Raw genomic sequence first — 142,532 nt, 5'->3', positions numbered from 1 at the left:
TGGTGTGACCTACAAGATAACATGTAATACCTTGATTTGATTTAATAATACCCTTTTTATAGTCACATGCTAGTAATTGGTGGACCTAGGTAAACTACTGAAATTGTAAAAATGTTTATACACGCCAGTGACAAGTTAAAGGAAAACAAATTATTTCACAATTACTAAAATTACTTTTATTTTAAATATTGTAATACTCATTAATATTATATCATGAAATACTACATATTATCCTTGCTAATGAAACTTGAAAATGCTATTGTACACTGTTATTGTAGAATTAATTACAGCATAGTAGTAACAGTACATAATATTACCATCTATTTAAAACGGGAAATTGGCATGGTCCTGCGACTCTTGACAAGGCTTTTGATATATCACATGTATGTACACACACTCACATAATGCTACATAATGTTCTTCTTTTACCTTCACTACTCTGTTTGACAGCTTTCAGGCTCAGATCCAAGGCGCTGTGTCATTTGTCTTGTATTACTGTCGTGGTTGAATCCCTCCTTTTCAGTATTATTTTTGTCTAAATTAAGGAATTGCAAGAGGATGGACTAAGTTTTGGATTGGGGTTAGGATAAGGACCACTTGGACTGCTATCTGTGAAAACAAGAAGTGATCTTAAAGTCTGCAGTTGCCCCCCTCCCCCATTCTGTGTCAGCAGTGCAATTCATTCCGCCAATATGTCAGATGGACGGATCTATGTGGGGAACCTCCCCATGGATGTCCAGGAGAGAGACATTGAGGATCTCTTCTACAAATATGGAAAAATCCGTGAAATTGAATTGAAGAACAATAGAGGCACTATACCATTTGCCTTCATCCGTTTCGAAGACCCACGGTGAGTTTTTGGGATGGTCCAATCACATTCCCCTGTTGGATACCTTAAATTTCATGGTATAATATCGTCTCCAGTGACTGCCGGCAGGAATGGATGGAAGAGTCATATCCAGGTCTATGTCCACTAGTCAAACAGGCGTACATTGGTAAGGAGTTCTTTGCTCTCTTCTCTTAGGGATGCAGATGATGCCGTCTTTGGAAGGAATGGATATGGATATGGAGACTCCAAGCTGCGTGTAGAGTATCCTCGATCCACTGGGGGTAAATTTGGTCCTATGGGAGGTGGAGGAGGAGGCGGTGGCGGAGTTGGTGGAGGAGGAGGAGGTGGAGCAGGAGGACCTAGAGGAAGATTTGGACCCCCAACTCGGAGATCTGAGTTCCGTGTCATAGTGACTGGTAGGTGGACGTCACAAGTTGTAGCCAGTTAGTAATTTGCCCTCTTCATGGCATCCTGGAGGTCATGGAGACAAGTAGAACAGTGGGACTAGTAGATGGACATCAGAATGAGTTCTAGGCAGATGTTTCGCTCTCGCGTGGCATACTGGAGAACAGAGGGACTGGTAAATGGATATCGGAATGAGTTCTTGGCAGATATATTTCTCTCTCATGGCGGACTGGAGGGACTAGTAACTGGATCATCAGAATGAGTCCTAGGCAGATATGTGTCTCTCTCATGGCGGACTGGAGGGACTAGTAACTGGATCATCAGAATGAGTCCTAGGCAGATATGTGTCTCTCTCATGGCGGACTGGAGGGACTAGTAACTGGATCATCAGAATGAGTCCTAGGCAGATATGTGTCTCTCTCATGGCGGACTGGAGGGACTAGTAACTGGATCATCAGAATGAGTCCTAGGCAGATATGTGTCTCTCTCATGGCGGACTGGAGGGACTAGTAACTGGATCATCAGAATGAGTCCTAGGCAGATATGTGTCTCTCTCATGGCGGACTGGAGGGACTAGTAACTGGATCATCAGAATGAGTCCTAGGCAGATATGTGTCTCTCTCATGGCGGACTGGAGGGACTAGTAACTGGATCATCAGAATGAGTCCTAGGCAGATATGTGTCTCTCTCATGGCGGACTGGAGGGACTAGTAACTGGATCATCAGAATGAGTCCTAGGCAGATATGTGTCTCTCTCATGGCGGACTGGAGGGACTAGTAACTGGATCATCAGAATGAGTCCTAGGCAGATATATGTCTCTCTCTCATGGCGGACTGGAAAAACAGCGGAACTAGTAGATGGATATAAGAATCGGTTCTCAGCAGATATGTTTGTCTTGCACCCATGGCGGACTGGAGGGACTAGTAACTGGAAATAAGAATGAGACCTAGACAGATGCACTTCTCTCTCATGGTGGATTGGAGATCTAAGGGACTAGCAAATATGGGCAAACCTTTCCTTGGACCACCTCAATCTGGCCCACAACATCCACAATGGAAAATACAACGTCAACCCCCCCCCCCCCCCCCCCCCCCCCCCAAAAATCAATACAAATCAACTATGCTAATGAATGTCTTTGCCAATGACTACAGTGAATCAGTACTGGTATTAAACCTCCACTCACCAGAAGGCGCATTCTCGATTGGACCAAAGACCTCAAGTTGATTCTTGTTCACTCAAGTGACAAACTAGTAACATTAGCTGTTGTGATGACAGAATCAGAAGTTGACTCTGTTTCTAACCATGAGTGGACACCTAAATATTTTGTCACAAGTTTTGAGTCTAAGATGGTATGTTTGATATGCCAAACGAATATCGTGGTGTTGGAGGAATACAGCATCAAGAGACCTTTTACGACCAAGCATGCTAACTATGCCACAAACTTGTCATCGCAGGAAAAAGAAGAAAAAGCCAGGCAGAATATTTTTACAAAGCAGTCCATCATCCAAAAAATCATCAACTAAAGTTAGCCACAAGCTGTCACTCAATCTCTCCATGTTACTGCTCCGTTGTCCAATGTCTGGCCCTTCGCTTATTTTATCTAAGTCTGAATGGCCCTCTGGAAACAACCTGTTGCACACCCCTGGACTAGTAGCTGGACGTCAGGATTAGTAGTAGGCAGATGTCATTTCTCTCTCTCTCTGGCTTGGCGGACTGAAGGACAAGGACTAGTAGTTGGACGTCATGTGTCATAGGCAGGCATTGGTCTTGCTGTCTCTTCTGGAGGACTGGAGGTCAGTTGGACAAAGTGGATCAGGTCAAAGCAGCTCCTTAAGTCATGAAAATGAAAAGTTTACTGAAATGGGTCATGTTGGCTGCATAATCCCAAACATCGGCTGTAGTGACTGGTAGGTGGAATTCTGTCATTGTATTAAATTATTTGCTGAATGTGTATTAATCAGAAATTAACACAAGTTGTGATTGGGTTCCTAATGTTTGAAGAAAAAAAAGTGTCAGACTGAAGGTAAATGTAGCTGCTTTTACACGGAGCCACCCCCCCCCCCCCCCGGCATCAAAGCTGATGAGCCAGTGACCTGCCTTTGCTTTTTACAAAAACGCTGACAAACACAGCATATTAGCATGCGTGTGTGTGCTTTTACATAGCAACAGCAGGAGGTACAGGTGTACGTGTGAGTACAGCAGTGTCTAGACTGCTGTTTAACGGATTGGACAGAGATATTTTCAAAACCATAACAGGCACAGTGAGTGTCTAGGTGCTTATGCTGCTAGCAGAGTACATGTATGCGACTCTACAAAAAAAAGTCAGATGGATCAAGCTGGATGCCGGTTAGCTGGGAGCTCATGGTGAACCGCATGATCAGCCCGCTTGCACTGTCCCATTTACACAAAGATCGAACAACCCCGGCTCCACCCCTGACACAGGCCTGATACTACCTCCAAAAGGGGGTTAATTGGCAGGAAAACTCATCCCCATCCACCCCCGCCTTGTGTCTGTGACGCTTACTAAGAACAGCAAAGCACATGAAACCAACAATAAAAGGGCTGTGTTTTGCCAAAAAAACAAAACCAAGGCACACTGTGCTGAATTCAGGCTGTAAGCACTCTCGACACTCCGTCGAATGTTTAGTTTAGGGGAGTAACTACATGGAAGATAGATTCCTTGTGGAAGTAAATCTTTCTTTGAATCCATATTAAATAGCACAGTAACAGCAAAGTACAATATATCCTATGGATATAATCACTCAGAACACTCGGTTACTATTTGATATGAAGAATTCATTTAAAAGTAACAACAGCATAATACAGAGTCGCTGGTGCTTTTAATTTGAAGGCACTTTGGTAGGTAACTATTCTGTTCTTGACATGGAAATCCAAAGAATTAATAAGACTGAAGTTACTGATTGAAGCCTCAGTTTTCAGAGAGGAATTGATTACTCGGGCTCATCTCTCGTCGCGACTCCTTTATAATTACACAACTGTTAAAGCTTAATGTCATAGCCAGTATCAACAAGCTAGTGCTTCCTTTCCACTCTACAAATATAAGACCGGCTAAAATAGAACAGATTCCCGTCAAATCGCCAATGCATCAAAATGCAATGCGTTAACCCACATTAACGTGACATTAACCATCCTCTTACATTTAGCTTGTTTGAATTTGCATGAATCTGAATTTGAACTAGGTCGCATTAAAATGACCTTAACTTTTAAAACGTAGCTTAAGATTTTTATGCCATGTGATTTGAAAGTTACAGTTCTGTTTGGATCGAACCCGAGGAGGTTGTCTTATCTGTTTCTTCCCTCCCAGGATTGCCACCAAGTGGGAGTTGGCAGGATCTGAAGGATCACATGCGCGAGGCAGGCGATGTTTGTTTCGCAGATGTGCAGAGAGATGGAGAGGGCGTGGTGGAATTCCTCCGTCGGGAGGACATGGAGTATGCACTGCGCAGACTGGATAGGACTGAGTTCCGTTCTCATCAGGTGAGTGCTAAAGATGAGGATATTTAATTGACCCTGATTAAAGGGAGAAATATTAATTTTCCCCCTCCTGTAGGGTGAGACTGCATACATCCGTGTATTTGAGGAGAGAGGCACTCCCAACTGGGGTCGTTCCCGTTCCCGCTCCAGATCCAGAGGTCGCTATTCACCTCCCTACCATAACAGAGGATCGCCTCCTCCACGCTACCAGTCCCCCCCACGCCATGCTATGTCACGTCATAGTCCACCCCCCAGGAGGCACCCCCCACAGCATAGCCCACCGCCACGTCATTATCGATAGAAAGGCTTGTCATTTGTAGAGGAATTGGGGGGAAAATGTTTTGTAATTCTTTTTATTGCTTTTTTTTTTTTTTAACCCCAGGCCTTCTCCTAGAACACATACATTCCATCATCAGAAACCCCTGCTCCTTCCCTCCCTCCGCCTTAACTGGGTCTACTGTATGTTTTAAACACCTATTTGTCTCACCTGGATACAGAATTGTTGACTTTCCTCTATTTTTTTTTTTCCAAGCAGCTACATTTGATTTATAATGCATATGAGCTGTAATCATCGATGGCGATCTTGTCAGGAGCCATTACACACGTAATGGCCAAAGCAATGAACACAGTTCTGCAGCTATCTGGTCATCATGCTTCCGTGCAAAAATGCTCCTTTTTGTGTCAGATTTTAAGTTCTGCATTTGTGAAATCTTGCAAAATCACCATTTGAAGCACCTGTGCAAAGCGCCCCCCACACCCTACCCCCTGCTATTCACAACATGTCAGTAGTGAGCCTTTTAGAGTAGTAGCACATGTTGACTGTGAGCCTCACCTGTCAGGTTTTCTTTTTAATAAATGAGCCTGTGACTGAGGTGGCCTGTAGGTGGACTTTCATTTGTATGCATCTATTATGTTGTTTTTTTTCTTTACCAATAAAATGCAAAATTTTACTTTTTCGTATTGTTTTATTCATGTAGAAAAACTGAGGTTTAATAGATGCCTTAACAATATCAAGATTCTTTTGAAGGTTTATCTCAATTTCAACTAATTAAGTTTTAGTAGGGGCGGCACGGTGGTGTAGTGGTCAGCACTGTCGCCTCACAGCAAGAAGGTTCCAGGTTCGAGCCCCGGCTCCAGCACAGGATCTTTCTGTGTGGAGTCTCCATGTTCTCCCTGTTCCTGTGTGGGTTCTCTCTGGTACTCCAGCTTCCTCCCACAGTCCAAAGACATCAAGAGGGGACGAGGCTGATTGATACTCTAAATTGACTGTAGGTGTGACTGTGAGTGTGAATGGTTGTCTGTCTCTATGTGTTGGCCCTGTGATGGACTGGTGACCTGTCCAGGGTGAACCCCGCCTCTCCCCTGAAGGCTGCTGGGATAGGCTCCAACCCCCCCGCCACCCTTAACAGGAATAAGCGGAAGAAAATGGATGGAAGTTTTAGTATGTCTGTGCTATAAATCATGTAGTACTTGAGTGGTCTGGTTAAAGCAAGGACATCAGGCCTCATTCATGAATTGTTCTTATGAACTTCAGGACATTATTTAGCCCTTAATTTAGTCTTGCAGGCATGAAGCTGAGCTGTGCGCTGTTAACAACTTCTGTCTCATCAATGAGCAGGGGCATTTTTAATTAACTTATGAGCGCATCAGTTGTTAAAACCTGTCTGGAAATATAAACAAGGTACATTGAATGCAAAATAGAATATTTTAATACACAATGAATTAATTATAACATGACATTTTTGAGAAGACAGAAAAAATAAATATTTATTTCTGAGGACATCTTTTTTTTTTTCTGTCCATAATAATCAGATAACGCCCAAACACAGACATTGTATTGCATTTAATAAATACTGGGTGTGCTAGCTTTTTTTTAAATATATTTTATACAATGTATCTTCTGACAATAAACACAGCAATACACAAATAGCTACACTCATATGGAGACACATTAGCAGTGATATCAAAAACACTGGTGACACCAAACAGGTTTGGGGCTATTTTGTGACTGTGACTGGCATCGATAAAACATATTCTGATGTGGATATCGGAGCCATGAAGATATCTGCTGAGGTTTTGACACCCATCTCTAAATTTTCTGTTAAACTGATCAGATTCACAAACATGAAACTATCTGATGAATTCAATCCCCCTCACCTGCGCTGCTTTTGCTTAGTAGCAGAAGATCCTGTCGTGTTTATCTCAAAACCTTTACACACAAACACCTGCATGGCTACGAACCACCGACGCTCTGCCACTGCACTGAGCATCTAGACTGAGTTGATCTCGGGAAAAATCATGTGATCGAAGTCTTCACTCTCATATGACGGGTGCTTGGTAACTGAAAACCTCAGCCAATGTAAAAACACTTTAAAAAAAAAAAAAGCAGTTATGTTCAACACATCTAATGGGGGGCGGCATGGCTCAGAGGTGGAGTGGCCATCTGGCAACCAAGGGGTTGCTCGTTCGATCCTCCCTCCCCCGGTGACATTGTCCTAGTATCCTTGAGCAAGATACTGAGCTCTTATTTGCGCCTGATGGCCCTGCGCCGGAATTGTGACTTGACCAGGGTGAACCCTGTCTCTCGCCCAATGTCAGCTGGGATTCAGCCCCCCATCCCCCTGCGACCCTTAACGGATAAGCGCAATAAAAAAAAAAAAGGATGGATGGACGGACAGCTATGTTAAACATATCTGACTGAAAATTAAGCTGATTCTTCTTTGACCTGTGTTGCACCCCTCTAATGAGTTTGGTGAAAATGGTCACGGAATTTTGTTTTTTTGTTTTTCGTAACCCTGCTGACTGATCCCATAAGCTACTTGGTGGCGCTACAAATGCCTTGAGAGAGGAACTATGAATTGTGCAGTGGTGTATCTCATATGATTTGACCCTCCGAGGACCTCGATCAACTAGTAAATGGAGAAAGGCGAACCCATCGAAGTGGTTGGGACATAGCGGCGATGCACCTGTGATGTCCTTAAACAACAGTTACACAATCAGACGTCCATTTCAACTGGAATTTAACACTATCTTGAGGTAATAGTGAAGGAAAATCACAGTTACTCCAGGAAATATCAACTAATACTAGACTTGCAGATTTACACCTATAGACGTTTTGGCATATAGAAACTATGAACCAAAGCGTGTTTATAAAGACAAGGCAACCGAGATCTGCAGATCAAGACAGGCACAGATTGAAAATGGAGTTGGGGGTGGATGTTTAGAAGAAGCTGCAGAGGAAGTGTGCTGCTCCGTCGCACATCCCTGTGAGTCCACCACCTGCTCAAAATCAGCCATCAAAGCCGCAATTGCAAGAAAGTGACAGCTGGGCGTTTCAGCTTGAGCAGCATTGTACTGCTGCACAGATCTCTATTAGCCATTTTGGTTGATTCCAGAAAGGGCAGTCCACTGACCGTAGATCAGTCACTGATGTGTAAGAACAGAAGCGAAGCACATGATTTAGGAGCCGTATCTCACCGTGATCGATGCATAAATGTCAGAGATAAGAGGAGAGCACAGTATGAGGGCATCAGACGCAAAATTTAGATGCAAATTATGTGCGGTCATGCTGAACTGAATCACATAGATTAGACCGGATATCCTGCAGGTTTATGTGCGTCAGAAGCAAATGCACGAGGAGCTGCACTCAAAAAAAAAATTTTTTTTTAAGACAAAGTAAAAGATGTGGGCATACGGAACAGAACAATTTACCTCTCAAGAATGACAAAACAAAGGAGAATTTGGTTGCTGTATCCCTGAAAAAATAGCATAATTTAAGGCAAAATAAATAACATCCTGAAGCAATTTCAACGGGGGCATACATTCACAAGGTGAAAACTTCAAAAATAAATTCACTGGCAATGATTGCATCTCCTGAATATACAAAGGAGCATCTGGAGAGAAGTTGTTGGCACAGCTATTTTAGAATATAATGAGCAGTTTTAACAACCGATTATCTCTTCAGCGCTTTAAAAATGACAGTATTTCATGAACACTGATTCCTCTCCTGGTGAATACATTACGTGGTTGTGTCTTTGAGAACAATTTAGCACAGAGAATAATAATAAACAGCGGATAAACTGATGGATCACTTGTTTTCTATGAGTGTTTGCACTTTGTGGACCAAGTCTCGAGCCATCATCAGGAGCTGCGGGATGCTGTGACGCTCGGCCATTTCTAAGAAGAGAATTAGAGAAGTACAATTAATTATATGAGGTACATTTCTGAGTAAATCTGAGAGACAAAAAAAATGATAAAATGAACAAGGAGCACAATGGCATCTTTGAGGTAGGGCTTAATCAAATTTTAGTCATGAATTTGACCTCCTACAATTAAATTTACACGATCAAGATGACATTGATGGTGATATTAGGAATAGTCCCCTGCAGAACAAACCATGTGCTCCGTGGTGACCATTGGCTGCAGATACACCATCAAAACAATGGCAGGCAGCGAGGCATCTATGCCACTGTGCTGAGCTTCTGAATGTACAATGACGGCTGAAGCAAATCATTTTCAGGCCATTCCTAGTTTGCACCCCTGAAATGTAACAGTGCGATCAACTTTCAAAACAATTAATAATCATGATAAATAATCCCCATTATAAATTGTCCATAATCATACAGCCCTACTTTGCTTCCAATTCAAAATGTAACATCACCTGATTGCTGTGACTGTCATTATGAATAAGCTCCTGTAAATGCAGATATGCAGTGTACAAATTTACCATTGAAGAACTTGATGATGTCTGTGAAGTCCATGTTATTTTCTAGGATGATGTCTCTGTACATCTCCACAAGTGCCAGCGCAATGAAGAGAACAAAATGCTCTGAGGAGGTGTACTTGGCTGCCCAGATCGTTTCCCAAACGGAGAACACATCATCGTAGACCATCTCTGAAAACATCAGTAAATCAGATATCAAGAATTAAGTATCATTTATCATATCAGAGCTCAACTCATCATCCTTGTGTGTGTCATCACCTCTTTTAAAGTCCAGTAAAAACCAGCGGTAACAGAAGTAGAAGTGGGTGTAGTCGCCATTTTGCTGCATCAGTTCAAACAGCTCAGAGTCCAGAATCTAGTTAACATGAAATTTTCCTCATTAGATGACAGCTGACGTACGTGTGCATGCAAGTACAGGGCACGTGTGTGCGTACCTGGATGAGAGAACGCATGTTGGCAAAGTGAGAGTCCATGGCACCTCCGTGAGGAAAGTTTTGGTTCATCCTCTTCATCAGTTCAGTGAAGCAGCTAAATGCCATGACCTCTGAGAATCACACACTTTACTCAGTTCATGTGTATTTGAGGAAAGCAGATGTTAAAAAACAGTCAACGCCAGTATTTGGTAGAATTTGCTTTTTTTGTCATCCTACACGATGAATGGCAGTGGATGGGAAGTGTTAGCATCATCAAACAGATAAGGTTCAGGATCCTGGTTCAGCCACGACTAGCAGGAGCAGTTCTGGCTCTTCAAAAAATATTTCATTTTGTTGGCTGAAGTTTTGAGATGCTGCGTCACATCACTACGCCCAGTCCATAAAATAGTTCCAACTCTGATTCTGAAATTACAGTTTCACATAATACTAAATTATTTGATTATCAAATGTTATTCACAACCCTAGTTTGTAAGAAAAGAGGTATGCTGATCTAACTAGCATTCAAAAAGTCTCCAGTGCACACTCCAAGGACAGATGGGATCTACCTGCTCGTCGAACTCTGTGAAGGATGGAAAATTTCCCAAAAAGCTGAAATTTTTCTTTCAAAAGTTTCACTGACCATCATCTAGAATGACCAGAAGGGGAGCCAGCAGATCACACATGCCCTGGACATATCCCGTATCCAGATGTTGCCAGACGTAACTACAAAAACAGTTCAATTGTTATCATGGTTTTTAAAGTCAGACTTTGTTTTCAAGTACAAAAACCAAAAATCTGTGTACCTGCACATGATGTTACGCAGCTTCTCCAGGTTCTCAGGAGTGAAGTACCAGTAGGTTCTGTCACAACGTCGCACATCTTTGTCAATGCGATGAAGGTTGATCAGGTACATGTCTAGTGTTTCTTGCTGCCAAAATAACAGATAATTATATTCATTCATGATTTCAAGGAGAAGTATATCTGTCTATTGCGCATGAATCTTACAGAATAGGCTTGTTGGTCTGAGGATTCATCATGTTCGGAGTCTCCTCCAACCTCCAAAGCCTCCGGTGCAGCGAGCACATTCTCCATCTCAGGCTCGTCTTCAGAAAGGCCCAGGTCTGTGCCCTCAGGACTGGTGTTACAGGCTGTGTCCAGATGGTTATCTGAGATAAGGTCCTCGCATCCCAGTTTCTCTCTCTGAGCTAGTGTGAGGGGGGGCGCAGCAAGGCCTGCCAAAGGTCTGGCCTTAATTTCCTCCGAAGTCAAACAGGTTATCCCTGCAGGAATGTCCTCCATTTCCAAGGCAGAGGGGGAGTCATCCGAGTCTGCTGTATCTGGAGACTGCCTGGAGTGGGAAGATAACGAAAGGCTCCCCCTAGATGCTGACTGAAGAGCATTCAGTACTTGCCTTACTGGTGAATTTGAACCAGGTTTCTCAAATGGAATTTCTGACATTTTGTCTTTTTTTATTTCAGCCAAGCCAGAAACAGCTGCATCTTTGCTCTCCGACTCTGTGGCACAGGCTTTGATCATTTCTTCCTTTTCAGAAATGTCGGTTTTTAATTCAGTTGGTGGCAGAGGATCTTTTTCTGCCATAAGCAGACAAAATGACTCCGTTTCCTGGTCTTTGCCATTCTGTGTTTGAAATGTCAAGGCCTGTCCGAGTGGAGGAGCTTGGAAATATTCATTCTGAATCTCGGTTTCCAGCTTAAGAACATTTGTGTTCTCTGGTGCAGATCTCAGATTCACTGCTGCCTTTAGGACATTTGATGGCTCATTTGTTGCGACGTCTTGTTCTGCTTCGGGTTTCTCCTCAGCCTCACACATATCTTGCGTCTTAATCATTTCAGAGTCCTCAACAACCACATCGCTTTCTATCTCCATTTTCTCTGAAACTTCCTCCTGGGCTGTTGAGTCATCATCTCTCTCCTGCTGTGGTCCGGTTGCAGATTCTTCTTTTAGGACCACTGACTGCTGAGAGGTTGTAGATGCATCAGCCGCTTCAGTTGGAAGAGTGCTGTTGTCTGAGTCTGGAAGCTGGTTTGGCAGACCTTGGGGGGAGAGGTTGCAGGAGGGGAGCTGAAGGGATGCTGTGGAGCCATCTGGAATGTCCTTCACTGGACTATTGTGCTGCAGTTCACCTGTGTCAGGCCTGGGCTCAGTCTCCGTCTTATCCTCAGCCTCCACCGATGCAAACACCTAGTGAACAAAGGGAAGTAGAGAATGTGTGACGCATTTTTTAAAAATTCATATGTAATTAAATCAAATCAGGGGCTTTGTATCTGTTAGCTTATTGGCTAAAGCCCCTGATTTGATTTGATTTGATTTGATGGATCAAAAATGTACTGCATGGTCACAATTCATTTTCCAAAGCATATAAAAAGTATATTACTATACTGGTCTCATTCTATTTACTGTATCATCCCAGTGAGCCAGCGTGCACAAAACCAACACCCTGGCCCACTGTACCTCACCGTTATTCGTCCTGCAATAACATAGCAAAATGGTTACACTCTGTTCAATCCAGTTTGCCAGGTGCATGATCACTCGTGCAAATATAAAATAACTGATTGCTTAATATTGCTGCCTTGTACAAAGTACAAGATTTAAGAAATGACCCAACATTTTTGTAATCCATGACCAGCAGTCAAGTTGGCCTGGTAACAAAATACAACCCCCCCCCCCCCCCAAAAAAAACCAAAACAAAACAAAACAACAACTTTATTTTATCTATTATGCAAGCAAGTTTCTGGAAGCTGACTGAAATTGAAATCAATGCAAGTCAATGGCTGCTGTAACTGCAAATCTATGTAAAAAATGGAATGCTTTGCTTTGGAAAATTGAATAAATTACTGTATAAATCAAGTGAAACTTTATTAAAAAGTCAGACTTCATTATCCTCCATAGGGGAACTTTTGGGGGATAAGAAAGCTTGACCTGATGATTAAGTTGTCAACATTTTGCATGCAAACACACATGCATGGTCATTTATTGTTTTAATGTGCATTTTCATTGGACTGGAGCAAAATCTGAAAATAGAACTACCTGTGCGCTACTGCTGGAATCACTTTGTGAGTGGACATTCTGGTGATCTGAGCTGCTACTTATAGATGACTGAAGTGAAAGCATTACACAGAAGACAAAAAAAAAAGCAGAACTGTGAGGCCAAGTTGCTTGGAAATTTACTCAAAATACTATGAATATGTAGTCCCCTTTTATCTTTTTGTCTGTCATAATAATGGTTGCGTAATTCTGCATATTTCTATACAAAAAGGGCAAACTTGCATCGGTACTGATGGTGGAGTCCCGCTGCACCGGTCCTCGTTCCACACTGGCTCCAGAGGAACATCTGGCCAGGGCCTCCGCGTGTTTCTCTCTCTCCCTTTGACGAACGATGGCCTCACAACCCTGCCACTCCTTCATATTTTGCTCATACATCGTGCGCATCTGCTCATCAAGCTGAAACAGAAAACCGCTCATAACACAGTGCGGGTATTTCACAACCAGTATACATGAATCAGCATATAGAAATACCTCCAGCCTGCATTTCTCAGTCATGTTGAACTGGTAGTGTCCCAACAGGAAGGGCCAGACTTCTTTTCTTAGTGAAGGAGCCACACCACCAAAATACACAAGCCTGTGTATCTCGCTTTCCTTGTAGGCCTGTATGAGAGACATTTTCATTAAAAAAAGTGGACGTTAGCGAGGTCTTATGAGGAGAATGAAGTTAAAGCCTGTTATTGAGTTGTTCATCTTACAGAGCTGTCCTCCAGGAACTTGCCCCAGACCTCCACAGAGAGTCCTCCCTGTGCATCAGAGGGCACATCAGGATCAACAATAGTGGTGTTGACCAGAGCTGAAAGGTGAGTACGAACTGTGGACAGATGACGGCAGTAGGCCAACCCTGTAGCCGGAAGTTAAGAGTTTCACATTCTCCGTAAGACCACAGCGATGAATATTTCGTATCGAATAACTACTCATTTTACTGAGGACTTGCGAATTTGAACTGCAGTTGACTGCACTCACATCCATAGAAAGCACGGGAGATTATCTGGTACTTCATGGTGTCACAAAGCAGCTTTAAAGGAGCCCTGGTTGAGAAGGGAAACAACAAATGATAGTTAACTGGATTAATCTGAGGACAGATGCAAGTCTTTTCAGGGAAGTACTGTGGTGGAAAAATGATTAAGATGGACACATGGTTTGTCCTGAGAGGCTCCAAGCTCTGGTGAGATGAGAAGCAACACTCAGACAAACTGTTGCTGAGTCTGAGCAATTCTTTAATCTTGCAAGAGGGAAATTTGTTCAACACACAACGAGCACGTGCTGAAGAAGAATCCACAGAGTACACAGTCACTTGAACCTTTATACAATCTTGTTATACAATCTTGTCTGAGAGCTGAAAGAAAGCTGTCATATGAAAAGAGGAAACAGAAGTTGAACTCTTGCCACCTTTCACACCTGCCAGAACATTCAGAAAATGAAGAACATTGAAAACTTATGCAGGAACGGGAAGTCTAATATCAGATTTTTTTCAGACATTCGACTTTCTCAAACGTAAGGTCACTCTTAACCACAGACATAGTGTAGAAAAAAAACAAAAAAACAACGAAACATTGTGACGCTAAAATTTCCCATTACAGTACCTTTCTTGATTGCAGCCATTAGGCAGAGAGCCATCAGATGAGCCATTCTGTGAGCAGGAAGAGCAGGAGGACTTTCTGGGGGTCGGCTGCCACATGTTCATCCCCTGGTCCATCAGATCTAAGGCCACTGCACAGAGCAGTAGCGCTTATCATAAATAGTTTAAATGTCTGCAAAATACTGTCATTAGAAAACGAAATGTGGTGGATTCCATTCAGTTTTGGGGCAGAGTAGTTGTAGCGCCACCTGGTAGCACAAGGAAATGATTCATTTTTGGGTTTGTTTGTTTTTTCACCTTACTGACTCACAAATAGAGCCATCTCAAATTTAATTCGAAACTGATGAACTGATGTTCACTGAATACAACCCTGGTGAAGACAAATGCATCTCAAGTGAACTTGTCTTCTCTGTTATTAGAGTAAGCGATGTCATCTGTGATGACTGGTTATTAGATCAGATTGTGGAAACCGACCAGGCCGACACTTACTGAACTCCATCTGATTTCCAGGAAACAGGATTCGAAACACATAATCGGTCCCTTCATCATCCTCTTTATCTGACACAGAATCGCAGGAGCCATGTGGACTCCTCTTTCGCAATTTGGGGAAGACCTTTCCCTGCAAGTGGAAAAAACACATATTTGAACTTGAAGTGCAAAAGAATTGTTAAATGGAGAATTATTACCACAGAAGCTTTTTTTTTAGCTTCTGCTCATGCTGACTTTTCCTCTCTGATTCCACAGCGGTGGGTCCAGCTGTCCATGAGGCAGCAGGCCGGTCTCCAGGCAAGTTAGAAACTGGAGCAGGTGGCCTCCTTTGGGGAAATGTAGGGGAGGTCTCTGGATCCCATCCTGGCTCACCAAAACCACTGTTCCACCACTGTTCACTGAGGAATTAACACAGTGAGAGCAAGATTATAAAAAACTCTCTTAAAGCTCTCATCAGATGACTTCAGCTCTTCTTGAATGAGTTACTGAAACTACCTTCAGTACCTTGCTGGTGACAGTGGAGATACACAATCTCCTCCAAGCGAATTGTCATCGCGTAATCCCAATAAACACTGAAAGAAATATGAGACAACGGGGTTCAAACACTGTAGACAGAAGTTCATTTCCTCACTGGATCGACTTCTCCTGTATTAAGCTAACCTTTTCTCAGAATCCAGCTCCCCCACGTTGCCATTCATCAGCTGATTGGGAGTCCATTTAAGTGTCATGAGATCTGCAGTCTGATGCAGTGACAGGTAGCCTGGGATCGCCTCCATGTCATCTCTCTGAAGGCACATCAACACATCATGGTCAGGGCAGTTGCAGCAGTAAAGCGGGTACAAATGCTGTATTTATCATTGTATTTAGCATGAAAAAATATTAAAAAGTACATACCGGTTGCACCAGAACATTATTTTTTCCAAATAAGAGTGTGGCTCTGGAGTTTTGGTGCAGTGATTCAACATACTCCCTCACCCACATGAGAGGGCGATCATCCATGCTACCGCTGGACTGTCTCTTCTGGATCTGACACAGGATTACACCCAAATGATTAGACTCTATAATTGCACATAGGTAAAGGTAATTAAATCCTTGACAGTCTAACCAGGGCGGGTCGTCTGGAAGGAGAGTCCTGCCGACAGTGACCACTGTGGATGCGATGCCGCTGTACGAGCTCGTCAGCAGATGGATCGGTCCAAAAGTGGTCAGCGGTTTTAACTTTGGTGTACTCCAAAGCACAAGGACCAACTGTAAAGTGAGATTTAAAGTAATGCAATTAAAAAAAAAAATATATATATATATATATATAGACTAAGTAAATGGGTAAGTTGTTAAAGGTTCAGGGTTACCCAATAGAGATGCAAGAATAGGTCCGTCTACAGGATCCATTAGCATGGCTTCTTTCTCATAAAATGTACTGCAGGAAAGGATAAACAGGGAAATCACAGGCGCAATTTATGGTCGTAGTTCATGAGAGGCGCACAGAAATCAAGACCATGAAAGAATCAGTCTAGCGGGGGATCGTTTTCTACAGTCGCTGACTTCAGTGAGCTATAGAAATACCTGCTGTTCTCTACTAAATAGAGGACAATCTTGTCCAGGAGCTTTTCCATCAGTGCAGTTCGGATCCACAAATGCTTCAGAGCCTGAGGGGGGAGGTTCATCAGCTTGGATTGCCTGCTGCGGTCATTACTCAGTGAGGAATTGTTCTGCTTGCTGAAAAACAGTTGACGCCCGATAAATGAGAAGTCTAAATAGATTATAGGATGCTGCAAAGTTTCAGTATTTTTGGAGGCCAACCCGCAAGTTAACATCATGAAAGATTCCCTCAACCAGAAGCCAATGGTGTTTTTACGTGGGATTTTTGATAATTTTTAAAAATAAGTTCTACGGATAACAAAAGTAAATGAGACTTTTGGTGTTTGAAGCACAAATGCAATGAAATACAATGCTAACATTACACAATGAACAACCTGTCCCGTGGACGCATGACATCGGTGTCACCACAACTACCTTGTAGTCTTGTTCAGCCACTTGTTGGCAACCACCATTTTTAAGACAAAGAAACACCTCAGAATTTATAAGACTGGTATTTACTGATGTATTTTACACCTTAGAACAAAATCCTGAAATATTCAAGCTTGACTTTGAGACGAGGGAACCGACATTCAACCATGCTGACCACTTTCCAGGTTTTAGGAAATCCTACCTGCACAACTCTACATCATGAAGCAATACGGTTCATTATAGCACATAAAATGAGGGTGAAGAAATATAATTGAAGGGACAAAAGAAAAATACATTAAACAATGAAATTCACTATGTACCTGTTTTCTATGAGCTGTTCTAGTTCCTGCACTTTGTGGCAAAGTTGCTCAGCAGGTGAAAAACTTTTAGCCACCTTCATGAAGAGCGCTGCAACCTTGTTGCTGCACAGCAGACCGGCGATTCGGCGCTTCAGTCCATGAAGCACACAGGCCTCCACCACAGCTACACACACACACACACACACACACACACACACACACACACACACACACACACACACACACACACACACACAAACACATACAAACACAAACACAAACACACACTAAAACACATTAGTCTGAATCTGATGATGAATGTGTTTACTTGCCTTTGATTTTGGCTCATTTGTCATGAGAACAATTTCATAAACTGATAGTGAAAGCCTCAAGGCATACATTTTATTTCTAATTATTCATACAGGTGGAAAAGAAAGCACAGGTGGCCCAAGTGGAAATAGTCTGACCTGCACCGTCTACTGTTGCTAGGATATGAAGGATATGAATCACACATGCCTCACTCCTGGTTTGTTTCGACACCTTTAAGGGGTGTTAGTCTACTTTAACACATACTCATTATCTACCTCATTGAAGAGGAATGAAATTTACAATAATAATAGGTCATTAGAGTTGATAACTTCTTTACAACGTGAGGATGTAGAGACTGAAATGTGATGTGGCTTGAGTAGAGGACATTAACTATCACTGTACTTGGCTGTAACCAATAAGCCTCTGTCTTGACCACTGAAGTCAAACACATCTTTTTTTTTTTTTTTTAAAGAATAACGCTGTTTCATGTTCAAACAGCTGAATCTCTCCCTCGCCCATCAGAGAAGGCCTTAAGGTGGCCCATCGAGCGCGTAACCCAATCTGCCAAGACACATCATCGCACTGTAGCCAAGCGATGGGGGCTCAGTGTGCATTGTAATCAAAATACAGCAAAAAACATTTTACCACAGAAGGATATGATGTGGCTGCTGTCAGCATGCACAAATTTCCTCGTTACTGCCTCCTCCATGATTTGCTTCACCTAGGAGAGAAAGTTGAGCAAGACTTAATTCTGGCTGACACACTTACATGAGGTGACAAGGGATCAAAACAAGAAGCAGACAGAAAAGAAAAGAGGAATATGTTACAAAAAGGACGCAGTTGAAAGAGAAATGCTAAGAATTCTGCTTGTCTCCTCTACGAAGAAGAAGAATAGGAGAATAAACATGATTTACAACATATAAAAACCTGTACTGCCAACAGAATAATAAGCTGGGCTCCCGATTAGCTAACCTTGAGTTCACAATCCTTCAGTTGGCCTGTCAATGTTTTCATGGTCAAGGAAAGACAGAGAGGAGGTCCCCAGAGCTACAAACATCAATGCAACCTCAGCTTGAATTTTTCTTCAGTCTCCAGGCTCTCTGTTATGAATATGTACCCGAAACAACCTTGAAAACACAACCAGGTTTGTTTTCTCAGAACTGACAAAGCTCTTTGCAAACAGAGAGAGCTACAGAAAATACTAGACACTTGTTCTCAACGCAGGTTGAATAGAATTTTTAGTGATTTTATGACAAGTAAGCAGTTTAGTTAAATAGAATGGAACACAATCTGGACATTAAGTGTAGCTTCTTCTTCTTTTTTTTTTTAAATGGTCGTTTGTCATCATTTTCAATTCAACCCCAAGGAGTGTGTGAATAAAATTTGACATTTGAGACGGAGTGTGTGACGGGTTTAAACACATTTTACTCCATGATAGGGATGTAACTAGATTTTGGACAGACTCAGCGATTCTATTGTCTCCTCTATCAGTGCTTGTGTATATATATATTGTATATATATTTGGGTTTCCGATGTACCTTTGAACACAAAAGCTGAAATAAGTAAACCCAGTCATTTTTATGTGGGTTGGCTTATTTTGTAGCCCTATGATTCAACAAGCTTTTCAGATTTGATGTCACTTTACCAGCACAAGGGGGCACAGGCTGGTTTCACTGCCTGTAGACCTGTAACTTGGAGCATTTTGACCATAAATACATGCTAATATGAGTAAATACACCCTCAAAGTGAAATTACCATACTAGGAAAGGGGCCCACGGACTGTACAGCCATTTTAATGTTATCATTCGATATTGTTTGAGGGCCCCTGTCAGTTATGAGACCATTCATTGTGTTCTCATCCCTTGCCAGTGAATAACAACTCTCCTCATGCCCTTGAATGTCTGGTTCTGATGTCCAAGGCGGCACCTTTTGGCATCTGTATGAAAGCTACAGATGCTTTCAGCTCTTTTGACCCCTTCTGCTGACCCTATACGAATGGTGGGTGAGAAAAACTGGACCTCGCAGTGATAGACTAATCTTGGAGTCCCATTTGCAAGCATATGTCTCACGCGGTCTCGACCCACTATGAATGGTGATAGGCAGCTATTTACAAGAGTTTCCATTTCCTATTTTTTATTATCTGTTGATGCAATGACTCAAGCATGAAACCACATGACCAGGTTTAAGGAGAGATTCTGGATTTGGTTAAAATAGCACCTGTGTCAAGGTCGTACACGTGTCACTCACGATGAGGCTCAAGCTCTGAGCGTGTCATATTGATGTGGATGCGTTTACACTGGAATTAGTGGAAAGCCAGCTGTGTCTCACACAGATGCCAATGGAAAGGGTCCTTGTGAATCCTTATGATACCAAAAGGCGTGACAAAGTCTCGGTATCTGACGACCCGGAACAAAACAGGGATGAATTGTTCCCAGGTGCTACATTACTTCACGGCAGCACTGCAAGTTGGATCGATGTTCATGTGTTCATAAGACAAGATTTAACTGCAAAACTGACTGAGTTCAATGTCCGATAAGTTAACAGAATCAGAGATGAAGTGGTGAAGTAGCCCTGCCAGCAGATAGCAAGAAATAACTTCCTTATTTCAACAAACACATCAATATTTTTAATTTGGGGGGCGGGCGGGACAGCCAGATGAAGAGATAGACACCCGTTAGTGCATTAGTGAGCTGAGACCCACAAAAACAGGGTTGCTAGTTAGCTTAGCACAATGAAGAGTAGTGGATGGGAAGTGTTAGCAAAGCTTTGTTGAACATCATTAAACACATTTTTCTCCAGAACTGTCTTTGTTAAGTACATCCTGAGGTATATGATAACATTCGCTATGAATCGAAATTTAATTCTAGAATCTGATCTTCTTGCCTGACACAGCAACTCAAAAGCTCCCTTGTAACTTTGGCTGATAAAACCAAACATTTATTGATCATTAGAAGAGTAGGAGACATCCGGACAAACCAAAACCTGAACCTTATCAATTTGATGACTTTGACAGAGGTATGCTAACACATGACCATTGAGCTAAGCTAACTTACGATCTCTAGGGGTCTCAGCTCCCTAACTCACACACAGGGGAGAGCAGGGTATCAATGTTCCTTTCTGGTTTTGGGAAGGATGGACAATAGGCGTTCTTCACCTAAATGTTGGTGTATTCGTTTAAACAAGTGTTATACTGATATTACTAAAATGTGTCAACATCCTTAACTATGAAGCAATGAACTTTAACCTTTGGTATCACAATCGGGAGGTATTGTATCACACAGAAGACATTAATGTTTAAAAGAATACTGACTTACAGTACAATTTATGACACAAACAGAAAAAAAGCAGCTCCGACGGGAAGCAAAATGCTCTTATTTCAGTGTTCAATCTATATCTATATGTCATGGCTGAGCCCCTCCTTGCTGCAGGATCTGTACCCGGAGTCATGTGTGTTTGCAAGGCAATGAGTCACAGGTGAGGGGGAGCACAGACACGATACGCCTTGAAGTACCGGGCTTTCTCAGCAATGAATAAAACATCCTGTTTTCTCTCCCTGGTGAGCCAATGAGACATCAAGCAGTCTGGCAGGGTCTTTGCTCCCTCTAGTTTCCAAATGGTCCAAATTGAATTGGACTTTTTTGCATTTGATTGATAGAGTACACAACAAAATTTACAAAAAAAACAACAACAACAAAAAAAGCTAAGGTCACGCCTTGAAGTTTCTTAATAATCTATTACATTTTTCAAGTTTAGCAGGATTTCTTCTGAGGGAGTGGAGGTTGTTTTAGGATATTTTAAAAAAAGACATGCTGTGCTTAAACTGAAACGCCTGACTCTCTACACATCCTCTTGGTAAATGTGATGTTGCTCCTATCATCATCATCACCACCATCATCAGTACCATTATCGTCATCATCAGCATCATCATCGTCATCACCATCTTGTGCCAGTCGACCAGCATTCAAAACAAGTGTGCAATTTTACTAATGCGTCCATTCTTACTGGGAAATGAGTTTTTACCTGTCAAGGCCCTCTGGCGTCGTGGCCAATATCCACAGAAGCGCGCACAAACACGCACGTACACAATTGCGCGCGCGCGCACGCACACACGCGCGCACACACACACACACACAGAGTCTGATTACAGCGCCAGTAAGCACAAACTGAAACGAGCAAGAGCATAAATAAACACAACGAACCTCTTTCTTCACATTGCGCAGCAATTTCTGACGTGTCTCAGCCTCTATGGCAGCAGGAAACAGAAGGAATACGCTGATCAGATGATGTGTATCTGAAATTACTAATGATAGGCTCACGACATGCAGGAACATAACAGCGGCGGACGTACCTCCCATCGCTCCGGGCAGGATGCAGCGGCTGACACGCACTGCTTTTGTGTTGTTGTTGAGGGTGTTCTTGACAGCAACGTGGATCACAAGCTGCTTGTTTAAAAAAAAAAAAAAAGAAAAGGAGACGGAGACGGCTCAGCAGTGATGGGCGATGTGATCTTAGCGACTAAATTAAACCTATCTGCTACCTCTCCACCAACCAACACCCCTTTAAAGTCACAGTAGCCTGAACGTTGAGCTGCACAGCACCTATACACCCTCCACTCCCTCCGACGCGCTCACAGGAGCAAAAAACCAAAAACAAAAAAACAAAATACCATGAGGCTGAGGTGTTTTATTGGTTCATAATTACTCTGAATTGTCGATTTGGCGTCTCATATCTTAATCATATTTTCTATTAAATCTTCTAAATCTAATTTCCTCACAGGTGCATATGATAATTAAAGTGAATGAGCCCCAGGTCGCTGCCTCGTTTAATTAAATTGCTGCATTTATCGCAATTAAGCGGGAAAAGCTGGATGCACCGCTGTGCTCATCGTTAATATAACATGTAATTGTAAAACTAATCACATTATTTCCATTTTGATCGTTTTCTGCAAACATGTCTTGATTTGAGTTCCCTATATTGTGGATTTTTTTATCTTTTGAATGATGAATCTTATTTACACAACATATGGAGAGATTATAACGATGTTATTTCACTGCTTATGTGTTTAATTGTACTGAGACACAGGGGTTATTTATCTAATTCTGGAGCAACTTTTCAAAACACCTCTTAATATCATCCTAAGAAGCAGAGTCTGTTTTCTGAGGGGCAACTGGGGCCAGTTGACCCCCTCTACGGCCCCCACCTACAAACAAAGAGTCTTTAATTATAGAATGAGGATTTGCTTCTTGATAAGCTCGAGCATGAAAGGAGGAACAAATGTGTGGCTCAGTATCAGATCCCTCAGAGCGGTGTACCGCCACTGGCTAATTCCAACCAAACAAGCAACCACCCTGAAACCAGTACTGATACTGAGATAAATAACATTATTGAAATACTAATAATGGTTTCTTGTTGTTGTGCACGATCACTGAACTTGAAACACTGTGTGCTGTCTCTGTCCGGCTCAGTGTGCCCGTCTGGCAAAGTAACTGTCCCTGGCCTGACGCGCCACTGGTCTAGAACTGCCACCAGTAACAGATAGGGATGAATGTTTGGCTCAAATGTGGCCCACATCTCTCCTCTTATGGCCCATATTTGGCTTTGAAATAACACAGCAATAATCATCTAATTTGTTCTTTCAGAATGTTTTTAATTTTATTCTTTCTTTCTTCTTCTCTTTCTTTATAACTGCTTAACAGATAAACAGTACTATTCAAGTGAAGATATAGAAATATACGAAGAGAGGAACTGCCAAAAAAATTGGTACAATTGTATAAAAGATCAAGGAAAAGTACTCATCATAAAACTGAGTCACTTCCATCCATTTTCTTCCGCTTATCCTGTTAAGGGTCAGGGGGGGCCTGGAGCGTGTGAGGCGGGGTTCACCCTGGACAGGTCACCAGTCCATCTCAGGGCCATCACATAGAGACAGACAACCATTCACACTCACAGTCACACCTACGGTCAATTTAGAGTATCAATCAGCCTCGTCCCCTCTTGATGTCTTTGTGGGAGGAAGCTGGAGTACCTGAGAGAACCCACACAGGAACAGGGAGAACATGGAGACTCCACACAGAAAGATCCCGTGCTGGAGCCGGGACTCAAACCCGGAACCTTCTTGCTGTGAGGTGACAGTGCTGACCACTGCACCACCGTGCTGCCTTGAGTCACTTCAAAGTGTTACACCAGTTGATGATTGTAACTGATACAGTACAGTAACTACACATTCTGCAAATGGGATCAGTTTAACACTGACATAATATTTTTTGACTAATCAGAGGTTTAAAGGAACACAAATAAGACTGAATTTTTTTCCACTGCCTACTAGGTGATGGATATACTTGGATAATTCAAGTCAACCTGTAGACATCGGAGGGCCTGTTAAAGAACAAGAGAAAGGGAGCAAACAAGGATAGATGTACTGTGTAACAATGTCAAGTTGGCATCAGGGGGCCCATTCAAGAGCACAAGTAAGAAATCAAACAAGGAGACACAAAGGAGCCTTTTCTGTGGGACGTTGCATTAAGTATAAATCAAAGGACCCAAAGCTAGTACAGCAGTGCAATGAAGGAAGCAGACAAGGGCGGATATACTGTATAAATGTATGAAGTACAAATCAGAGGTTCTCATTAAGGCCACAAGTATGGAAGCGGCCAAGGTTAATAAACTGTAGAATTGTACTAAGCAGAGGGTCCAACCAAGGACACGAAGCAAGGAAGCAACCGAGGAGGCACCGAGGAGCCAGCGCGAATGTTGGAACGGGACACTGCTTTGTTCAACAGTAGGGAGGGAGGGCAGACAGGCAGAGCTGAGTTACTGTTGCCCGCTACAGTCGTTTAGGACTAACCGCTGGACGGCCGGTGGGCTGTCTTTTGTGTCTTATCTCGGTCTATTTGTGTAGTTCGGTACCTTTCAAATATTTGTGTCTCTGAGGATTTCTATCGAGGGATGTCAAAGAGAGTGCGAAGCAGAGAAGTCTGCGCTGATTGCAGTGCTCCGGGTATGATGTCAAACAAGCTAGCTTTAGCTGACTAGCTAACGTTGACCAGCTAGCACTAACTACAACATTTAGCTAACCTGGTTAAGCTCAGCAAACAGATATGTTAATTGGCAATTAGCTAGTAATCGAACTGTTACGTTTGTAAATGTTCTTCTCTTAGAAATATGTTGAATTATGTCTTGTTTGTGCTTTGTAAGTGATGGCATCAACTTGCCTGATTCAGAAACTCGACTTCAGTTGTCTTTAGTTAATAAATAATATGTTTTAAACTGTAAAAAAAAAAATCGAGCTATCGATTGCTAATGGCTAATACTAATGTTTAATGAACGTTGACGTTGTAGCGCAGTTCGTGATTGTGAATGTGTGAAAGAAGAGGGAACCAACTTGTCTTAGCGGTGATGTCGGTTTACATGAATAAACCATAACGCTGACCATGAATGTGTTAGTCTGCCATTATCCTCCATTACCAGACTGATAAGTTAACGAATACCGCATGTGTGTCACAGAACCTCGGTGGGCCTCCGTGAATAGAGGTGTGTTGATCTGCGATGAGTGCTGCAGCATCCATCGAGGTCTGGGACGACACAGCTCCCAAGTCCGACATCTGACTCACTCTCCGTGGCCACCCTCCCAGTTACAGGTGAGGGGACCTAGGACACACACACACACACACACACACACACACACAGACACACACACACACGCACACAAACACAAACTACATGCCTGCATGTAAATGAGAATATTGTATGAAAACATGCAGTCATTAACTGACACAAAAGCAGTCCTTGTTCAAATGCAGAATGGAATGTTGTCAGTGCAACTTCATATTAAACTGAAACAATGCTCATTTATAGATTCATTGTTCTTATGGGTTGGAAATGTAAATTAAATTACAAACAGGAATCCATTCCTGAATTGGAATTTATATACCAGAATCTAAATTAATACATTTTAAATGATACTTAACCACAGCTTCTATGTTATGGTCTGCTATGGAGTTTGTTTCCCCCCCTCAAGCTGTTTTTCAATGTGACAGTCTGCTGGCATGTCCAGTAGAGCCAGGGGCAGCTACCGCCACACACTGTCCTCACTGGAACAAAAACTGACTCAGGAGACAACTGAGGAGTGTCACAGGGTACTAAATTTAATAATACTGAAAACAGCTGAGTTGTTTTGATACCCAAACATTCATGTCATCTAGAGCTCGTTTCTTCATTTTGGAATTGAATTGTGGAATCAGTAAGGATCAAAATCAAGAGCAGAATTGCACGGATGCATATTGTATTCACCTTAGAAGAAAAAAAATCCTGTGTTTTTGGAAGTAAAGAGATCTTTTTTCCTGGCAAAATAAATTCTGTTTTCTGAAATAATGATATAAGTTTTATGCAAATAAAAAAAAAAGGGGGGGGGGGATCCAGCCCTGTTTTTCTCAATTAATGATTCAATTCATGACAGGCAACACAGGCCCAATTTTGTTATCTAGCCATAAACAGATAATTATATTATGACTTCAAAAAAACAGGGCAGAAATAACTTTTTCATGAAAATGATCTAATCAGTTCATAAAAACAGGACAGAAATAGTTTTCTCATGAAAAATAATTTCATGAATCCGCAAAAACTTTTTCCCCCTCAAGTGAAAACGATACACTTTTGTTGAATCAAAATCTGAAATAATGAATATCAAGTGATTCCAAACGCCACATAAGTTTGCTTCTTTTCAATCTAGATGATGTATAGCATAGCCTCTTCTTCTAGAATACAACTGGGATGAGTAAAGAAATATAAACTGCGCTACACACACTGACAGATTATTTAAAAATGTATTCATTTATTTTTAATTTCTAAATGAATATTTCAAACATTCATTATCCTTGTAATATATGCCCATACAGCCCATAATGTTTGCTTACTGTAGAGACCCCATGATAGTCTTCAGCATCCAGGAATGTTATACAATGCAAACAGCTATTTTCAGCAGACCAGTGATGCACATGACATTTTCAGCAATTGCAAGCAAAGCAAACAGAAATATGAGCAGAAAGAGACACAGGAGGGAATTCCAGAACAAATGTAGGCATGTATTTGCAGCGCTTGAAAACTCGTTAACCCTCCCAGTTGTTTCCTATGACCAACATTAGTGTCTGTGGATTCATTGGTGTGAAGCAACAGGGGCTTCCCCTTCATAGTTTCTTCCCATTGTCTTGAAAACACAAATCTAACGATATCAGTGTCACCTGACTTCAGGAAATGTGATATGACTTTGTCAATGGCAGCATATCTCCCTCTTTCTTCACACAAGATTAAATCCATACCATGAGGGGCACCATCGAACCGGACTGATTCATTCCTCACTCAGTTCTAAAAGCTGGGGATTATTAGCACTGTCGGGTTAACCCCGGATGATTTGAATCATCAGTTCAGATTCAAGATGTGGACTTTTTAAAATTTATTATTATTTTTTTTAAAATCACTGCTTGTACACGATGCAACGCAGTATCACAATGTTGCAGGCTGACTTGGTCTCAAACCCAACCCTATACCGGTGGAAACAGGGAGGGTGATGGAAGCTGAGGACAATGTGACACAGAGCAGTGTGACACCTCTCTGTTCATTACTCTGTGGCTGAACCAGACAGCAGTACAAGCTCTTTCTGTGCAATGTACCGCTGGAGTGTTACAGCAAATTATGATGAGGATTCACATTTTATTGCCATGACTCTGGGACATATTGCTTTTTGTATCTATACATAATGACTTCTCCATAGAATCTTTATGAGTTTTTGTCAGGATGATGTCTTATGTGCTGTCCCATTGTAGATGGTCCAGACACTGTATGGAAATGGAGCTAATTCAATTTGGGAGCATAGCCTTCTGGACCCTTCCTCCTCAGTGAGTGGGAAGCGCAAGGCCAACCCACAAGACAGAGTTCAGTAAGTATTTCTATTTTTGTCTGCAGTATTTTTATAATTGGCAGTAGCAGCACGGGCAAACCTTTTCTTTCTTACCTGAGGGAATTTGATGTTGTCTGGTGTTTTGTTTGTTTTTTGTTTGGACTTTGAGAGATCTGTGGTTTGCAGTATTGATTTTTCATAGTTGAGGTCAGGCATAATTGCTCCTCTATTCCATGAACTTGCTTCGTACCAGTCACAAGTTGGTGGAACAGAGGAGACAGCATTGACAACTTGGAGAGACACGTAAGGCTGTGACACATAATTAAGTTCATTGTGTAATCATATGATTATGCAGTTAATCAAGTTGTAAGTGGTTTATTTATGTGGCATCTTCATTGTGAACGCATTATAATAATCAGTACATAAGACAGTCAAGCTATAGGTTCAGATATAGAGCACTCTTTCAGCCTAATTTATTTAGGGAACTTACCAACGAACATGAGGAAACAAGACAGGTACTTGATTCAAATTTTACTAGTGGGTTGCAAGAAAGCAATAACCAGGAAGTGGCTTAACAAGGAGCCACCGTCTTTACTGGAGTGGAAAGAGATCATAGGAGAGATTGATATTATGGAGCGTTTGACATTTTCTCTGAGACATGCCAGCGCTAAGTTTGAGAGGTACTGGGAATCCTGGAAATCTTATACAGATCCATCGAACTGAAAGTGCTTGCATTACCTTGTGCAGATGTCTTATTCTACAATTGGATTGATTGTGATGTACGAATGATTGTGTCCCTCTGGCTTTGCTTTGGATTTACGCCTTTGGTAGGAACATTTTTATATGTCATTGCATTTTGATCCTGTACCGAACCTGTCTGCTGCTTTCTTTGTGTCTTTTCCTTTTTGTTTTTTTTTTCTTTTTGTTTTTCATTCTGAAAATATCTTTTCATAAGAATAAAGTTTAAAAAAAAGAAGAGTCAAGCTAGAGTCGAAAAGACTGGAGCTAAAAGATAGCGGTAGTATTTTTGTTTTTCTGGTAGTCAGCAACTTTAAATCTGCTGTGTTGTAAAATCTCTGTGAATCATGATCAATACCAAATGTACGTGGACAGTGATTTTAACAACACTGAGAGAAAGAGACTTAGAGTTGAGATGTAGTTTAGTAAACACATTTGCTTCCAGGTATAAACACAAAGGTTGGCCTGGTGTCTAATAATCAGACCCATGTAAACACAGCTGTGCGAAGGTGTCTCTTATGTTCAGAGCAACAACAACAAAAAATGCTGGACAAAGAAGGGGAAAATGAGCCAGTCGAGGTCTGTACACCCAAAAACCAGCTGTAAGGTTAATGTTGTCTCTTAGGGTGTTTTCATTACTGGAATTTTCCCCAACAACAAGAGCATTTTAAAGAATTCAGGAACTGTTTGTCTAAAGGGAATTAATGTAGTTCCCCTTGCATAGTTCCATGTGTCACAGTCTCCACAGTATTTTCAGTTTTTCCCATATATGTTAATTTACATGTGATGACAGTTAAAATCCCAACAAATTTTCGATTGCCTCTCTATCTCTTCTCGTTTGCATCGAAACAGCCTCCTCTCAGCTTTTACCTAGCAGCCATTTCATCTACACTTTACCTGCAGTCTTGCTGGCTCTAAGAACTTAAACCTCAAGATCGCATGTGCATCTACAGTGCTTTGGAAAGTTCTGACCCTAAACTGTGAAATAAGGGAATTTACAGCACATTCATTGGTAAACTCTGAAATCTATACAAAAAATGGCCATGAAGGTAGTTTGAAATGGGTAAGTTTGAATTTTTTTGTTTCCCGTTTATCTCTGGAAAATAAATATTTGTCCCTGACTTCCTCTTCTTTCACAGCAGCATTTAATTTCATTGCAACACAGTAATAATTAGATGCCAAGATCATTCATGTCGACAAAAACATTTGAAGATTTTACAAAGAAACCCAAGTTTCACTGTGTGAGATCAGACTTACTGGGAATGCAACGGTACTTGGATTGTCTTGACAAAAAAAAAAGAGAATTTAACAAGAATTTACCCAAGATTACTTTATTGTCATGTGATAGTGGTCAGTCTAGTATTCCTGGTTAATATTATGATCATCTTTTTCTTTTTTTTCCTAGTCCCAATAAGACAGAATTCATCAAAGCTAAATACCAGATGCTGGCGTATGTCCATCGGATGCCATGTCGAGAGGATGACAGTGTAACAGCAAAAGACCTGAGCAAGGTGACGGACTGCTCCGTTTTTGTTTTCTCCTTTAATTCCTCTTTTTTGTTTTTTGTTTTTTTTGTTTTTTTACTATCTGCATGATATCACACCCAACCCACTTTTGCTTTACTGTGATGTCTTAACATCTCACATACATTACAGAAGTACTTTTGCTTATTTTTAGATGACTTCTGCTTTGTCAAACGTCTGCATTTTCACATACTGCCAGACTATCAAAAAGTATTGCCTGTCTGGACCGAGCTGTCTCTATTTCCCACTCTCACTGGACGTATGCTCTGACTGCCTTATTACTCCCTAGAAATAATTGACTGCAAGCTGGATTGAATCCATTTGAATGGTTGGCATTCCAGGAACCATTTACAGATGACTTAAAGTGGAGATTTATTGATTTCTAAAGGAAAAATATGTGCAAGTGAAGCAAGGATCGCATAAGGATAGATTTTTTAAAATTTGAGCATACCTATAAATGTAGACTGAATGTGTGCACCAGTTTTTTTCAATGCTCTTAAGGTAAATGCTGGACAGACAATAAACTAAGGGGAGAAACTTAGCAAACACATCACGTGCACGTCACGTGATATTACAGTGTTGATGGGCGCCAGATGGAAATAAGGCGTTAATTTTCCGCCATCGTCTCTAAAATTTCAACCCAGTAGAGCTATTTGTTCAGATTGGGGAAAACAAAAGTGGGGATTAACAGCAAACGTTGATGCTGAGCAGGTGTGATTACTATTGTCACACCTGTACGTGTACAAACTTAACATTTGAATAAAAATTAACTCCTTGTGGCTCTCTCTTCAGCAACTGCATTCAAGTGTTCGGACAGGAAATCTGGAGACCTGCTTGAGACTCTTATCTTTGGGAGCACAAGCCAACTTCTTCCATCCAGTGAGTGGAATAATCATGTTGAGTAATTTTTAATTAATTATTTTTTTTAAGTTTAATTTGACATCATAGTTTGGTTTTTTTGCCTCCAGGAAAAAGGAAACACTCCATTGCACATAGCAGCAAGAGCAGGACAAATGTTCCAAGCAGAGCTGTTGGCGGTTTATGGGGCTGATCCAGGGTCTCTGGACTCCAATGGGAAGACCCCCATTGATTATGCAAGGTAAAACAGGGATCGTGTTTTTATTTTAACACCTGAGTGTCTTTCTTTGTTCCACTTTTAGTGCCTTTTGATAAAAAAAAACAACTTTAAGATTTTGGCAGTGAAACTGTAACTACGCTAGACTATATTAACACCCGCCCAAGTGTGGTTCATGAATACTTGGGAAGTGTTGCTGCACTCGTAACCTCAACGCATACAGAACATCTCCCTTTTGGTTGCACTACAGGAAATGACTTGAGAGGCTGATTTACCCTCCAAATGTAATACTATCATATTGTTTGAAATGCCCATTTGATAAACTGTTCCACCCTCATTTGTGCAGACAAGCTGGGCATCAGGAGCTGGCAGAGCGGCTAGTGGAGATCCAGTATGAACTCACTGACCGCTTAACATTTTACCTTTGCGGAAGACGACCGGGTGAGTCAGGGCAGCCGGCATAATTTGTTCCTGGCATTTGAGATTTTATATTTCTTTGAATAAAATCGGTTCTTGTCAATATCCTTGTTGTGTTGCAGATCACAGAAATGGGCAACATTTCATCATTCCACAAATGGCCGACAGGTAAAAGCTACAGACCTCCTCAGAGCAGGGATTTCTCTCATACCTCGCCGTGACAGAAACTGAGATTTATTAAAACCTAGAAACCAATACAGTTATATTAGTGCCCCAGCAGGCACTTTGTTCCTAATCGACTCTATATGGTCTACTTTAGCCCAGCTTAAAGCTTGTATGATAGACGTTCACTAACAGTCCTATTTTTTCTATAATGCTGCGTTCTTTTGATGGATAAGAAATAAGTGAGTATAAGTATGTTTTGCTATTGTCTATGTGATTGTTTATGTCATTTGCTGAAATAAATAAGTTGTTGAACTCTCTAATCCAAAGCAGTCTAGATTTGTCAGAATTTGCAAAAGCTGCAAAGAAGAAGCTCCAGTCTGTAAGATCATTTTTCCCCTTGATTTTTTTTTTCTTAGTCTTCGTTGTCATGCAAAAATAAGAGTTACTGAATATCTTATTCAATAGTTGTACAAGTAAACCTTCTTTATTTGTTCTAGCTAAGTAACCATCAATTTGAAGAGCTTGCCATGGATGTTTATGATGAAGTTGACAGAAGAGAAACAGACGCAGGTAAAATTCCAATAACGTGTGTGTGTGTGTGTGTGTGTGTGTGTGTGTGTGTGTGTGTGTGTGTGTGTGTGTGTGTGTTTATAACAGTATCGCATATGTTTGTCTATGCTGCAAAATAGGTTTTGTAATATATGTGAGTTTTAATAACTATTACAAATCTTTTTCAGTGTGCTTGGCCACTCAGAACCACAGTACTCTTGTGACAGACACCACTGTTGTGCCTTTTCTCCCTGTCAACCCCGAATACTCATCTACCAGAAACCAAGCAAGTGCTTCCTCCTGTATAATACGTCTTGAATGTGAATGCACTGTTTGTATGCTGGATGTTAACAGCCCTGCCTTGATTTTTGCTTTGTATGTTCTTGCACCTTCAGGGTCGCCAGAAATTGGCGAGATTTAGTGCTCATGAATTTGCCACCTTGGTCATTGATATTCTCACTGATGCTAAACGTCGGCAGTGGGGGAACTCCTGTGAAAGTCCCAAAGGTACAGTAAGATCTTGAGCTTGTAGTTTTTAACTAACCTTGAATTTCCCTCTGTTTCTTCTGCAGTGAACGGTCCATTAGCCTCTGCAGAGATGAGGGGAAACGAGCAGAGAGTAAAAAGTGAAGAAAACCTCAATTGGTTGTTGCAAACAAGATGCAGAATTCCGCATTGGACTTTGTGTTCAAATGAAGCTTATGCGGGCTCAGCTATGTAGGCCACAATCGCAATGAAGACCATGTGTATTGATGTTTGTGCTTAAGTGTGCCAAACCCACAAAAACGCCTGTCTGCTGTTAGTTACATAAAACCCCATTACAGTCTGGTTCCTTCCTCTTGAATACTGACTGATTGAGGGCGTTCTGTAAATGGAAACGGTCCTGGTCTGTTGACAGCAAAGTTTCTTCAATCCTCTTTGATCTATCCCGGTCTACCCCCAGACAATGTGGAGCTGATCCTTCAGGGAATAAACAGTCGCCATAACAGTGACAGCCAGGACAATGACCAGCCAGACTACGACAGCGTGGCATCAGATGAAGATCCAGTACAAGAGGCAACCTGTGGGAACAGCTGCAACGATGGCAGGACCAAGGTATTCCTGTCTGAACCTGCTCTCTTATGACACCTAAATGCAACATGTGCCTTTTTTTTCAGTATCAGATGAATCCTATCATATGCCACCTGTTCATCTGCAGAGCTCCGAGTCATCTGACCTGTCTGACGGACCAATCACAGTGCAAGAGTTTATGGAGGTGAAGAGCGCCCTCACAGCATCAGAGGCCAAAATACAGCAGCTCCTTAAAGTGAACTGCCACCTCAGTGAAGAGCTGCGAATGATGCAGAGCAAGGTCAGTTGATCCACATCCTCAACTGGCAGAGCTGTGCTGCAGATTACTGTATGTTATGTTAGCAGGAATGTGTCAAATATCAGCATTCCTTGCCTGCCGTGCATTCCCTCGTTCCAAAAGTTACCAGAGATGTTTTGTTATTTGATTCACTTGTGGACATAAGTAATTTATGTTGAGGCTACGCCCACTGTAATGTGTCACAGTGCCTCGCCCCACTCATGGGATTGTGGTTGGAGGGAAGAACATGTTCTCACATAAAGATAAATGAAAGTCCAGTCGGGGGTCATGACTTTATAGTAGAAAATGGCTGCTATCTTTCTGCATGAGTCGAAATTGTCGTGATAATTATTGACAGTCATCTCATCAGACTTCCTCTATTTTGCTGCTCAGTCAAACAGTCAAATACAAGCCAAAACAGAATGAGGGTTCATACAGTGGTCCAAATAAGATGTCAGAAGCACGAATCCACAAATTACAACCACGAATGACATCAGCATAAATCTACAAGACTATCAAACAGTATAGTATTATATAATACCAATTTTGGGAAATGGTCTAATTTCATATGTGGTTTCGAAAATACTGCTGAGTTTTCCACATCCAAGTTTCTTTCTTTTCTTGGCAGCGACGGTGTTAAAACTCCTAGTACTGGCTCCAGCTGGTTCATTTACTCCTCAACCATGCTGCTTTCATACGGCAAAATTTGCTGTCTTCTCTCCTCAACCATTATTTCTTCACTTCTGTCCTCTGGCACCCACCCAAACCTCAGATGCGAAGACCCAGTTTTCTATTGTGTAATCCGCCCATCCCAGAAGCCCTTAATGCACTTTATGAGGGACGTAGCTGTATCTAGCATAAAGTCGCCCTTTGGTTTATGGACTTCTGTCCGTTGCATCTTGTTTTTTTGAGCCAGAAGTGACTATATTTGGATGAGGGTGGAGCTGTGGAGACCCTAAGGCTAGCTAACATCTGTGTTTCATGTTTCCTAATTTTGATGGGGAAACTATTTCAACCAATGAAAGCATGAGTATCAAACAAAATGTCCTTGTTTTGGAAAAAAAAAAACACTTATTAACCCTCTTTTCATAAAGCTAGACATTAATTGAAACTTAAACAAAACTGCAATGTGGCCTTGTCTGAACACAGAAGTCCAACTAGTAGAGTACAACTACCCTCTCTAAATATTTAATTGAGTTTCTGTCATGCATTAATCATTAATTGTGAAATATAATACTTAATAATATTACCTTCTTTTAGCCATGTCCAAATATTCATACAAATTATTGTAAAGATCACATTATTATTTCATAAATGTTCTCTTTTAAAGTGGGAATGACACGTGCAGTTTCTTCTAAAATGGTGAATCATGTCTTTATTGCAATATCCGTCGTAATAATCACAATTAGATATTATTTCTAAATTGTTCAGTGTTGACAAACATTGTGTTTACAAATACAGTTGTAATCAAATGGTTCAAATTCATGAAATGAATACACTCTGTAAAAGGAGAAAGGGTATCAATCAAGTCAGCCACTCGCAAAAGCTTCCCCTGCTTTATTGTCCGTTTTATTTTGAATGGGATCAGAACTTTAACAAATGTACTTATAAAACCATCATTTGACACCATAAACTCGTTCGGAAAATGTTTATGTATTAGTAGAGAATTGTTAGAAAGCTGAAAAAGTCTGTTTGTCATTGCTCTTTCTGTTTTTAAGTACTGTTTCTATAAATAAGGGTGAACTCTTAGGAAGCGTTTTCTCAAGGGGTCTGGTACTCAAGAGATGCCATCAACACGCTGCGTCAGCATTTCAGCGGCCAACCGAAACAACCTTTTTGTTGTGAGAGAAACGTAGAAGTGAAACCAAAAACAACACACCAGTGAAGACGAATAGCTTTTCTCCTGGAGGCCTGGCTGTATTCTGCTTTATTATTGTTGTCTGGCTTTTTGTAAGAAGATTGTCCCCCTGTGTTGCTCCCCTCAGCTCAGCTCCCTGCAAACTGAAAACACATCGTTGCGATGGCAGACCCCAAGTGGACAACAGCACCTCCAGGGGCCTTTTGGCCGACACCAAACCCGCGGAGGTCGAGCCATGTCCATGTATGAGACGGGCTCTACACCCAAGCAGTACCCCCACCGTGTTGAAACAGCTCGGCATGAGGACGGGGTCATTTTACAACCCTTCCCTACTAATGTAAGCACAGGAGAAGCAGCCATCCTGCTCAGTTGTTTCTCTCAGGGCAAGACAATGATGCCTGGCTTGGGGCTGGTGTTGGTTTTTCATTCATTCATTCATTCATTCATTGGATCAATGATTCATTCATTGCATCTTAATAGTGTATGCTCAACTTGGTTTGACCCTTTTCTAGATTGGGAGGGGTCCTTTGGGGACGGCTGCTTCCTCCCTCCCTACCTTCCCCTCTTCCCTGTCCTGGTCGTGGGATGAGAGATCTCGAAGGGTTAAGTACCTGAAGTTCCCCTCAGTTGAGAGGCAGCCCCAGGGGATGTTGAAAACTGCCCCCCCCCCTCCCCTCCGCTTGACCCTATAGCTGTCTCTCTCCTGACCTGTGTCTCTTTGTAAAAGCCCTTTACCTGTTTCACCTGCCTGGCTGCAACAACAATGCTAGCTTTTCCTCCACAGAGAACCCCCGCCAGAGCTACTCTGGTGCAAGTAAACGGCGATGAGAAAGCTGGAGAGAAAAATTGAAATATCACAATCTGCTTATTAAAGCACTCACAGTTTACATCAAGATTTCTTTGCATCTACTAATTGCATCCTCTTCACTGCAGTAGGCCATAATAAAAAAAATGTCTTCATCTGCTTCAAACCAAATGTCTGATATTGTGAACTTTCCTTCAGAAATGCATGATTCTGATTTGTACATGTAGACATTTGCTGTGTGTGTGTGTGTGTGTGTGTGTGTGTGAGAGAGAGAGAGAGAGAGAGAGATTACATTGATGCTAATTACTGATGTCCCTACAGGGCTGTAGTCTGGAGGGCCAGAGTACCATGGTTGAGAATGACTATGACACTACGCCCAACAACTCTGAACTGGAGGACACTGGGTAAGAGCTCCCTGTGCTGAAAATCACTGACATTCTTGTTCCATGAAGGTCTGAAAACATTTGTGCATTTCCTTCACTGAGGAACTAAGGTCATTTGTGAAAACCAGCACGCCAGATGCTTCTACAAAATACGACTACAGCTACTGAATAAAGACTCAGTTGATATTTGGTCTATAAAGACTTTGTCATCATCTGGCATCAGCTCCCAGTAGCAAGAAAATCAATCAATATGCAAAACCTAGTAGCCTTGCACATGGCTGTGGCTGTGGCTACTTACTGTTCTCTCCTTAAGGCTATTGAATGTTAAGCACTCTGAGCTGCATTCTCTCTATGAGAGGTGTAAATAAACATTATTATTATTATTACCACTACTACTAAACCATCCCAAAATCAAAATGTTGTTTTTTTCTTTATTATCCATAGTTTCTTAAGGCATAATACAAACAGATGTTGAGGAAATAATTTTGTTACTGTCACAATCGTGGGATTAATAATAATAATAATAATTATAATAATAAGCCCTCTCTGTGCTTGCTTGGTCTTACTTACCCAGCAAAATGCTGGGGGGGTGATCCCAGTGCTCCCAGTGCTACTGCACCAGAAAACTCAGGTCTCAAATTGAGTCATAGTAACTAAAGTAACAGCATGAGAACACACACTCAGTGAGGTTTGTCATTCCAAATGGGAGTTTCAAGCAAATTACAAAGAAATTGCACTTCTTGGTTTTGGAGACCTCCCTCAGAAAGGATGCTGATTTTCACCTCCTGCCTATGCATAACAGAAATGGTGATAACAGGTGATGAACTCTCTCTTTTTTTTCCTCCACATTATTAGCAGCCCCCTCCCAGCCTCTGAGGCAGTGGAGCCAGAGGAGGAGGGTGAGGAAGACGCCACCCTGCCATGCACAGAGGATGTCATCTGTAAGACGGAGCAGATAACGAAAAACATCCAGGAGCTCCTGAGGGCGGCCCAGGAGACCAAACATGAAAGGTAGCTCAGGTTTGATTACAATATCCAAAATCAGTGGAACTCCTCTGATGTTCAAGGGTGCAAACTTGAGTCCAAAATGGGTCACGTGTGTGACTCCTGCATTTATTCCAGTGGGGATATTAGAGTTCTGCTCGTCATGCGTCTGGTAGATTTATCGCAGAATCATAGAATCCATATAATGCAGCTGTGGTTGTATATGTGTGTCTGCCTTGTCCTCTGAGGAGGCTAATGAGTGCTCCATTTCAACTGCTTCTAGGTCAGTGGTTTCCAATGGTTGTCCTCAGGGCCTGGGACTTGGCTGGCTTTCTCTCATTCATTCTGGCCAGCTAACCAGTGACTGATTTACACTTGAGTGCCAAGAAAAATACAGGCAGCTAAATAATTGTGGAAAAAAACAGCAGTGTTCTGGTCCTCAAAAACAAAAAAAGAAAGCCACTTAGTTAGATTTAGACTTCTGTCCCTCTGTCTGCTGGAGGTTGGCTGATAGGAAATACCACACTACCATTTCTCACCCCCATCATCTGCTAAATCCACAGCAAAATCTAAAATTAATTCAGTGAGTGGATATAAACACCTGAACTCTTCCTGCCCAAAGTGTCAAGTCTATTTCTTGGAATGTGACCAGATTCTGCTGACTACTACTACTACTACTACTACTACTACTACTACTACTACTACTACTACTACTACTACTTCTTCTTCTTCTTCTTCTTCTTCTTCTTCTTCTTCTTCTTCTTCTTCTTCTTCTTCTTCTTCTTCTTCTTCTTCTTCTTCTTCTTCTTCTTCTTCTTCTTCTTCTTCTTCTTCTTCTTCTTCTTCTTCTTCTTCTTCTTCTTCTTCTTCTTCTTCTTCTTCTTCTTCTTCTTCTTCTTCTTCTTCTTCTTCTTCTTCTTCTTCTTCTTCTCCTTCTCCTTCTTCTTCTTCTTCTTCTTCTTCTTCTTCTTCTTCTTCTTCTTCTCCTTCTTCTTCTCCTTCTTCTTCTCCTTATTATTAGGAACATCCATTTAAATAAACCTTGAGATTCTCAAGTTTTCTTTCCCCCCTCAACTTCCTACTTGCATGCCTCCTCCTGCTCCACATTATCACATTACCGTGTCGGGCAAAAGAATTTGTGAGATCGTGAAAGATATAGGAGATGACACGAGAAGCCAACCCCAACCATACAGGTATCCACACATCTCAAACAGTGTAGATCATCATATCAACCAATGCTAATGTTCATACTTTTGAGTGTTGACTTGTAAAACAAAAAAAGTCTTATTTTCAATGAAATTGTGCGAGCATTGGTGTAGCTGTCCTAGGTTTGTCTGTTATTCGATCTCTGTTCAGCTCCCACTTGCTTTTGAAAATTGCCCAAATATGAATTCAACATTAAAACACATTCCGCTGATCCAAGTGAGGCTTTCAAAGCTACTATATTTGCTTTTGCTGTGAGGATATTGATCACTCTGGTCCACTAAAATCACTCGCCCCGATTAGTCCTCATGTCATCTGTGCCGTTACCCTTTGGTGTTTATTTTGAACCCTCAGCAACCCCTCAGTTGCACTCCTTTCACAGGTATGTGCTACATTCCAGTTCTCCTGGAAGGTTGCTCCACAGCCCAGCACACACTGTTCCATTCTGCCATCATATACAGTAGATAAGACACATACCACTGCACCTGGTTGACCTGCCTTCTCTTAGCGGTGTTGATAACAGTCATTTTTACAGACATTCAAGCAATATGAGACAAATAAAGCAAATGTGTAAATTGTAAATGAATTAAATGTGGCTGTTGCAAGGAATATTTCATCAGGCTGCTCTTATCCAGGTTCATGAGGACTGCTAGTGAAGGTTTTTTCCTAAATAAAGGCACACAGATAACTGCTCACCCATTCAGCCGTTTGTCTCCATGTCTTATAGCTTTTTGCCGTGTTCAGAAAAGATCTGCCTGGCTGTGACAGAGATGGCTGCCCTATTCCCCAAGGTAAGTTGACTCCTACCAAGAGCAGCTTGGCGTCCCACAGATTTGGTGTTTGTTGGGTAAATAGCTGAAGAGAATCTAACACAACTTGTGCAGCATTTATTGGATCATTTTGTTGTATGCTTACCCACACACATGCTGACCACAGTGAATGTTAATTAGACCAAATTCACACTGCAGTCATGTTAAACTGACGCCACACTTAGGGTGGGATGCTATTAACAATGGTGTTGTACTGCTGCAACCTGTATAAACACTGGAACTCTGACAGAATGATTAGAATTCCATTGTTGCCCAACAACTGAAAAACCTATGGATAGTAAACATCCAGGGGGACATCAGGCCACATTTGCCAACATATTTCATAATCCATTTGTAATTGTTAGCCAGTAGCTAACATTAGCATTCATCCACTTTCCTAGCGAAAGCTGCTGGTTGCTCTGCTTCATAATATGAAAAAACCCAGGTAACCTTATGATCATTATCCAGAAATGTGTCTTTTGGTTCAATGCAACACAACAGCCAGCTTTGTCAACAAGGAGGGAGTTAAATGCTAACATTAACTTTCAGCTAAGGTAGTAGCTAATGGATTAGCACTTGTTGAACTATCAAATATGGCCTGTGTTTGTATCCTTTGGAGGGTTTTTTTCTTCTTTTTTTTTAAATTTTATAAATTGTTTTTTCAGTTGCTTGTGAACCAGGAAGCCATGAAATAAGATAATTATCCAGGTCCTTGAACCAACCAGCATGACATAATCCAGCATTCTAGCTCCTGCTGTGTGACTATGGTAAATTAAAGGATGTTGTCATGTCATTTTGTCATGGCGTCTCCTGCTTCCCTTCTTCCAGCGGCCGTCCTCTGAGACTGTGCGAGCGTCTCTGTGCTTGCTGACTTCAAGTGCCAGCCGGCTTCACGGAGAGTGTCAGAACGCTGCCGAGCACAACCCCTGCCCGTCAGACATTCAGTTGGTCACTCAGCAGGTCATCCAGTGCGCCTATGACATTGCCAAAGCTGCCAAGCAACTCGTCACTGTGACAACCAAAGAAAACAACAACTAAAACACCAAAACACAACTTGAAACCTTTAAATGTTGTTGCTAATTTCAGCGTAATCAGTGTTCAGGTCTCGCCATGTTTTTATTGTCCCTTGTTATTCTTAGAAACATTCACATGGATTCCTTGAGGGGGGGAACATTTTTTACCATGGGGAATTACCGACCAATCAAAAGCTTTATTTATTTCCTTGTTTTTTTTAACCAGTGGTAGTACCTGTTGCTACCGGATGTGCTTTGGCACCTCTTTGCGGATGTGCAGGTGGTTTTGCTATCTTTGAGGGCAACACCATTAACTAGAGTTGATCAAAATGGGATTTGTGTTCAAAAAGAAACTAGCACAGCATCAATATGTACCGGGGAGATGATGTAAAATTGATCAACCATAATGCTAATGTGTGTTTTGTTTTTTACAAAGTAACATTAAATACTTTTATTTGAGACGTCTTGATAACTTCTCTGTAGTTATCTTCAAAACAGATTCAGGATGTACCCCATCATAGCTAAGAGCTAGAGCTAACGGCTAACATTACTTTCTCTTCCACTCAAATGTCACATGCTAGTGGATGTCAGATTTATTTTTAGATCAACCTCTTCAGGCAGCCAAAACACACTATTAGCAATTACACTTTTTAATATGTTGGGGTAATGTGTGACTTAAGTTTCAACTCAAATATCATATGCTAACCGTTAGCGGTGACAAACTCAATCTAATGTGGTTGGTCCAAGTGGCACTGTCATATGTCACTGTCCAAGATGGCTGACCAGCCTGCACCTGCACTAAGAGTTTCCCAAGGAAATCAGGAAGCAGCTGTATCGTTGGCAAACATCTATACAGATGTAGGAGAAAACCTGTTAGAATATTTTACCTCACAAAGAGATCATTTTCCATAAGTGCAATGTCCTGTAAATGTTAAACAATTAAAACAAGAATTAAATGAGCCTTTTACATTGTACTTTTAGTATTTTAGCAGACATTAGCGGACAGCGTTCATCATTTTGACGTTGGGTGCTCTTAGATTAGCATCCAGGGAGGACCAAATGCCTGGGAGACACTTGGCTTCAACGATCACGATCGCTAACATTTGTTTATTTTCTTCTAGATTTTTTTATTTTTAAGGTGCAACAACAGTATTGAATCTTGAATCATTGTCATGCCACTCGCTTCAATGTTTAGTAAGCAAACTGTGATGATAGTTATTAGCTTTCAGTGTGTGTTTGACCAGCAAACCTTCATCCCATCCAGCAGGTGATCTCACTGTTCAGTCCCTCCACGCTGGTTAAAGACGTGTGTGAATACCTATCAGTTTTTTTGGAGTTCTAATGTTACAGCCATACTTCTGATAGTGTGTGTGTGTGTGTGTGTTTACGTGTGAGCGAGCAAGTGTGTGGGTGTGTGTGGTCCTCAATGGCCCATATGAAATCCATTTTGAGTCCATTTTAATAGCGTTATGCAAATATATAATAAATGTATGTATCATTGTAATTCTTTATCAGAATAATCCAAATACTATTCTATTTATGAATTGTATGTCATACCTCTAAGAAAATACCAATGTTTATTTTCATAAGCTTTTGTTGAACGTGATGCAGGCAAATGTTTGCTCTGAGGTTTGGGACGTCTCAGCTGACAGTTCCTTGTGATGTTTGTTGACTGGTGTGACGCCGTAACTCCAGTGTGTTAAGATGCTGCCTGTAGCGCTCTGGTTCACAATCAATGATGAAGTCAATGTGCCCTCCACCTGTGCCAGAACCTGGTTCTGATGTGTCTCTCGCTAGTTGTTTTGAGCCAGATCCCTTTCAATCAGGGGTGGAAAGAGAAACTGAATATCTCGCCCAGGTAGAGCGCGGTCAGCTCAGTGTTACCTTTGTTGGAATGAGTTCCTTTACCAAGTAAAAAATAAACAGGTTCCTTAGCTTAGTCTGGAGGAAGATGTATTATAATGTCATTTTCTACCTTCTATTTAATTTGAAAAGCGATCAATTCACAGCTGTTGTCAGAAGATAATGTCTGCCTTTTTCCCCCCTCTCTACGATGTGATGACTAGTAATTGATCAGGAGGGGAAGTGTCTTCCTGCCATGTGCTAATAAAATTGTGGGAACAAGTAACAGTGAGGTACATTTTATGAATTAATCTTACTAGGAAAGAGTTGTGCTGTATCTTATGGCCATAAATTAATCATATTGAGGGAGCCAGCTATATCTCATGTCCATGAATAAACCAAACTGGGAACGAGTTAATTCTGCATCTGAAATTGAGGCAACAAGTTATATCTTGTGGCTATGAATTATTCAAATTGTAGAAACACTATTTTATGGCCACAAAATATTCTAGATTAGATTAGTTAGACTTCCTCTACAGTGAAGGTACATGCAGAGTCAGATATGGGCGTGTGTGCTCCTACAATGGGAGGCCCAGTAATGAGTCAGCGCGTGTATTCCGTTACTTTCCACCCCTGCTCTCCACCGTTCATTCCTTGTAACCTCTGGCGTCGAACCACTGTCTCTGTGGATGAAAACACCGCTGCGTGTGGGTTTAATAATATAATAAAGGCCCATTCAAACTTGACGTACCTGTTTGTGTGTGTGTGTGTGTGTTGTGACTCCACCTGTTAACTGTTGTTGATGGTGGCTACCGCTGCTGGCGCCTCCCATCTGACAACAAGAGTTCCGGGTTGTTTCCTCACTGAGAGGAGAGGAGAGCAGTTCGCCATATCGAAAGCTCATACAGCGGCGGCGGGACCATGTCTCTGTTACTGGAGAACCAGTTCCAACAGCTGCCCGAGGACAGGTCCGTGGACACCAAGCTCTTCCTGGACTCCGTCTCGCATCTCCCGTCATTTTTCGGTAAGAACGACCCCACCACCTGAAGACGGACTGACGGAACAAAGTGACGCTCCTGTCACGCGTCGCAGCGACTTCCATGAGTTTCTTACGTGTTTTAGTTCTTAGACTCGCACCAGATGTGGAGCTGTCGGGTCCGGGGGTGGGGGGGTCTGGGTCAGCTGTAGCTCATACAGAGAAACTCTTTGTTTACACGTGGAGCAGCTCGAGCGTTGACCTCAGTGACTGTTTGTAAAGGCTGATAATGCATTCGTCCACCCGTCTGAAACCAGAACATGGGAGAGTAATCCTTCCATTCATGCTTCAGCGTTTGCTCTCTTTCAGATTGCTTGGGATCTAAAGTGTTTTCAATCATCAAATCAGATATTAATGGCAACATAACGGTAAGACATAATAGTTTTGGTGTGTTTTTTCTATTCTTGATTTAACGCGAGTGGGAGTTTTTTCATCAAAACCAATCCTATATTTGCTTTTTTATGTAGAAAATTAGAGGAGTGTATGTGAAGGATCCGGAGCGGTATGTCACCCTGCAGCACATCCTGGAGGCAGAGCGGGAGGATCATGGAGCAGAATGGCCCAAAGTTGGAGCGACGCTGGCTCTGATGTGGCTCAAGAGGTGATCACTCCCTCGGCTATACGTTACATCATATATAAGACGCATCGTTAGCAACAGCGGCCTCTGCTGGCAGTGGTGGTAATTACAGACCACTGGCATTCAGAGGTACGATGTTGGAATGTGTTCAATGACGATTTAAAGAAGGGTAAAAATAAAATAAAATTGGTGTTATGATGGTTTTGTTACCCTGGTACAAAAGGGGTAATAAGCATCAACATAAACTGGCGTTATGTTATACATCGATTGAGGAAACAGCTCACTTGTAACGCCTAGTACATAAATTTTGCATCTCTTGATTGAATTTGTATGTAATATTACCTCTTGGGGAAAATTTAGAGGCGGTGTGTCGCTGTTTTATTAATTGTTCCAATACTGAGTCCATTCAGCTAAATATACAATTGACAGTTGTATAAAATTTATTTAAAAAAAAATAGCGATTAGACAGGAATAAGAAATTTGAATTAGCTGTCAAAAGTTGGTGAGCCGGACAAATAATGTTTATATCTTATCATGTTTATCTCTGAGTTTGGCTGAATCCTAATAACGCATGATTAATAATGTTTATAAATAGTAATTTTAATATCATCCGAAATGATGTTGGTACAGTGTGTTAGTGAAGATTAATTTTCATATTGAGTTTTCCAAACAACATCAGTTCTCCTGGTTTGCGTTCGTGTTGATCTGGACGGGTATGTCTCACTATCGCCTCCTTAGGTGCAAAGTGGTATTACGCGATGCGACAGGCAGACGTTAGCTAAGATGCTAACTTCAGAGAATCGGAACTAGCTAAGCGTTACGCTGTGGTTGCTGGTGACTGCATCTATGCTATACACTCAGTACTACGCCATCCTACTTTAATTTACAAATCAGCATTGTACTGTAGAAATAATCTCAACGTTGTTGTTTCAAAGAAAAATTGTTGCTGTATCCTGTCAGCGGCTAAGTTGTCATACTACTTCTCACCTGCAGGGGTCTCCGATTCATCCAGGTGCTACTGCAGAGTTTGGCAGATGGAGAAAAAGACGTGAACAACCCAAACCTCATCCGGGTCAACGTCACCAAAGCCTACGACCAAGCGCTGAAGAAATACCACGGCAGGATCGTTCGAACGATTTTCAATGTGAGAAAACGTAGATGTGGCGATGTGAACGTTGTTTATTAAGCCAAAACTTAATTGCATTATTTTAAGAGTTACAGTTTGTGTTGCCTTCATAGTATATGAAATTATTGAACACTTTTTACCAAAAATAAAGTTAATTTTTATCTGGACGCCATACCCTGCATTTAGTGTTAATTTATATTGTTGTGTTGAGCCTCAGGGATGTTTCATCAAACACAAATCTACTTGATGTTAATTTATTTTTCTACAGGTAGCAAAATAATAATGTAAATTACTGTATTTACAAAAAACACTTGATTGATATTACGATGATGAATTTAGCTTGTAAATGGAGAGCCTAGCGACCAGCAGAGGGCAGCAGTGCACCTCGGTTGTGTCCAGTCTGCTTGAAATTAAAAAAAAAAAAAAAATCCTAAAATGTATCTATGAATTTATTTCCACATTTTCCAGAATCTTTTTAATTGAATGTTTGTCACTGGGATTGATTTAGATTAATTAATTACACATGTAATTAATTCGATTCATTTTTCAAATCAATTGAAAGCCATACTGTTTTTTTTCCTCTTGTAGACGGCGTTGTACGCTGCTCCTTACAGATCAAACTTCCTGAAGGCCCTGTCAAAGGGAGAGGAAGTGAAAGAGGAAGACTGTCTGGCCAATGTGCATCACTTCCTGGTGAATTTCACGGCAACTGTAGACGCCATCTACGAGATGTACACTAATCTGGATGCAGAGTTGGACTACACTGTTTGACATCCTCTCCTGTCCAGAAGATTTCTACTGTTTTATTGTTGATTTTACAGTGTGATATTTATTTGACTTTTGCCTCTCTAATTATTAACGCTGCATGTTTGATATTATGCAGACGCCTTGCATTTCATCGCATTCTCATGTAATTTTACATAACTGCAGGTTTGCAACAGTGCAGCTCTTGCTGCTTTATTTCTGACATGAACAGGTGGCGTACACCTGTTCCATTACGCAAATGAGACGACGCCAGGAAGAGAGGAAACATCGCTGTTAATGTTTCAGGATGTTCTCTCCCGTGTGAACCCGGCAGCCTCAGTCCCACTAGTCAGTCTTCATCCGAACAGTTGCTGCACTTGAGTCATTCCTGGAATCCACTTAGTGCCTTTGTGTTACTGGAAATAACAAAAATATTTTTACCTTACCTGCAAATCAGTTTTGTCTTCAATAAAAGGTTTTTATGAGAGCTTTCTAATTCTCCTTCTTACACGTGTGGTGGAATCAAATTGCTTTTCTCTTGTTTTTAAAAGACAGCATGTTGTGCACCTTTTTAACAATGTGTTTAACCCACATTTACATGTGAATATGTAACTAAAGGTGTTTTTTTTTTTAAATGTAGCGTGGTGAATATTTACACTTCTTCATGAAGTGCCCTCTAGGTGGCAGTACATGCCTTGTTTTTGTATTTTAATCACATCTGAGCAGCTACCCCATTAAAATTAGTGATACATAACCAACTGTCTTTGCAAGAAATCCTGCAGATCTGCAGAGTTTTATTTAATTAATAAGGCATTAAAATGACACTAAAGCAAAAGTGTTGGATGCACTGAATTGATTTGACCTCGGTAAAAATGACGAGGTCGGGGGGGGGGTACAGTTTTAACTTATTTTCAAACAGCAGTAAACTGGAGCTAAATCTCTCTCCTTTATGTCAACTAATCCCCCAGAACTATCCTCCTCTTCCGCCCGGTCTCACTTATCTGAAGTGTGTCCCGAAGGCCGGCCTGGCTCCAGTTCCTCTCCCCGGAGGAGGCCGGCCTGAGCTAATCGTCTCTGAGCGAGAGCGAGAGGAGCATGTCTGTAGTTCCTGCCAGTTTATCAGCACAGCGGCCTGGCCTGTCCTGCCTGATAGATGGGATGGAAAAGCTTCGAGCGGAGCCAGAACACAATGGGCTAAAGACAGGAAGTCATTTAAAACAATGCCTCAATGACAAAGCCGCTGACCTTTAAATCTGAATTATTTGTTATCCGCAATGAGGTCATCAATCTAACATTGCTGCTTTATTGTCAACAGTGTATCTAAAGCAATTATTCATGACATGCTGCTTGTTTTCTAATAGACGTGGGTGTGTTACTGTCTGATCTAAAAGACAATATTGCCACTTTAGGACAAGAGAAGCAGAATAAGAGCAGACAGGACCATTCAATACCTTTGTGATACTTGAGCAGTAATATCATGGCTTTATCTTCAAGAAGGCATGTATTTTTCATACACAAATGTAATAACAGTAGAAGGCCTGCGCAATTTCATTTCACATGTGTATTTTAACGCATTCAAATTGCTTCAGCCTCCGGCGTCATCCATCTGGGCTTCCAAAGTTAACAAAATTATCCCCTCCAATTTATTTATGGAGGAACCGGTCAAGTGTGTTTCAGCCAACGATCGACTTACATCAGATTATAAACCCCAAGACCCTCAAGAGAAAGGCTGGCTCTACCCTTAGAAATCCCTTTGCAATAAAACCTGGAAATCACAACTAGTTTATATAATTCATCAATATAATATAGGCGTCCTCTCAGGTTGCCTGTCTGGGAAATAATATGCAATAACACAAACTATATTCCGGGTCTAAAAAAATTTCATTTACTTGACAATCCTTATTAAGAAGAGAGGCAAAAAGGGTGAGGATTGGAATTAGGGTGGTACATTGCAAATGTAGTTATTTCCACAACATACTTCATGGAGAGTGCTCACATGTTCATATATAATAATAATAATTGCACTTTTATAATAATAGAGACGGTTTTGTCATCACAACTCAGAAGACATAAATAAATATTACAGAACCAGTGCAGACACACGAGGAACTACTCAGTCCTACATTCTCACACCATCAGTAACCAGAATATAGCCCTACGATGAAGATAATAAGACAGCCTACTAGTCGACATGGCACTCTGTTAAACACCGCGGTAGAATATTGCCACAACGTGCCAGAGAACAACTAAACAGAAGAGAAATTTCCACGTAGCCTCTGAAAAATGTTACCAGAAAAGGAAAAAAAACAACAACAACAACAACAAAAAAACAACCAAAAGGCCACATTTTGTCTGGCCTGAATGACACAGTGTTAGTTTTTAGAGGCGGGGTTCTCAAGCTTTAGAACCATCTGGATCCCCCCCAAGTTGACTCTCAATGGACCCCCGTTTGAAGAGGCTTTGCTCAGAAGGGGTCCTGAGATCTTGAGATATTTTGGTGGAAGTTCAAACTCCATTCACAAGCATTTAAACACAAGAAACGGGATCCAGTGTCACTGATCTGATTCAATAAATAGAAATAAATAAGTACGACGACTCGCCAACTGTCGGATGATTAAGATCTCCAGTTCCTTCGTGATTTCCATCCAGTTTTTTGGAAATGTTTTCTTTGAGGTTGTCTATTTAATTATTTACATCAATTACTAAATAAAATTAAAAATAATTTGGGGTTGGTTTTTTTTTGGCTGTTTTGGTCATCGAAAAAAAAAAAGGTACATTTTCCTTCAAGCAAATACATTTCGGGGAAAGAAAGAAATTTTCTTAAGAAAAAAGTATTCAATTTAATTAAAAAAAAACAACAACCCAACAACTCTGAAAATAAGGACCTCAAATGACAACGATGTTTCTAATAATTCTATGTTTCTATTAATATAGTCACATTAGAAGATCTGATCAGCTGTGGAAACTTTCTTGAGTTTAAGAGTATTTAAATAAACTAATTTTCTCAAGAACCTCTGGAAGACTCTCAAGTACCTAGGGGGGGTACTCAGACCCCAGTTTGAGAACCCCTGGTTTAGTGTCACAGCAGTCTGAAGACACTGTGCTGAGCATGACAAGAATAAAATCTACTTAAACTTGAAACAACTGAATAACACTCAAGTGGCAGCCTTTCGTATGACAGCATAACAGAAAAATAGATTCACTTTTCTATGCAAATGAAGAGATTTGCATCATGATGCAGAAGCTCTGAGACATGAGTCAATAACAAACAGGCAAAATAAACAACAACAAAGCAGCAGCAAACCAAAATTAAGCGAACGATAAAGGAATGTTCCCTCTTGTACTAGCAAGTACTTCTACTGGAGATCCTTCCCAGATTCAAGTAATTGTATTAGAAGGGTGCCGAAGATGAACGATAGAGGATTCACCTGTAAAATATACGTACTGATATGTAACATGATTGGGTGCTCAGCGACAGTAATTAACGAAGAACAGCAGGCATATTTGATGGCTGATGAGGATATAAAAATAAAAAGTCCATGAGATAAACCTGTATCTTAAGTCGTGATTATCATTTACTTTTTCCGGCTGAAGCCTTCGACACACACGGGACATGCACAAAATAAAAAAGGCATGTCTCATTATCCGTCCAAACCGACACGTGGTCTATAAAAAGGACGTGTTGTGGGTCTCTATCTGTAGACGGGGAGCTGGAGGTGGTTTTGCTGGTGGTGCTCCAGTAGTTGAGGCATCCCCATGGCTTCGTATCCACGGCCCAGCATGCGCTCTTTGATGCAGGGAGGGTGGATCTCACTGATGAGGCACTCCAGAGACTGCAGGCTGCTGCTAAGTACTGCAGCGTGGCACAGGCTGGAACTCGGCAGCCCGCAACAGAGGTTTTGGTCATATGCCTGGGGATGAGCGAGAGGAGGATGAGCGAGAGGAGGAGGGTGGAGCTGTGGCTGGTGGTGTTGATGGTGGTTTGGGTGGAGGTGAGGATGGTGGAGGCCCAGGTCTCTCTGCTTGGCTGTACCCATTGCCAGCACCTGAGAAGTATAACAGTCGCTGTTCGGGGTGGCCACGGCGTTGTCCCAGAGAGGAGCAAAGTACTGTCGAACAGAGAACTCGCCCTGCATGGCGCCGCAGTTCAGAGAGGAGCCACCGACTCGCTCCTGCCCCCCTCCCACGCTGAGGGGATGCAGCCCATATGACAGCTGTGAGGAGCACGCCAAAGCAAGGCTGGTTTCAGGAGACTGGCCGACTCCAGCGTCAGCTGCTCTGTGCCCCACGGTGTTACTCACGCGGTACATCCTCACTGCTCCCTGCTGATAGGACTGCTGCTGCTGTGGAGGCTGAATTTGATGCTTGTGCTGCCACACGGTGTAGTCTCCCTTCTCCAGGTACCCGGCTTTGGCCATATCTGCGCTCTGTGTGGGTAGCACCGCCCCGGTGAATGCCAGACTGCTCTGTGGTGGGACTCCCAGGACGAAATCTGACTCTGAATGTGCCACCGCTGCCACGGCCTGCAGCGAGGGGCTGGCTCGAGCCTCCCCCCCCAGCTGCGGGGCCTGGCTGTGAGGAACTCTGCTCATCTGCCTCATCAGGCTTTGAACCTCTGCCAGCTCAGACTGAGGGGCCAGGCTCTGATCTCCGGAGGCCATCCCAGCACTAGAACAAAGTGTCTCAATGGGTACATCAGGGGGCTTACATGAGCTTATATGATAGGCTTTGTGCCCGTGCCTGACTGTGTATCCATTATTCAGGGGATTATTATACGGTGCCACAGAGCTCTGACTGTTTGCATGTTTAGTCCTCCTGCCCTCCGAGTTTTTCACCACACCCTTGACCACCACTGATGCCTTGACGATGGCCAGTAAGCCCTGGTAGCCTCCTGAGAAGGGGTGTGAGTAGGGGCTGTAGCGCTGGCCTGTGGTGTCCAGGCCATTCACTGTTTTGTTCAGCTGTTTGTGTTGTGGCACCCGCACGTCAGATGGAAAGATTTTGATGGACAGCGGGCTGTTAGCGGTCTTCTTAGCAAAAGCATCCAACTCTGCAGGAGAGGGGTACCGAGAAATCATGGAGGCTGGCTCGCCTGAGAAGAAAGCAGGAAAAAAACAAGGGTTTAGCTGACAAAATCAACGTTTTATGTTGTTTTTGTCCAGTCGGTGAAACCTGTTTTGGGGAATAATGGAAGACATCAACACGTCTTATGAATTAATTTTCAAGAGGGGAACCCCTCCAGCACTGCTTCGTGACATTAATTCAGATTCAGTTCCATTGAGAATTAGTTTATCTTGGGAAATCAAGAGCAGTGAAAACAGAAGAGAGGGGCGGAACTTATTTTACTGTAAAAACGCCGCTGAAATTCACTTGATGACATTTAGCTAAACCGCCGCAGAAGGAGCAAAGGGGACACAGACTGATGAAAAATAAAATAAATACGAAAAAAAACCTCTAATGGCATAGATCAGCCATGCCTAACAGCCCATTTTAAATTCTGATGCCTTTAATCACAACTCTGATCAAACACATGAGAATTAGATCAAGTGTTTTCCTTTGTATTAAATGAATGTGAGCCTACGGCAAAGCAGTAAAAATAATCCACTCACATTCAATTTGTAAAGCAACTAAGCAGAGAAATTAAATAATAGTGAGTTTTTAAGCCTGTAATATCAGGACAGTAAATATATATGATATACACATACACATACAGTATATATACACACAAACATATACATATATACACACATATGTACATATACATATGTGTGTATATATGTATATATAGCTATGAAAATAATGAATATCTGAACAGTGGTGCAGTGGTTAGCCCTGTCGCCTCAGAGCAAGAAGGTTCCGGGTTTGAAGCCGGGCTTGAGCAAGGGGTCTTTCCATGTGCAAGTTAGGTTGATCGGATACTGTAATTTGACCATGAATGGTTGTCTGTCTATATGTGTTGGCCCTGTGATGGACTGGCAACCCGTCCAGGGTGAACCCTAACTCTCGCCCAAAGGCTGCTGGGATAGGCTCCAGCCCCCCACCCCCAACAGGATAAGCGTAGAAAATGGCTGGATGAATATCTGATTATAATCACTTCCCCTGGTGACTGTGTTCAAGTATATATAAGATACTGAGCCATAATTGCTCCTGTTGGCCCTGCGACGGACTGGCTATCAGTCCAGGGTGAACCCCGCCTCTCAACCAATGTCAGCTGGGACAGGCTCTAGCCCCCCCCCCCCCCCCCCCCCCCGCAAACTTTAACGGATAGGCGGTACAGAAAATGGATGGATTGATGATTATATTTTTTTAAACAAAGAAATTGAAATTGATAAGAATTATATAAGAATCTAGCCTAAATGCTAATTTCTTCCCTTTTTGCTTGTCAATAGACCCTTTTCACAGCGGCCATTTTGACATGTTATACGAACATGGGAGGAAATGATCAACTCCATAAGGGTCTTGTTGTATTAAATGTGTCACAGCACAATAACTGACCTTCAACATCTTCTAATGACCACATAAATGTAGAAATACAACAAACAAAAAAACCTCTTCCAGCACGATGATCTTAATTCTGTTGCTAGCTTGTTGTTAGCAGCTTGTGTAGCATCACTCAATCTTTCTTTTGCATTCTGTGCAGTGTTTTCACACAACTCACTCAGCACTTTCCTGTTATTACTTACATTATGGTACATCCCCGATTACATTGAAAACTCTAATCTCCAAGCTGTTTTTGTTGTTGTTGTTTTTGGTTACTTTCACGTCATCTTTGAAAACACTTCACTTCATATTAGCATTTGCTAGCTGCTAGCTGGACCAATAAGCTTGGTAAGCCCCTATTGGTTTCCTGGCTTTGGATAACATACGAACATTTGCTAATGATTTCATATCACATATGTAGACCTAAGATGTTTTTTTAAACCTGACCTCAGGTAGACTAGCACAAACAGCAATAACATGTTAAAATGTCCCAAAAAGGTCCTACTGTTTTGCAATATTTTTAGCTTCTTGCCTCTGATGCCCTACCCCTTCTACGTACTTTTAAGGATGTAATACCAAGTCTCGTCACTTTCGGCTGTTTCTCAATTGCTTTGTGATAATTTAAGCATCTACCTTTTATCATTTCATTCCATTTTGAGCTTTTATGGGGTCAGAAGAGATTCTACTGTAAAAGAACAGAGCCCAAACTGAGAAAGTAAAGTTACAGCAGATGGAAAAAATAAAGAGCAACCATCAAGAACCCTGCTGATTGAATTGTGTGTGGTGAAAGCTGACAGGACAAACTAAGAATGGATTTAAAGACCATTATTCAGGCAATTTCATGGCTGCTTAACGTCTCGCAACAAAGGGAAGGTTGAGAAGGTGCCGCGTTTCAAACAATAAATCAGCTAGTAGAAATTACCGCCACCTTTCAGAGAGACACCTTTATGGAATTTGTGACATCCAAAAGAGAGCACGGTGAAATTAACCTCAATCATATCATTGGAAATCATCAAGCACAAAGCTGTAATCTGCAATAACAAGAGGAGGGGTGTGTGTGTGTGTAAAAACAAAACACTTCATTTCATTTTCAATAACAAAACCAATTCCAGCTATGCAGGGGAGAGCTCACTTGTTGTTCCCATTTGAAATTGATTTGGGAGTTCATTTCATTTCGGGCCTACAGTGAGCCTCCGACTGTGAAAATGATTCAATCTACAAGATCCATCTCATGAAAGGAATAAATTGGGTGTTTAAAATGGAGGAAAAGAGGTAACGGAGGAGTGTTCAATCTATCCAGCGATCTCCTTATGGGGGGACCAGCAACCACAGTGCCCGGGAGCATGTATGAGCTCTACAGAGAAATACAAAAAGCAAGAAAAACCAAACAAAACGACTTATTATGCATCACGGTAGAGAAAACAATAGCGTCTGGGATGAGGAAGACGCCTTAATACTGTAAAAACATCAATATGTGAGCCCACCCATAATCCTCCTGGATAAAGAGGCCAAAGCATAGAGAAGCAACTCTGGATAATGTTGCTTGATAACTGACAACAGATAATTTAGCAGAAATAAATACAGTCAAATGTCAGTGGCACTTGTCTTGTTGTTCCACAAACACTCAGAATGCTAACGCACCTTCACAGGGTGTCTGATATTGTTAGCTGAGACACTGCATCCCTGTCAGAGCCGTGGGGACACAACACAGCTGCACTCCCCACTGTGGCTGCCTTAATGTGCCGCTATGGAAACCTCATTAGCAAATAGGCCTTCTCCACTTTGCACTGACACATTTATCAACCCAGGACCACAACTGTGTGACATGCATAAGAAAGGGATCATTTTATCCTGACAGGCGCTCACCTATGGGGTGATATGAAGGTAAAACTGACATCCGAAACGACATGACCGGCATTAAAATGGCTCTAAATGACAGGCAGAGGTAATAGTTCCAGTCTTGACGGCTTTAGTAGCAATCCGTGGCGTTAAATGGCAGCAAACTGAGCACAGCACGTCATGTTTACCTCTCAGCGGTGGCTCTCTCATAGCATGTGGCAGCAATAATAAAAGTATATCTTTAAGTCGTTCCTCACAGTATTCACTCGCTTCACGACGCACAAGTCAAATGGCAACTAAAATGTGTGGATCATTAACGTCAGTCGGGCACAGCGAGAGCTGAAGTTTCACACTGAAAAGTGCCAAGAAGGGAAGATCCTACAGCGCAGAGGCTGCTGTGTCACTCAAACATTTGGGCTTGGATTCTGATAATGAACAATGACAGCATTGATTATCACCCCAACGACCCGAGGAGATTATATGAAATTTCCAAAACCAAGAAACGTTCAAACTGTGCCCATTCACTGATGTGCTTTTTTTGCTGCGCAGCGGTCCATTTAAACAATTGATTTAGAGAAACATAAATAAAACACTGAGCAACAACACTGCTGTACATTTTTAACTCAAGAAAGAACTTTGAGCTACGGGTGGTGCCTCTAGGAGAAAGGTTAGCAGGGTTGAGATGAATGCAGACCTCTTTTCTAGTACACAGTCAGCACATACGCAAGAAAAATGTGTTCTGTATCACTGTGGATTCTACATTTGCGGGAAAAGCAATTATTCTTATTTTCGACTGCAAAAATGTTGCGGAAATTACTTCACGTTCAAAAATATTAGTAATTTGTGAACATTTCTCTTGAAAACCAAGCGGTCAGACTCATGATGCCATTTTTTAATTATATGGCAGTATTGTAGATAATCACAGTGACTTTTTTCACTGAAGCACAACAGTTCACCCCCGTTTGAAATGACGTCGCTCGTCACTCACTCTTATTCCTGATCTGAATTCATCTCGATTGTTTCTGCCATTTCTTAAGTCATTGTGACATTTTTTGCACATTTTCTAATCACATTTTCTATTAGATAAATTTCTTTGATTTCTTTCTGAAAGATGACCGTAAAATCACAAGAAATTATTGGAAAATTAGCAAGATGAAATGATAAGAAATTAACTAAAGATTATCAGTAAATTTGGGGCAAAATATGTTTCAAATATGATAAAAATCAAATGTCTATTAAAGTTATATTTTTATGCGGAGTCATATTACTCTCAGCTCGCCTTCATTTCCCTGTTGACACACTACAAGACCCCGATGGTTCCTTGGGGATCCCTGGAGCCCGATTTTGAGAACCTCTGCTAAAGATAAACAAAAAAAAAAAAAAGAGCCTGAAAATAACATTGCAGCTTATCTTGGTTGGTCCAAACATGGGAGTTGAGTTGTGTCACAAGATAAATAACAAGATAGCAGGGAGAAAAAAAAAAATCTGCAAAACAAAATGAACAACATTCAGCGGGACAAACAAAGATAAGAAATGACAACAAATGTGAGGAAGCTCGCGAGGCAGCAGGGACGTGGCAGCTCGGCGTTCTCAGGTAGAGAGATAATTAACAGTCTGACTTGATCACCTTGAACCTGACGGAGAGCAGCGGCAGAAATAAAAGCAGCACAGAAAACTGCATCAGCCATTTCTATGCCACCGGTTACCTTGACTGAGAGCATCGTGCAGACAAATTCAACTCCTTTGACCTGTTGTATGTGTGTTTATATTTATTTATGTGTATATATACATATGAATGTGTGTATATATGTATAAATATGTCTATATGGTCTTTCATAGTCAAACTTCCAGCCCCCCAGACAAACCCAGTCCATGCTTTATGCCTCTTTTAAAAGGCTAATCTTTTCCCCGTGGTCACACTTGAAGCTACCCCCCCCCCCCCCCCATACCTCATTGTTTTGGAGCAGTTAGAGTTAATCACTAATTTATGGGCAAAACAAGCCCCAGAGGCACGCTTGATACTGGGACTTGGACAAGCTCATTGCATTTCCAAATCTGTGGCTTCCAGCTGATACCCAGAGGACTAACACGCGGAAACCATTAAACTGACCATGATTCTCACATGAGATTAAAAAAAAAAATTCCACGTTAATATTCATGCATATTGGCTGAACTGCTAGGGAAAAAAAAATCCCAAAGGTCTTTTGTTCTATTATGGCTGAATACTTTTTTGGGAGAAAGCATGTTTGCAGTCCCGAGTAGAACGTGGCGCCAGTCGGCTACTTACAGAACAGCAAGCATAAATACACCAAACAGTCCTGATATTTAAAGTAACAACCAAATACGCAGCACAGCACACATGTCACATTTAAAAACCTACGTTTCCGTTACCATGACAACCGCCCCTATGCACCCAGTTGGCCCAATAAGCCCAGTCATTAGAACCGTGTAATTAATTGGTCCTGCCTTCAGTCATCTGTTATACACAAGCTACTACGACTGCTGGTTCAAAGGAGTAATGACACTCCAACTAGCAGCTGCTGGCTCCTCCCTCTCAGTTCAGGGCCACAAACCGATAATTAGGCCCAGCTTTTGATTTGTTTTGCAATACTTCAGTCATTACCTTTATCGTTTATTTCACAACCTCCAAACACATTCTGTCAACACAGCTACAGTAACTGACTTTCTCCTCTTGCACGATGACTACGGTGGTAAAAGTCCCAATCATTGTCACTCAAACTTGAAGTCGTCTTAAAAATCTCAAGGCTGAATTATTTGTGCAATAAGTGCACGTGTATAAAAAAAAAGTAAGGCAAGACAACAATAATCAATCAATCAGACTTGATCAACAGAGAGGCTTCTTTCACAACTAGGACATGAAAAAGAATGAAGAACTGTAATATCATATTGCGATACCATAGCGTACCTACATGCTAGCAGAATCCTGAGAGTCCTGTGATTGAAGTACTCACTCTTAAAACCTAAGAAGCTGATTTATATTGAAGTTTAAGTAATAACGGAATAGAATATCATCGTGTCAATATATACTTCTCTAAAGAGGCATTAATATCAATCTCCTGTGTGGCTAGAAAGAAGGCTCCTGATTAATGGCTCCCTGTGGTTTACTCAACCTAGAAATCAAGGGGACCATTAGAGAAGGTGAGGTGGAAAAAGCAGACACTAGTGCATATATGCTCTTAAATTTCACCCACACTAACCTCCTTATTTATGATGGCCTTCCATAAACACACTATAATACAAATATAACTCGTTTGTCCCATTTTCACATGCTTCCTTCTTTCCATCTCGGTAATCTCTACAGGAAGGGGTGCTCACAGAGTGACCTCAGGGTTGAACACTTAGTTATGTGTGCTGGAAGAGGCTCTGGCGAACACTCCTTTGCACCAGTGTCACTCCTCATTTGTTTCTGTGCCGCTTGGCCCAGCTTGGGCAAAGTTTCCCCTCTCAAAGCCGTCCCGAGCACAGGCCAGCAGCATGGGAAAAAAAAAGCACTTTCAGCCCAAGCTTTCAAGCTGAGATAACTGCGAGGAGCACAGCTCTCATCCACTCTCAACGCATAATTCTTAACACTCGTTTCACAGAAATCATTCACATGGTGGCAGAGAGCTTTCATGTCCACTGCCTTCCATTTATTGACAGCTAAAAATGGAAATGGCTTTCAAAAGCGCAGCAGAAACTAAAGACTGTCCCTATTTAACTCGATCCAACAACGACTCATTTAACTGAAGAGGCCTGGGCCACACAGAGCGAGCTCCCATCAGCAGTCTATTCGCTCCGGTTGTGCTTGAAATGTCAGGCTGGAGCTGGAGGGGGCTGCACTGTGCACAGTTGCTGTAAAATGCGAGGGGAAGAAAAAGCCCTGCAGGTAAACAGGATGAGAAACCCACCCGTGGTTCTGCCGGAGGCAAACCAGGCCCTTCTGTTCAAGCATTTAGCAGACAAATGCTCCACTGATTCCCAATTAATATTTAATAACAAAAAATACATGGAGACATTTCACTCAGTGGGGAGGAGGGGTGAGAGCGATGGAGCTGAATAGGGAAGGAATTTCCAGCTATTTAAATTTCTCCCCTGTTCGCCGAGTTGCACCTGTTACTTGAGACGTTTTATGGCTCTTAAGTTAGGTGACCTCGGCAAACTGCAACCTGAGGAGGAGGCTAATTATCTAGAATATGTGCAAACATCTGTGAGCGAGGAGGAAGTCGCCAAAGTGAAATTTGCTTTCGTTACTTCTAAACATAGAAGATTTTATACACACACACACACACACACACACACACACACACACACACACACACACACACAAATACATCTATGATGCATGAACAAAGAGATTGTGTATGAGGATAAGGACAGATGCAAATGAACAGATAAGAACGTCCTGACCACTGCCCTTCACACACTAAAGGTACAAATACCACCAGATAAGAGCATGCAGAAAGATCTTTGTGATACTGAGCTGACAAAAATTTGAATGTGCACAATTTTACTTGCCAACATTTGCATGCTCTCTCTTTCCAATTAGACAACAGTCCACGCACTGTATATGGCAATGCGAGTCTGACATTCAGAATATAGTAATACAGTCCCACTGAATGTTCAATATCGATTCAAACCATATGCATAAAACCAATATAAAACATTTGTATTGATAAAGCAATCAATAAAGTGAAATCCAAGTAGAATATCTGCGTTTCTGCTACTTAGATGGCCCCGAAGGAAGGAGCAGCATCTAACCTACATAAAAGAAAGTGGCTCAAAACCATGAACCAAATCTGAAAGCATTTAATCATTCAATTGTAATCTAGTTTAAAGAATAGCCACCCAACCTTCCATGCAGTATAATCAGTCAAACAACACAAAAACAGAGTGGTAATTCCCCCAAATCATTAGTAACCCTGTACAGGAGTTGATTAACTCTCAGAGTCCACTTTGACCTTCATGTGGGAGCCAACTGATTAGTAGCCCAATTATAAAGAATCATCATCAGGAGACCCATTATTCTAATTCAAGGAGCTCCATGGCAGCTGAAATTGCAACACAGGCTAAAAGCACGCATGATCGAAATGAGCACAAAGATTAATAATAAATCCGTGAATAAATCAGTGTAAAATCAAAGAGTATTGAAGCCCAACAGATGAAACTCCTTTTTTTTTTTGACAACGTCCACTTCTCTCCGGTGCGCTGATATCATTTGTGACACAACAGGAAGAAACAAACAGAAAAGCTACTCCTCGTCTACTGTCAACAGGGTCAGGATCAGTCCTTTGTTAGCAGGTTTAAAACGATCATTAATTCATTGTACTGTCAAGCCAGAAGAGAGCTTCTTCCCTTTGCAGCATGTGTCAAGTAGCCTAAACTCACATTTATGGGTGCAGGGTTGCAGCGCTGGCACCGACAGCAGTAATGGCGGTGGTGGAGGTGGTGGTGGAGCATCGAGGCTTTTGGGTGTGCAGGTCACACGCTGAGATGAGAAGTTCTGCCGTCTTGGAATACAGGCCAGCATGGTAGTTCACTAGGGCTGCACAGAGCCTGGGTAGACCTGCTGGAGTAAAACAGGAAGGTGGCATATTACTCTCCATCCAACATGTGATAAAAACTCATTGGAAAAGAATGGACTGGTTTTGTTCTTCTGTTCTTTTTTTTTTTGTGATTCCTAAGGCCTCACTACTCCAGGAATTATTGGAATGTAGACTAAGCAGATACCAGCTATTACAAACATAGTAAACTTGAAAGCACTCATATGCAAACCCTTTTGTTGGAGTTCAACCCCTAATTAAAGTTGCCATCAAGAATATTGGGATTTCACACGTAGAAGCAGACTAGCGCAGAACCCTTGACAATGTTATCACTTCCTGCTTCCACTAGATGGCGCTATAGAACACATCCTATCTATAATGTTGCTGTACATCACATGAAGACAACAGCAAAAAATTAAAATGTAACGTAAATGTTTGCCCCACTGGGCTTACCTCCTGCTACCACTCGGTGGCACTATGCCTTAAAGACAGGAGTGTTGTTTAAGGAAAATTCAGTTTTCACAGAAACACATCAAGTTCTTAAGGCGCTTCTGACCAAATAAGAGGTGATCTGGTCGACCCGCTAAGAGTTCATCAAAGTGTAAAGAAAACAAACCATTTTCCTGTGTAATGGCTTTTTCCTCTGCCTAAATTACACCCTTCCACCAAGTTTGGTGAAGTCAGCCACATTGTTTTTGTATAATCCTGCTGACAGACTGGCAGCACTGAAATCATGACCTCCTTGGTGGAGGTAATAAATTCAAACTCTTGCATCAAACATTACTTCTGCTGCGAAATCTGCAGGCTAGTAAAGGACACTCAACCCCCACAGGAGTGTCTCATCTTTCAAAAGCATCTCTTCTACATTACTCTAAAACACTTGGGTCTTTTTACCGTATTAAAATTCAGGAGTTCCACTTTGAACTGCCAAGAGGGGGAATTTACTAAAGTAATATCACTTAATAGCAACTCGGCAGCCTCCTCCTGCTTAGTTATAATGACGGCTTTTTCATGTTATCAACCTTGTTCTGTCGGGTGCAATCATGCAGTCCGTTTACAAGGCCTCCTGTAGCCTCAGGCTGTGTGTTTCATTTGTAACTAAGCCCCAGACCTGGCTTTCTCGTTCCATAAATGGGGTCATATTGATCAGTGGAGAAACCCCAAATCACCTCACTCCCTGTAATAGCTTGTGCTGTTTGCAGAGTAAAGTATCGTCAGAGGGAATGAGAAGCTGGAAAAGACGGCAGCAGTGATGATGGAAGCAATCGTTCTGACAGCTGAAGGAATATTTCATTGACATTCTCTTTGATTATCTGAAAGAGTCAGCAAATTTGAATGCTAGCGCTGCAAAACTAAAAGCCTGGGGCTATCACATTACTGCATGTGAATCAGGTATCTTTCCACAGACGAATGCAATCTACGCAAATATCACCAACTTATAGGCCATTAATAGTTAATTAGTTTAATCTTTACAAGTAACAAACAGACGTATTTCCATCGCCCATCAAGGCTAATTCAAGCCTGCTGCAGCATGCAGGTGTCACATTGCCTTTACTTTTCTTTATACATTTAATGACCTTTTGTTTTTTTGGGCTTTTTTTTCTGCTTTCATTTCTCCCTCAGGGGTCCAGAGAGCAGCTGAAGCCAGGCAACCATAAAACACACTGTTCAGTGATTAGCTGCAGAGACGTGATTACGTTCACCTCAAAAGTAAGAGGAGCTGTAGCGTCTCTCATTTTACTCAGGTGGCTACAAAAAAAAAAAAAACCCCAACAACTCGCTCCCCTCCTCCACTCCACATCTGTTCCATGGTGACAAGCCCACTTCAGTCTGCTCAGTGTCTCGTCTGAGCTCACACATCTGAAGAGCTGAAAGACTCCATTTTGAAATTTCACAACAATCCTTCCATTACCACACATTAGCGAAGGAGGAGATGGAGAGAACGCAGAGATAGAGAGACGGTGTCTCGTGGGAAATCCCTTCAGTGAAAATGAGACGTGAATTGAAGCAGCTTCCAATAATTTGCACCTGCAAGAAAATTATGTCAAGGAGGGTATTTTAATGTGAAGACAGGCTCCCAAAATAAAGTTAAAAATAGGAATCTAAAAAGAAGTGCAATCAAGTTATGTTTTTTTTTTTAACTCATCATAAACAATACTTAAAGGGAAACTTTGTTTTTTCACAATCTGGGCCGTATTTTTCTAACTTTTTTGACGAAGTGAGAGATAAAAAATTGTGATTATATTCAGATTTCTCCTTTACAGAGCAAAGGCAGAGCTACCTGCAGCCCCAAAGTAAGCTAGAATGTAATCCTTTGGGGCAACTGGCTATCGTCAAATTACACCCACTTAAAGTGCCACCCCACCAAGATGCTCTAATTGTTATTATGGTCCAACAACATAATGGAGCTCATTTTAGTTTTAATTTTAATTTTAATAACAATCACAGCGCCCTAAATTCCATTTCTTGCATTCAATGACGAGCATTACAGCCGCCTACTTTGCCAGCATGGAGACTTCCATTTTCAGTGACGTCGTGTTATTTTATCTGTGGCCCTCCTGACTTGACTTTCAGGCTGTCAGGTAAAAAAAGATGACGAGAAAATGGGCAAAGACCAAAAAACAATAACTTTACAAAAAAGGACCATGGGGAAAAAAATAGCTATCATAAATTGTGACAAAAATGCAGTCTGCAACTGCAAACAAAATTCAACAATGTTGAAAATGACAGTAAATAGAACAGCTCTAATCAACCCTCCCAAATGAGGGCAAGAGTCCCTCCTTATCTGTCATTAACATAATGGTCACTGCTGCTCCCCCTCCATCAGTGTTTCAATCAGCAGCTAATCTGCCTCGGTGTAAGACATTATGGTAGAGGTTACAGACCAGGCGTCTGGCTCTCACATTCCCTGCAAAGCCTCAGCTATGGCTGGCATTTCCAATGTCTCGAGGATTTCTTTCCTGACATGCATAAAAGGCAAAAAAAAAAAAAAAAAAAGGGAGCACCAAGTTTAAGGTGCGTGGATTTCTAATCCTCCGCCATTCTCCAGCGACATCCATGCAGCTGATAAGCAGTACAATGAGGTCCACGGAGGGCTTGCTAGGAAGATAACAACTGTGTGTGTGTTGCAGTCCATCTACTGTCCCCTATGGTTTTCCGATAAGGATGTTTTGGCAGGCGTTTTATATTTCAAGCCAATTCCCCGTCAATGACAAGACACGAAAGGCAAGTGTCTTCTGGCGGATCAGGAGGTGGCACTTTGTGAGGCGATAACAAGGTCGAGCATTAAGCGCTGTGATGGGAGACTTTTAATAGCTGCTGTAGTTAAACAGGGAGATAATCTGATGCCTTAAAGACAGAAATATTCACTGAGTCAACTGTGCTATTAAAGAGGCCCCTTCTGTGTTTTTGCCCATAATAGGAAACCTGCTTTAAGCTCCTGATAATCTAATCACATTTTTCAAGATAACAAAGCTGATTATTGGGGGGATAGACTAAAATGTGTCACACCTTGCTTTTATCTGGTTTGTCTGTACAAAATGGCTGCACAAGGCTATCCTTCAAGGTGGGGAGATAGCTATAAATTATACAGGAACTTGGACTGAACACCTGTTTGACCTTCTGGAGTCATATGACCTCGAGCAGCATCAAGGGTCAGGGCGAAGATAGAAGCTAATTGCACTGTGAACCTCCCTCTCACCCAACATGAAATGAACAGGAAAAAACACTGGCTACACACGCACGCACGCACACACACACACACACGCATGCACGCACGCACGCACGCACACACACACACACACACCTCCCCACTCTGCCCCTCTTAGCAGTTCTGAGAATCCTCAGTTAATAATTAGATGATAATGAAAAAGGTTTAAGATGAGCCCCCTTTTCACTCTCTGGGTGGATTAGCATGAGAGTGCTATGCTAATGTTTTTCCCTCCTTCTACTCTACAGCGAAGTAAAAGAGAACATATGCAAAAGCACAACTGGTTAATTTAGGTAGAAGTAAATGATGAACAAAGGCCGGAGCAGTATTCCTTTATTAATGTACGAACAACCAGATCACTGTGTAATGAACTGTATTCAGAGACGTGCAGAAATGAGGACTAAATAAACTGTTATCATTGTTAAAAAATTTGGTTCCCTCGTCTAAATGTCAGCCCATTTTATTTTGAGGAGTTTTAGATGAAATGCCTGAAATAAGGGTTAACATTTTGTTCTACAGCATGGAATATCGCCGCACATATCACGCGGGAATTTTGACGATTACATTTCATAAAAACGGAGATTGCGAACAAGTGGTTAAATGAGACTAAAGAGGCTGTCACAGACGTGAAACATCATCACATCGAAGACAGAGACAGGGCAAAGCTGGCTGTGGTGACGCTGAAGTCATGCGTGTTATGTTATCTCACAAACCTCTGCCAAAGATCTTAATTTTGGTAATAATCCAACCTCCAGGGTAAAGACCCCATTAGCTTTGAATTGAGAAAACCCATGGTGATGCTACCTTCCATGTTGTCAACCCTGCGGCACTTTTTTATGTTTCCTAAATGGCCTTCAAGGTAAGAACTGCAAGATCCGATCTTAGTAGAGGACACCAGACAAGTATTTTGACAGAATCAGATAGACAGCAGTGCAGCTGCAGCTGGCCCATGCGTCTCTATCCATACACCCTTGCTCCCACACAGCACCCCCTTCCCCCTCATACATTTTTAATAGAATCTATTTCTTCTGGATTAGCCGATAAGAGCTGGCCTGGTTAAATTCTATAATAGTTTGCATAATTGGTATCAGCGCACCATAGAGGAGCCCCAGATTTCTCTGTTCTCCTTTTCTGCAGAAAAAAAAAGACGTAAAAAAAATGACACAAAAGGTTCACATAGAGGATAATAAAACACCCTGGAGCAACTCTGCTACCTGCTGCAAGAACACTTGAGGCCTGAGGATAACAGTTTCCTATTCAACTTGTGCACAAGCACAAAATGCATGTGAGTGGTATACAATGGCAGGGCAATGTTAGGACAGATGTCCAGAGCATTCAGTGGGATGTAAATCATGCAGCGTGAATGGCTGGGTGTCATTATTAATGCTTCTCTCATGCAGAATTCTAAGCAGCCGCCAGATCACAGTTGTGTTACAATGAAGGTGGAAAGAAAACGCCTGAAAACACAGTTTACAACCTGTGTTTCTAATGACTATTTAAGCAACTCCGCTCCATAATGCTCCGTATAATCAAGCATATATAAATCAAAGCCATGTATGTTTTGGCGCAAACTCTTTTGTTTTACTATCACTTCTCCCTCACCTTCATTTTTTCCCCTGCGTTTCCAAAGGATGCTGTTCCATTACAGGAGAAAAGTGCCGATATGTTTCCACTCCTCTGACGTCCATTATGACATCTACATCAATCAACAGTTTATGCCCCACAGGCAGAGGTGGACCAAATGCCAAACCTCTCTACTACAGTGACTGTTCCCGTCGCAGGAATAGCCGGAGTCACAGTCGAAAAGTTGCAGCTCTTAAAAGCACAAAATTTAAGGTCGGTTGTTACAAGTCTTTCTGAGTTACAGTGAAATGAAGGAACAGTAATGTAATGTCCGTTTAATGACATGACAGCTTTTACACAAAACAAATACTAGAGAACTTAGGGAGCGCATACCTCTGCAAAGCTGAACTCTGAAAAATCCAATGTAAAATAATAAAATAGCTTGTTGTGTTTAATGGGCTAAAATAGAATAGGTTCTTTCCCGGTCCATTATATACCCCTCCATCAGTTTTTTTTGGAAAAAGAATTCTTTCAACTCAATTACCATCCACTATGGAGTTATTTGACAACAAAAAAATACATCTAAAGCAGCTGTTGAAGCATTTGAAGAAACACAGAAGCGCAGATATTTTTTTTTCAGTTTCCTGCTCTACAGTCAGACGAGCAAGCTTGTGACTACATTTCCCTATCCAACTATTTACTAAGACCGTAAGCTGTAGTACCATCATAAAGTTTCATCACCCTCTCTTTGAATGAGGACAAATTCGATCCGACACATTTCTGCGACCATCTTTAATATAAACTTTCCCATCAATATATAAACATTGGCCTCAGCTGACAGTGGCTTTGTTTGTGCTGTATATGGGTGGAGCCCTAAATAAGACAATCTGGACTTTTTTTTTTAAATTTGTCCCACTCGTGATTTTTTTTCTGCATTTCTACGCAAAAATCCTGTTAATGGAATACAGGAGGAGACAGTTTGCCCTCCTTTTTTTTTGTGAATGATGGGGGGGGGAGGGGTTGTTGTTTTGTTTTGTTTTGTTTTGTTTTTTGGAGAAGTGGAATTGTGATGCTCTGTATAAATTTAGCCATCGATCCAAAGCGGCATAATTAAGTCTCGTCTTTGTCCATGGTTGGAAGCCTTGGACTGACCGGAAAATCTGCACTTGCACACAGACGGTGCCAAGGTAAAAGCAACACACTGCATGGGGTAAAGTCTTATCTTATCCTTATCCCAGTATGCACGCTGTCAAAGGACTGTGGGTGTGCTGCCCAGCCTTTGGAAAACTTTGACTTCAAAAGATAACAGATGGTGAAGAGAGTGAGCTGAATGTTTTGTAGCAAGATAAGATCTGTTTTTTTTTTAACTTTATGATATTTCTTTCATCTTGCTATCTGTCATCTCAAGCAGGGGTGGAGCTATTTCCATTCTCATCTTCAGGGGTTGTTAAAAACCACAGAAGAAGACAAAACTGAGAACACTGAATTATTCTAATCCCTTCACCCTCATGCCCCCCCCCCCCCCCCGTCCTGTGGGAGCTCGTTGCAATGTTAAGGGTCACCAATCTCTTCAAGTAAACATAAAACTCATTAGAAACTGTGGAGAAAATGCTCCCTGTATGGCTCTTATGTGGAGATAAACTAATGATAAGCTCCCTACTGACATCAAAAATGGGTCTTTGATCTCTGGACCAACTAGCAATGTCATCATCTCACTCCATTTAGGCCAAATGATGACGCATCCATTGCACGTTGACAGACTTCATCATTAATCTGAAGTAATGGCTGAGCACCATCATGTAGACAAAATAAAGATCAGTCAAGTAAAGTACTAAATAACCTTGGCAGGCCCGCCCCCTCCCCAGTGACCTCGGGGGCTCAGTCCTTAACCTTCCACCCTTAACCCTTCTCTCACAACTCCTCCATCTTGTTAGAATGAAAAGACCAATTAGACAGATTTCAGAAGATGGCAGGCTGCCTGTAATTACACATGACATCTCTCAGCAGATAAAAAGGTGATTACGAAGGGCGCACGGGAAAAAGTGCAAGGCAACTAAGCAGTGGACATCTCCCTGCTTGACAGGCAAAAACGTTAGGACAGTAAAGGTTTTCTGACAAATTTCGCATCATCCTCTCTGTAACAAAAAAAAAAAAAAATGCGGAAAGACAATCAGTCTAGTAGGCACTGGCCCGGGTAGTAATCACAGAAAAAGGTCATTCTCATGGTGAGCCATTTCCTTCGTTCAGCAGCCTAAGAGATTGAGCGAGCCGGGGGAAACTTCACAATAAATCAGAGCTCAGTTTCACTCCTAAGAAAGCAAAAGGGAAGAAGGCAGACACATGACAAATCCCTTCTCCTCGCAGGGTTGGGATCTGGGGTGCGATGCCAGATCAGAGGGAAACCCCACAGGACACCTGCACACCGACGCCTCACACTTCCATGCATAAGTGGCACAAGCCCATCCAGACAATGCAAATTTAAAGGCAAATTACATGTAGAGATGCATCAATGGAGATGTGACTTAAACTGCTTTTGAAGCCTGAATTACAGTACATTTTCTGACTGTTTAAGCTATTCTAACATTTACCTTTACCTATTTAGCCATGATAACCACATATACTGCCAATAAACCACAAGGAATTGATTTTTTCTGAATGTGCCAACAGTCATTCCGACAACATTGTCACAATACTGACAGATGCATTTGTTTTTCAGTATGCAGCTGATTCTCATATTCCATCTCTAAAAATAAACAAGGAAGTCTTTAACCGAAGAGAGAAAGTTTAGGAAAAGCAAGATTATGGATTGAATATGAAGTCAATCTACTTTATGATAGAAAAAGGGGAATATTGTTAAACATTTGTATTTTGACGTTTGGCTAAATCCCTGGAGCTCACAATATGATACATATCAAGATACTGTAGATAGAGACACAGCACATACAGTATAATTTGATACAAAAAATACAGTCATCACTTTAGACAGTTCGAACTAATTGCTTTGGAAATCATTTAAACAGAATTCATTACTGTATAGGTTTGCTGAATTTCCCTCTGGGATCAATAAAGTATCTATCTATCTATCTATCTATCTATCTATCTATCTATCTATCTACCTACCTACCTATCCTTTTAATAACCTCATGATTCAACATTTGACATAATCCCATAGACTCCAGGGATTAGTATCGGTATCCGCAGATGTGCATCAGATGGGGGCTTCAATCGTGACAAAGAATAAAAATCACACATATTCCTCTGAATAAAACTTGAAAGGAAAGTTCTTTTTTCCTTTTTTTTTGGGGGGGGGGGGTTATGAACCATGAACCAGAGATTTAGAGAGAAAAAAAAATCCTGTGTTGGGAAGCAGTGACACCCCATCCCTCTGGGTAATAAAGGACAGACAGGAAAGCAGTCAGGCTAGAATTTCACACCTGGCCAATAATCTCTAGGCCCTTCTGCTGCAGCTAACCTTCAACCTCGTCTTCCACCGGTGCAGTGAGGTGCGATGATCCCACCTCCGGCTTCCACACAATGGACGTGGAAAAACCTTCAGCAGCAGCCGCGGCGGCAGCGGCAGCTCGGAATGACCGATAATATACTTCAAAGCACTTCCGTATCCACTGAGCTGCCGCTGACACGTTAGGAGCCTTTCACTGCACACAAAGCCATCATCCATCTCACACATGTAGCCGGATTGTACAGACTCACAGCGGAGCAGTTAAGAAACTATGCAAATGTCTTTAACTCACATTATGAGAGAAAGAACAGGCCTGGTTTCTCTTCTATTAACACATGTCAGGGATTAGCGGCAGGAAATGAATCCTATAACAATAACACAGCTGATTGGGCCCTTATAAATAAACATTAGTAGGCTCCTCTTCATTACTGGGCAGCGACCTGAAAATCAATGAAGGGCGAATCCTAATGTTATCAAGCATCTGTGCAACATTTTCTCTACCTATTATTACATCCACGCAGCAATTTTTCTTATTTTCGCTTCACGAATAAATGGAGAGAAAGAAGAAACATGTCTTACAGAGTTTATCATAAGGTTTGTTTATCTTTGGTCCTCCACGGCTGATAGGCTGCTCTCCAGCTCGGAAGGCGGATTTCCTCTGCGATCTCGCCGCTGATTTCGCGATGATCACCGGGAAGCTCTGAGGGAATATCCATAGATGAGGCTGGTCGCGTCAGCTCTACTTCCGCCACATACTCCTCTGCAAGATTATTCTAACGTTTCTGTTTCTCCGTGTTGCATCTCAGCAACCGAGATACCCGTGTGTGTGTGTGTGCGTGTGTGTGTGTCACTGATGTCGGAATGGAAATGAGACCTCTGCGCTGCTGAAACCGGCTCCTGGCCAATCAATCACGACTATATTTGAATATTCCCACGGACCAGCCAATCAGATGTTAGAGGGGGCGGGGTCGTCGCTGTGACGCCAGACCCGTCAAATTAAGCACGTTGCTGTTTCGCGGAAAAAATTAAAGGAGACGAGCAACCGACATAAAATCTAAACTGCGGAGCAAGTTTGTGTTTATTATTGATTCCCGTCGGCGAGGAAGGCAACACAGCAGTCTTACTAATGCGTTTCTAGAGGCACCGGCTGTTTATTCAAGCTTTAACTGAGAGCTGGACTGGTGTGGTGTGGTCTTCAGACACTATCAATAATAACGAATAAAAGTTATGAATTTAAATTAATGTGAGCAAATAATGTTGTTTTAAATCAGTTTAGAGAGTTTAGCTATTAGCGATGAATAACTGAGTACAGTTCTGCTTTTTCTTGTTTGTTTGGCTTGTAACACATTTTTGCTGATCTATTTTTTTTGTAATTTGCATGAAACAGTGCCATACAAACACAGTTTGATTGGATTAATACCACCAAGTATGACTTGTAAAATCCAGGCATGTGTATTAAAGGCTAATGTTATTTTTAGTACCGGATCCCCAGCTGAATGATTTTGCTCAGCAGGGACCCTGATATCTGATATTTTGGCCGATGTGGCAATGAGATGCTTTTTATTCAGCATCAATTATCTGACCATCACAAAATATCAGTTATTGAACAGTTACAACTATTATTTTTAAATCAAACCTTTTTTTGTCCTCAGTAGTTTTGTTTATCATTTCGTTTATATTGTTCACATATACTGTATAGTTTGGTTTTTCTTATCTTGTTACATTTTGTAAAATCTGCATTACTAGCCTGTATTATTTGCTAATCAGCTTTTAAGTCACTTGATGTCTTTCAAAAAAAAAACCAGTGAAAACTACATTAGGATTAAACCACACACACATACGTGTGACGTAGGACAACGCATCTAAAGCTACATGATCGACAAAGAGTTGCTTCTTATTTTCTGTTGACACTAAACACTAAACTGGTTAACACAGTAGCTCCTATCCAAAGTGCTCATCTTTTATAAATATTACATTATTCGAGCTGTCTATGCCACACAACTGCACACACAAATATACTGGAATCCAGCATAAATAGTAACCCTCTCTGGTTTATAAGAGTTTTTTTCACCTCTTTCTTCCGCTTAAAAGAGTCAACCACATGAGACAAATACAGTTTTAACTGACTACAGAGACAACATGGTGATATTTGATTAGGAAAAACCATTCAACCGATAGCAAACACTAAAAACTTGACTGGGAAACCTGTTTCTGCCTCTCTTCGAGGTTTGCCATTTGCACAGGGGCACACAGGAAAGAGCTCCAGAGGGTCACCAAAATGGCTGAGAAGGTCAATGGGTGCCCTCTACCCACACTGGAGGACCTTCCCAGCTCTTACTGCCTCAGGAGAGCCAACACCATCCTGAAGGACTCTTTCCACCCAGGACATTCATTGTTTGAGCCACTGCTGTCAGGCAGATGGTACAGGGCCATTCAAACAGGACAAACAGACTGAGAAACAGTTTCTTCCCAACTGTCAGAGCCATAAATGCTTCCTCCACAAAATAAGTGCAATATATGAATGCCATGCAACTGTCAGTCCCTCTTAAAATATCCCATGCCAGTACAATTTCACACAGTTTTTGCCCCACACCTCTCTACTATGTCTACTTGTATGCCTTCCCTAGACTTCATAAGTCTGCACATTGTTCGTCACTTTGTTTTTATATTGTTTTTATATTTTTATATCTTCTCCGCACTGGAAAGCCTGCACCTCGTCTTTTCGGTGTACTGGTTACCATGACATTAAAGTGAATCTGAATCCGAATCTGAATCTTTCTCTGTTAGTAATCTCTCCTGGTAAGAGCTTGTCTCAATTTCTCAATTTTTAATAGTTTTTTTTTTTTAATGGATTTATCGGAGAGAATGGGAGCATCCGTGATGTAACCAAAATCATTTTTTGTGTATGGAATACATTACAACACTGAATTTGAGTCTTTTCAGTCAGTTTTTGCTGGTTCATGCTTCACTACTCACCCAGCTAATATCTAATGGTGCTGCCAAGATGAACATGTTTAAGGGTCCAACAGCAACACAGCATGTGGTAACTGTGTCATCATGGATATATTTCCTACATATTTCCTACATGGTTCCTATGAATCATGGAAATGGAAAAAGACAAAATAACATGACATCCAGGGTCACAATAGCACACGGAACAATAGACGGTCTTTATCTATTCGTATTCCTCAGCTCTGATGGAGGCATCTGTGCACAGCTGCATAAACCCACTGCGGCTCTAGGTTTGAAAAATGAGATGCATCAAATCAACATAAAGGTTCCCTTAAGGGACCCCTTTGATCTCTAAGGATTTTTGCCCTGAGCTACTTAAGCACTCCACGGTGCAAGAGGGTAGCCATTTCCATTGGATATTTTAAAAGGGAACTTATACAAGTTTTAGAATGTACATTTTTTGAGGAAAATAAGACAGTGGAAATACCAAGAGGCAGATTTTAAGACCCGCTGGACAAAATATGAACACATAGGAGCTTGTGAGTAGAGATTTGACCATTCTATAAAAAATATCAGAAAAAAACCTGTTGCAGTTGGGTTAAATTTAGTTCAAATTATTGGCTTGCTCTGTCCATTTTTTTTGTAGACTAATCTTCTGTCCATTTCGGCTTTCTTTTTGCCACTGCGCACAAAGCTGGGGCCAGGAGATCGAGAATTCAGGCCACTCATTCAGTCACTCTGATACGATTTGTGATGAAGCACTGCGATTAGACAGTAGCTGGATTGCACTGCCCGGACCAATTTGACGCACTGTGATGTCCCCTTGGGATTTTGATTCCAATAAAAATAAAATAATTAAATTTCCAATTAACCTTAGATAAAATACCATTGGCCTTTGGTTGCCCTACTGGAGAACACTCCATTGTTAGTAACACCTGTGCGTCCTTCTTCAAATGATGCACTCACCTCTGCTCTGAAATGAACGGGTCAACATTTCAGCAATTACATTCAAGGAAGCCTCTGTGGCGGCTGGCTGTTATCATGTCATCAAACTTTGTACCAAGTATGAAGGGAGTGTTGATTTTCTTCATCTATCTCTCAACAAGAAAGCAAATAAGCATGTTATGTGTAAGACAATTTCAAGGCCGGGCGTAGTGACTTCCTGGAATGTCCTTCCCTGATTCCCTGGCAACCACAAGGTGATGACAAGGCTCAAGGTAGTCACAGTGCTCAGCCAAGTAACACTTGGCTGCCTTTAGACAGAATTTTCCCCTTCATGTCTAGCCTTTATGCTAACTAACGAGCTAGCTAAATGACTAAATGTGAGCGTGTTCTCATCAAATGAACACAAGCAAAACAAAAGAGTCCAAATGAATTTGTGTGTCATCTCGAGAGCATTTGGAATGTGCTTTCCACAAGCAAGGTGAACTTGCAGGACCTGGCACTGTCATGAAGGGGCACCGACCAAAGCCCTGGCAGCACTGCACATATCGTAGTTTGTGGGTTCTGGGTTCCTCCTTGGCCAGACACTCTACCCCCCCCCCCATACACACACACACACACACACACACACACACACACACACACACACACACACACACACACACACACACCAAGTTTGGGGGAAATGCGCTTCATATTTTCTTGCACAATCCTACTAAAAAAACAAACAAATGGGCAGATAAACGCCACCTTCTTGGGTAACAAAGTCACTTGCAGATTGAATACCAGTGACATCCAATGCTTTTGCTTTTTTTTTTTAGCTTTTAATCCTCAAGCGCGGAAATAGCCTTGAACACCCTTTTAATCTTTGAACATTTAACATAAAATGCTGAACTCAGCACTTCACAAAGTAAGAAATCTTTCCAGCGCAGACACAAAAATGAGAAACCAACATCCAAATCCATCCCATCAAAGTGAGGTGTTGTTTGCTGAGAAAGACAGTCGAGCACACAGCACGCTCTGAGACATCCTCGGCCCTGCTGTTGCTTTAAGGGAGATTATTAAATTGTTTCTTGACAGCTCCCTGAGTGTCATTTTCGTATGAATAGGCCTGCAGATGGCAAATGAGGTTACCATGCCAACTGATGTGCTTATATTGAACACTGAAGATGTACAGTAGAGGGGGAAAGCTAAAAGGATTCCATCTTTAGTACGCATTTGAGGAGCATTATGTTAACATTACACCTCTGCGGTCAGACACATGATAATGACTCTAGAAATTTGATAACTGTTCAGTGTGTATGAAGGTTATCCAGAAATACAAAAACAAAAAAAACAAAACAAAAAAAGCCAAACATCTGTGTTGGCAGAAATTACAATAGACTTAAATCACTCCCTACCTTGATTATCCTTCTTTGATCTGTTGTTTAAAAGGATGTTGTGGCATATTCTGAATTTAAAGAACCACATCAACCTTTTTGGGAAATATGATAATTTGTAATCTTCCCCAGAGGCAGATAAAAAGATAGCTACCCTTTTCTCCTCTGCGGGTGCAGTGGGGAGCTGAGACTCACAGATACCTGCTAGTTAGCTTAGCACGATAATTTGAGCAGATGAGCAGTTTAGCATATTTCCTTGGAAGAAAAAAAATCATCAAATGCACTTTCCTCCATAACAGTATTTTCTTGAAACACTTGACTTGTGAATCACATTTTTTAATGAAATAACAATTTAAAAGTAGAAGATATCGCAATGTTATAATCAGACACAAAACAAGCAAACATTCATGACCTACTCGAGGAGAGACTCCTTCTACTAAACATGGCTACTTGGAAAAAAAATTATGACAATTATTTTGTATCATTGTTACGTCTTTCTGAAAAAAACTTAGGTATTTGAACAAGAATACACAGAAAGTACAAGTTTTGGAAGCTGAACTAGCAAGATACGAACACTTTTCCATCCACTACCAGTCAATGCACTAAACTAATGCTAGGCTAAGCTAGCAGGACAGAGGAGAGAAAGGTAGCCGTCCTCTTGTCTGGCTTTGGGGAGGATGGACAAAAGTGCATTTCACAAAGAAGAGTTCTTTTATTTAATCTGCATGTGTTATGAAGCAAATGAGACAGGATTTGAAGCAGTTAGCTTATCGTCGAAAGATCTGAACATTTTATGTTATATTTATTAAAGGTTTTTTTGTTTTTTTTTGTCATTAACATCTGTGGGTTTATGATTAAAACATAACATCTATGAGCAAAAACAGTCACTTCTCCTAAGTGTTAGAATTGCATTCTTCTTGCCTTATATTCTTTAATTGGGCCATACAATATTTTATAAAAATACTTCTTTTTGTAAGCATTTGTGAATGGTTCTTTTGAGGAAAAACAGCCCCGTAACAAATGAATCTGTCATGGAGGTCTTAAGGAATGGATTAAAGGATGCATCTAGACCCAATTAGTTGTTTTAAATAATGAGCTCTTCAAGGGTGATAATAAAGTTAACTTGGCTCTATAGTATTAATAAAGCAAATTAAACACAGAAGCTAAGCTTGTTGAACGAATGTAGTCTTTAAGGCTGTAAATGATTGTTTCTTGAACGCAACCACATTATTATTCTGTTTTAGCCATGTCATCATGAACACACTCAAGCTCTTCCTCTAAAGAAGATCCTAATGAGACCACTAAGAAGCTGGCAGTGACAGTAATAAAGAGCTGCATCTGCACCTGGCAGGCAGAAGCAAATGGACCAATTAAGGTCTGTTGAAGTCTCCTCTTTTTACCTATTGGCAATAGCTGCCGTCATCTCCATCACCATGAAAAGAGGGGGAGCGCAAAGGTAATTAAATACATGCAGGGGCAGAGGGGCCAGCTAATAACTCCCTGTAGCCAGTAAGAGCCTGAATTACTTAAGGTTCACACTGCCCATGTTAGCTCTGAAAGAGACAAGCAACTAGTACTACTGTACACACACACACACACACACACGTGGGCGCACACACACACACGTGCACGCACACTCACACACATACACACACACATACACACACACATTCACATAGACTGTCATGTCAGGGGTAGAGTGGCCATCTAACAACCGAAGGGTTGCTGGTCCTACCCTCACTTCCCCCGCTGACCATGTCGAAATATCCTTGAGCAAGACTGGTGACCCGTCCAGGGTGAACCCTGCCTCTCGCCCAATGTCAGCTGGGATTGGCTCCAGCACCCCCCCCCCCCCACCCTTAATGGCTAAGTGGTATAGAAAATGGATGGATGGATGGTCCCTCACAGGAAATGGACCTTGTGGAGAGATGTCTGCAATAGATCAGAGACAAAGTTCAAAAACCTCTCATGGCAGCATTTATCTGCCTCCTTCTCTTTCCTGCTGTAGTTGGAGCTGGCTCTCATGTGAACTAAAAACCCTTGCCATTGTAAGACGATGGGCAGTAATCTTTATAGTAACATTGCCATCTGCTGGTAAAAAATGCGCTTGTGCAACATTATTTAGTTTTTTAAAAATTTAACTCAGGGATCCCAATCTTTCCTGCTGAGGCCCACCTCTTCATAGAATACGGTGTCAAGGTATCTGTATTTTACTCCAGTATTGGCATTTTAAGGAGCGCTGTACTTTAATTCCACTATATTTCAAAACAAATGCTATATTTCATTACATCTATCTGAAACCATCATTAACTATTTAGTTAGAGGGAAAAGAATTTGCATGGAAAATATGACAAAACCCAATGAAGACGATCAACTTTTAACTTTGAAGCCTGCCAACCTTAAGAGGTCATACTCAGAGCAGTAAAACTGTGTTAACACGACCTTTGACTCCAAAAAGAATTTGTGCAGCACTGCCTATTTGTTCAATTTATTTTGTGTATTTATGTCTTATTTTAACTCGTTTAACTAAGAAAATAAAATACACTAAAAATATCAATGTTCATTCAGTACGCTTGTCCCTCCAGTTAGTCGACTGTTGTCCATCCCACTCTACGTTCCTACAGCAACGCTGTAAAGCTTCCTCCTAGAGGTTCATGGGAAATATTTCTAGCTACAGAAGCGGAGGGAGTTTCGAATTACATCACGATTAATTACGCTAAAACATGTTATACCGTAGATATAATCACTATTATGCAACCCGAGGAATTGAGCACAACATGTCAGTATAACAAATGTTACCAAAATGGTTTAAATAATCTGGTAAGGCTTTTTTTCGCGACCGCTGTTCTTCACAGCAAGTAGAGTTAGCTAGGTGGCTAACGCTAACGGCTTGATTTGCCAAGTGATGGCGTTCGTTTAGCAAATAGAGGAGAATCATGATTTGAACCGATCCATGAATGTCGGTTAGGCTGTCGATATTTGCTTAGAATGTAAACTGATACCATGTAAACCTTTTAAGGTGGATAGTTATATTTTAGTAACACTAAGCATTAGAATGAATTTTAGTAAAGAAAACAATGTTATTTTAAGTACTTTTACCCCTTTTTTGTTCCCATAGCGAGATCTCCGTGACCCACTCCTGAATACTGTAACCCAGGGAAGAACACATGCCGCTGCTCAAACATGGAGCTGAATCTAGAGGTGGTTTTGTCATCAAGCATCAAAAGGAAGAAACCATGGCCGCGATTCTGCTGGCTTGGACAGGTAAAGTAACCGAAGCATTTGATGAGAAATAACTTTATTACGTCCACCGTGAAATGATTTTAATCTGTAATGTGTCCCACATTAGGAGAAGGAGTCTGTTTTCCTGTTAGATGACAAACGGATCAGTGAGATCAACATGGTGTCTGGTCGCACTAAGAAGAGGACACCTAAACTCCATCCTTTGCTCAACAATGTGGTGACAATGGCTTCATCCCAAAACGGTGAGGTCATTGATTGCATCAGGGGATAGTAAGACATGATGTCACCTGTCAATTTTGATAATACATGACTCAGATTTTGTGTGTGTGTGTGTGTGTGTGTGTGTTTTTCCAGGCATGTGGCTTTGTGGGCTTCTGGGCTCAGGAGAGCTGTTCCTGTGGAACAGAGACAAGGACTTGCTGAAGATTGCTGCAGCAGTTCCAGAAGTGGTTGATATGATTAGTTCTATTCAAGGTCGGTGCTGTGTGTGCGTCAGTATCATACCAGTGTTCTTATGCCTCTGTGTGAGTGACACCAATATTTTGGAGGAATTATGGTTTGGGTTGTCCCCAAACCCAAAATTTGATATGTGACACCTGTAGAAGGCCTTGAGACTTTCTTCAAATTTGGCACAAATATCCAGGGGGACTCAAGGATGAACGGAAAAGCATTTGGTTGTTAAAGGTCAAAGTTACCTCTCCTCTGTCGTATTGTCATGAATACGACATCTCTGTACTGCCTTGAAGAAATTTATAACTGTAAAGATTTCCCTGGTCAAAGGACAAGGTCAGTGTCAGTTTACATGAATACGTTATCTTAGGAACACTTACAGGGAATTTGTTCAGACTTGTCATCACCCTCCACTGGGACTCAAGAATCACCTGAAAAAATTTGGGTGGTAAAAAAAAATCAAAGTCACTGCGGAATGCGTGCATTGGCGTATTCCTTGTGTATTGAAAATGTGCAGTATTAATGTATTGATGCAATGATTTGTTTTAAACTCAGTTCTTTTGCTACAATTCATGGAAATATCAATTCTTGCATTAATGTGTGTGTGTATTTTACAGGAAATTCCAAATGTCTATCTGTCCAGATATGCGGGGATGGGACACGTGTGCTGCTGGCAGCCACGACTGGCCTGGTGCTCCTGTGGGAGTGTACCGATCTCAGGGATTTGACAGGGTTACGTGATGGAACCATAAAGGGGCACTGGGCACACATACAGCCTCTTCCAGATACCATTTTGCCCTCTCAGCAAGATAAAGAAGCATCCCAACACACCATCTTTGTGAAAACACAGGTTTGTTCTACTTGTTGAATGGCACCTTTTGACAACATTTATTCTCTTCGCATTTCTCTATTGGGTTGTTTTCTATATATGCTCCATTTTATGTATGCACTACTCCACTTTACCATACAGACTATTGGGGATGCCTGCTTATCAGCGTTTGTCTTCACATCTGCAAAGAATCTTATCATCACCTGCCTGAAAATTCAGTGGGAGGAAGGTCATATGAGAGTTGGGTGGGTGAGCAGCTCCATGTAACAGTCAGGACATGCGCTTGGTTTACGGTACTTATGGTTGTGCATTTCTTTGTGTAGTTCTGTGGGATACAGCATACGATGGGCTACCAAGACATACCCCATGTCTCATCTGACTCCGGTCTGCCAACCTGTGAAATCCAGAGGAGCACTGGTGCCAGCTTTCTCTCCTGATGGCCAACTGTTAGCAGTTGTTCTAAATCAGAAACAGCCTAAGGTTAGTATCTCAATCCCTGGTTGCCACATCTTGAACAGTTTGTTCCAGGTTCATTTGTATAAATGTTCATGAAAATTGTTTTACAGGCAACACAGGTCCTCTTTGTGAGCTCTCAGAATTTTGTCTCTATATCAGTTGGTCTGGGAGGATGTGGAAGCAAAATCAGGGATATCCCCCCTAAATATATAAGGTATGGTTTGCATATGTTACTATTGAGAGCAGTTTGGTAGTGTGCATGAATTCAGTATCTCAAGAATGTTTTTACTATTTTGTAAAGGCTTCCTTGACTTGTGTGGTTTTAGGTCTTACTGGGTGGGCAGTGTGAGCTGGTCACCTGACGGCCTTTTCCTGGCCTGTGTTCTGAAGAGAGGCTCTCTTCTTATGTTGGCTCGCCTCAGTGAGCTTCTCACACTAAAAAGCTCTGGCTGCAATGTTGACTTTGGGCCTGCACACTTCCTACCTCTGCACCCACTGGTCACTTACCGGTCAGTATATAGACTCATGAGAATTTTTTTTTTTTCCTGCCACACATTAGCTCAGTTATCGATTTGTTTGGGCTCATGTTTTTACTTCTTTCTTTTCACCCATCTATGGTTGGTCATTCTCCCTGTAGGCCGCCAGTGTCCGCTGGGAATGCAGAGGCTTCACTGTCCAGCTCTAGCATGTCAGTGCAGGATGTCATGAGGCAGCGGTACTCTGTGACCTGGCATCCACGGCTTTTGTATCTCATTGTTTCTGATGGCTACATGGCCACAGTTTTGAGGGTTTTAGGGAGACCTTCTGCGGCCCTTTTGCTGAAAACTCTGCTGAAGAACACCAGCAAGGACATCGAGAAGGCCTATCAGTTTCTGAATAAATCACAGGAGGTAAACCAGGAACTGACATCTAAGTACATACTATATTTTTTGGAGTCTTTATTTGAAATTGCTCTTAAAAGTGCGTAATGATGAAGTAAGAGTAACTCATTATAACCCATTCCTTACGAAGCCACCGGATTTGATCTACATGGGTGGGTGGTGTTTTTTAATTCAGGATTGGAAGAATTCTGCAGGACATTTCCTGACAGTACACCTTTACACTTACTGATTTCAGACTCATGTGAGGACCTGTTTGGAGTCTGTATCTCCCCTGAATCTGTATGGCAACTTTGAGGACATCAAATCAACAGTTACATGTGGGCCAAACACCACAGGCTCAATCATGTCAGCAGCCACAGGCGAATCCACTTTGCCTATTTTCCTGCAAGACCAGGGGACATTTGGTGGCACCAAGGAGCTTCTAGATAGAATGCAGGTCTGTCAAATGGGATCAGATAGAAAACTATAGCTTGAGATTTCATCTGTAAATGTACACACTACGATACGACATGTGATAATTATATTATTTAATTCTAATGTTTGTGTGTCTGGTTTCTCAGACTTTCTTTGAGGATGATTCTGATGTAGACGGACCTCCTGCTGGTTCTCACGTAGAGGATGGCGGTCGACTTGAATTTGCCTCCATGTTTGATACGATACATGCACTGGACACAAACAACGACACAAGACTTGTCTCTAGTCCAAATCATGAAACAGAGAGGAAGACTCATCCTCACCAAGAACTGGGGAAGATCCAGAGCAGGTTGCTAACAACCTGGGTGTTCAGCATGTCTCTGGGAAACACAGTGGAAAACAGATCACATTTGCTGAAGTTCACTCTGAACTGTGTGTTGCAATTTGCTGCCTTACTCCATGTGATGTCCAACCCTACAGTCCACTCAAAGAAAAGGACCTCTCTAGTTTCTACTCACCTCCTGCAGCTCCTGAAAGAACTTCTCTCTTTTCTTCCATGGGATGGCACCCACTCTGATGGGCCGCAGTGCCTGGGACTGATGATAGAGCTCAGTAAACAGCTGCTACGCCTGCTGCTCACCCCTCAACCTGATTCCTACCAGACTGCTCAGCTCTCATCTCAAAGTTTATCCACAGCTGTGCTTATCTTAAAGCTGGTCTCTGGGTCCCTTGATCACACCTACAGCCTGCAGTCAAGAACTGTGTGGTCCTCAGCGGAAAAAGAGCCCCTTTCTCAGACACTGCAGTGCTGGCCTTCAGAAATTTACTATATGCCTCTGCTCCAGGATGAGAAGGAAGGGAAAGCTGACTTTGTATATCAGGGTCCGCAGGTCCCTCAGCGACCGTCCAGCAGGTAGAGCAAGTCTCAGTGGCTTTTCACATATCTGAGTAAAATATTGAAATTAACGTTGTCTCAAAGAGATTTTTTTCTTTTTCATCCAGGTTGTTCAGAGTGTGGCAGTGGCTATATGAGATTACTCAGCAATACATGAAGGAACTGAAAGTCTTAAAAGGCTGTGATGGGTGGGAGGAGGAACAGCAGCGCATGTCTGTCATCATTTCCCAGATCCAAATAGCTCTTCAAGCCTCAGGGGAAAGGATTGAGGAGGGTCCGACACTACTCAGCTACCCAGGTCACAGTTAGATAAAAACAATATATCTGATTCGGGAAAAGGCTCTTTTCTGGGAACTTCATTTATTGTTCAATGCAGCTTAATGTGTAAATGGACATTGACAATTGAGCAATGATAGCAAGTCAGCGCTGAATTGTAGTATTTCAGAGATATTGAAGCATTTTTTTGGGATTATTTATGTTCAAATGCACCATGGTGACAATATAGCCAGTAAACAAAAAAAAAATCAAATTTCTACAAGATTAGCTAAAGCTACAGAAAGTTTATTTTGACTCTGTCTGCAGGTTTCCTTATTAAGAAGATTTAAAATTCAAAAAACATTTTTGGGTCCATGTGAACATTTTTGTTCTTAAACTAAATATTTCATTTTTGTCTCACCAGGTGAACATCTTTACCTGTGTGGCGTGTACTCCAACAGTGCTGATACATGGCGATCAGAAATTTGGGAGGAGAGTAAAAAAAGTAAGAATCCTGGATTCACTTTTCCATTTATAGCAACAAAAATGTGAAATGATAATTCAGGCAGTGTTCATATAACCTTAAAAAACTTGATACATTTGTTTGCAAATTGAGAGTGGCAATTTCCAGGCCTGGAGAGGATTTGGGGAAAAAAACAATGACAGAATGTTGTGGAAAAGTCATGGAAATTTGCTTCATAAATTCCTGTAAGATTGACAGGGAAAATCTGTTGCGGCTATTTGGAGTGAAGTCAAAGAATTTAATGAAAAATAGCATGATTTGTCATTAATTCAGCGAAATATACATCGGTAAATGTTTAAATGGATATTTCCACTCATTTTTCATTTTTACATAGATGTTTCAGAAAATGTTTGGTCATAAAAATTGATCATTGAAACGTTTTATTTAAAGCTTGTGTATTAACCCTGAAATGTCTGTTAGGTTGCCACCGCAGTGTCTTCCAGGTGACGAGGCTTTGTCTGGCACTCCTGTACAGCCTGTTGTCCCAGTACCACCTTAGAGAAGCCCAGGAGTTAGTTGACCACATGGCTTCTCTAATACTGCACCGGTCTGGACACCTGAGAGGCAACACAGCTTGCGTGACAGGTTTATTACTGCAGATAGTGCTGTTTTTAAGCCAGAGTATTTTGTCATATTGATGACATGTGATCTTGACATGTTAGTTATAAGCTATGTCTCTGCGTCCTGCAGCTGGTTCTCTTCCTTGTCCATGGCTGCCCCCCGATCTTCACAGTGATGCAGCCTATGCTGTTATTCAGACTTTGGGGAGATTCATGGCCTCCTACTTCACCAATCAGCCACTCTTCATCCTCCCCCCTCACACTGTGGCCATCCTGCCCCCAATACATCTAACTCATGGTGTGTTTCCAGAATGAATTACCTCTTAAATTATTATTTTTACTTAATTTATATTTGACAATGTTTTTTTGTTTTTTTTCCCCCAGGTTCCAAAGTTGGGCGTTTAATGCCACTGTGCCAGAAGGAGGTAGCTAGAGCAGTTCGACAACAGCAGATGTCAGAAGTGTGGACTGTGGACTACGCCCAGGACCTCCTCCTGCTCGGGGGGCTGCTTCCTGAGGCAGTGTGGTTAGCTTATCACCTAGGAGACTGGAAAACAGCAGCTTCTGTCAGCCTGGCTTATACCAGCTACTGCACTGACCACTTTGACTTTGCTCGGTCAGTGTGTAAACATACAGTATTATCAAGGAATTAAGAAGTCAGTTGTAAATATTTTATCACAAGGATATTGTGTGCCTTTTATTCAAGGATTAACCGGAGAGAGCTTCACCTCCCAGCAGATTTAGAACCTGAAAACATTTTCCAGGCAGAACTGGAGTGTCTTCTTGGCAGCAATGCTGACTTACAAGAGCACAAAGACAATTGTGCTGTAAAAAGCTTTACAGGTCAGTGGAACCTGACAGCTGTCACATGACCACAGTAAAAGCCTCAATCTTAATCTATGACTACTTTGTCTCTTTTACAAGACCCGTTGGAAGGAGGAGACTGGGACTTGTTACAGGTTTCTCTGCGGGAGATTCTGAAGGCGTCAGTCATGGCTGGAGTGAATGTTATGTCCTCACCCTTGTCTTCCTTGTTGGGCACAGCCAAAGACCTATGTTCTTGCCTGCCTGCGTTGGTGCACAATGGGCTTTATCTTCCCTCTCCACCTCTTTACTGTCCGCAGCCTTCCCCCAACACACAGGTACATAACACAAAAGATAATCCCTCTCTTGTTTTTATCTGTACGCTCTCTAATCAAATAAAATGCGCATGATTTTCAGGATCCAGTTGGCCCTTTAGGGCAGTTTGCAGAAATAAAAGCACGTCACAAAGTGTCCGGAGTTCTCCAAAGATTACTGTTACTGCTGAGATCTGCTCACTGTTGCCACCCTGCTGCTCAGTGGTATATCAGCCATCTTCGCCGTGCAAGACACATACTATACAAGGTAATTCCCAGTGCTGAAAGGGCTTCATCTGATTACCAAACTATCTTAAATGGTACTGAAATTTATGTTTTGCTCTTTTTTTTTTTTTTTTTAGATTAAAAAGAAGTACGCCTATCCATCAGCTGCTGAACAGGAGAAGGCTTTCTCAGAGGGCCTGATGAAGTTTGTCACCCGCAGTGGATTCTTCACTCAGCATAAAAAAGATAAAAACTTGGACCCTGACACCGTTCAGACTATTAGTAAGATGCCACTCAGAGTGTATGGTGGATATCTTTGGCGCTTATTAACTTTCAGATATTAGTTTTAATCTTTATCCCTACTTTAGTCTGTTTCAGAGAGCTGTGTGGGTTATGCTGGATGCTTCATGTCAGGGATCAGCTTTCTATTTCCTGCAGGAAATATCAGGCTGTCAGACAGCACAGAAGAGACGAACAGGTATACACATTTGTGTTCATGTGCAGGACACGTTTATGTATAAATATCCTCAGCCATCTTTGCCCTTGAAGTATTTGTTTGAATACATGTCCTTTAGATCCCCAGTGATTCAGAGGTAAACTCCGCCTGTGTGGATGCTCTTCTCTGGGCTCGTCGTTATCTGCCTTTCTCTCACTTCCTCAACTCTGAGGAAATCCTCCAGGACATACTGCTCAGCCTCATTTCTGAACTACCTCCTGATGCTCTGGTGGTGTTTCTTGTTTTTTCTTCGCATGCACATTTATCAAAGTAAAACAGAATGACCTTGAGTGAGTGCATTTCTCATGCTCAGCTGCTCTTCGTCTTAGGTGGCAGACACTCTGGTACATGCTTTCCTCAAGGAGGAGGAGTCCGTCAGAGTTCCTCTGAGAGAAAAGTATAACTCACTGCTGCAGAGACTCAGGCACTGTAATGTCCTTGGTATGAACACATGCACTTTTTGAGAAATTTACCCACACAACGATAGTTTGTGAAGATTAATTGTTCTTGTGTTGAATTCTTGGTAAGAATCTTTAGAGAATTTAAAATTGAAGACAAATAAATGGAGACAATGTGTATGTTTTGATCCTGTGGTCATTCCACCTTACTGTTGAATCAAATTTCATAATTTTATAAATCAACCCATAAAGAGCAACTACATAATGATTAATGCATTAATTTTTTCATGATATTTCAAGTTATAGAAATTTATAATTAATAGTGAGTCAATGCAAGAAATTTTTTTTTTCAGGAAAATAAATATTTGAGTTTACTTTTTGCAAAGTCGTCATGAAATTTTGCAGTGAATGCCCTCCCCTTTAAAGAGTCTAACATTGCAACTCATGTCTCTTGTCTAGATGAGGAAAAAGAGGAGGCAAGTGAGTTGATGATGATTCTGATTCAAGACAAACTCAGGCAGAGGAGAAAACACCTTGGGCGTTTGCAGAGGCACTTGGCACCCGTTGAGCTACATCTGTGGGAGAAAGAGGAGGAAGAGGAGGACAGGGGAAGCAAGCATGGGATGGCCATGTTAAGGCAGCTCTCACTGGGTACAAGTTTGAGCACCAGCACCTTAACAGACTGTGGATTCCCCCCACTTTGCAGTGATGGGGACACACTGGAGACCACATCTGAGGCTGTGTCTCCTGACCAACACAGCAGATCCATAACCAGGTATATGGTGCAGTATAACCTTTGACATCGCACAGAGGAGTCAGATTTATGCCTTGTGGCTTATTCTGTGCTTTGTGTTGTTCTTTTAGGGGGGCAAAAGCAAAAGTTCGAGAAAGAGAGAACGCAAAAAGGTCTGCTGTTAAAATTGACAAGGTGATTAAGGAAGAGAACCATGCAGGCAACGCTGATGAGAATGGAGACCGACATGTGATGCTGTCCTCCCCTCCAGTGGTTGGTACCTGGGAATTTGAGTTGGAAGATGAAGAATATTTAAATTTCCTGGAGCTCTTCCTCAGCTACGTACTGGAGAAGGATAATAATGATGGAGGGGATTCAGTTGGTGAACTTCCTTTGTTGAAGGCCTTTTGCTCCAGGCTGAGGAAGAGCGAGTTGCATTCTCTCACCTTTGATGTACTCACAACCATGCATCGGCGTGAAAGAGATGGGCAGCAGCATCTTAGGAAACACAGGAACAATGAGCCTCCAATATTCAGAGCTGGCTGCTGCTACATGCCCATGAAACAAGGGACACCATCTGAGCTGCAAACTTCCATATCCAGGGCAAACCTTTCTAGCTCTCCTCTCCCTTGGCTCAGAGCTGGAAGTCAGACTGGTTTATTTGGCCTCAGACAAAAGGGCAGTGTGTCTTTGGACCAAAGACTGATGGGAGGTCATTCTGGTTGTGATGCTAACATTAATCAAAGTGCCTTTCTCACGAGGCAGCCATCAGATGGCCTCACATTTCACTCCTCAACATCTGCTGAAGCTGTAATAGAACTGCAGCAGGTCCTGGATCCTAAATTAGAGGCTCAATTCCCAGACCTGGGCAGGCTGCTTGAGTGGATGTTGCGCTGGGCTGATAGGAGGGTGCTAGTGGGACATCATGGCAAAAAGAAGTTGAAGGGAGAAGGAGATGGACAACCACCTGATGAAGGAGTAGTCATTCGTGTCAGAGCTACAGTGCCTGCTGTCCTCACTTCTCTCAGCCTGCTGGAGTGCAGGTACACTGGTCTACATGAGACTGACAACTTCAGCGCCAACATCCAAGTTCCAGAAACACAATGGGCAGTCTCTCCAGTGCTGCAGCTGGAGGTGGATAAGAAGCTGGAAAGGGAGAGCAGTGTGGATACAGGCTACCCTGGATCAGCCAACACTCCCATCACTGGCCTTGATTACAAGCTGCAGCAAAAAGAAGAGTCCATGTGAGTGCTCCGTGTTTTTTTTTTTCAATATTAAGCTATATAGATTAGATGGAAGAACCTTCTGTTTTTATATACTTTCTTTCTGTAGGGGTTCTTATGCTGATGAACCAGAGGAACTGATGTTTCACAGGACATCTCTCACTATTGACCAAGATGAACTGACCTCTGATGATCAGAGGAGACCGTCAAGTTCACATCAACCATCTTTTGGTGATTTAGATGTTACCCCTGAAAAAGAAGGTACAATGCCAGAACTATCTAAATCAACACATGCGGCACATTCTAAATTGTATAGTAGAAGATGATTTAACACTGTTGATATTCGCAATAGGGAAAAGTAGTGACAATGAGGACTCAGAGGTGTCATTGTCACTGTCTAATGGGAACATCGCTGGAAACATCTGCACACCTGAGACAGTTAATATTTCCTTTAATATTAAGAAATATTTGTGTATGAGGTTTTTATTATACACATGACCATGTTTGTCCTTTTCAGAGTTTAAAGCTTGCAGATTTGGACGTCGCAGCAAAAGACATGACCAGTTCCACATCTATGTGAGTTACCAATGTAAAAGTATTTGTTATTAGTTTTCACTTCGCTGGACGACCTGTAAAGATCGTAGGAAGTATTTCAGTTTGTTCTTTTGATTTGCAGGCTTAAAAAATGTCTGAATCAACAATAATTGTTGAAATTACTTGTTTGATTTTTTAGTTTAAGCTACAGTCATGCTGAAGATCTACAAGCCCCCCCCTACCCACAGACCCAAGCCCTTCCAGCTGTCCTGCCTGAGGACGTGGTTCATGCAGAGTGCTCTGACTCAAGCAGAGCATTACCCCCAAACACTCCAGTAGGTCCTCAACACCCTCAGCCCCAGAGTTGCAGTGCTGGTGCACCCACTGTGGTTCCTTCTGAGCCCAGTCAGCCATCATCCTCTCAGACTCTACCAATGAGGCAACGGCTGGGGGAGGATTTATTCAGACTGGTCCAGGTAAGAACAGACCGACTGATTCGACTTAATAGACATGATTGACCATTACTTCAAATGTATTTCCTGTGTTGTAGCATATCAACCACATAAGCCTGATGGAGGTTCTTGAAGCTTCTTTTGCCAACCTGCAAGTTGCCCAGCAGAACTGCTCAATGGCCCAGTCCAACATGAATCCCTCGCTGCCTAATGTGCCATCATCCTACGCTGCCGATTTCATGTCTCAACAAAATGTTTCACCAGTTCGTGCTACCGTTTCTTTACCATCTCAGACACGAGCATGTGTGCCAAGCTCAGACTCAAAAGCCCCTCAGTTTGGTCAAGCACCTGCATGCATGTATGCACACCAGCTTCCCATACAGAGCTCAGCAGAACCCTCTCCTACAGGTGATCAGTGTCACAACACCAGAATACCCTGCACTGCAAGCGGTACAGGTGAAAAATATCAGGTATGGCTTTCAATGATTTTGTTTTTTAATTTGAGACAATCAGTGATTCTATTTATATGGAAGTAAAACCAAGCTAATTACATTTTCCCTTTGTTTCAGGAATTTGAACCTCTTTCTGTGCAAGCAGAGTCCCCAGAAATTAAATTGAGTGAAGGCGGGAAGTTAATCCCTCCTTCCCAGGGGCTTCTAACCACTACTGATAACAGTCATGCAACTACAAGTGCCCCGGTGGTCATGGCAAGTGGTGTACAAACTGATCCTCCCTCTCAGGGTTTGGGCCTGAAGTTACTTCAGCTCAGAGGTCCTCCACTTCCACAGCAGTGTGCCTTACATTCTCCCTCAGCCCTTGAACCTCAGATGCCGCCCATCGCAAACCCTTATCAGCCCAAATTTAAACACAGTGACCAAACTGCATCAAAGAGACCTGAACAGGAAAAAAGAAGTGGGTCTGCAGTTCCAAAAAGACAACTCCGTTTTAACAGCAATCCTCCATCTGAATCCTCTTCGATGAGAGCCCCTCACCAGAATCAGACTTGGGAGAGATCCTCACTACTTCCTCCTGCTACACCACCTCCTAGTGTTGCACTGCCACAGGGCTTCCGTCTGCTGCACTCTCAACCTATCCCAGATAAAAACATTCCATTCCCCAAACTACCCTTACCGTCTTCCTTCAGGCTGTTTGCTTTCACTGCAGCTCCGATGGTAAAAACCAAGCTGCTGCATATAGACTCTGAAATTAAACCGGTGAGCAATCCTACCTTTTCTATGAGATTCATTGAATCAGTACTATTCAATTTTGCACTTAAATTTGAACACAGGTGTTTATCTATCACAGATGATGCCCCTGGCAGCTCCTTCACCCCAAATGACCCACCTCATCTCCATGGAGGAGCTGACAGCTTCAATAATAGGAAGGCAAAGGGCTGCAGAGGCTCAACTACAGTTGCTCAGAGTAGACCCACTTGTTGAAAATCACAGACGAGCAACCACCTCTCATAGCTCCAGCAAGAGGCAAACACAGATGTCCATATTATTGATTTTTTTCAATGATGATTACTTCACTATGTTTCCTGTGTATCATTTATAGGCAGAAGAGGCGAGAGAATGCTGAAAGGGCCAGTAAATCAGAGGTCACATTTAAGCCAAATGATTCCATCATCCCCACTCAAGAGGTAGTACATTTGTAATTCTTCCTGGAAATGTGTTTTGCTACTACCACTGTAAAAATGTTTCGCCCCCATCATTTCTTTTTATTTAGACAAAAGATGAGCCTGTTACTGACGAGCCTACAGTCAAAGAAGAAATCGCCCCTGTAGAGAACATTGCGATTCAGCTTGGTTCGTATCAAATTACATTATTTGCACTGAACACATTCTGATTAAATTAATTTAGATCAAGTTTGTCTTTCATGTCTTATGCAATTATTAAGCCTCATGATAACCATGCAAGCAAAAAACAAGTTGGATTCTGTTTTTAGAACTTTCAAGGCGCTTTACAGAGAGACTATCCTTGTTTGCATCACGAGCACAGTATCACATTGTTCTTGAATTTGGAACATAACAATCTTCCATTTCAAAATGTACTGATCTGTTCTTGAACTGTCAGGATCCTTTGACTCTTCGCTGACTGGTCAGAGATTATTGGACAAGGCCATGTCCACTGCAGCTGAGCTCCATGCCTTCGCTTCAACATGCAAAAGACCCCCAGAGTGTCACGATGCTTTCACTAACACAGATCCAGGTGAGTTAGGGTGACGGTCAGGGGTTGAGACAATGAAAGACTTTTATCTTTATCATACATCTTACAATATCACGTTGTAATTACTTTGATGAAATTTCTTTGACGTTACATAGAAATAACAGCAGTGTTTTTACATTACAGCCAGCCCCATGACTTTAATCTCTGGACTGTGATCTTATTTAAGAAGAACATGAGCACATGTGTCTTCATCATCAAAGAAATTTTAACCTTAGCGCATCATCACAAAAACAACAGTGAAGACATTCTTTTTGTTCGAGCAACATCAAAACGTTAGTGAATTAATCAGCCGTCGGGGCCTGTGCAGTACTACTTGCTTTTGTTATTACAATTCTTGATGGAAAAGCTTGAAAATGTTCCTCCTACATGTAAGTGCTTGAATTTGACTTTCTAGGAACCTTGAAGAAAATAAAAGGCTTTCAAATATTTGCTGCACAATATCTCACTGAGGAAGCTCTTTCTCTTATTCTTTCTTTCAGCTTGTCCTTCATTCGTAGATAAGGCTGTTTCTGCTCAAACCTGTTCGACAGCCACTGGTCCTAAATGTAAGTTGAAATGGCGGGTACAAGGACAGCATACTGCTTGTAATTTTTGGTGGAGATAATGGAAAGTTCAACCTCCTGTGCGCATGTGTTTTCTTTACCTAGCACAAAGTTCTGGCAATATTCAGGGTGAGCCCACTGTTCAAGACACTATAGAGACCCCACCGTCACAGAACAAGGATCTGGTAAGAGCCTTGACATACAATATGGAGTCAACACTACATATAGAAAACTGTTCATGAATAAGTCCCTCTTTTTGAATAATATTGTTGTCTAACTAGCTCTCACTTTTAGTCAATGCACATGATATTTTACTCTACCCCTCCTCCCCTCTGGATCAGCTTGGTCGCCACTTCTTAAGTGTCTTGGATCTAGATGATGGGACACGACACCAGGACTTGCAACCCTCCTCCCTGTCTTCTGCTCAGCTTCATGTACTGGCGACATCTGTCATCAGGGGTGATACTCCTGTGGTGGATGTGCTACCTTCTGTTCCGGATCAAGAAAATATCCCACAACCCATCATGCTACCAGGTCTTGATATGTTGTTCTTACCAGTATCTACATATCAGGAATATATCCAAACTTTGTATTTAAAATAGTGTTTTTTTATATTTGTAGATATCCCTGAGGAGTCTCCCTCATTTAATGATATGGATCCCAATCGGGAACCAGAGAATGTTACTCCACCAGATGCTGTAGATCCATTTGGCTTTCAGATTGTTAATGCCATAAAGAGACCGAGCATAGGACGTCACAGTGAGTCCTCCTCAGCTCCTACGTTCTGGTTCTCATCTCCCCTGTCAAAGCTGGATTCACAGTTGGCAGGACTGCAGAAAATTGCAGACTCTCTGGAGAAGGACTTTGTCAACTCCAGAATGGTACAGAAAGTTGTGGTTTTCTTTATCACGTTATCCAATTTACTGAAAGGCTGGCAGATAAATGAAATTGATCATTCCTTGGGGTTTATGCTTTTTTTCTGTGTAGTTGGTGAACACCATTGACAAACTCACCCAAGTCTCAGCACCTGAAGGGAAGAAGGCCACGACAGTAAAAAAAACTGTTAGACTGCTTGTCCCTGAGGAAGGTAGGACCAAAAGGATTGCTAATGATACTGCAGATACTTTGTGTTGACTGTAACTTTTCAATGATTTTTACATCCGTGAAAGCATGATAACATGATATTCGACAAGTTGCATGTTTAACTGAGTAATATTTATTTCTGCAATTTTGTTTCAAAAACCCTCTTAAGACTGTTTGATATTCTCTGTGTTGAACAGTTTGGATGTCTGACACTGGAACTGAACTAAGTGAAGATGAAGAGGAAGAGAACCTGGAAGAACTTTTGGTTCATAATGACCCGAATTCCTCCAAAAGACAGCGGCCTTGTACTTCTTCTCCTATTCACAGTGCCGGTCCTTCCTCCCTTCACACACCTTCAAGTAATAATGCTTCTAAAACATAAATTTCCTCAAAACGAAGAAAAAAAGAATTACAGCAAACAACTGTTTCCATAAATTGAGGCTTTTAATGGAAATGAAATAACCAGTTATATTTGTAGTCTAATGCTTGCTTATTATCACTTTAGTCATGATATTTAAAGTCGATTGTGTAATGGATGTGTTGCTTCCACAGAGATTAATCAGACTGGATCATCTGGAATATGTCAATTGTAAGTTTAAGTAGTGTTCAATTAAAGACTTTATTAGTTGGGATGTCTTGACATTGTTCTTGTTTCTTTTCTCTTTCTCTCACACTTGCGTGACTGTTCTCTCCTTCTGTCCACCTCTAGATGGGCCGATGAGAATTTGAGTCCAAGTGGGCTATCTGATACAGCTGAAATCTTAGACGAATTGGTGAGGGATGGATATTTATCCCTGACTGACCTGGATTTGTCCTCCTCTCCGCTTCAGAACACTGCACACAACAACAGCAGGTAAGCTATCAGGTTAAGAGATTCAAATGACCACCCAAATAGCTTGCTGACATTAAACTGAGTGATAACGTGGCCCACAGCAGACCAGGGCAGCAGCAGAATAGCTGGATGTCACAGAAACAATGTGTCTTACCGGATGATGAGAAAAGAGAAGTGAGGAGGTGGATGAGACAGAAGCAGAGGGAAAGACTGGCTGTTTATCAGAAACACCGAGAAAGCCTGAGGGAGAAGGAGCGCAAACCTTTTTCCACCACTGGAACATCGGTGAGATCACTAAAGTTGTTACAGTACGAGCTCCATGATATTACACCCACATTGTTACTCATCTGCTGTGTTCTTGTTTCCTTCAGAAAGCCACAGACAAAAAACAAAAAAACACTCCAAGAACCAGAGAGGAAAAAAGGTATGTGTGTGTTTTCTTTGAGCACTGGAGACATGCGAGTGTTTTTCTGTAACTCAATTCTGCTTTTGGAATGACAGGGCTGAGCTTTTGGAACAGTTTATCAGGAGGACCAACGAGGCCTGTTCTTTGGCTAGTGACTTTGCTGCCAGTCCACTGGCCCAGCCTCGTTTGTCAGTGACTCCTGTGCCCCTCACCACCAGACGGGCCAGTTCTGCTCCACCCTCCCATAGCAATCACAGGTACCCTCTGCCACAAGAGCTTGAAAACATTTTGTTTTCCTCTGTGTACTGACAGCAACACAAACCTTTCAGTCCTCTAATGTTTACCTCTTTTAAGGACATTTCTTCTTCTTTTAAGCTCCCTTCTACCTGTTCTAGTTTTTAAAGTCATATTTATGATTCATTTTCTGCAGGATATGATTATTCTAGTTTTATTTCAAAGATCCAAACTTGTTGTTGAATGTAAAGTTATTCAGTCATTTCACAATTTCAAGTTAAAACCTTCTTGTCTGATCATTCAAAACTGAAATGAGCCAGATTTCATAATGAGCCATGCCTTCCTCTTAGGGATTATAGTGTGTTTGCCAATGATAAAAGAGTTCTGAAGTCCCCATCAGAAGCGCAGCCTCATCTTCGTCCATGGACTGCAGAAGCAGCAAACCAACGTCCAGAAGACGACCGCAGGAGACTTGGACTTCACAGACCAGGTGTCATAATAAGATACAGCGAGATTGATAATACACCACTATTGTCATAACGGTCAATAATTAAGCTCAGAACACCTGTGACTGATGTATGGTTTTGCTGTCAGTGACTTCTCTGCCAAAGGACCGTATGTGTCAGATTACCAGACGTGGCATGATCACCCCTGCAAAGACCCACAATAAACCTCACACTGGCGGCTGGGATGAGAAGCAGAATGTTGGAAATCAGAGAAATAAAAGTTCTTCAGGAGGGACTCCTGGAAGGAAGGAAAATCAGAGGGAGCAGACAAGGAGCAAAGGGGAGAGAGGAGCATTGAATCTTTGGCGGCGCTCTCCAGAAATGTTGCTTATCCCAGAGGAGTCTGAATCTAACATTGTACAAAGTTATTTTATTTCAGTTTCTCAGAGAGATGCCTGACATGTATTTTTGCTGATCGGTGATGATATCTTATCTAATACATTTTTGTACTCTGTTTAGGTTTCAGCAGAGCTGAGGCATGAGCAGGACGATGTTGCTGGTGTTTCGGGGATGAATTGGCTTGAAAACCTTTCTGACAGCAGCAGTGTCCTCAGCAAGATAGACTGGGATGCTATTGAGAGGATGGTGACTGAAGAGGACTCTTGAGCTCAAGCGGAGTTGACAACAACATTACCAGGATGAAAAATCAGTTGAGAGTTCATGTGCTTGGTAAAACAGTTCATAATGTAAATTCTGTAACATGATATTAAAATGAAACAGATTCAGTTTTATGAGTCGTGCACACCAATAATAATTTGTAATGTTATCAATTTCATTTTCTTACATATCACATTTAGTAATATATTTATTGCATAGACATCTGTAATGGTGTCCTTTTTAAAGATGGAACTTGTTGCCATCTGCCAGTTTGATATTTTTCCTGCATTCATAATTTATTTTTGTATAGGTGACTATCAGTACAATTAAATATCTAAATTTTGGTAATGTAAATGATGGTTTCCTCTTGTTTTTAATGAAATGTTACAGTTTATGTACATTTGAATAGTTTGCTAATTACTTTATAAATTATGAAACTTGAGTTATTAATTTAGTTATTGCAGGATAACCACAAACATTCCGATGATGTTTCATTCAGTGTTAGTATTTTATATATATTAGCGTTGTCGTACTACTAGGAAGTCTCGCGAGATTTAGTGCGCCGTAGAGGAAGAAAGTACTTCCGGTGGTCAAAGGCGAACATCGTATCTGAAAACATGGATCCCTACAGAGACACTGAAGGTAGGTTCATTTGCTGCTACACGCCTTTGAAGCCTCACATAGTTGTTTCATACCATGTATCTTATATGGGGGTATAATCACCTTATTTACAATTTGTAATTCTATTTATTTTTAGGTTCCGTAAACCTGTGTGTGAAAAGAGCGGCGCTCTCGTTGTTTTGCTAACATTAGCATGCTCTTCAACTTTATTTATGTTCCCTCGCATAGGGAAACTTACAGTTTTCACTGTATGTAAAAGCAAGAAAAAGCTTTCATCATTCTTAAGGAGAAAATGTATGCCTTAATCAATGATTTTAGAGATACATATCATATGTCAATATTAGCGAGTTTAGTTATAAAGTTGTGGGTAACAAGTGTCCATGCAATGTCTTGAGTAAATTGTATGGAATCTTCTCAGAGTATAAATTGTAGGGATTAAAATGAAGGAATTTACTCAGTCATACTTGCTTTTAAGCTTACTAGTGTTACGCACTGTTCGTTAGATGACACATGAAAGTTTTGTTCATGTTTTTGCTTCATTAATTATCGATAAGACTCGCTGATAGCCGGCTAGCATAGCAGAGTCTTTACTGATAAAGGTTTCCTTAAAATGGTTGTGTAGACTTTGTAAAAATCCGACTTTAGACATCAAATATATGACGGTAGAGGCATTACACCATTACAAACATTATTTAGTATGAACCATTACTGTTAATGGACCTCCATTGTATGATTTGCATGTTTTATATCAAACAAGACATGCATTGTTTTCATGATTTTGATTTAAATAACCTGAAAGTTTCACTAAATAACATTCAAACTAATTTTCTAAGTTAATTTGCTGCAGGTGCAGCAACTACTGTTCAAAATTATATGTTTTTTTAGTATAAAGTAAACCTATAAGCTGCATTCTAAGCAAGCATTCAAACATTACCATAACTTGGCTGCCTCTCTTCAGCAGCAGGAAAGGCGAGTGGTGATGGAGACATTGCATCTGTCATGGGATTCTCTGGGTTTGGTATGTACATGCTGGCAGAAGTGGACAAACAATTGATATTTAATTTCTCATACAAAAACAGACAATTTGAGTGTGTGTTGGCACTGATCAAGCATGTGCTGCTTTTTCTTTTCAGGTAAGAAAGCCCGCACATTTGACATTGAAGCCATTTTTGAACAGACCCGACGAACAGCCATTGAGAGGAGTCGGAATACATTTGGTATGTTTGTCAATCAGTATTACATGAAGGACCACTTACTCAATGTCTTTTTCTGTAAGTATGCATATAATAATTATTATCATGGCTTCTTTTAGAAGAGAGGCAGAAGGAGTCTCCAATGGAGGAGGAAGGGGAAAGCTCCAAATCAGTCAAACCATCAGCTCACACACCCAGAGGCAGCACTGCTACTTCCAGGTAACAAGTGTTTTCTGAGTTTTTCATGTTTTGGCAACTATTACAGTTTGGACAGGCTGTCATTCAAATATGAGTTACATTTTGGTTCATCGAGATAAGCTTTTGCTTTGTCTGAATTATTATTTTATCTTTTTAGAAAACATGATGGCGACAGCAGTAGCTCAGACTCAGAGTCAGACCATATTGGGCCTCCGCTGCCTCCTCCACAAACAGCCCAGGATGAGGAGGATGAGCTTGTTGGTCCACCTCTTCCACCCAGTTACAAAGGCAGCACTGTTCATGGCAATTCAGATGATGATGATGATGATGATGAGCAGGAGTCACAAGATGATGATGATGATGATGTAAGTCTGAAATGTCACGCTTAACAGCCGACATTAGGTTAACAAAACAACATATTGGTTCTGCTGCCTGGGGAAATAAAATCACTGGCTTGTGTGTTGTTGTAGGGTGCTTCTAATATGTCACCACTAGATGGCAGCACAAGAAAGCTACAGCAAACATTTTATTTTGCTTATCAGTAATTCTGTATGTGCTGGGGTCAGATTTCCTATTTTGCATTTCATGCCAAACTTTCTCTACCACCTGTCAGCATGCAAAATGCAGCATTACTCAAAGGAGTTGTGAAAAATTGATGTGAGTGACATTCCTTAAGTTGCTACCTTTACAACAGATGATAAAACTTAAATTTTCAGCTGAAGACTGTTTCCATCATTATTTGTCTCAAAGCTTATTTAAGGTCAAATTTAGCTCTGATTTCTGTTACTTTTCATCTTTAAATACGTCTCAATTTTCCTCCTCAGAATCCAGTGAAGAAGATTCCAGACACCCATGAGATCACTCTGCAGCACGGCACCAAAACAGTAAGACCTTTTTTATTACCTAGAAAAAGAAGATATATATTTATCCTAAGTACCTTGTAATTACCACAACAATTAATTTATGTATGCACAGTGTCAGATTTAGAAATGTTACCTGGTCTTGTGCCATATATGACAATGAGGAACACATGTGTTTCCATTCGTATGTTATAGTTATCCAGTGTTATAGTTAAGGATCATACGGCCATGAAAAATCCTAAAAAAGACACAGAATTTCAAAATAGTAATTTCTAGACCTGGAAAAGTATTTGACACATAAATTAAGCTAGAAATCTTAGGATGTTTCATGGATATTTGCTTCAACAATGACAATAAGGGTTTTTCAAATTAAGATCGAATGAGAGTGGTCAGTTTTGGTGAATGTTGTTTTAATCTATTACTTGTTTATGTTTTATCAAACCATGTAACTTGTCATTCATTATTGCTGCAATCGTACGCTAGTTAATTTTAATGTAAATTTCAGCTCATTTTTCATGAGTAAACATAATTTTCAGAGACTTTCTGGTTTGAAAAATTTCCCCTTAAAGGCTTGGAAAAGTACTGGGGGAAAAAATAGAATTGTATTGGTTTAATATGTGTACATACTCTTTTATGTCTGTGTCTTCAGTGTGAAGACAGTCTGGTGTCTAAATCCAGGGCTGATTTCACTTTACTAACTGTTTAGATTTGAATAATTTCAGGATTACACAAAAGCACACTTAAAATATTAGGTTTTTATTTATTGTTGCTGCCTTCACTGGAGGCACTATGACTACACCGTCAAATATTTCAAGCAGCTGAAACCACCTTCCGCAGTCTTTTGGATGATAATTTCCAAATGAATGACAGAGACATGTAGATTGTCTTTTAAACCAAGTAAATGTGCCCCCAGGTGTCAGCCCTTTGCTTAGACCCCTCCGGAGCCCGTCTTGTGACTGGCGGTTATGACTTCGACGTTCGGTTCTGGGATTTTGCCGGGATGGACCAGGCTCTGCAGGCTTTCAGAACCCTGCAGCCTTGTGACTGGTGAGTCCACTTCTGAGAATTCAACATGGAATATCAACACAGTTGCTTAACATGTGTTTAATTTGTATCATGCAACCATCCAGGATGCTCACTGCGTTTATGTGTGCCAAACACATACACAAACCCACACACACAGTTGTTGAGCTTCATTGAGCCTCATGTTGACTCCAGGACATCTCTCAGAAGCACATGGTTGAAATGTTTGTGTGCACATGTTTCTTGAAGCCAACATCAAAGATCCCAAACTTTTCTGTTGTTTGGGAACCAGTGGGCTGTGCTGGAGCGGGCTTCCCTTTATTAGGACTAATGTACGCTACATTTAAGTTGATTGCAGTGTGAGCCGGTAGCCTCTACGGTTTACTGACCAGCTGGGCTTCATATAGAAAGCTCTGCTCAGGAGGTCCCCGGTTCCTGTTTTCTGATCTAAAAATACAACTCAGGAACAGAGCATTTGGTCTCATCCCAATAGGCCTTTTAGAGTTTTCAAAGCTCCCCAAACAGAGTTGATGATTAATTTGATCTCAGCATCAGACATTACAGCTCAGTGTCCAGAAACTTCCTGCTGTGTTAATGGTGCAGCGATGACATTAGCATCGCCATGGGTTCCTACCACCAATAGGATTTTTCACTGGATTTTGGATTATTGCTGAAAATAAGATCCGTGGTAGACATTTATGATATTTATTTGTGGTGTTCAGCAAGACAAACTTCAAAAATCAGAATCCATCCATCCATTTTCTGTACCGCTTATATGTTATGGGTCATGGGGGGGGCTGGAGCCTATCCCAGCTGACACTGGGCGAGAGGCGGGGTTCACCCTGGATGGGTCACCAGTCCGTCACAGGGCCATCGGGAACAATTAGGGGCTCAGTATCTTGCTCAAGGATACTTTGGCATGGTCACCGGGGGAAGTGAGGATCGAACCAGTGACCCTTCGGTTGCTAGACGGCCACGCTACCTCTAAGCCGTGCCGCCTCAAAAATGAGACCCACTTTAAGGATTTTTTTTAAGCGCAAATGCAGTCGTTCAATGTACAAAGCTAACTTAAGTTATGAACAAGCTGAACCACTGACTCACGACTTCAACTTTACCACAACTAGCTATAGGCTTCTTTAAAGTCCACAACATTTGTAGACTGGTTTACCCACTTGTTAGCGACCGGCGCTCTACGACACATAATGATGTTGAACAAAATGTTCAAGATGTATTTAACTTGCGTGAACACCTGACCTTGTTCCAGCGTTCAACCAAAAACACATTGAGTTTGAGACGAGGGGACCAGGCGTTCAACAGCTCTCTTACTGGCAGGTTTTAGGACTCATTCCTGCACCTCTCAAGTGACCAAACTTGCATGTATTACCATGTACTGAAGAATGATTGTTTAGGTTTCTAGAATTGAAAAATCCTGTTTACTACACACACCATGATATTATTTTTGCATGCTGGTAGTAGTCGTAACGGATTTGGATTGTTTATTTTCTTTCAGTGTGTTAGGATATGTCTGTATACAGTATGTTAAGTGGTTCCATTCTTTCAATTTCTTCACTTTAATAGGTCATCATTTCCACAGTGCATCTGTTGTCAGTACTAGATCAGATGTCGTGTTGTGTTCCTATAGTAACATTCTGACTCTTTGTTTTTCCACTGTACCATTTGAAGAAAAGCTTGTCTTAAAAACAGTACTTTGTTGTACACATTTTGTATAATCACGCGCGCGCACACACACACACACACGCATACACACACGCACGCACACACACACACACACACACACACACACACACACCAAGAAACTTATCAAATTTCCGTCATGTGTGAAACGTGTGACATCTATGCCCCCCCCCATCATGTCAGCCATCAGATCAGGTCCCTGCAGTACAGCATCACTGGTGATGTCATCTTGGTGGTTTCCGGCAATGCGCAGGCCAAAGTTTTGGATCGCGATGGCTTCAATGTCATGGAGTGTGTGAAGGGAGACCAGTACATTGTAGATATGGCCAACACAAAGGTATGCTACATTTATGTTTCACACATATGTTTCTGGTGTATTACACGTTATTTATACATCTGTTACTTAGATAATAATGTTATCACCCAATCTGAGTGTAGCAGCACAGCATCGGTATTACAGCTAACTCTATTAGCACAATAAGCACAAGTGAGCTGATGATAAGAAAGGTGTTAAACAAGCTTCATTTCACCTAGATAGTCCATATCACTTTATTCATATTATTGCAAGTAGTATAATTATAATTATTACCTCTTCCAGGGAGTGCAGGTTTTCGGTGACGTTTCTCTGTTTGTCAGCAGGATTCCGAAATGCTATACATGCAAAACAAAGGATAAGGTAGAATCCATTACATTTTGGTGACAATAGGACACAGCACAACCTGGTGTAAATGGGAAATATCTTGTATATGAGTTTGTGTTCTTTAGCGCCACCTACTGGATGCAGGAAGTCATATTTGAACTGCAGTCCAAGTATTAGTTTGCTCCTTCATGAAAAATCCACACGTCACCTTAGCGGTGGTATCCAACCTCTCAGTGCTCCCTAGTTTGGAGGCAAAACTGAAAATGAGCAGACAAACAATGTTATGCAATAATGTAATACTCCACCACTGTATCTACAAGCTACTCGGTCAAAGTTGAACTGAGACGTTTGTCCGTAAACTGGTGGACAAACGGTGGATTTTTAAATTGGGCGGCATGGCTCAGCAGATGGGGTGGCTGTCTAATAACTAGACAGTGGAAGTGTCCTTTAGCAAGACGCTGAACCCTGAGTTGCTCCCGATCAGCTGGTTTGCACCTTGTACGGCAGCCTCCACCATCAGCCTATGGCTGTAAATGTAAAGCACTTGATTACCACCTCTGACCGCTGGACTTACTTTGCCTCTACTGTTTAATTTTAGCAGCATAGTTGGGTTTGCAGCTCTTTGCAGGAGTGTTGAGCTTAGTGTTATTATTTACAAAATCACAACGATGACTTAAGTTCTAAAAATCAGACCCAGACCTGAATTATCCTTTAAAATGTCACATGCATTTTTTTCTCCCTTTCTATGGCAACAGCAAACTGCTTAAAAGTGACTGCTAATTCTAACCACCGGCCGGATTTTTTTTTTCTCCCCCCATTCTGTAGATAAACCCTGCCAACACATAATGGTAGCAAGGTGTCGCCATGAGCTAGTCTGTTTTTGTGCGTAAGGATAATGGTTTGTGCTTTGTGACCAGCCCGAGGTGGTCTCAGGGGGAGAAGGGTACCACATGCTTTCAGGACTGTCGTGGTTCATCTCTTGCTTGTACCTGAATCTACAAAGACGGATCCTAATTAAGAGTCCATGTTTGGGTTTAACTGTGTTTAAGAAAGCCGAATTGTTGGCTACTAACCATCTGTGCCAGCTGCAGTGCATTTATACATGATTTATACCACCCGTATAGAACAAGTGAAGGCCCATTGATTACAAGTAGTGTGTTCCTGGATGTCCGACATAAATGTCCTACTCTGTCTCATCTGGAGCTGAAGGGGAACTCGGGTTCAACAACAATGTGTTTTGGCTCTTGTCCCAGCAGATAGCGGTCTCAGTTCCTGCCTCTGCTCAGCCTCTGTTCGAGTATTACTCCCCTTGTAAGACAGTTTTAAATAGTTTGGTTGGCCAGTAGTCCAGAAACTGAGAAAAACTCTAACGCAAATCATCATTTCTGAGAAGAAAAGAGCAGAAATACCATTTTTGCTTTAGAAAAAAACTTTGTCAGCGCTCAGAATATTAGGAACTTAAAGTACCAATAATTTTATCAGTGTTGATATCCAATGACCAACAATACAACTCAATCGATGCAAAATCCAAATATTGATCCATTTCAGATCTTTATTTTGAAATTCCCACGCCACGTCTGTTTTACCACCCAGTGCAATGGTCAGCTTTATTCTATTATTTTTTAAAAGAGTAGATTGGTTTTTCATTTCAGTTTATTGTGGTTAGTTTCATGGACATGTTTTTCAGAACTCAGGAATAAAGTTTTAGATGTCATCAGCAAATATTTTGTCATTGTTCAAAGAGCCAATATAATCAGAATAGGAACTTGATATTTACACTTTTTCAAGATATACCCTGATTGTCAATCGATCATCAAATTAGAGGATTAATCAATATTATCAGCACGTTTTTAATGGATTTAAACCTTAAAAATATAGAAAACTTTGTCGTTGCCTTTTCTGTTCATTTGCAGTGACAACAAAGTGGTAATGCCATTATTGTTTGTCAGTTCTTGTTTTCAGACTTCCTTGGTTGACTCCATTTGTCCTTCACATGCTCAGTGTTTGTCAAGCGTTGTTAAGAACATCAGCCTGGTTCTCGTTAGTCATTGGCCATTTGTTGTTCTAAACTGTTGAGGAAGAGAAATCTAATTTGTTCAGGAAGGTAGCGGCCCTTTCAACCTTATCACGAGGCTCTTGTGATGAATGACTCGGTTTATTTTGATGTTATTGCACAGAGCAGGGAGGCATTTCAAGTCATCCACAGCCCATTTCAGCATTAACCCCATCATATGGTGTGGCGGTGGTGAGTGTTTCTGCTTTATTTTTTTCTTTTCTCTTCAACCTAACAAACAACCTAGCGATTTGTCATTGGTCCTTTTACTCGTTACACAGCAAGGAAGTTTCCTTTAATCGATTATCAAAGCAGCGTGCTGAAAGCAGTTGACAGTGAACAGGCTGCCCTCTCTTCCTGATGCACACATACCAATGTCATTTGGTCAACTTATGCTTGTGCAAAGTTCAGCTTTCTTAAGCATTCTGTCAAAAAAAGTGGTATGTCTGAAGGACCTGACCTGACATGGGGTGGGGAGTACCAGTCGTCATGAGGCTCCACAGGACGGTGCTAGGAGAAGAAATGGCTAAAAGTTACTTTACAAGGAGCTCCAAGTTGAGCGCCATGTGACCTACAGCCTGCTGCACAACCTCTCTGGCTCAGCTGTCAGTTGAGGTCCAAAGAGAATAAAAGTCCAGGTTACTGTGAGATAAAATTAAAGACTGGCAAAAAAAAAAGAGTCTGTCCTCAAGGGAGAGACCTTTATGTTGCACTGAGGAGATCAGAAGAATGAAGGTTATATATGTGTTTTAGATGACTGTATCCTTGGATACAGGCCTCGTGTTTGGTGTGGGATTCACGCTGTCAACAAGTTAACGTTTCAACTTAATTGAAAATTGACACAAAAAAACTGAGGGTATAATGAATGTTTTTGACTTAGGGGAAGACGTTCAACTGTGATAGTGCGTCATTACAAGAACGTAATGCCACTGAAATAATTAAATAGATGACATTTGCACAGCACTTTTGGCTCCAGAGAAGCTGTCTTGACACATAACTTATGTGCACCAAGATTGAAAAAGAAGGGGATTTTTTTTCCTTGTATGGTCCTGCTGGCGTCATGACCCCCTGCTGTGTTCTACCGACTCGTACTGGCTACAAGTAGACAACCAGACTGTTCCCACTTAACCACATACTTCACAGGTGTGCTGTACCTTAAAATGCCTGTTGGTTGTTAATTATCACTTCTTGTTTTGTTTTTTGTTTTTTTTTCCTTCAGGGCCACACAGCTATGTTGAATGGTGGCTGCTGGCATCCCAAGCTGAAAGAAGAGTTCATGACCTGCTCTAATGATGGGTGAGTTCCCTCTCTGTGATTGGGCAGCATCCCTTTAGTGTATAATCTCAAATAATCCTGTACCTTCTTCAGAAGGCAAGATGGACACCACGTGCACCAAACAGATTTTGTTAGTTTTAAGTGTCCGTCAAGCTAAATTTAGGTGAAAAAGAGCTATTATGAGTATTTCTCGACTGTTCCAGACTGTTCTGCTTGAACCCTAAATAACAAATCTGTATTACGTTGTTGTCGTAAGATTCACATAAATAGTAATCTACTGTACACTCGTGCTGCTCAATTTGGTGAAAAAAATTGCAGATAATTTTGAAATTTGTATTACTCAAAGTAGGCATACGAACATTAAACTGACATCAAATATTTACCAAAAAAAAAAACCTTTGTGCACTTCTGTTTTCAAAGAAAAAAAAAATTAAATGGCAATAACAAACATCTTTAAAAAAGGCATTTGTGCAACATTTTGGCAATCCTCTCCAAATTGATAATTACTTTTTGGGTAGTTACGCAATTGCACATGCTGATATTATTATATTATTACTGGTTCAACGTCATTCCTACACAGTGACATCCATAATCCAACAAATATCCTTAATTTCTCATTAGATTTTTTTTAATGTAGCCTATATATGGAGAGAGAGTATTTATTGACACATCATTTTCAGTTTGAAGGCAGCAGACTCCTGTATAATCTGATTATTTATCCAACATTTAGAAAAAAAAAGAAAGATCCATCTTCTGTGTGACCAGCAGGGAGTCCTCTAGTCCAGAATATTCTTCTGGAAAGGAAGGTTGGGCCACACAGCTGTGTATTGAGACACATGGCATATTCTGCATTGGGTCTAGTCCAAATAAAACCCTTTACTTGTTAAAGGCAGTGATTTGGACCAGAGCAACACCGCAGGAGATAACAAGGCCTCATACACACATCTGTAATACTCAGTTCAGGATTTTGCTGCCTGTTGTTTCTGTATGGCTGCCGGAACTGTAACCTTTTGCCATGTGTACAGGTGTGCTTGAATATTTGTGAGTGACCATGTGTGATTTTAAGCTGGGGCGCAGTGATGAGTCTAAGTGAGTGTGACAGGCAGCAGTGCAGAAACCCAGGGCTATCATCATTAAGTGGAAACAAGGGCCCGGCTTTGTGGGCAGGCCACGGCCCAGTGTTTACCAGTATTGCTGCTCTCCCAGATGTGGAGGCTGGTTTATTTAGCTCTCATTGAGGCTCTGGAAATCTTCCACTGGCACGTTAGCGCTGGGTGTTGCCCCTAGCAAGCTCACAGGAGAGCAGTGGAGAGGAGCGCACAGGGAGCCATTCAAGAGGCAGAGCAGCTGCATGTGAGAAGGGTTCACAGCAGCAGAGTAGGTCAGCACAACAACCTGAGCCTCTGAGATGGAAAGAGGGTATGACAAAGAGAGGGAAAAGAGAGAGAGAGAGAGCTAGAGGGGTTGCACAGAGTGATTTACAGGTGGAGGAGGATGTCTGTGTAACCCCATGCTCAATCCCTCATATTGCACTCATCTCCTTATCACATTAGTGATGTGCTGTCCAGCGCAGGGGTTATTTGGTGATAAAGTGCTGTACTTTACTTTCTTGGTTGACCCACTACCCCTCAGCCTTCCTGTATCTTCAATCAAAAGTATGTCTCATTCCTCCAGCAGGAACAGAATGTAGCTGCCAGTGTTTTAACAGGTGCCCAACATGCAGAAGACTTTAGTTCAACCCTTGGTAGGTCTGCACAGTTAAACAAAAGCAATCCTAAATCGCCGTATGGCCAACTGCAATTTTCAAATGGCAGTAAGGTGCAATATTTGTTGAAGTAACTTTGTTTCTAACTAACATTTTAAATCAAATGTTTATGGTGCAGAGATGACCTGCAGACAAATTATATTCTACAGACTTAATGAAACATTTCAATATCAGGCAAAATAGTCACAGCTGGACATAATTCCAAAATTGTGCTCCCCTAATTCTCGTGTCTGGACTGGTTATCCTTTTTCGGATTTGAGCATCAGGGCACTGATGAAGCAATCACATCTTTCAGCTCCTGCAAAGCAAGCAAAGCGTCAAATGTGTTTCACAAAGGCAGCGACTCCTATACACTTGCGGCAGACTCACAGGATTGTGGATCGAAAAAGTCTCTTTCACTTTAACTGGCCGAATTACGTCAGTAAACAACTCTTGCCTAACACACCCCACTCTCCGCCCCTCTCAGCCTTTTGCCCCCCCTTTTTTGGGCAATTTTTAGAATTATGCAATTGGTGGCTCCAATTAGGGGGTCGAGTTGCCTTTTCACATCCTCTTTTAAATATGAGCCAGTTTACAATCAGATGTCCTAATTACAGTTGTCCTCTGACTGTATTTTAAGGTAAGCAAAAGGCAGATATTCTCTCATGTTCAGTGCAGACCACAACAGCTGTGACTGGTCAGCTTCATAACAGCACGTATCCTCCTACCCATTTCCACTCGCGCCTGTGGTCTGAGCTCTTATTGTCGTCATAATTATTTCTGTAAATGTTGCTGTTGTTAGTTTAAACTTTTGTCTCAGTGCCATTATTTGAAGCACGCAAAACACAGTCAACACAGTTGCATTGAAGTGCTGCTGCCAACGAGCATTTTGGTCGTGTAGCTGCAGCGTTACCGCATTAGCGTGAATACTCACTGTAGGCTAACATCTGAAATATACCTGTACATCAGCGATGCATAACCGTTGTGTTTTCTTTTTTTAGTGGCTGAACTGGCTGTGTTTTTTTTGTTCACTCCACAACACAAATGAAGCTTGTTCTGAGGGTTTTCTATCATCTTAAACACCCGAGGGAATCTTCCCTTAAACACAACCTGCGATTAGGAATGAAAAATAAACCTGCTACCTGATACAAATGCATCATGTGGACATGCGTTTGTCACACAGATGAAACTGTAATCACTGTAACTGTAATTACAAGTCAGGCTTAAAGTGTTGATCTGATTTCAACTTGAATCGAGAATAGAAAGTACAGAAAATGTAAATGGTGATTAGAGCATTCTGACACTTGAAACTTTTGCTTCATGGTACGTATGACATAATCATTTGAAACTGTGGCTTTATTACCTCTCAACATTGCAGGATTATAAATGTGTCACCTTTTAAATCAGACAGTGTTCTTCACCCTTTTATGACTATGGCCATAATGTACTGAGACCTTATAGACCACTGTAGGATATTGTAGACGCATCCCTTCACTGATGTAAGCGGTTCCACCACTGCAGTGCCATCCTTTGAACCATTATGGAGTCTGCAGAGGCCATGTTCTACTCAGTGGGTCTCTTCAGAATGGACCAGCAGTCGGCCAATAGTACCAGTCGGTGCCTTCGAGGGCTTTGTCCATTTAAACATTCGACCAACACTTTTTCGGTCTTTCTTCCTGCATCGGCCTAGTTAGAGCCTCTGTTGTGTTTGTTTGAATAGGTTATTAAGCATGATCACTGGACCGCCCAGCTCCTAAATTAAAGGTCCCCCCTCAGTTGTATGGAATCTCATTCATGAGACCTGCCACCCAGCTCCTTGAATAATGTCATTAACTCAGACATTTTTCTCCTGGAGGAAGTACTGATGAAGCAGTTAGAAAATGCAGCAGCAGGGTGGTGGCGATTGTCCTTGCACACTGAGGGTGAATGGTGCTTCAGCGGAGCTGTGCGATTCTCATCTCTCAGGGAAAAGTATTTCAGCTTGGATGTGAACCTGTCAGCATTTTACATTCTTTCGTCATTCTGTTTGAGACATGGTTAGACTGTAAAATGGCTCGTTTTCCAACTTTTTTTTATCGAAGAGCTCCAAATGTGTGGAGCTTCTAGAAGAAAAAAGGTTTTGTGGAAAGACTGAACACCTGTTTGAAAACCACAGATTTATTTCTCAGAAAATGAAGGCCATTTGTACTGGGTCTAGTCCCAGTGGAAGGATTTCTTTGGCAGCACTTTGGAAGTAAACTAAAAATATGACTGGGTGTTTTGTGTCAGTGAGATGTAAAGCCATTTGTAATGCATAGAATCTTTAACAGTAGTGGCATGAAAACCCTTGAATTGATGCTAAAGTTAACAAACTTTACTGAACAGAATTGTTAACTGATGGTGTGGACATCTATTCCTCAGAGGCTTCAAGGTTATGACATCGCTGCTTCTTGGTTTCACCGTATGTAGTTTCATGGCGCCCCAGGAGAGCGATCAAACATACATGTCATGTCTCCTTTTATGACTAAAATTTTGGCGAGCAGAGGAGAGGATCGGACAAATGGTGGCTTTCTAATTGGACCCACATGTTACTTCTGTTGAGTCTTGGGACAAACACACACACACACACACACACACACACACACACACACACACACACACACACACACACACACACAAATACACCCAATTTGTGGAATGTTTCCAGGAGGTTTGGATGCCAGGGATTCCCTTCATGCTGGCCTGCTGTCAGGGCTGCAGCTGGACCAGGATGTGCAAGGAGAGCCTAATGACAACATGGCAGGATTTTACACTGCTGAGGAGCAAATTATTTGTCCTTATCAGGCACTCAAACCAAAATACTGATGTTTTATATGTGACATAATAATTGATGAGACAAATCACACAAAGCAGAACAGCTTTTTGAATGAATCCTTGTCATCATGATGCTGTTCTGTGCGTGAATGTCCTGGCCAGAACCAGGGCTAAAGGTGTTTTTTTTTTTTTAAGTTTTTTTTTTCCTCTCTCTCTCTCAAGTGTCTTAATCATTCCTCAAAAAGCTTGGCAAGGAAATAGGCCATCTTTTTTTTTTTTTTTTTTAATTCTCTCAACCAAATGCCTGGTCACTCCGGATTTTTTAAGGGGCGGGGGATAATACTGCTGGGTTATTCAGTGTGATCTGCCTGACAGAACATGGATGAAGAAGCCAGACACCACAAAGTGTGAATGAGCATGTCGGGCCATTCACTCTTGCTCGACACATCAGGTTCATCCACAGTCCAGCACATTTCCAACTGTTGTTCCCTTGACAATGCTAGTGTTCCATATTCTGCCCAAGAATGCACATACTGTGCCATCAAGCATGTTTACGCTTTTGGTCAATTAACAGTTGGGGCCGAATTTTTGATTTATTTCAATGTACGTTTAAGTGTGTGAATGCAGTGTTTGTTTCACTGACTGTATATTGATTTAACATGGATTCTCATTCAAGATAAGCTAACGTGGAAGTATGTGAATCCTCTCTAAAGGCCAGGAAATGGTGATGTTTGTGGTAGTCAAAAGAAGTCTGATTGAAAAAAATGACAGTACAAACTTGTTTCTATCAAGGGTATGGTCTCCATTTTTAATACTAAGCCTTCTTCAATACTGCATGATTTTTGTAAATTAGCTTCCCATTGAGAGTGAAAAAAACAATAAAGCAGGGTATGTTTTAGGGTGTTGCAGCCTTGTGATTGTCAAGTCACTACCATGGCCGGCTGTCTAACAGACCCACCCTTGATTCCTCTCCAACTCCATTGTCTTATTAAAATATGGTTCACTTGGGGGCCCAGGTAGTGCAATGGTGCATTTCCTACTAACACAGGGACAGCTGGTTAGGTTCCCTGTGCTGCCTCCAGCTTGGTTGAGTTTTGCACAGACACGATTGGCTGTGTCTGTGGGTGGGAAGCCAGATGAGGGTGATGTCTGGGTCGCTAAGCTAGGGCCTCCCCTGGTCAGTCTGGGTATTTGTTTTGGGGAGAGCATGATTTTCCCAAACACTATGTCCCCTTGGTGGAAGGTAGATGATTGAGGAAGCATGTGGTAGTGGCAGTGCTCCCCAGAATGGAAGAGCAACATGCAGTTGAAGTGGAAATACGGCTAAAAAAGGAAAGAACAAGAAATTGTGTGCGTGTGTGTTGGGGGGGCAAAGTGATTCCCTCTTTTTTCAAAAAACCCTAAACCAATGCCTCACACCAGGGTTCAAAATGGGAGTCCATAAAACCTATGGCTGACATCACACTTGTACTATCAAGTTCTTGAACTGTCCATGGATTACATTATGTATGTATATAGATGTATGTATGTATGTATATACACACACACACACACACACATATACCTACATCTATCTATCTATCTATCTATCTATCCCTTTAGATTTATGTTCCGATTTTTGATAAAAGTTGAAACTTTGCTTTTATTAATTTCTGCTGTTCATGTGCTTCATCTTTGCTTGGACCACAGTGAATCGTTTTTAGCATCTTGTTTGAGTGCCAGTGTGTATGCCTCCTCCCAAACCTCCGTATTTCCCAACTTCATCTTGGTCAGCTGTGATGGCGGTGGAGCATCTTCCCCTCTTAATCCAGTCAGTCAGTCGGTCTGTCAGTCGACCATCAAACAACACCGCCTGTCCCCACCATCAGAATTCAAAGAATGAACAACCTCATACAACATCTTCCTTTTCCCTCTCTTTTCCTTATCTCCTCATCGGGGAAGGTGAGCCTAGCAGCCATCACCCCCACCAGGCCTGTAACCTGATGGACAGATAAAATCTGGGGCCTGGGGAACTGACACTCCTCAGTCGATGTGTGAACGACTGGGCTACCTCGTAAAGTGCACACGCCTGACTGGAGATGTATGGGTCTCGTTTTATTACATTCACCCCCATGTTTCTGAAACATTTGTGTGGGAAAGGGGGTCTGCTGACTGAAGGGAAAACAGGTTTGCATGGGTAAGGAGAGGGGCGAAGCTTTTGCCCCAGATTATTTTTTGCTGGTTTCTTCAGTCCACAAATGACTATTTTGACTTGTACGTTGGTGTTACTTTCCCAAAACAATCACCTCCTCTAAGCGAGTAAGGCACCAGAAGACATTTCTTTCTGTACTAAAAAGTGCAAAATATCAAACCCAGGAGTAGAATTTTTGTTTTTCTAATGGGGCATTGACCATTGTGGAGCACCACACGCTAAACCCAGTTTCTCCATGCCTTGCTCCTGATTAGTGAGGGTACATAGTGGTAGGCTCAACACCGGTGGGCTCCAACCTCTCTGCTCTCTCCCCCGAGACAGCCAGCAGCACTGTGTTTTGAAAAGAGCCCTTACGATAGCATTCCAGGTTTTGTGTGCAACGTGAAAGGTTATGTTGTCCTTATTGGCTTGACAGTCGCCTTCACTCAATTTAAACAAAATTGAGATGTCTGTGTGAGGCAGCAGGTGGACCAGTTTGTCATCTCCTCTATAGCTGTCACTCTTTCACACATGCATATCCACTCGTGTTAACACTTCGTGTGCAGGGCAGCAGCCTGCAGGTTTTACTGGACAACCTCTAACTACTCATGGTTTTTGCACAGTTTTTTCCCCTCTCAGTAAGTTTTGATTTGTTAACAACTAAGTTTACATGGATTTAAACACAACTCGATGGATCAAACACAGTTTTATTTGACCCTTACCAGCTCTTACTTGAGCCATATGTCTTCAGCTGGCATATGTATCACATTGTTAGACTTATACAAACACAGTTGAGAGTGTGTGTCTGTGACTTTGTAGCCGACCGTGAAGGAATTCTTGCCCGGCTCTTAGTAGCAACTCTGACTGTGTGTTTATTCTCCTCATCTGACCTGTTGACCCAAAGGTCGGGATGCTCACTATAGCAGGCAGTGGGTCACAGACGCATTGGATGCGCTCTTTCGGGGCAGAGTGTTAATGTGTGTGTCTGAAAGGCTAAAAATGTTTGTGTGTTGTTCACTCTTTCAGTAAATATGCGTGGAGCTTAAAGTGACATGAGTACATATTTTTTTTCTCCAAGTATCCGCCCCCTGTTTTGTTTTTAGAGCTAGTTCTATAAAAAGATACGCGACGTGGGGCTTGGCAGTAAGAAGATGTGTGTAGCATCTCTTACTTGGACTTAATGAGAGCAAATAATCCCAGCAGGGTCAAAGGTGAAATGTTCCACCTTGTTTTAACAACTTGATGTTCTCAGATCATTGTCGACTCTACTTTGAAAATCAAAGCATGCAGAAATACTAACATCTGCTCAGCCAAACAGCTTTTTTTCCTTCCATCCTTTTTTGTTTTGTTGTGTTTTTTAATTTTGACTGAATTACAGAAAAGCCAATTTTAGTCAATGATCATTTAAAAGTTTTTTGCTTCAGTCAGTGGCTGATTGAGGTTATTTTCCTCAGTTTATGTTCTTTATGTCTATTCTTTATAAGAAGAGTGCATATTTCTGGTTTGATTGGTAGAGTTCATGCAATATTAGGGGAGTTACTGTTTTTCTTGCTTATTTTTTTCAGTTTTATTTGAACCCATAACTATCTGTGACTCCTGCTGAGTATAAGCCAGAACCCTATTGAATGAAATCTCTCATTTAAATTCTTCTTCCTCAGTGGTCCAGGTTGTGTAATATGTTCAGCAGATGTAGGAGAGAATCAGTATTTCACGGAAGCTTCAGGCCTGTCAGACTGATCTACTGTGCTGCTGTTTGCAAGCCCCCCACCCTGCAAGCCATAGCTGCCTAACCTCCTGTTCATGAGAATGGCTCGGGCACACTTGCCAGACACAGCTGCCATAATAAATCACTATCTATAGGATTTATTACAGTGCAGATAGTGTTAATGACCAAATATTTTTTGAGCGATAGATATTTTATGATTGATTTGTGACAGTTGCTTGGGGATAAATTGAATTCTCTGTCCGCAGCACCGTGCGCACGTGGGACCTAACCTCAGAGAAGAAGCACAAGTCTGTGTTTAAACCCCGCTCTTACCAGGGGAAGAAGGTCATCCCCACATGCTGCAGTTACAGCCGCGACGGGAAGCTCATTGCTGCTGGCTGCCAGGATGGCACCATCCAGATCTGGGACAGAAACCTCAGCGTGAGTCTTAAAACACACACACACATACCAATCACCACAGTACGCGGGGGGGGGGGGGGGGGGGGTTGTAAGCATAGGATGTTTGTTTTGCCATGGCCTCGGATACAGAGTCATGGGACTAAGGTCATTTGGTCACAGGCCAGAAAGGTCAAAGTTCAACAAGTCTCTTGGTACTGAGCAGAACTCAAAATACCTGGCTTTAAATTGCATTTGTCAAAACTTGAAGTAGTTGGGAAATTATTGAACTGCCTGTTGGACCTTTATTGACCTTGTTAATCAAGTACATGGCAGTGAGTTGGGGCCAGAGCTGCTCTCATTCTCTCCAATCTCTGGAGAAACAAGAATCTACAGCTGCACTAGCTGCACTGTGAGCCTGTACTTTGGCACAGCAGTGTTTTGAGCGAAATGCTAACGTCAGCATGGTAACACGCCAACAATGACAATGCTATCATGCTGATGATAGGCAGGTGTAATGTTTACCGTATTCTCAGGTTAGTGGGTCGGAATGCTAAGTATTTAGCCGCAATCCAAAGTATTGGACCAGTTTTGTTCTTATGCTGTTGCTATGAGTAAAGTGAATGATTCTAGTGGTTATGAACACTTCTGACACATTTCATAGCATCTATTTAGTGGCCATTTTGCCTTTTTACAGAACACCAAATGTGAAACTCGTGGTGGCACTAGAGAAAAAGTTAAGGGGTCATCAAGTCATTAAATCATCTGGAAATCCTACAAAAAATGTAGGCCGGTCCATCTGGTAGATGTTGAGGATCACTTTGACCTGCTGTTGGTCTAAGAGGAAATGTCAAAAGTCACAACCACAGTGATTAGGATTCACCTTGGCACCATGAATGTCTGCACCAAATTTCGTGACATGGTTTCATGGTTTAGATATATCAGTCTTCATTCCTTTCCCCTGGTTTTTCAATGCTAGCATTGCTAAAAAACATAGTTGTGTAACTGAATCATGTAATGATTAAGTTCCTTCGAGGTTGCTGAAAGGCCCGAAACCTGCTTACATTTTCCGCTATTAGTTAATTTGGCAATTAGCGATCAAAGTGTACATGCCATTCCTCGAGATTGTTGAGGTAATAGTTGATCTTGGCTCCTGAGAGGCATTGCTCTAACTTTGCGTTGTTTAACATGTTTCTAGCGTGGCCAAAAATCACTTCCATCCAGGACCCGAAAATACGCCTCCTTCTTCGTTGAAGTAGTTCATTCAGGGAACATACATTTCTATATAATAGAAATAGCATTTTCTCACCGCTCCCTCTACAATTCTACAATTTCATTTAGCAGACGCTTTTGTCCAAAGCGACCTTTACATGCTAGATTCAATTCTACACCACATTTGGAAGGGAGAAATCTCTTTTTTTTTTTGTGAGAAACTTGTGGTTACTTAGAAAACACTATAAACCCTTAATTGAGAATAGAAAGTAAAACTAAGGGAGCACTGAACACAGATGTGGCCAAATAAAACAATGTTTATCAATCGAGTGTGAGTGCGTTTTCACAATCTTGTTTTTCTGGCTCTCGGTCTTTTCATACTTCTCTTTTGTTCAACATCATCTGCACAAGCCCATGTGCAGACAAGGCTGGCTGCTTCCGTTATTTCATATGAGAATAGTGACCATTAAATAAGCTGCAGTTAGTGAGTTGGAACAGCTTGATTAGAGAGGGGGCTTATCCAGATTAGTTAAATGGGAAGGGGGCTACATGATAATTACTCCTTCTACAGTCAATTTTGTAATCAGAGCACGCATAAACAATGTAGTTAGATGGTTTCCATGTAAATACTTTCCTATTGTGAGAGCATATGTGTTCTCTTTACCGTATAGACTCTCGTCTGTCCTCTTCCACTCATCTTCCCACCCCTGGGCTCCTCATAGCAGCAGCAGACCCTGAGTGATTGGGTTGAAGCTCTCATAATTTATTACCCCTCCTTGTCCAAACTAAATATTTACCATGCGTCCCATAGCAGCTAACAATCGTCATGTCTGTTGCCTGCCCACTGGAGCCTGTCCTGTCTGAATGGCTCAAGAATGTTTCTTGGTGCCCTCTGCCCTAATCAGCAACCTGTGCTGCTGACTCCATTGCAGCCACAAGCCTAAAGAAGGAACCGACCTTGTTCTTGTGTTGTGCTCCCTCCTCCTCCTCCTCCTCCTCCTCCTTCTCCCGACCCATCTCCTGCTGTATCACAACTATTACTCACGGCAAGAATATGCAGGCAGATCAATCATGATCAATCATGTATGTGACCTTGATCTAGAGCTCAGCCTGAAGAGGAGCTATTGAGCATGACACATCGTGCTCTTGAACCCCTGACACGAGTTGATTGATCCTATGATGCAGAGTCAAGTAGGAACTCTTTTAAGCGTAATGCCACAGAGAGTGATTGCATGCTCGTTGTCTGACCAGAGCGGCCACTGCCAGAATTACAAGACTTCATTTAAATGGTTGCCAGGTAATGTGCACTCTGTAATACTTTGTGCACTCAGGGGGCAGGCCTTCGTTCCAAAACATTACCACAGAGACCTGTGGAATGTTATGATGTCATTGACGGACTTAGATGTTTCCAGACCTCAAAGCGGGACCCCATAAGAGGTGGTTTTGATAAAATATTCCGTGGGGAGTATTATCATCTGATGGCATGGTAGTCTCTTGTTTTTAAGCAAGTTATTTCACAGTGATCAATCACTGATAAAAAGAGTGAACAGAAAGCCCTGAGGAGATGAAATGTCGAATTTGTTACTTTTTTCCATTTTTATATGATTTGTGATTCTTGCTTTCAACACATTGAAAGCAAATCAAGATTCCAGGCTTTGTTTTTTCGACGCTCAAAACCCTTTTTCCTTTTTTTTGGGTTGTAAACTGCAAGTGCAAAAAAATGACTACTAGTACTGTAACACCACTAGTCTAATAAAACCCTAGCATGGTAATGTGACTCTGCAAAGAATCATGGTAAACTAGAAAGCCTGCGTGTCATAAAAGATGGGGGGCTGTGTGAGATGAGAACGGACAACCAGCAAACTCCTTAAAGTTGTAGGAAAATGTTTAGAAAACTGCCAAGAAACTCATAACCAACCAGAGTACATACACAGACCTCATCATCAAACTGTCTTCACTGCAGCGTTTGAAGAGCAATCTAAAGACTGCTTGATTGATTGCAAACATTTACACCAGATTTCAGTCCCACAATCCAGAGTGTGTTGCCCACGATCCCTGTCATTGTCACAGTCTGGTCTTTACATATGTGGGCAAATGATCACTTAATATCCTCCAAGTGTTGCTCTTCATCAAAGGAATTCCTGACTTTTTAGTGTTGTCCATTACTATTTGGCTTTTTTATTTTTTTATTTTTTTAGATGAACCATCCTCTGTAAAGGTTCCCTTAAGAACTACCAAACTTCAAAAAGGCCTTTTTTTCCCTGTTCGCATCTGCACTGGAAGGAAGTGACGTAAGCTAACGGTCCAATGTGCTGCATTAGCTCATGTGTCACGTTCAACGTTCATCACGTTCAACCTACATCGCACAGGGCTCCTCTTGTTCTGAAAGTTCCTACCGGGAATTAGGAGCTAAAAATGACTCAAAACATAGTGTAAAACTACCATAGTTCCTAGTTCCTGTTGTTTAAACAAAACTTGCCAGCTCATTACCACTTTTACATGTCCAATACCACATCCTGAGCATCTACCCAAACTAAGAACAATCTGCTCTTTTTCCCATGTAAGAGGTAGAGGTTATTATCAGTAAAGACCTCATGATACGGGACTTATCATGATACTTCGGTCACAATATGATAGTATTCCTATATCCTGAGATTTTCTACAGGAACAGGTACTGTGTCTTTCAAGGTAAGTCCACAGGTTGGTTGTTTCCTGAATATCTAATTGTAACGAGACAAGTTTTGCAAATTGCATGTTCTTTGGCCAACTAATTTTTTGAAGCCTAAGTACCTCTTAAATGCCTACTTTCAAGTGTCTGTCCAAAAAATGAATTATTATTTGAAAAAAACCTGTATTAAGAGCTTAGATATTTATATAGATGGGGGGGGGGGGCATAGCGGGATGCTGCCATGTTGATATTTTTTTCCAACCCTTCGTAAGAGAACTAAACTGAAATGTGAAACAAGTACCTTCCCCACTTGCTTAAAGAAAGAAAAACATGTAGACTGTCTGAGACAGTTTAGTTTATGCGGTCATTTCCCTTTATTCATACCACTTCAAATATACATATCAATGAATAATACAATAAATACATTCATATAGAGTGACAAACCAAAGACCGAAGGGTGTAGACTGAAGCCTTAGCTTTTTACACTTCAATAAACAGAAATAAAAAAATGATAAAGTCTATTTGTGTTTCCTGTTTATAAAGATCCGGCAGCAAAACAAAAAAATCATACACACAAAACACTTATGTTCACAGCTCTACTTGATTTGAAGTTAATAATCCTGTATTTATATTAAACATATTTATATTCTTCATACATTCATGGTTATTTATTTATCACATAATTGTTCTGAATATATACAACATATAGCCATTCTTACATATATCTGTCACTACATATCCACATACATAATGTACAGTCACACACACGCACACACACGCACACACACACACACACACACACACACACACACACACACACACACACACACACATATATATATATATATATATCATAACCTTTGACTCATGCTGTCATCTGCGTTACCCTTGACTCATCTCTCTTCCCGGCATGTCGCGGCATGTCGTTCAGTGTTGACTCAAACATTTATGTGTGAATTAGGGCTAAAGTATTGGATTCTATTTACATATATTTTTTCATATCCCAATCGAGTGATCCTGTATCGTAGCAGCACATCCCTACACGCAACCTCGGCAAAGAATTGTCAAGAATCATACTTTTCGTGTGCTGTGAAGCCGAGGAGCACAGCAACTTTAATGGAACACACAGTCAGATTATCTGTACACTCACTCCCAAGTGTGATCCTTTAACACACACATGCACCCAGTAGTTCCCCATCACCACTTGTTGATTCCATGAAAGATCAGAGCAGCTGTTCATGACTGTGGTTTGGCCACTTGATCCTACGAAAGTAACAGCGGTCAGAGTGAGATGTCACAACTCACTGCACAGTGGGCATCATGAAGTCTGTCTTCGGTGTGTGTGCTTGTAAAAATTTTGAGGTTGGGGCTGAAAGGCAGAGCTTGCAGTATTTATATAATGACTCGGATAACTTGGTTAGGAACAGTTGGTCCTGCGGTGGATTGTTATCATAGGTTGACGAGAATGAAACCCAATGCGATGTTCCTTGAGCTATTTATCAACTCTTGCTGTCGGATGTGTGTAGATGTTGTATAGAGGCTGTGTATGTGGGTGTGTGTGTGTATGTAAATGTGCTCAGGCATGTATGCACATAGGTGGTGTACATGCATTTATGTGTGTGGAAAATAACTCACCTGTCTGCCGTATACCAGAGAGAAGGGCACAGCTTACTGAGGATGTCACAAGGCGTGAGAGTACTTTCAAACAGTGTATGCGAATCCGGTTTCACAAGCCGGCTATGTAGATTATCGCAGGAAGCAAACACCGCGGCATCTACCAATGCCAGCCAACATCAGGATAGAAAATAAATACTCAGCCTTTCACAACAACAGTATATGATCTAGAAATAGCCGGAGTGGGTGTATGTTAGCAATTGGGGGCTCGATAAACTTCATCTAAAAACCGACTCCTCTGATTTGATAATTAGTATTTCCATTTTTTCCCTCCTCCCGTACAGATTAGATAACTATATTCTGACCGTCCCTCTTAGTTATTATTATAATTCATTTTTTTTTCTGTTTATGGTTTGCCATGATTGCCTCCAGATTTCCTCTCGAGTCTTTTTCTCATTCCATTAGTCTGTTAGAAGGATATTTTTCTTAAATATCTAAATGGATAGACAGGAAACATAAGTCTTTGATGAAGAGAAAACAAACACTGAAAACATATAATAACAGTACAACATAAAAGGAGTTGAAACACAGTGGCAGATGGTGTTCATCTTACAGAGAAGGGAGATGAAAAGAAAACTATAACTTGTTTCATCATGACTCAAGAGGAACATGTTTTGTTCTTCGGAGTTAACCTGACAAAACCTGTGGCTATGGAAAAACATGAGATAATGAAAGAAGTTGTTTTAGATTCACATAAATATGTCGTTCTCTCCGGGCAATTGTGTAAAGCAGATTTCATCCGGTTTTCTAATATGTCAAAGTGTATTTTTTGGTCTTTTGTCACTCGGATAACACCTTTTGAGTATTATTTCCACTAGACAACATGGTGTATGGTTGAGTGTCATGCAGCAGCTCAAAAGCTATACAGCAGGACAAGATAATCCTAAGAATGTTTCATCAGCATACCTTCCTGTTCAGAGTCCACTGACCCCACCCGACTCAAGTGTTCCCTGCAGTTTGTGCATGCATTTGTGAATGGAAATTGTTTTTGTTTGAACATGTGCACATGAAACAGCGGTGTCATTGGCAGTGCATGAAAAAAGTAAAAAGTTCTCAAATGTCTTAGTTTTAGGCTGATAAAATAAAACGAAGAGTCTGTCAATTTCTTTTCTCACATTATTCAGTGTATGAGTGGATTTAAGCCCTATTAGCGCTGTAGCTCCTGTGTTAGCAGGCCTGAGATACACTGTGGCCTCACTCTTCTGCTTCTGCTGCAAGATAAGAAAATGTAGTCTTATTTTAAAATGACCTCTTGACTTTTCTTAACCAAGCCAATTTCAATGAAGACAATAAAAGAGTAACTGCATAATCTGAGATAAAAAAAAAAAGTAGGGAAAATGGATTGAGTCAATGGTAATGTCAGTAAAATGATGATGGGAAGCAGAAAATTACCCCTAGAGAGGCTTAAGAGGCTTGGTGGCCAAGGTCTTAAAAAGTGGAATCCATGTTATCTACAGTTCAAGGTAACACTGTTATCTGTTTGGTCCAAGTTATTAACTTCCCTCCACTTGCAGGGGAAGTGAGGCATGGCCTCGATTCCTTCTTGTATCTAAGGACACATCACTCATTCACCTCACACTCTCCACACTTTTTTTTAAGCCAGCATTTCACTACATTACATATCTTATCTGTCTTCCACACTCTGTGCACACTTAAAATTCCTTATCCACCTTTCTGAGTCAAAAGTCTGCATTGCCCCATTCTCTTTTCACTGATTTATTTGCATTCCGTTTAGAATTAATGAAAATGTAGCTGTATAAACCAAGGTTATGTTTGTTTGAGTGTTAGCAAGCATACTTCCCAAACTATTGCTTCACCAGTGCCTTTTAATGATCGATCGGTGTTATCTGGCTGGTGTCAACACAGGTAAGAGGCAGTCTTCCTCATCCTCTGGTGAGGGAAGAGACACAGAAGTAACCATCATTTTAATTAACACCTCAATAATTTTATTGTTTTATTTAGTTTATGTATACAAGATAAATCCTAAAATAGGGTTTATTCCTATGTGCAACTTTTTTTTGTCAGAAATCGTAGCATTCAATAATTAACATGTTGATTGTACATATGAAAAAAGCAACCTTTTTTCATTGTTGTATTTTCCTTTTTTCCGTTTCTATTCATACCGTGTACTTTTTCTTTTCTTCTTGCTGTTTCTTTGTGTGTCTGTGTGAGAAAGATAGAGACAAATCTTGAGTGTGTGCTGTGTTCAGCTGGTTTTTTCCAAGCTGTAGCTGTAGCCACTGGCTTACACACACACACACACACACACACACACACACACACACACACACACACACACACAAACACAAACATGCAGTCTACCCTAAGTAGTGCACCAGATACATCAAATACAGGCCATTTTTGAAACTACTGTTCAGATAAGTTAGAATGTCTTAAAGTGGCCGGGATTCCATTGGAATACTCCTGATTTAGGCACATTAAAATGTCCTTTTGTTTGCCAAAATATCCTTAAAATCCACCCATCAGAGTGAGATGATACTCAAATTTATTATTGTTACTGAGCATTGGTCTCTTAATCGTTGAATCAACTGATTATTTAGGAGATAAACTCCAAATGGAGGGGATGAGACATCCGTATTAGACTCCAGTTTCTTTTCAGCTACCATCACAGCTTCCTTCAGGACAACCAAAACTCATTGGCTGTTCTGCTAAGTTCACTTATGCTTGAAAATGCTGTTGGCTAAACCATGGTTAGCACTAGCCCAACTGTAAATCCCTCTGATTCAAATCAGGGAGGCCGTTCCTCTCCAGCTTCCCCTTGATTGCTGAAGTCCTCCTGGAGGCCCTTATCGGTGCCTTTTCTAGGTCCCAGAGACTCCAAAGAGCCCAGAAACTCCAAACCGCAGTTTGACGCATACAACAACCAACAGCCGAAGCCTTCCTCTCAGCAGCATGTATTTTCATAAAGGCAATCTCATTCTATGGGGAAATGCATCAGTGCCAACTTAGTCCCTCTCACCCTTGGCACCTCTGGAGAAGAGCATAATCAAAACCATATCCAGGAGTTTGATTTGGTGAACCGAGCTAGCACTGACTCTTTCCCACCAGTGAGATTATGTTCCACGTCTAAAGTGCCTAGGGTGAGCACACCTAATCCTGGAGGAGATGTGGTATTGTTTAAATTTGAGACATTCTCTCCTCGAAAGCATTCACAGTGGTCCGCTCGCTTGTTCATTCCCTAATTTGACTTTAGAAATTTGTGGGAAAAGAATTGGAAAAATAAACAGAGTAAAGACTGACAGGTCATAATAATAGTTTGGGCCTTGATTTAGGCCAAGCCCCAGAATCTTCCAGGAAAAGTCTTCAAGCCAAAGCTGTGATGTGTTTGACGAAGGTTTATCATCTGGAAAGAACTTTATTCTTCCTCGGTCCCGACAAAACTCTTTCAGTGTCACAGTAGTTTCTTATTTTTAGTTCCTTGTCATCACAGCAAGAATATTTTTCAAGACCTTCCTGATATCAGGAGCTACCATTTTTTTCCTCATGCATCTGATGCAGTTTAAAAATTTAATGTTCAGTATTTTGTACTTGTCGTTGGTAATAGTCGTTATTTTGTGATGTGGTGCTACAAAATAAGATTTGTGTAAGAAAAACTAATATTTATTTAGAATAAAATAGGCTCTTTAAGCCAGGGCTGGAGTTCAAGGCCTGTGTGATACTGGCTCCTAAACTATATAAAGGAGGAAAAGTAGAATATTTCTTAAATAGGACCGAAATTCCATTCGTCAGATGGGCACCTGAAGCTTGCCAAGGTCAATCTCTGTGGTCTGAAGATCGTGGTACCGTGTGAAGAGTGGATGATGATGTTTCAAAAGTTTAACACGCTTCATAGTCGAGTATGTAGCATGTACTAAGTGGAGGAAATGGGAACCGTGTGTTGTTTTGAAACAGAAAATGAAAAGGTCTTTTTGTTACTGCAGTTAAACATGGACGACTGAAGCACAGCGTGGGCACTTTAATACGCTAGTCCATCAAGATTTTCGAAACTCGCCTCGAACATGAACCGTCTGAAGAGATGTAGCTATTCTGTAGTAATTAAAAAGTTACTATAGAATATGCATTTCAGCATGATTTTGAAGCCAAGTCCGATCAGGGGTTAGTTAAGGTCAAAAGCAGGTTGATGTTATGTCCTTCACCTTTTTTCCTTTATCCTGGAAGGGTTATTGTCTTCCTTAATGTGTCACCAGTGATTTTCGGTGTATAACTTGAGGACTCTTCACTGTTTTTGTTTCAGGTCCATACAAAGTTCCACTGTCGGCAAGCTCACACTCCAGGATCAGACACCTCCTGCCTCTCCTTCTCTTATGATGGCATGACTCTAGCCTCTCGTGGAGGTGAGAAGTTTCCATTCGTAGACAGGGAAGCACACTTTCTTTCCCTCAAACTAGATCTGTGATATAAATGATGCACCCCACTGTAAATATCATTCACAAATTTTCCCTTTGTTGACTTTTTCCATGATTTACATCTCCAATATAAACCTGTTGTCATTTTCTAGGTGATGACACTCTGAAGATTTGGGATATACGCAATTTCAAGAAGCCTGTGAATCTCACCACTGGATTGACCAACTACTTTGCAATGTGAGACTTTAGTTTTTTTGGATTGTCTTAATTGAAGTTTTCCTGCTTGTCTTTCAAGAGTGAATAACTTTGAGCTGATTTGTATGTGTGTCATTTTTCCTGTTAGGACCGACTGCTGTTTTAGCCCCGACGACCAGCTTCTTGTCACAGGCACTTCAGTGAAGAAAGATGAGGGAAATGGGAAGCTGGTTTTCTTTGATCGCGCCTCCTTTCAGAGGGTCTATGAAATAGAAGTTACTAATTCAGTAAGTTGAGCTTGAATCTCCACAACCGCTCTCACAGCCAGGGTGTTGGTTACAAAGCAAAATGTTGCACAGTGGAAACACACACACACACACACACACACACACACACACACACACACACACACACACACACACACACACACACAAACCCCCAGTGAAACACGATAACTCTCATTTGCGTGTCATTTCTCCTTCATTTTCAGATGCAACTATTGCAATTTTCTTAGCCTTTTTAAAAAAAAAAAAAAACAGATTTTGGTCAATCCTTATTTGTTTTCTCAATTATTATGAATAGAACTGACAGTCTATACAAGAATTTGAGAATTTTCTTTTTTTTTTTGTGTTAAAAAAAAAATGAATACCCCATTCCAGTACCTGTCAGAAATCGGTTTCAATCAGTGCATCCATACCTGAATCGATCAATCAAATTTGATTTATGTAGAACTTATCCGACAATATAAATGGAATTTATAGGTATTTACAGATTTAAAAGGCAAAAAACAAAGGAAGTAAGCAAAAATGGACACGTAGACCAATGCACACTGAGCAATAAAAATGTCTGTAGTCTTGGTTGTTGAAAAATAAAAATCTATTTATCTTCTATATTACTGGCACTGAAAAGATGGCAGTGGTAGCTCCTGTTATACATATTAATGGACCCCCCCTTCCGTCAGAAATCATATTTAGTCCAATCCTATGTCATCACATTTATCACCATGAATGACTTATTGTCTGAAACTAAGGCGATCCTCATGAGCAGCGTAGCAGTGTATGCATTTTCATCTTTCTCCAGGACAACAGATGGACTGCTGCAGGATGATTGTTTAAATGATCGTATTCCTTCAAATCAGAGGAACTTGCAAGAGAGGACTATTTTAAAAAAGGCGAGCTAAGAGAAAGTAATCTTACTTTTCCTAATGCATGTACTTCAAACAAACCCCTGACAGGACAGCTTGTGATACTTGAGTGTGTGTTGCCGTAAATGAAATTATATAAGGACACCATCAGCATGTTCCACTCACATTGACAGACTACTCTGTCATACACGTAAGCCTGCTTTCTCAGGAATCCTGCATGGAGGCAAGCCAACCCACTTGCAGAAATGAAGTAAAAAAAAAACAACAACTTTTTTCCCCGTTACCTCCTGCTCCTTATCCACAGTCTCTCTTTCTTTGAACTGTGTTCCAAAAATTTATTACTGCATATCTGTAGTCATAACAGTGTGGTCTGACGAAGGATAATGGCCCGTAACTGGGTCTCTCTGGCTAAGGCATGATACTTTCACACCAGACACAGAGTGAGCATGTTTGGGAGAGGGGGAACGACAAGGCAAAAGCTGGGTTTGTGTGTGTCTGTGTATCCTCCCTATCCTGCCCGCCAGCTGCTGTTAGCTTGCAAACCTTGGCACAGGTCGGCGCATCCACAGTAAGCACATACCCCGCTGCACAGTTGCGTTAACTGAGGGGAGGTCTTATGTTTCAGTTGACCTATTTTATCTGATTTTAACAACACTATGATTTACAAAGAAATCTGTACTCTTATTTATCCAGTTGATCTATCAAAAGATAATTTGAATTTTACTTCTTTCAGGATTTAGATGACAGATTTATACGTAACTTTGATATAATAAGTAACCCTGCTATCAATGAAAATTAGGGGAACACTTGTAAATTGAAAGATGAGTTGAGCTTTTGAGTCTGCATATATTTATTGCCGGAGAGAGCTGTCAGTTAGAGTTGTACGTGGCTTTTGATGACATTTGTTAGGTGAAAGAATTTAAGTTCAGGAACAATTGATTTAATTTTGGAAATGATCACAAAACAGACTTGATGAAGTCGTATTGGCACCCCATTGAATTTGAAACATAACATAAGCTACATAAGCTGGGTGGACAATGTAAGATAACATTAGTTAATGTTTCTCGTGGATATTTCTTTAGAATGAAAATACATAGTGCGCATAAATGAGGTTTTACTTCAGAGGACTGGAGCTTTCATACATTATGTAGTCCATAAATATTTCTGCCACAGCTGAAGCACAATCAACATCAGCAACAGTGATGACAACAACTCCAATGACCCCATGCTACTTCCTAACATCATCTACATAGATCTGTTATTATTAGCCACTAACACTTTGCATGTTTACACAGAACTCAAACAATGCTGGTGTCCCATTGTGTCATTCTGTGTAGAGCGCCACAATCAGGGGCTTGATTGAAAGACGGCAGGTGGCATTTTTAATTTGCAAATGACCAACAGTACAATCAACATATTTATGGTTGGTACTTAGAACAGGCTGGTAATGTTTGTTCATGGTAATTTAAGCTCTTCCTGCAAAGAGAGACAGAATCAGCCGTAGTTCTCTGCTACCACTTTCGTTGTTATAGCAGAATCAAACAAGGACCTCAGTCACTGAGGGTGAAAGAGTCTGTAAAGAGATTTAACAGCCCCCCTCCTTCTTTGCATCGCCCCATGGACGTTTGTCTTCTCTTTCACTTTACTGAAGACGATAAACATTTGGAAGTGATTTTTCCATTGGCCTGTCACTCGTCCCTTCATCTGCTGTTGTTAGCAACTCTAAAAGCTGCTGCTCAGTTTCACTGCAGGGACGGCAAATCCTCTTTTCCTGTCTTTAACGCTGCAGATTTCTCTTAACTGCCAACACAGTGCAGTGCACAGAAAGCAATGCAGTCTCAAGGCAGGTGTATGATGCCAATTTTCTTGGTTACTCTAAGTGCGTAGTTCTTAATGATAATTCTCCCCTCTTAAGAAGCATGTTAAGTCAGGTAAGTGTGTCTTTGTGCACTTTGGAATCTGCTCAACATGCACCCTTCACATTCTGCCCCTCCTCCCATCACACTGACCATCACTTTCACAGCACTTTGTCCATGCCAAGTTATTATGTAGCTTTGCCCCATCTGATGCAGTCAGTTGTAGCTTTAGCAGCACATCAGCAATTTCTGGTCGACATGCACTCGGTGAACCTGATGAATGAGCTATATACTATGTTTACATCAGCCGTCATCCTTTTGTATGGCCCAAGAATTTAAGTGCAGCACTGTCTTTATTAAGTGGCCTACCTGGCAGGCCTGTGAAATGAAGCCCCACCAGTCACTTTTAACTTAAACAGTCATTTATGTAACCCCAGACCTGGATTGCGGGGTGCGCTTGACGATGGAAGCTTTTTGTAGGTCCATTTGGTAAATACTTCAGGGACTCTTTAACCTTATCTTAGTCCGTCAAACAAGGCAGGGACTAGGTGAGACCCTGTTGACTTGGCTGTCTTTCAAACCAGCAGCCCACATTTATTTCCACTATATGTGGATTTCTGTATATTCCAATGTTCAGCTCAAAAAGACATGTATCCATCTAAGTCTGAATGAAATAAGATAAGATAACCCTTTATTTGTCCCACAGTGGGGAAATTGGCAATTACACAAGTTATACAAGTCAGACCAGCGCACCTCAAAAACTTGGTCAGGAATTCTTCAACTTTGTCATGCATACGCTTTAATTGGCCTCAAACTTGCCTTGGCACTGCACATGTTCAGTTGGTCCTGTGCATGCTTTTCTATTTCATTATTTATTTATTTCATATCATCTATCTCTGAAACAGCTTGATTGAATGTCCTCAACTTTGGTTCAAATGTCAACTGTGACTCAAGATGAACAGACAAAGATTTTGGCAGGCGAAGGTCAAGGTCACTGCGAGAGGCACGCAACCGTGATCTGGTACTTGCAGTCTTTTGTAGAGCTTGAATCTAAGTATGCTGCTTGACAGGGACGCTGCTTACTTGCTTCTGGTTAACATGTTTTGGTATGTGATGCAATAGGTGAACAGAAAGAAAGTCTGACTGCAACCAGCTGTAAGGTGGCACACTGCCACCTACCATTCCAGAGGCGGACATACTCCTGCCAATAAATCCAGTCTTCTCTGGGTCATGTACAGTGAGATCAATACGGTGGTCCATTTACATGACCACTGCAACTGTGCATGTAGATTTGGTGCTGTTTTGAGGCTGAACTACCATAAATAATTGGCATGGGTCATCTGACCACCAGTTTGGGGCACCCTCTACTAGCTACTACTCCTACCATCTCATGCTTGAGGGATCTTCTACAGTGAGCAGCTTCCCGTGCCATGCTCCTTGAGAAACCCTTTTAATATGAATGATCTGTCTTTCATGCTCAGTAAAAGCAGCCAAGGGTGAAAGATAGAAGGGCAGCATGAACTCTTTACTGTCTTTTTTTGCATTTAACCAAGTAAATCATACAAGATGGGAAAAGTTAGTTGTTCCAGGAAGCTAGGTCATGCTCGGACAGTTGCCCATGCAGCTGAGAGTAGTGTTGGCCTGTGTTAGCTCGGTCTGTCAGAAGCAGTTGCACATTTGGATTCTCTCACCATCGACTAAACAAAGACCACAACCATGACTATTGTGTCCCATTATAGCTTTATTATTTCATAATCAGCATGCATGTTGGGCAAGTGCCTGTATACTTATTTATTCCCAATCAGGGTATGGTATTTTAATCTGATGAGACAATGAGGCTGCTACTGAAGACCCTACTGATGAAAGTTTCCTCCCTCATGATGTGATGTAATTTTGTGGACATGAAGTGTAAACAGGGGGTTCTAGAGTATAAACACACTGGTCTGAGTATCGTGATAGCAGTCTTACTTTTGGAATGGCTGGGCAGGGCTTGGCTATGGTGGATTCAGCAGGGGTGGGCCCCTCTGAACTGGACTGTTTTTGGCTTCTCTGCTTCTTCTGTTTGATTTGCTGTTTTGTTGACAGCATGATTTGTTTGGGTCTGAAGAGGCAGATCTCTGAACCCCGCTGGACTTGAGATACTTGGCTATGGTTTTTCTTTTGTCTGGGTTTTACTTCCTGATATGTACCATTCTTTGTTTTTGTTCTGTGTGCATTAGGCGCATTCCTCCAACTTTTACTGAACCTGTGGAGTGTGACTGCCTTCATTCACATGTTGGGACTATCAGTGTGGCATTAGCAATACTGACAGGGCAGTTAATAACAGAGTGCACATTTACACTAAAGTGGGTTGAATATGGGATGCATGAATGCAGTTGTCATGAGTATCATGAGCTTTCTAAATGAAAAGCACCTGCAGGCAGTAAATGTATGTTATAAATTGTCATTTTTATCTGACTTTTTGGAGGATAATGCAAAAACTACTTGGCTGTTTTTCGCTGAACTTGGGGGTGTGTAATGTGGACCAAAGAGGCATTAATTTAGTTTTGGTGCAGTTCTGTTAAACTAAAAATTGCATTTGTAGCGGACCCAGGAACTGTCCTTGAAGGCATTTGTTGCGGAACGCCTACAGACTGACTGACTCCCAGTTGTTGGAACGCTTCTGCATGAGGGTTGAGCCGGGCCGGTTTGGCAGTCGTCTAGAGCACAAAATGTCAGGAGGGCACCACTAGTGTTGAGTTAAAACTCCAATAACAACTCAAAAAAGAGAAAGGACACTGTGAACCTGAAGGCAGAGCTAGGAGACAGTGCTAGCTAGCACTGAAAGTTTCACTTTCACTTTAATATCAGGCTTCATTGGTTCCGCTGAAGAGAGAGAAAAAAAAACTTAGTTCATTTATACACTTGTGAGGCCAACCCACGGTTCAGCTGACAAAAAAAGACACTGAAGAAATGACTGTTGAGCTCATAATTTAACCAAAATCATTTGTGCTGCAGGGCAGCTGTCTCCCAGCTGTGTGTTCTGAAAAGACTGAAGTAGGATTGTCGATCTTCTCTTGCGGTTTACATCATCAGTGTTTTCCACTCACAATTAGCTGCTCTGCATGATCTGTAACAATACAGGGATCATTTTATATAAGGCTGGAGGATTGTCACGCTGTCGCACAAATAGAACTGATGGAGCAGGCAACGCCAAAGTTACATGTCACGCACAGTCCCTGTGTAGTTAAGTAACAAAATACAGATGATGTACAAATATCATGTACATTGCATGTATCGGAGTCCAGCTTAGCAGGGCTTGCCTTTTGTTAACATTGGTCTTGGCAGTATCTGTCCATGCCAGATTTTCACCAAACATCCTGGAGGGGTGTAGCGTCAGCCAATAAATAGCTCATTAAAGTTTGGGCCAGATCTGATTAACGCATAGAAAAACTTTGTTGTAGTGTAAATTGGCCAGAGCGGAGTTATCTGTAGGTTTATTGGAATGATATATAAACTTGAATGTCATATGTCAGGCTCATATTAAATACATCAAAGCATTTTCCAGACCTTTCTATCAATTACAGTTGGCTCATGGTCTAGTCGGGTAGATTAACCCTCATCTGTTCACAGCTACAATCCACGGAGCAGTTGGCTTCATAGTAGAGAATTGTAATAGAATACTCCTTAATTACGTCACCTGATAATGTTTGAACATGATATTTTTATTCACTGATTTCATTTACAGAACGGGACAACTGGGCTCTATATGCTTGTATCTAGAGTACTGCTGGATGTTTTTAGTGATTGTTTGAACCTCGTGATTGATATACTATATTTTGTTCTATTTATTAAGAAAAGAAAACCTGTTTCCTTTTACGTGTGTGTGTGTGTGTGTGTGTGTGTGTGTGTGTGTGTGTGTGTGTGTGTGTGTGAGATTGAGACTCCTTCTCCTGGTATCCTGGTGGGAAGCTGAACAGCTGGGCGTTAAGCAGCTTTCACTGTCACAGAATCTGGACATCCCAGTCATAGTCCTACCCACCCCCATCCTCCACTGTCCTGTCCTAGACCCCCACCCCCCAGATTGCCTTCTCTGCTCCACATAAAGACAAGTCAAACTCTCACCCACCCTTTCTCTAAACTATTTCCATAAATACAAGAAGCGTGTGTTTACAATGACTCTTAATCAGGACATCACCGAAGGCTGTGAGGCTCTGGCAGCGTGTGCAAAGAAAGAAAACACTACTACAACTTGTACGAGGGGTCTGGCTCACCGCTGCAGCTCACATATCACAGAATGAACAGTGGGTCTTCATCACTGTACAACAGCCGCTTATTTCTCTCTCTGCCTCTTTTGCTCTCTGTCTCTCTCACTCACACACAGACACACACACACACACACACACACACACACACACACACACACACACACACACACACACACACACCTCTGGATAAACGTGGTCACATTTGCCTATTGGCACTGGGCCATCTGTCACACATAGACTGAGGGATCCAACCCTCATCCCAACAACCAAATATAGTCAACTAGAGCAGCAGAGCACGCCGGGGCTGATCCCCACAGTACCACAACCAACCTGGGTCACATACTCACAATACTTAAAAGATATGATTGTTACCTTTTTGTTGGTGGAGAAGCTGAAACAACCACAGTGGAACAAGTTGTTCTCCACCCGCTGCTTCATATCCTGACATTTATCAACTGCCTCAGTAACTGTACAGCAAGCATTTAAGTGTTTCATATCATTTCTTTGTGTGTACTCCAGAGTGTTGTCCGTTGCCTGTGGCACCCAAAACTCAACCAGATCATGGTGGGGACCGGAAATGGTCTGGCCAAGGTCTACTATGACCCCATCAAAAGTCAGAGGTATTTTAGATTGAAACATATTGGACAAGACTTGTGCTATTTTATGATTTTTAGACTTGAAAACCATCTAAGTATTAATTCTTCAGTCATTATCTCTGTAAATACCATTTTACATTTTTGGCATTTTGATCAACAGCTTGTAAAACTTGTAAAGCAGCAGAAACAGTTGGTGGTTTCACATCTGATGTGTCATTTTTGAGAAGGTGCAAAATAGCTATGCTAATGCTAGCTTCCTTTTGTGTACATGTACTGTATATATCAAGATGAAGTTTCTTCATGTGAATTGGAGATAATGGTGAAAAGCTAGATACAGCAGTGCACTGTCTTCAGGACCTTTAGTTTTCTATGATAATTTACCTTCACAGAGCATCAACTAACCATTGTGCTCTTCTCCAGGGGGGCTATGTTGTGTGTAGTCAAGAGCAAACGGAAAGAGCGACACGCAGAGACGCTGACACAAGACTACATCATTACACGTAAGTTCCAGGATGTCTGTACTCCTGTATGAGGGTTGCCATAATATAGGGCATTGGTGATAATTATGAAATTTAAAAACTGCTTATTACCAGAAACTTCTGCTTCGCAATCCTACATACTGTAGTCAATGGAGGTATTGCACCTGAACGCTTAGATTTTGCTGGGTGAGTTGAGCTTAGGTGCCATTATCAAATCCCTACAGAGGTGTAATCCACTTTGAGCCCTAACCCATCACAGCAAAGAGCATCTTCCAAGTTCAAAATATGACATTTGAACCATTCTCCTATGTACCTTCTCAGATATATCTTTCCTCATCTTTTTGCTCTAACGCGCACTGTGGCGTGCACTGAGGGCTGCGCGACGAATGAGACAGCATTCAGGACTTTCACAGGCCCATTAGCTGATGGAGTCAAGTGTAGCCACAGGGCGCAATGCCACGCAGTAGCCATGTGTTTCCAGTAAAAGCAGATCACGCCAGGGACAGACACCTCTCCCACCTCTACTGGTGTGATTCGTTGCTGATTCACGCCGCACACACAAACTACCCCCCCAACTGTCATCCTGTCATATCACCCAACCCACGAGGCTGTCATCTCTTTAGTGCGTGTCCTGCGCTCTTCGCCACTGGACTAAAATCATGTTCCTGCAGGACCAGAGCAGCTGCCGACAGTAAGCCTCTGATTGGCTGCGAGTCACAATTTAGACGGCCTTTATTGTTTGGGCTAGCGCAGCCTTTTCAGGTGCATCAGGTGATTTCATTGCCATGCCAACAAGGTGTGAAGAAGGCAGACATTTGACTGCCACGATCGATGAGTGACGCACTTGATGCCCTGGCACTGGAAAATTAGAGGGGACAGGAAGCAAGTGATGGCCCATTGAGAAAAGCGAGGGAATCTGTTAACAGTAACCTTTTTACTTAATGTAGCGTGGAGAAGAATTAACACTGAACAGTGACAGCGCTCCTGGATGGAAAATCACTCTATCTAACCCTTTACTAAAGTGTCTCTTTGTAACCCCTGAGGATAAGAGCAGAGCATACACTCACTTTAACACAAATGCTCGTACGCACACACAATCTCTCCCTCTCACACACTCGTGGCTTTAAGTGCTCGGGGCCTTTATTGCAATAGTGTCCACAAAAGTGTGAAGAGTGGCAGAGTGATTGGCTGTATCTAAACATGGGGGAATATAATGAATATGATGGTGTGCACTATGGCAGAAAGAGTAAACAAGGGAGGCATTCGCTCTGAGGTCAACAGGTGTGTGTATTTTTGCGTAACTGCCTCTGGAAGGTGTAGTAGTAGGTGAGAACTGTTGCTCTGTTCTGTTTGAAAACACTGTCAGATCTCAGCTTTCTCTCTTCACTGAGGACCCCAAACATGTCAGCGGGTGTCCTGTCTGCTTATTTGTGCGCCTGTTGTCATCTTGCAGTTCAGCGACCTTTTATAAGGTCATGTAAAACCTGTAAAAGTAATAGAATTTAAAAAAAAAACATTTCCAAGTCTGGAAAAGTTTTTGAGAAATAAACAAAGATAGAAAAATTTTGGCAAAGTCAGCCAAATTTGCTTCACAGATACTTGCATATTAGAGAATATGTTTGGGGGGCAGACTTTTTTCTTTTTTTTTTGGAAGGCCAAAAGTAAAATCTAATTGTGGGCCAAAGGCACAAATTCTAAACGCCACTAAGGTTCCTTTGAATTGTCAGACTTTTAATTAAATGTTATTAAACTTTTGCATAGATTTAAAATCATATGCTTGCACTACAGGTCAGTTTTTCAAGTTTTTACAACACAAAAGTAGTGAAACAGACAACATTGTTGTTATTTTGATTATTAGACCCGTTATTTGGGGGGGGGGGGGGTGCCCCTAGCAGGCCAAATTTAGCCCATCAGCCCCACTTTGCAGCACTGGCATATGGGATTTAGTCCAAATCAACTAACCAAAAACCTCTTTTAGTTCATATTGATTTATCTTGGTACTTATCAATCTGTTGTATCAATCCATGTGGCTTATTAATTATTGTGAAATGTCCTCTGGTGAATCTAGATTTCACTGTTTATCATGTGTTAAGAGACATCGCAGAGAATGTATAATCATAAGCAAATATCTTGAAGTGTAGCAATAAATGTGTGTTTGAACCGTGTGTGTGTCTGCAGCTCACGCCTTGCCCATGTTCAGAGAGGCCCGACAGCGCAGTACACGCAAACAGCTGGAGAAGGACCGACTTGACCCCAAAAAGTCCCACAAACCAGAGCCTCCTGTTTCTGGACCAGGTAATGTGAATTTCTTGATTGTTTCTTGCTTTTATGAGTTCTAAATTTATAGAATAAACAAAAAAGTAACCAGAAAAATGCGATGATTCACGATTGAACAATCGGGTGTCCTTAAGGGACGAGACAAAGCCAGAACTGAAGAAAACAAACATGCTCAACACATGCTCTCATTAAATATGAGCCACGTTTTTTTTGAAGCATATTATTAGTCATGTTCTTAACTGGATGAATACATGATTGTGTTTGAGGCAGATGCAGACAGTTGTTGATGTGTTCTCTATTATGCAATCCTGCTGAAGTCAAGAGCTTTAACAGCTCTGCTCCCACTTGGCCTCTCGAAGATTCATTGTAGCTTGCCTCATGTCGTCTAGTTGCTGGAACATGATGCATGGTGAACTTTCTCTCCATCGCATGCTTGGTTGGATTATATTTATCCTGTAACACATACACTAACAGATTCATACCTATGCACAAATACAGTCTGAACTTTGTTCCAAGAGACTTAGATGCCTCAGAACTCTTCCAGCTGGCTCATTTTGTCTTAGTTTTACACACAATCTTCCCATGTTTTTTTTTTCACTTATCCCCTCAGCTCTATGTACTTAAAAAATGAAATGTTTCCACAGCGAAATTATTTTTTCTCTCCCTCAGGTTGGAAAAAAAAAAACATCTGTAAAGGATTTAGACAGAGAAAAAGTATTCAAACTGTTATACTCGAGAATTGCAACAGAACCAGTAAAAAATAAATAAATAAATAAATGCATGGTAGCCCACAATGGTGAAGGTTTTGCATTTTACAAATGATGTCTTTGTTTTATGAGGTTTAAAGGGGCCATATTATGGAAAACTCTTTTTGGCTGCTCTTGTGCTTATACAGTTGTGTCTCTGATGTCCCCCCTAACACTCAAACTCTGAAATAAGTAAACCCAGTAAGTTCAATGTGAGCTCGATTGTTTTGTGGTGTTGTGATTCAAGGACTCGCTCACATTTGACGCTCTGTAACGCGCCACAAGGAGCATTCCCGCTCCAGCCTGGAGTGTTTTCATGTCAGGCTTTGGGGTGTGTTTTTTCTGACACACCCTCAGAATCTGGCCAATCACAGTTAAGTGGTTTTGTTAGTTTTTGTCAGTATGGCAGGAACCCTATCAGCCTTCTAAAAAAAAAAATTGATAAAAGTTGCCTATGGAGCTGTAACTAGTAACTTTTTGATCATAAATATATGTTAATGTTAGTTAATACGTCACCAAAATGGAAATATTAAACTGGAGAGGGTGCATAATTTGTCACCTTTGAAATAATTGTAAAAATGAAATGAATTAGAAACAGTAAGAGAGGCCTAACTGCTGCATGGTAATGTTGAGAGAAAGAGAAAAGTAAGCGCAGCAGTCGGAAAATGAAAATAAGTCAGACTACTTGATAGCAGAGCGGTGGTTTTCGGATAACAGGCTGCCTTTTTATTGTTTAGTTTCTTCATGAAATGGTTCGCATGAGTGGAAGATGAAAATGCTTAGTGGTCGGATGGATGCTTACAATTCAAGAGAGGAAGGAGGTGCCTCGCATTCCCCCGAATAACCCCACGGCCTAGCTAGAGCAGGGAATCCTTGTGTTTGGATGTGAATGCATTTGTGTATTTCAAGACATAATAATACCTTCTCTGGAAAGCAGGATTTTTCCTCTTAAAGAGTTCAAATACATGCAGTCAAGTAGAGCCAACAGAGTACTGTAACTGGTCCTTTCTTTAACAGAAACAGGGAGTAGGAAGTACAGGTTTGCGTTGAGGTGTGGGGAGTAAAAAATAAAACATTGTGAATGGGAGGAAAAAGTCTCAAGTTCCAATATTCATTGCAAACTCCGGATTTTAGCACCATTGCCAAGCCTTTTCATGAGTTATCGTTAGCTATTTTCAGCGGCTATTGTGTGAATACAGTCTAGCTCTCGTGTGTGTCAGGAGAAACACCGCAAGAAAACACCCTTTTGCCAATTAAACACAGACACAACAGCTAGTTTATGGGCACTGAGTCATAACTGTCAATGGAGGAGAGAGCTGCGTGAGGAGGAGACTCCCCACGTCTAATCCTCAACCTCTTGCATACTGCCAAAGTGAAAGTTTTTCCAAACCTTGTGACTTCTCGACTTTGTTTTTCTACTACCTTTAAAATAAGTAATGCTATATTGTACAGCTGATCCAGAGGATTGGTATCAGGTCTTTTTATAACTCTGCTGTTTCTCCTTGACCAGCTCGTGCTGCGGTGCTGCTCTGCTCTGCTTTACCGCACTACAAACACTGCTGCACGAGCCAGAGAAAATTGGTGTGTTAGTTTGAAACAATATTTGGGCGATTGGAAGAGATTGAGGAAGAATTACTGACAGAGCAGCAGGCTGACAAATATAGAACTGTCCGAATCTCCAATCAGGGTAGAACAACATACTTGGACTAACATTTTGAATGCAACACCATCTACGGGGGAACAAGCTGGTACTGTTTCAGTGACGTTCTTTCTTGGGTAACAAACGGGACAAAGTTATTGATGATTGTAGATGATAACTAGAAGCAGATATGACATTGATTCCAGTGATAGGTGCATGTACCAGATTCCATCAAAATCCACCCAGTTATCTTACTAACAAACATTTCAACGCTGGTAATCGCATTACTCCCCTGATGCTGGTCATGATTCATTGACTTCTCTTTGGAAATCTTTTTTGAATCAAAACATACCGAGACGGACAGCCAGATTTTTTACAGTGTGAGCAACAGGAAGCCATTAAGAAAAGCTTCCAGTGCAGACGGGCTTGGGCGGGTCTTCTGTAAAACCTTCCAAAAGGAGCTTGCACCGCTGTTGAAAACGACTGCTGATACCTTTAAGATCCTTCCTCGGGGAAGCAGATATCTGTGTTTCATTGAATACAGGAAGTTACAGGCCCATTATTCCCTGAAATTATGATCTGAACATAAATACAAACCGGCTGGGCCAGCATATAGCAGATGTCATCCTCCAAGACCAAACATGTAGAGCTGCCTTATTGTCCTTCAGCGGCCAGAAGACATTCAACCTAGTGAAGCATTGTGGTGCTTAGGGAGGTTGGATTTGATGAAGCTTTCATAGAATTAGTCAAAATATCGCAGATACTTTAACACCTTTTCTCAGATATCAGATCAGGCCATGATTAAGGCCCTTGAGACTGTATGCAGACGATCTACTGGTTTTTCTGTCCAACTCAAAGGTCTCTATGGTCCTATAATAGGATATACATTCATCTGGTAGTGTTTTTGGTTATACAGTAAATGTACTCACAGGAAGACTGAGTGCAAAGTAGTGCATCCTTGAGGATAAGCGTCTTTCTCCAAGTTTCGATTAGTAGATGGATAAATATCACGAGTTCATCAGGTTTATGTACCTTTTTCAGCCCCCCCCCATACTTTTAAATGTGCAGTACATAGCATCCATATTAAGAATCCTACATTATGTAATAATACCCTTTTTATATGTGAATACAAAACACAGAAAATGTCCAGGCTCACCTGCACAGATCGTGTACAGATCCTTCAATTAGATTGGCCTTGGTGGCCACTTGAAAAGAACTTTGTTCCACGGAATATTTGATTCAAATGAGCGTCCAAGGTTCCATCTTTCTTCATGTGCAGCCACAGTATCTTTATAGGCTAGAGCCCTTTATTGAAGCCTGGATGGATTGATTGCAGTTTTGAGAGAGAAAGTCATCAGCTCTTCACCGCATCTAGTTTGGAAATATAACAACTGATCCAAGTTGCATATTTTACTCAGTTGCCTTTAATCAATCCATTGAGAGACGTGCACGTTTGAGACGACCGCCACCACCCAAATCTTTTTTAATGGGCATCTCCAATGTCCCCCAGCGTGAGAAACTGAGGCCAAGCAACTTTCGCATCCACAATTAATCAATTAATTAGCTTTTTGTTAATCAAATAATAGAGTTTTTTGATCAATAACTTAAAACACTTGCTACTTTCCTAATGTGAATATAATAATAAAGTGAATATTTTTGGAGGGTTAGTTGGACAAAATAAGAAATCTGGAGGCAACACCATAAAAAGCCTTTAAAAGGCAGTTTTTAGTAGTTGATAGACAAAGGAATGAATTGACTAATCAAGGAAATGACAGGAAGATTAAAAAGTGTGAGTTGCTGTTTTGGGAATTTTAGGGTAGAGTCACTGTCATCATGAAGTCATGTACATTGCTCTGTTTCAAAAAAAATAAAGGAGTTTCCATCATGTGTTTTCTTCTGTGCACTCACTGACTCTAATGAGGTCTTCATGTGTCCTGGCAGGTCGTGGAGGAAGAGTAGCAGCTCATGGCGGCACACTGTCCTCATTCATAGTGAAGAACATTGCTTTAGATAAAACAGACGACAGTAACCCTCGAGAGGCCATCCTGCGTCACGCCAAGGAGGCTTCCGAGAACCCTTACTGGGTCGCCCCAGCGTACAAACAGTGAGGAACTCATCTTATCTTCATTAGAGGAAATATGAATCATTTACACACTGACTCTTCCTCTGTCGTGTCTCTTATTTCTGGGTTTGTTCTCATTAGCAGACACTGTAAGACGAGATCTGTTTGTGGTGTATGATGCTACTAGGGTTTCTTCCTACCTGTGAGGCGCATAAATGTTTAAAGAGCTGCACAGTTTTTACAGGCGCTGGAGTAATGGACAGTTTTAGATCACTATCGAGCACGGAACAACACCTGAGCCAAATTTATACACTTTTACATTGTCAGTCCAAATGAGCTTTATCATAACTGTAAAAATGAATGCTGTTTATAAGCTCCACTCCAGCCAGCAGACCTCTTCTGTCTGAGCTCAAATACGGTAATATCGACATTGTGTTTGCTTAAAGGGAACACAACATCTTTTAAAAGTCAGATAGATCCAGGTCAGGATCTTGGTTTGTCCAAAGTAATGTGGGCCATGATTAGTAGCAGCAGTTGCTTTTCTACTCATGTGTTTTGAGGTGCTGCGTCAAATCACCGTGCCAGGTCTGGAAAGTAGTTCCAACAATGTATTTGATTCTAAAATTACATCTCATCATTTCAGAATAAATATCACGCACATCCTGAGTTATATTAATGCAAGCCTGTTTGGAGAAAAGTATATTTTATTACTTTTGATTGAAGTATGCTCGGGGGCAGCATGACTCAGATGTAGCATGGCCGTCTAGCGATGGAAGGGTTGCTGGGTTGCCGGTGACCATGTCCAAGTATCTTTGAGCTAATTGCTCCTGATGGACTGGCATCCCGTCCAGGGTGAACCCTGCCTCTCCATCAGTGTCAGCTGGAATAGGCTTCAGCGTGTCCCCCTCATGACCCTTAACGGATAAGCAGTATAGAAAATGGATGGATGGATGGATGGATGAAGTATGCTAACACTTCCCACCCACTGCCATTCATCTGCTAAGCTAACTAGCAGCCAGCTGGTCATTTATACAGGAAGAGAGGACAGAACGGTATCAATCTTCTTGTCTGGCTTTAGGGAGGAAGGACAAAAGATGTATCACCAAAAAGTTGGTATGTTCCTTAAAGTAAACACAAAGTCCATATTAGCATGTTTGTGCTTCAAAGATCATTTGGTCACCACATGACACATAAAACTGAAGAGACTTGGCTCACAATTCTTTGTTTATTCTGTGTGGTTTTTGTTGTTCATTTTATTGCTCGTAAATTTAAATTTGACCGAGTTTCTGCTGTGGCTCCCTCCAGGACCCAACCAGAGCCGGTGTTTGCAGAAGAATCGGAGGAAGACGAGGAGGCTGACAAGGAACCAGAATGGAAGAAGCGAAAAATCTGAGGCTCTTGAGGAGCAGCAGCAGCTCGCTTTTTATAGGATGGCTGACAACATTACCACAAGGTCTGGAGATCAGTGCTCCAAGGGAAACTGTGTAGGAGCATCAGTGACATGTGCAAATTGTCTTTTTCCTGCCTCCCGTAATATAATCCAAGAGTGTGTGTGTTTTTATGTGCATGCCTCTGAATTCAGGGGCAGCACATAAATGTACTGGCGTTTTCACTGTGTAAATAAAATCTAGCATCTTGTAGGTTTATATTCCCCTCATTGCTATTCATCAACCACTGGAAGACCTTGGCTTTTTAATGCTTGTTTTTTTATTGTCATCATTTCTACTGTCCTCCCATAACAGCAGAGTTTGCCAATGCCTTGTAAATCGGCTCCAGATTTTGTGGTCTGGGTGCGTTCATCAGCCACAAGAATTGTTGGGAGTTTTTAAGGAAAAAGTAGAAAAATTTTGAATGATTTTTCTTTGGTATGTTTTTGTTACAAGATTATAATTTTTAAAGCTGTAGAGTTTGTAAGATTTGATGAGCAAAAGCTTAATCAAGCCGTCTGTTTATTTCGATTTTTTTTTTTTTACTGTATTCCATCTAAGATCCTAAATAAAGGAATTTTTTTATTAATGTGCTCAACTATAAAGACTATAGACACATTTCTCATATCTAGGGCTCAGACATTCAACACTTCAAGTTTAAAACTGCTGTTTTTTTGGATGGATTTTCTCCAAAAGATTATTTAAATGCCAGTTTTCACAATAAAATTCATCATAAAAGCGGTCAAATTTGCCTGCAGGTCAGCAGAATCCCAGATTTTCTGTATAATAGTCTCAAAGTTGAAAATAGCCACATTGCAATTTCCACAAGCTTTTTTCATCTTTATATTCAGGATTACTGTTGAGTAATCCAGAACTCCGAGCCAGTCAAAACTACAAGTAGACAGTTGAAAGTCTTGGCGTCCTGGCAGAACTCCTGTGGCAATAAAATGAATATGAGACATTCTAGGATAAGAAATATGGAAGGAATAAAACAGTGAGTGATGTTTTTAGGAGCAGTTAAAGTGGAAAGGAGCTGGGCTTCATGGGGGAGAGAGGCTGGCGTCGACCGTGAACTCTCTCAGCCCGACACAGGAGGCGCTGCAGCTGGATTCAAGCAGCCTCACCACCAGCTGAGGAGAAGCTGCAGCCTGCAGGTGCTCGCAATCTGACACACAGACCTGTTAAAGACTCCGCTCACACACACACACACACACACACACAACATAAAAATATACGTGAGGTAAATCCCACTGGACACCGCAAAGAGTTCAGTTATAAGCGTTTAGATTTTTTTTAAAATTTAAAATAGTTTGCACCTGCCGTTTCCTGTATTTGGCTCCCAACTCTGAACACGTTTGTTCCCAGTGAAGCTGTAAATTGAAAAAACACACCTTGAATACTCACATTTTAAAGGTAAATCATTTAAGGCTACTCCCGAGCAGCAAATTTAGGCCACTTCTTCATATTAGAGAGACGGCTAATAATAGACAAGGCTAAAAAACACGGCATAAGCGAGATTCTTTTGAACAACTTGGCATGACCAGGTTTCAGGTGACTTGGATTTCTTTGGTTGAGGCCTTTAACAGTTTTAATACAGCCCCCCTTTTGAAAATTTGCCTCCATTCATTTCATTTGTTTGGAAACTTGCTGCAGCACCTTTTGCGGGGAAACTCATAAAACCTCATGTGACGTTTAATCAGCATGAAAGTGAGTAAATAATCTCTGAATTTTCATTTTTGGGCGAAGCATCCCTTTAAGGGTTCTTCGATGGAATGACTGGAATATTGTCATAATTAAGTTTTTCAAAGAATGATCTCTATGTGGTGTGAAAACCCATTTAATTTAATCAAACACCTCTAATGGTATTAGTTTAATTCTAATAGTGACACGGCGTTCACGATGATGCACAAGCCTCGACCTGGAGCTGAAAAAGCGAGCAGCCTGCTTACTCTTGCAAATGTCTTCTATTCCACGGAGAGTGATTGAAGTCTAGAAATGTATGCTGCATCTTTGTTTTAAATTGAGTTTGCACATTAGCTGCTGGAGGTCGGCCACTGCTGACACACTTCCAGAGACGGCCGCACACACGCACTCAACACCCCTCCTGAGGGTGAAAGACCGTCAGGATCAAACTACTGTGAGGCAGATGGGGTGGGGGTGGGTGTTAGCTTCCAAAAGCTTCCAAAAGTTAAAAATCATTGATTTGCTGCTATAATTAGCATAAAGTAGCAGATATACTATGACAAACTGTTTCAGGAAGTCAGGTTGGATCCCCCTCCAAGTCCGCCCCTGGAGGTAGATGGCTTGACTTAAGTTTTGCAGTCGTTTTTGTTTTAATCAGATGCATAAATGCCATTTTAACAGCCGGTTTAGAGGCTTTGAGTATTTCTCAAATACTTGACGTGAGGTCTGTCTCACCATCGTACACAAACCTTGAGCCGCTGCTTAATGGCCGCCTGTCTGAAGCTCTGCCATGTTCTCATCAGCATTTACACATCTTCTCTGCACCATGGAAACACAGCTCAGGGGTGCTTCACCGCCTGAGTTTGTTTACTGTATGACCCCTGGGCTGGTGTTCAGGAATGTGGTAGAGCTCAGCTCTCAACTCTTCTCAACCATCTTCAATTTGACATAATGCTGTTGTAAACATATCTGAGGCCGATTAAGTCTCCATCTGGCCCTGAGGTAATTATCACACACAGCAGAGACATTTCATAGAAACAAGTTTAATTCTGTAAAAAGTTATAAAATGAATATTGTACAAAAATAAAGTTTGCAGAGAGCTTTGGTTCTGTAACACAAAACAAGTGACATGACATGGTTTTTTTGTTGGGTGTTTTTTTGTTTGTTTGTTTCACAGAGGTGTTTTACACAAATGAACACAAATCGAATCCCTTTTTCTTCTAATATTAACACTGAGGATTCCTTCACGTTTACCTTTTGTTTGTATGTTTTCTGGTCTAAGTGTTATGTGCCCTGTGTGTTCAAACCTGGACGATTCATGACAAACAAAACACGAAGACGAGTGAGCGAGTCATCACAGTTTCGTGTACGGTTATCGACAAGTAGCGAGATGGCTTCTGGGAAGTCTCCTAACTGCACATCCTCATCTGGAAAGGCTTACGGACGAAACAGTTGTAAAAAGGGGAAGATGATCCAATTGATGAGGTATGCTGTGATAAAAGCTGGAGTTTTCTCTCTCTCTCTCTCTCTCTCTCTCTCTCTCTCTCTCTCTCTGCGCAGTGTTTGGCCTAAATTCATCTTGATGCTGTGGATTTGTTCTGTGTGTGTAGGGGGATTACACAGTAAAGCTGGCTTGCTTGCTTGCTGCTGGGTGGGCACAGATACCTTGGTCCCTAATCCGTGGTAACATCAAGACCTACCCGAGGACTCTCTTTGTTCCACTTAAAACCTAGTCAGGGTCTGGATGGGCACTATGCTTTCAAAAATATGAGTATTTCTGCCATTCGTGGGAAAAGGCTTGAAGTCAAACAAGTTATCACACTTGGACGACAAACTCATTATCTTCCCTTTTAACTTTTCGTCGAGACGTCCGCTCATGAGATATTTACAACACGTCTACCACGGCGATGACAGCCGCTCAAGTAGCTAGGTTTTCCTTTAACTGCCTTCACCAAAAATGCTTTTTTTGCCAGCGGGGATTTTTTTTCCTCTCTTTTGGTTAAGACTCATGTTAGGGGATCACTTTCAAATCCTCTTTCTGGGAGTAAGACCTGTCTGTCAGAGGCGAGACAGAAACACAGGCTGTACCATGAACTTTAAAGCTTATTGGGACAGTAACCAGCGAAAAGCCTTTGCTCAGACTTGGTGCAAAGCCAGAGAGAGGTTTCGGGTGACGCATGCTGATGGATGGACATTCTAGCAGCTTCTGTGACTC

The 142,532-nt window shown here is 41.5% G+C and overlaps 7 protein-coding genes across 23 annotated transcripts in view; 5 read left to right on the top strand and 2 right to left on the bottom strand.

Annotated features, from left to right (window-relative positions):
• Positions 1-5,680, top strand: part of srsf9 (serine and arginine rich splicing factor 9) — a 6,837-nt gene extending 1,157 nt beyond the window's left edge. The window contains exons 2-5 of the mRNA XM_086187542.1: positions 674-850; positions 1,025-1,245; positions 4,561-4,733; positions 4,807-5,680. Of these exons, the coding sequence (XP_086043668.1) occupies positions 693-850; positions 1,025-1,245; positions 4,561-4,733; positions 4,807-5,031 (777 nt within the window). The 5' untranslated portion in view covers positions 674-692 and the 3' untranslated portion in view covers positions 5,032-5,680. The remainder of the gene's footprint in view (positions 1-673; positions 851-1,024; positions 1,246-4,560; positions 4,734-4,806) is intronic.
• A 785-nt stretch (positions 5,681-6,465) lies between these two features.
• On the bottom strand, positions 6,466-22,106 carry sgsm1b (small G protein signaling modulator 1b). 4 transcript variants are annotated; one of them, XM_086188404.1, is made up of 26 exons: positions 21,964-22,106; positions 21,815-21,858; positions 18,261-18,336; positions 17,328-17,490; positions 16,564-16,716; positions 16,350-16,417; positions 16,106-16,248; positions 15,895-16,026; positions 15,661-15,785; positions 15,496-15,572; positions 15,235-15,398; positions 15,001-15,130; positions 14,516-14,642; positions 13,896-13,960; positions 13,628-13,773; positions 13,404-13,532; positions 13,155-13,328; positions 12,915-12,983; positions 12,011-12,068; positions 10,872-11,920; positions 10,670-10,794; positions 10,507-10,589; positions 9,888-9,997; positions 9,712-9,808; positions 9,457-9,624; positions 6,466-8,906 (listed from the first exon to the last, which is right to left on the bottom strand). In XM_086188404.1, the coding sequence occupies exons 1-26, from the start codon at positions 21,968-21,970 to the stop codon at positions 8,818-8,820; spliced, it is 3,771 nt and encodes a 1,256-aa protein (XP_086044530.1). In that variant the 5' UTR covers positions 21,971-22,106; the 3' UTR covers positions 6,466-8,817. The 4 variants fall into 4 exon arrangements, with proteins under 4 accessions (XP_086044530.1, XP_086044527.1, XP_086044528.1 ...); XM_086188401.1 differs by having other exon boundaries at positions 10,872-12,068; XM_086188402.1 differs by having other exon boundaries at positions 10,872-12,068; positions 15,505-15,572; positions 21,964-22,105.
• Positions 22,107-24,256: 2,150 nt separating this feature from the next.
• LOC147243995 (ARF GTPase-activating protein GIT2-like) lies at positions 24,257-42,920 on the top strand. 7 transcript variants are annotated; one of them, XM_086188408.1, is made up of 20 exons: positions 24,257-24,393; positions 25,119-25,252; positions 27,434-27,546; positions 29,651-29,756; positions 30,561-30,647; positions 30,737-30,867; positions 31,190-31,284; positions 31,383-31,428; positions 31,753-31,804; positions 31,923-31,995; positions 32,163-32,260; positions 32,370-32,481; positions 32,918-33,069; positions 33,173-33,325; positions 35,308-35,517; positions 35,693-35,782; positions 36,307-36,389; positions 37,224-37,379; positions 39,283-39,346; positions 40,193-42,920. In XM_086188408.1, the coding sequence occupies exons 1-20, from the start codon at positions 24,363-24,365 to the stop codon at positions 40,400-40,402; spliced, it is 2,196 nt and encodes a 731-aa protein (XP_086044534.1). In that variant the 5' UTR covers positions 24,257-24,362; the 3' UTR covers positions 40,403-42,920. The 7 variants fall into 7 exon arrangements, with proteins under 7 accessions (XP_086044534.1, XP_086044533.1, XP_086044532.1 ...); XM_086188407.1 differs by lacking the exon at positions 24,257-24,393 and adding an exon at positions 24,403-24,612 and having other exon boundaries at positions 31,756-31,804; XM_086188406.1 differs by lacking the exon at positions 24,257-24,393 and adding an exon at positions 24,403-24,612 and having other exon boundaries at positions 37,227-37,379.
• A 110-nt stretch (positions 42,921-43,030) lies between these two features.
• On the top strand, positions 43,031-46,198 carry LOC147243994 (glycolipid transfer protein-like). Its single transcript, XM_086188412.1, has 5 exons — positions 43,031-43,243; positions 43,565-43,623; positions 43,723-43,856; positions 44,826-44,976; positions 45,547-46,198. Exons 1-5 carry the CDS (start codon positions 43,141-43,143, stop codon positions 45,727-45,729), a joined length of 630 nt encoding a protein of 209 aa, XP_086044538.1. The 5' UTR covers positions 43,031-43,140; the 3' UTR covers positions 45,730-46,198.
• A 602-nt stretch (positions 46,199-46,800) lies between these two features.
• On the bottom strand, positions 46,801-69,154 carry LOC147243993 (protein FAM222A-like). Of its 3 annotated transcripts, none has more exons than XM_086187034.1 (3): positions 68,873-69,154; positions 59,407-59,584; positions 46,801-50,794 (listed from the first exon to the last, which is right to left on the bottom strand). In XM_086187034.1, the coding sequence occupies exons 2-3, from the start codon at positions 59,546-59,548 to the stop codon at positions 49,395-49,397; spliced, it is 1,542 nt and encodes a 513-aa protein (XP_086043160.1). In that variant the 5' UTR covers positions 59,549-59,584; positions 68,873-69,154; the 3' UTR covers positions 46,801-49,394. The 3 variants fall into 3 exon arrangements, with proteins under 3 accessions (XP_086043160.1, XP_086043161.1, XP_086043159.1); XM_086187033.1 differs by having other exon boundaries at positions 46,802-50,794; positions 59,407-59,587; XM_086187035.1 differs by lacking the exons at positions 59,407-59,584; positions 68,873-69,154 and adding an exon at positions 52,386-52,560.
• Positions 69,155-75,686: 6,532 nt separating this feature from the next.
• Positions 75,687-93,996, top strand: cplane1 (ciliogenesis and planar polarity effector 1). 4 transcript variants are annotated; one of them, XM_086187626.1, is made up of 50 exons: positions 75,687-75,765; positions 76,685-76,830; positions 76,916-77,051; positions 77,164-77,283; positions 77,877-78,109; positions 78,230-78,333; positions 78,412-78,568; positions 78,655-78,758; positions 78,871-79,053; positions 79,182-79,434; positions 79,661-79,861; positions 79,986-80,752; positions 80,842-81,032; positions 81,414-81,494; positions 81,933-82,097; positions 82,203-82,370; positions 82,457-82,688; positions 82,779-82,915; positions 82,997-83,214; positions 83,294-83,458; positions 83,553-83,697; positions 83,784-83,893; positions 83,991-84,140; positions 84,241-84,352; positions 84,769-85,084; positions 85,174-86,286; positions 86,375-86,526; positions 86,618-86,703; positions 86,783-86,841; positions 86,999-87,275; positions 87,350-87,721; positions 87,821-88,465; positions 88,557-88,732; positions 88,809-88,893; positions 88,980-89,058; positions 89,327-89,461; positions 89,959-90,024; positions 90,127-90,206; positions 90,363-90,555; positions 90,643-90,902; positions 91,009-91,108; positions 91,302-91,463; positions 91,657-91,693; positions 91,814-91,957; positions 92,038-92,221; positions 92,308-92,360; positions 92,438-92,599; positions 92,927-93,066; positions 93,171-93,439; positions 93,542-93,996. In XM_086187626.1, exons 2-50 carry the CDS (start codon positions 76,750-76,752, stop codon positions 93,686-93,688), a joined length of 9,705 nt encoding a protein of 3,234 aa, XP_086043752.1. In that variant the 5' UTR covers positions 75,687-75,765; positions 76,685-76,749; the 3' UTR covers positions 93,689-93,996. The 4 variants fall into 4 exon arrangements, with proteins under 4 accessions (XP_086043752.1, XP_086043751.1, XP_086043753.1 ...); XM_086187625.1 differs by lacking the exon at positions 75,687-75,765 and adding an exon at positions 76,223-76,345; XM_086187627.1 differs by lacking the exon at positions 75,687-75,765 and adding an exon at positions 76,229-76,386 and having other exon boundaries at positions 92,041-92,221.
• Positions 93,997-94,232: 236 nt separating this feature from the next.
• On the top strand, positions 94,233-139,232 carry wdr70 (WD repeat domain 70). 3 transcript variants are annotated; one of them, XM_086186897.1, is made up of 18 exons: positions 94,233-94,321; positions 95,262-95,318; positions 95,434-95,517; positions 95,613-95,712; positions 95,849-96,056; positions 96,516-96,575; positions 97,465-97,598; positions 99,453-99,606; positions 103,182-103,258; positions 111,916-112,090; positions 121,855-121,954; positions 122,119-122,203; positions 122,310-122,448; positions 129,928-130,028; positions 130,425-130,504; positions 132,662-132,778; positions 137,087-137,249; positions 138,513-139,232. In XM_086186897.1, the coding sequence occupies exons 1-18, from the start codon at positions 94,297-94,299 to the stop codon at positions 138,598-138,600; spliced, it is 1,947 nt and encodes a 648-aa protein (XP_086043023.1). In that variant the 5' UTR covers positions 94,233-94,296; the 3' UTR covers positions 138,601-139,232. The 3 variants fall into 3 exon arrangements, with proteins under 3 accessions (XP_086043023.1, XP_086043024.1, XP_086043022.1); XM_086186898.1 differs by having other exon boundaries at positions 94,253-94,321; positions 95,259-95,318; positions 95,616-95,712; XM_086186896.1 differs by having other exon boundaries at positions 94,253-94,321; positions 95,259-95,318.
• Positions 139,233-142,532: the final 3,300 nt, after the last annotated feature.

The sequence above is a fragment of the Aulostomus chinensis genome, chromosome 19, assembly GCF_037954235.1.
Source record: "Aulostomus chinensis isolate RoL2024-O1b breed Wild chromosome 19, RoL_Achi_v1.0, whole genome shotgun sequence".
Taxonomy (NCBI): Eukaryota; Metazoa; Chordata; class Actinopteri; order Syngnathiformes; family Aulostomidae; genus Aulostomus; species Aulostomus chinensis.
The sequence above is the reverse complement of the archived record's forward strand: the minus strand, read 5'-3'. Positions and strand labels throughout refer to the sequence as shown.

Excerpts from the sequence above, each read along its gene's own strand:
- sgsm1b (XM_086188401.1), bottom strand. Across the intron at positions 16,027-16,105 it reads CTTCCAGACGACCCGCCCTG|ATCCAGAAGAGACAGTCCAG; the intron begins GTTAGACTGTCA and ends ATCCTGTGTCAG. Across the intron at positions 13,329-13,403 it reads CTGAGAAATGCAGGCTGGAG|CTTGATGAGCAGATGCGCAC; the intron begins GTATTTCTATAT and ends TTTCTGTTTCAG.
- LOC147243995 (XM_086188405.1), top strand. The coding sequence starts at position 24,561 with ATGTCAAAGAGAGTGCGAAGCAGAGAAGTCTGCGCTGATTGCAGTGCT. Across the intron at positions 24,613-25,118 it reads CGCTGATTGCAGTGCTCCGG|AACCTCGGTGGGCCTCCGTG; the intron begins GTATGATGTCAA and ends TGTGTGTCACAG. Across the intron at positions 25,253-27,433 it reads GGCCACCCTCCCAGTTACAG|ATGGTCCAGACACTGTATGG; the intron begins GTGAGGGGACCT and ends GTCCCATTGTAG.
- LOC147243994 (XM_086188412.1), top strand. The coding sequence starts at position 43,141 with ATGTCTCTGTTACTGGAGAACCAGTTCCAACAGCTGCCCGAGGACAGG. Across the intron at positions 43,624-43,722 it reads ATATTAATGGCAACATAACG|AAAATTAGAGGAGTGTATGT; the intron begins GTAAGACATAAT and ends TTTTTTATGTAG. Across the intron at positions 43,857-44,825 it reads GCTCTGATGTGGCTCAAGAG|GGGTCTCCGATTCATCCAGG; the intron begins GTGATCACTCCC and ends TCTCACCTGCAG.
- LOC147243993 (XM_086187034.1), bottom strand. The coding sequence starts at position 59,548 with ATGCTGGCCTGTATTCCAAGACGGCAGAACTTCTCATCTCAGCGTGTG. Across the intron at positions 50,795-59,406 it reads GCAACCCTGCACCCATAAAT|GCGAGCCAGCCTCCATGATT; the intron begins GTGAGTTTAGGC and ends CTTTCTTCTCAG.
- cplane1 (XM_086187626.1), top strand. The coding sequence starts at position 76,750 with ATGGAGCTGAATCTAGAGGTGGTTTTGTCATCAAGCATCAAAAGGAAG. Across the intron at positions 88,733-88,808 it reads TCTCATAGCTCCAGCAAGAG|GCAGAAGAGGCGAGAGAATG; the intron begins GCAAACACAGAT and ends TATCATTTATAG. Across the intron at positions 89,462-89,958 it reads TTTCACTAACACAGATCCAG|CTTGTCCTTCATTCGTAGAT; the intron begins GTGAGTTAGGGT and ends TCTTTCTTTCAG.
- wdr70 (XM_086186896.1), top strand. The coding sequence starts at position 94,297 with ATGGATCCCTACAGAGACACTGAAG. Across the intron at positions 122,449-129,927 it reads AAATAGAAGTTACTAATTCA|AGTGTTGTCCGTTGCCTGTG; the intron begins GTAAGTTGAGCT and ends TGTGTACTCCAG. Across the intron at positions 137,250-138,512 it reads GTCGCCCCAGCGTACAAACA|GACCCAACCAGAGCCGGTGT; the intron begins GTGAGGAACTCA and ends GGCTCCCTCCAG.